Source organism: Mustelus asterias, chromosome 3 (assembly GCF_964213995.1).
Source record: "Mustelus asterias chromosome 3, sMusAst1.hap1.1, whole genome shotgun sequence".
Lineage (NCBI taxonomy): Eukaryota > Metazoa > Chordata > Chondrichthyes > Carcharhiniformes > Triakidae > Mustelus > Mustelus asterias.
Genome location: NC_135803.1, coordinates 29,838,230 through 29,982,408, shown reverse-complemented (window position 1 = coordinate 29,982,408; position 144,179 = coordinate 29,838,230). Strand labels below are relative to the sequence as shown.

At 44.5% G+C, this 144,179-nt stretch overlaps 2 protein-coding genes across 3 annotated transcripts; one reads left to right on the top strand and one right to left on the bottom strand.

Annotated features, from left to right (window-relative positions):
• Nucleotides 1–2,214: 2,214 nt before the first annotated feature.
• Nucleotides 2,215–25,642, bottom strand: LOC144483298 (deoxyribodipyrimidine photo-lyase-like). 2 transcript variants are annotated; one of them, XM_078202033.1, is made up of 10 exons: nucleotides 25,123–25,642; nucleotides 21,913–22,448; nucleotides 20,976–21,121; nucleotides 19,392–19,574; nucleotides 16,007–16,165; nucleotides 14,966–15,164; nucleotides 13,476–13,628; nucleotides 4,338–4,459; nucleotides 3,382–3,541; nucleotides 2,215–2,413 (listed from the first exon to the last, which is right to left on the bottom strand). In XM_078202033.1, exons 1-10 carry the CDS (start codon nucleotides 25,134–25,136, stop codon nucleotides 2,253–2,255), a joined length of 1,833 nt encoding a protein of 610 aa, XP_078058159.1. In that variant the 5' UTR covers nucleotides 25,137–25,642; the 3' UTR covers nucleotides 2,215–2,252. The 2 variants fall into 2 exon arrangements, with proteins under 2 accessions (XP_078058159.1, XP_078058157.1); XM_078202031.1 differs by having other exon boundaries at nucleotides 21,913–22,508; nucleotides 25,123–25,257.
• A 38,416-nt stretch (nucleotides 25,643–64,058) lies between these two features.
• On the top strand, nucleotides 64,059–103,873 carry LOC144491794 (adhesion G-protein coupled receptor G7-like). Its single transcript, XM_078210090.1, has 13 exons — nucleotides 64,059–64,067; nucleotides 71,343–71,498; nucleotides 74,131–74,216; nucleotides 77,600–77,730; nucleotides 77,876–77,980; nucleotides 81,112–81,275; nucleotides 84,230–84,391; nucleotides 87,860–87,966; nucleotides 88,880–89,199; nucleotides 93,923–93,992; nucleotides 97,007–97,180; nucleotides 101,178–101,328; nucleotides 102,840–103,873. The coding sequence occupies exons 1-13, from the start codon at nucleotides 64,059–64,061 to the stop codon at nucleotides 102,972–102,974; spliced, it is 1,770 nt and encodes a 589-aa protein (XP_078066216.1). The 3' UTR covers nucleotides 102,975–103,873.
• The last annotated feature ends 40,306 nt before the right edge of the window (nucleotides 103,874–144,179 follow it).

Here is a 144,179-nt window from a genome sequence, read left to right as displayed (position 1 = left end):
GGGCGACCTAATTGAGGGACATGACAGAGTGGATAAGGAACAGTTGTTCCCCTTAGTTGAAGGGTCAGTCAGGTTCAAGATGAGGGGCAGGAAGTTTAGGGGAGCTGTGAGAAACATTTTTTTACTCAGAGGGTGGTGACGGTCTGGAATGTGCTGTCTGGGAAGGTAGTAGAGGTGGGTTGCCTCATCCTTTAAAAAGTATCATAACATTCAGGGCTACGGGCCAAGTGCTGGCAGATGAGATTAGGTGGGTGTTTCTAATGTGTTGGTGTGGACTTGATGGGCTGAAGGGCCTCTTCTGTGCTCTATGATTCTAAGGGCAACTAGTGATGGGCAATAGATGCTGGCCTCGTCCTGTAGAATGATAATTTTAAAAATCAGATCAGTCATGAAATCTAATTCATATAATTACAGAGATAAGGAGAGGTGATGGTACAGAGGGATTGAAAACCAGGATGAGAATTTAAAACTTCAGGTGTTGCTTAGCCAGGAGCTAGTCTAATTCAGTGAGTGCAGGGTGATGAGTAAATAGGACTTGGAGTGAGTAAAGACACAGGCAGCTAAGTTTTGGATAACCTCAACATGATAGATAATTTCAAGAATGCTGCATTCTTGCCAGTGAGTTCATACTGCAACTTGTTCTAACATGAGCAATCTGTGACCTACCTGTTAATATATTAGCAGCTGCTGGGAGCATAGTTGTTAAGATCAAACTGATTATGTATGTCTTGATTACAGCTGCCTTTTCTTAGATGACAGAACAACTCAGTATATATTTTTAAAAATCTAAGGGAACTGGAAATCTGAAATAGAAAATGCTGCAAAATATGCTGCAAATCTGCTAATACTTCTAAAGTAAAAAGCCAGCCTAATGTTTTAGATGTATCATCTTCAAAGAAACCCAGTGAGATGCATTGTTCCATTTGAACCACTGTGGTGTGCTCTGGCACTGAAATACATTAATTCTGCACAGTAAAACAGGAGTGGCTGCAGGCGATAGCTCTTAAAATGGTCTAGAAATTGCTGGAAATGTGAAGAGGAGTTTACAAAATCATGGCGGAGAAATGTTACGAGTTGTGAAGTGTCAGAAATTGCTGTGCAATTTGCACCATTTGACTGTTAGCATTTGTAAAGACGTAAACTTAGCAGCAACTTCACTACTGTTGTTGAGAAATGGTTGTATTTTTACCATAATTACAACATAATCTTGCAGCCATTCAAGGCTGCTATTTGATGTAATAAAGTCAGTGTCCTTGCTGAGAATTGTGTTCCTGATCTATTTCTGGAGGCCCGAAAAGGAGCAACGACAACTAAAGTCTCCCTCTGAATTGTAATTTGTTCCTAGTGGTCAACTTTTTTAAAAAAAGAATAAATTTTAATACTTTTTTTTCTCTCTCTCCCAATCCAATCTGACTTTTAAGGATAGGATTTTTCCTGTGAGCCATGACTCAATGGTTGAATACTTGCCTCTGAGTCACAGAATTCAAGCCTCACTCCAGAGCTTGAGCACAAACCTTAAGTGCAGAACTGAGGGAGTGCTGCACTGTTGGAGGGTGCTGACTTTGGAAGTGATAAAGCAAGGCCATATCTTCCTACCCGGGTGGATGCAAAAGATCCTGTGGCACAATTTTAAAGAGCAGGCAAGTTATCCCCAGTGTCCCAACCTGCAATCAACCTCTCAAAGACAGATTTTCCGTCATTGTCACAGCGCTGTTTATGGGAATTTGCAGTGCACCCATTCACTACTGCATTTCCCACATTACAAATGGGGGCCAGAAGCTACATTGTGTGGGAAACATTAATTTGGTGACGAGAAGGCGGGCTCACCACCCTAATAAAAATGACAGATGGGCTCTTTAGAACTAGAAAATCTCAATTAGCCTCAGAGTAGACACATGGTACCCATTCAAAGCCATGTCAGCATTGGGCAGAGGTAAATTGCAGAAAGCATCAGGAGAGAGCCAATGGATCTCAGCAATAGGAGAAATGGATTCTGGAATATTGCTCTACTGCCTTTGGAGATCAGGGAGTTTCCTTCAACACATATTATGAGAATGAATAAAGAGGGTAAGGTATATGAAATATGAGTAGGGTTGATGTCAAGAAAGTATGTCTGATTGCTCAAATGGGCTTTTCTTATTCTGCATAGAAGATTGTTTTTCTGAGTCCACTCCCCAGACGACACACTTGCCCTGAATTAAAAAAGACAAAACTCCAAATCATTCAATCTTTATGGAAGCATATACATTAATCTACAATGGTTTTGTTAGCTTCTTGTGATTGTAGTTCCTTTCAAACTGGCCCACATCAAATTTCCTCTTGCAGCCATTATAATTCATGTAGCGAATCTTGCCAAAGATGGGTCGCTCTGCCCAGCCTTGGTCGTGAATTCCACAAATTGACCACATGCAGCCTATGATAGAAAGGAGTCAGGCACCGGTAATTAGGAATGGATAAAATATAACTGCATATTTATTATTGAGATGGCCAGCCTTAGATTTGGTTCATCAGTAAAATGCATTTCTGGGTTTGGTTCAATTGTTGAAACCTTTTAAGGTCCTTAGCGATGACCTTGTAGGATTTCACCGCAGTGAGGTGGGGGAGGAAAGAGATTGTGCCACTTTGAGGAGAGAGCTGTCCCAGATATGGCTGAAAGGCCAGTGATCAGATGGCTCTGCAATCCAGCGTTGTCGGGTTGAAGGGCTGACCAGCGATCAGGAGGCTGGCATTGCGAAGCTATTGCGCATGCGCCAATCTCCACTCTGACAGATTGTCACATGCACAATGGCCCGCACAGCGCTTATACTGCCAGCCTCTTCAGTGGGAATAGGCTCTACCCCCAGATTGTTATCGTGATTCATGCTAGGGGACTCTATGATGCACAGTGTGGGACTGTCCAAAAAAAAAGCAGGATTTACCCCAGTTTTTACGTGAATTTGGCACTTGGAATTTTTTTGGGAGAATCCGGCCCAGATCTCTCCCTTGCATCAGTTCATCAGTCCACTTTTAACATTGTTACAAGCTTTACATAAAGTGGTCATTGAGACAACTCCAAAGCTTCTAAAGACAGAATTTCATTTCCTTGTGATCTGCAAGGACACTGCAGTATTCTTCTAAGAGGTGTCTTGTTTTGGGGGTTGCATGCATTATCCTTCACAGCTTTGTTATTCTGAAAGGAATAGGAATGGAATCCCAGGATACTGGATCTTGGGAAAGAGAGATGATGTTTGCTTATGCCAAGGAATGGACTATAAATGATCTATTTACACAAATTGTCTATCGGTGTTATTTTTAACTTCAGCGTAGGCGATAATTATTTATGTAACACGCAATGTATTGGTGCACACATTTGAGATAAACCCAAAGCAACTTTATGCTTACCTACATATCCATTTGGATCTCTGCCATCGAGTTGATAATGATCATTCAGGTAGATTGAGAACTGTAAGGCTGCCTCAGGAGAAGTAGTCCACTCCAGAATCTTTTTAGCCCAGTACATTCGAAGGAAACCATGCATCTTCCCTTCATGGACCATCTGAAGCTACAGGAAATGACAAGAAGTTTCAGTTTAAGGTACTACACTTCACAAGAATGAAGGTGGGGGGTGATGGGCATAATCGGAGTGCATGTTCATTCTGGTTGGAAAGATCAAAATGGACTGAAACCCCATCTAATGAAATTGTCCTCAGAGAATCATAACCCTACAGTACAAAAGGAATCCATTTGGCCCATCGAATCTGTATTGACCACAATCCCACCCAGATCCTATTCCTGTTACCCCACGCATTTACCCTGCTAATTCCCCTGACACTAAGGGGCTAACCCGCACATCTTTGATCTGTGGGTGGAAACCAGAGCACCCGGGAGGAAACCCAGGCAGACACGGGGAGAAAATACAAACACCACACAGTGACCCGAAGCCGGAATTGAACCTGGGACCCTGGCAGTAGTGCTAACCACTGCCCCCCCCTACCTTCTGTCATGGAACTTGGCAGCTCCCAGTTGGGGAATTGAACCCTGGTCTCCCACATGACGGTGGGATACTAACCTCTAAACTAACAAGGAAGCTGCTCTTATTAATATTTCTGGAACTTATGAATTTTCAGAACTGATTAAAGTTATGGCATTAATGCTCATTAAACACAAGAGAATATTGTGTCTGAAGTTACTTCTACAAAATACAAATCAGGAGCACACACATTGAAATAAACAGGCTGCTGACAACTTTATCAGTTCATTGGGAGAATTTCCAGCATAATGCAAGTCATGAGTTTAAAAATGCAAACTGCACGTGTTCAGAAGAGTTGAGAGGGCACTTTGTTAGTTCCGATATGTACCTGTGCAGCATTCCACAAGGGGTCATGTGTTTGCCCATCTTCCAGTTGTTTCAGTGTGTAAAGATGCGACCGTTGGTCTTTGCTGTGCATTTTCAGAGTTTTCTGTGCCCAGTCAGAGGCACCTGGAAGAAGCAAATAACTCGGGTAACCAAGGACTAGCTTTAAAAGAAAATGTTTTGGAAACTAGAAGTAGGAGTAGGCCATTCGGCCTTTTGAGCCTGCTCCGCCACTCATCTTGATAATGGCTGATCATCAAATTCAATATCCTGATTCCCCCACATTCCCCCCCTCCCCCTCCCCCTCCCCCCATATCCATTGATCCCTTTAGCCCCAAGAGTTTTCCCATGTCACCTCTGGTTCTTTTGCCAATCAGCTTGAAAACCTCAAAAGCACAAAATACTCAACTTCTTAAACTGCAAGTGGGTTTCCAGCAAATGAGACCATGACAATTTAAATTTTAGTGTCATCAGTATGTCATTGAGAACAGGCTGAAATTGGACAGGCTGCTAGTCTTTGGAAAAGTCAGATTAAGTACCTGTGAAGTAAGTGATGCCGGACGGTCTGATTTGTAGGAGAGGGGGGAGGGTGGGTCTGGGCCAGAGGAACATACAAATGTCTTTTTGTGGCCTGGAGGAGCATCCTCCTGTTCCTACAAAAAGAGAGTTTTTAAAATGTTCCCTTTGTGACCTTTTCTTCCCAGCATATTCTGAGTTGGTTTAGCCTGGCAGAAACGTTATGGCAGCTTCCCTGCTCAAGCTCCCAAGTAACATGTTGTTAAGGTTCAACTAATATCATAGGAGACTGATTAACATTTCTGTTATGTGTTGTATATCTTGTCTGGCTTGCCATACTTCCCAAGCCAGTGCGTTATGGGATTACAGGATCCATCTTTTCTTTTAATTCTTCTGTTGAAGTAATAAAGGACAGTTGCAATCTTAATCGCCTCCTGTGGCATCATGTGTACTGATTGATCTTGGAAGATACCAGGGCCAAATGTGTAACAAACTGGCAATGAGGACAATTGATGTTTGCATGATGTCACTTTCAGCTGAACCGCAGGTTGGATTTGTACTGGAATGCAAACAGTTAAATATAGGGACCTGCAGTGTAAGAAATGTGTAGATTTTAAAAAATAAAAGGTGACTACAGAGTATGGTAAAAAGAATTACAGCAGATTTTCTTTTTAAAACACAGCAATCAGGAACACTGCTACTTTAAGTTTAAAAAATAAACCCGGGACATTAAAAACGAAAGAGTTAATGAAAGGAAATTACTCAGGAAAACAATGGCTCCCGATCGCACTATGAGTCCAACAGAGTTCTTGAAGCATGGAAAACAGTGGGCGAGGTCAGAAGGAAAAAAAACCTCTCAAATCACCAAAAAAACAGAGATTATTGCTGCACTTTAAACAGCAACAAAGAAATTTTGAAACGTTTTAAAACAAAGGGAGGCCATGTTATGGTGAGCCCACCTAAACTCGGGAAGAGTGGGAACTCGCATCAGAGAAAGCTGGCAGCTACAGTGACAGCTTGGAGTAAAAAAAAACTTTGGTTCCAGCTCTTCAAACGGCAACACATTCAAAACAGCAACTGGCAAAGAGAAAATAAAAGGTTGAAAATAACCACTTACCAGACCTATGGGACATTTTGGTGACAGTGATGAACCGTGGTGCTCCCACACGGAACGTTCAGTATTTTTGTCTTTGCAAATGCAATTGAAAATGAAAGGTGGTAACTTTCTTAAGTGTGATGGGACCTAAAAACATTTGGCTTATTGAGAAGCATGGTGCAACCTGAAAAACCTGGCTCAAAATCATGAGGACTTTATAAATGTCCTGGAGACATATTTTTCCCCTAAACCATTTGCCGTAACAGAAATATTTAGATTTCACAAAAGGAACCAAGAAGAGGGAGAAACAATTGCATAGCATGTTTCGGTGCTTAAAAAGCTCACTGAGCATTGTCAATTCAATGAAATATTGAATGATATCCTCCGTGACAGATTGGTCTGTGGCCTTAGTAGTGAAGTCATCCAGAAATGCCTCCTGACGGAGGCCACCATCAGCTTGCAGAAATCCAAAGAGATTGCAACCTCCATGGAGCTGGCTGCAAAAGAAGCATTGCAGCTAAACGCATCAACTCGACTGTCGAACACGACAGCTGAGCAAGCACACAAGATAGCAAGCAGCCGAGAATGTTACTGTTATGGAAAGGCTGGTCACCATCTATTATATATTTGTGTTTGTTCCTATTGGCTCACGTAGAGCTATGCTGTATTAATCTATGCATCACAAATGATGTAATAGACCTAGTGTGGGAAACAGAGAGAGAAGGAGCCATAGGAGAGATCACACAAAGTTCCATTTGTTTTTAACTAAAGTCTGTCCTGCGTATTATGTCCCCAATAAGGGAAGTTATGTGTGGAACCGGAGGAGATTGGTGAAGCATTGAACCAATATTTCTCTTCGGTGTTCACGCAAGGGGACATGAATATAGCTGAGGAGGACACTGGGTTGCAAGGGAGTAGAATAGACAGTATTACAGTTGATAAGGAGGATGTGCAGGATATTCTGGAGGGTCTGAAAATAGATAAATCCCCTGGTCCGGATGGGATTTATCCAAGGATTCTCTGGGAGGCAAGAGAAGTGATTGCAGCGCCTCTGGCTCTGATCTTCAGGTCGTCGTTGGCCTCTGGTATAGTACCAGAAGATTGGAGGTTAGCGAATGTTGTCCCATTGTTTAAGAAGGGGAACAGAGACTTCCCCGGGAATTATAGACCGGTGAGTCTCACTTCTGTTGTCGGCAAGATGTTGGAAAAAATTATAAGGGATAGGATTTATAGTTATTTGGAGAGTAATGAATTGATAGGTGATAGTCAGCATGGTTTTGTGGCAGGTAGGTCGTGCCTTACTAACCTTATTGAGTTTTTTGAGAAGGTGACCAAGGAGGTGGATGGGGGCAAGGCAGTGGACGTGGTATATATGGATTTTAGTAAGGCGTTTGATAAGGTTCACCATGGTAGGCTTCTGCAGAAAATGCAGATGTATGGGATTGGGGGTGATCTAGGAAATTGGATCAGGAATTGGCTAGCGGATAGGAAACAGAGGGTGGTGGTTGATAGTAAATATTCATCATGGAGTGCGGTTACAAGTGGTGTACCTCAGGGATCTGTTTTGGGGCCACTGCTGTTTGTAATATTTATTAATGATCTGGATGAGGGTATAGTTGGGTGGATTAGCAAATTTGCTGATGACACCAAAGTCGGTGGTGTGGTAGACAGTGAGGAAGGGTGTCGTAGTCTGCAGGAAGACTTAGACAGGTTGCAAAGTTGGGCCGAGAGGTGGCGGATGGAGTTTAATGCGGAGAAGTGTGAGGTAATTCACTTTGGTAGGAATAACAGATGTGTTGAGTATAGGGCTAACGGGAGGACTTTGAATAGTGTGGAGGAGCAGAGGGATCTAGGTGTATGTGTGCATAGATCCCTGAAAGTTGGGAATCAAGTAGATAAGGTTGTTAAGAAGGCATATGGTGTCTTGGCGTTTATTGGTAGGGGGATTGAATTTAGGAGTCGTAGCGTTATGTTGCAACTGTACACAACTCTGGTGCGGCCGCACTTGGAGTACTGTGTGCAGTTCTGGTCCCCACATTACAGGAAGGATGTGGAGGCTTTGGAGAGGGTGCAGAGGAGGTTTACCAGGATGTTGCCTGGTATGGAGGGGAGATCCTATGAGGAGAGGCTGAGGGATTTGGGATTGTTTTCGCTGGAAAGGCGGCGGCTAAGAGGGGATCTTATTGAAACATATAAGATGATTAGAGGTTTAGATAGGGTGGATAGTGATAGCCTTTTTCCTCTGATGGAGAAATCCAGCACGAGGGGGCATGGCTTTAAATTGAGGGGGGGTAGTTATAGAACCGATGTCAGGGGTAGGTTCTTTACCCAGAGGGTGGTGAGGGATTGGAATGCCCTGCCAGCATCAGTAGTAAATGCGCCTAGTTTGGGGGCGTTTAAGAGATCCGTAGATAGGTTCATGGACGAAAAGAAATTGGTTTAGGTTGGAGGGTCACAGTTTTTTTTTAACTGGTCGGTGCAACATCGTGGGCCGAAGGGCCTGTTCTGCGCTGTAATGTTCTATGTTCTATGTTCTATGTTCTAATACACAACAAAAACTGGCAACCAGGACTATGGACGTGAGCTTGCTAGCCACCTGGAAAGAAGAAATTAACCGAGGAAATGTAATAAAAAAGGAAAACATTGACACTTGCTGCAGAGACTGACGGGCTTGGTGGACATGAGTAAATGATACTCTACAAGCAGATTATAGAGCTGCCTATGATAAATAAGAGGGTGAAGCTTGTGTACAAGAAAATCGAGATAGCTGCTGGAAACACAGGTACGAAACGTGCATACGGAAAACCTGCTCAAGTGAAAAAATGGTGGGAGTTTTTGGCATCGTGATACCTTTTGATGAAAATGTGTAGCAATGGAGCTCTTGTGTACCGAGCGCTTATTTTGCGCAGGCAAACAGAGTAGCTGAAGATATTATGGTGCCCACTTTCTTGACCGTGATTGGGGAGGGGAAAAGCTATTAGTTTACTGCAACCTGGTAAACCCGGCACTAAAATGTACAAATAGATTGTGGACATTCTGCAAGCACATTTTTCACCAAAACCCCTGGTGATTTCAGAGCACTTTAGATTCTGTACAAGAAACCCAGAGGAGAGGGAGTCGATCACACTCTTCGTGTTGGTGCCGAAAAGACTTACAGAATATTGAGAGTTTGGAGATGAGTTGAATTATGCTATTCAGGACAGATTTGTTTATGGTCTACACAGTGAAGCGACACAAAAACTTCTGCTAATTGAGAATAATCACACTTTGCAGATAGCCATTGATATCACTGTTTCTTTGGAATTGGCTGCAAAGGAAGACCAGCAATAGAGTTTGTGTACTTAAATACATAACATGTCCACTGAATCAACAGCCCGTACACTACCAGACACCGTTGAGGAAAGCAAAATCTCACCTTCTGCTCAGACGCAGAGACAATTTCTAGTTCCTACATCAATGCCGGTTAAACCAATCACTGATGACATCAGTGTGCAGTAGAAGCCACCAGAGGTTCACTGTAAACCGCTCCGAGAGCAACAATCTCCAGACTGCCTGACTAATAGTGACTGATTTATTGGCTATTGTTCATATTGAACTTATTTGGGGATGTTCAATTTAAGTGGGGAGGAAATGTTATGTATTTATATTTATTCCTATTCCAGAGCTCTGCTGCATTAATGCATGCATTGGAAATCATGTAATAGACCAAGCTTGGCAAACAGAGAGAGAGAAGCAGCAAACATGGAAGAGATCACGCACTATTAATAAAGCTCCACTCATTTTTAACCAAAGTCTGTCCCGCTTATCACGCCTCCAATACACAACACCATCTATCTGACTGTTGGTATAGAGACCTGAATGCTGTCAGTGTGGCATTCCTGTGCATGCCTATAAAAACAAAAAAGAAGCTTGGATCACAAAAGCAAATCAGAGAAAAAGACATCTGCAATCTGGCATAATAACGAGAATCTACATGTCATACAGCAGGAATGGGAGGACAAGAGTGACATTGAGTCCAAAGAAGAGCAGCCCTTCCACATCTTGTCAACGGCAGGTAGTTCACAGGGTTACTGGGTGACACTGCTGCTGGAAGGCCAATGAACTGGATACAGGGGCAGCAGTTTCTCTGGTCACAGATGTTGTGAATAAGGAAAATCTTAAACATCTTCCCTTGACGCTTGCAAAAATCGTTCTGAAAACATATAGGGGAATCTGTACCTATGGTGGGCAGAATGGAAGGTAACTTGGAACTAAATGGAGTGAATCCGTGTTCAAGGCGGCCAAAGCAGCATTGACATATTCAGAGGCACTTTGACCTCCTCCTTACCTCTACAACTTGCATGTGATGCATCACTTTATGGAGCTGGGGCCATTGTCTCACACATAATACTCTCTGATGTGGAGAGGCCCATAGTGTTTGCTTCACAGACTTAAGTAAAGCAGAAAGCCAATATGCTCAAATCAAAGCACTGGGAATCATTTTTGGAATATAGAAATTTCACTAGTACCTGTTTGGATGGAAATTCACGTTCCTGACTGATTATTGACTCCTCACCTTAATATGTTTCCTAAGCTGCAAGCAGAATGCAGCATTGGGCATTAATGTTGAGTGCTCACACATACGACATTAAATATCTAAAATCTCTCTTGCATGACAATATGGATGATCTTTCAAGGCTGCTCCTACTAATCAGCCAGAGGGATACTGCTCAGAAAGACTTTTCTACTTTGCACAAATGGAGAACACACCCATCGCTTCAATCCAAATCACAAAGGCCATTCGAGTGGATCCAACATTGTCCAAAGTCAAGGACATTGCGATGTATGGCAACACTTCCCTTGACTTCCAAGTCTCACTTGACCTTCTTCCATGTGTTTCCAGGAGGATAAAGTTTTCAGTGACTTCAGGATGTTTGCTTTGGGGCAAGTAAGTCATTACTCCACCAATGTTGAGGAAACCAGTTTTGGACCAACTGCATTCAGGACTCTGTGGAATAGTTCGCATGAAAGGAAATGCAAGAAGTTACTTTTGGTAGCCTGGCCTGAACCAAGACATTAAAGCCCATGCAAGATCTTGTTCTTCATGTCAGAGTGTGAGAAACATGCCTCAGTTGGCACCCCTCTATTCATAGTATTGGCCAGAAAACCCTTGGAAATGCATCCATGTTGATTTCACTGGTCTATTTGAGGGAACATTGCTCATGGTGGTTGTGTATGCTCATTACAGAAGTTTCAATGATGTCCTCTATTACTGCTGAGAGTACAATTCAAAGGCTAAGAAAAACTTTCGGTCATTATTGGCTGCGTACAATTATACTTTTCAACATTACCCAGGAACACAGATCAAATAAGGATACACTCAGCAGGTTGCCCCTGCCCACAGACAGTGGCATCACTGACGGTTCCGCAAGAAATAGCGTTGGCGCTGTGTATGTTAGAGACTTTGCTGGTCTCAGTGAAACACGTGGACAGAAAGAGACTCTGTATTGTCGAAAGAGAAAAAAATGGTCATGCAAGGGTGGCGATATAAGAAGTCAGAGCTGCTTAAACCCTACCTACGAGGGAGGATGGAGATAACCTGTGAAGACAGGATGGTGTTGTTAGGGGCTAGGGTTATAGTCCCACCCCAAGGAAGACATCTCTTGTTGCAAGAGCTGCACGACCTACATCCAGATAGAAGCAAAATGAAAGCACTAGCCAGAAGTTGTGTGTGATGGCCAGGTCTGACTGGAGAAATAGAAAGGATGGTTAGACAATGCCCCAGGTGTCAAGCTCAGTAGACCCTGCCACCGTCAGCTACTCTGCACCCTTGGGACTGACCAGGCTGACCCTGGACAAGAATACATAGATGTTTATGGACCACATGCTTCTAATATTAGTGGACGCATACTCGAAGTGGCTGGATGTCCAGTTGATGAAGTCCATGATGGCAGCTCCACGATTGACAAATTGAGAAAAAAAATCTTTGCCAGTCATAGGATCCTGGAGTTCTTAGTATCAGATAATGGCACATCCTTCACAGCGGAGGAGTTTCAGAACTTTGTAAAATCAAATGGTATTCGCCATGTTAGGTCAGCACGTCACCACCCAACCTGAAATGGGTTACTGGAATGTGCTATGCAAACTTTCAAGACTTCAAAGAAGAAACAAGTCAATAGACATTTACCTTTACATATTGCCAGCTTTTTGCTGTCTTATAACACAACTCCAACTGTGACAACGAGAATCATGCCAGCAGAGTCACTAATGAAATGCCATTTAAGGATACATTTAGATATACTATTCCCAGATTTGGCAGGGAGAGTGGAGACTACGCAAACCTCTCATAAAGAAAATCATGACTTAAGGAAGAACGACAGAGTTTGCTGGTGTGAGGATTTAGTCACGGTCAGAGAGTTTGCAGCAGGACCAGCATGGGTGACTGGTAAGCTAGTGGAAAGGACAGGGCCCATCTCCTATATCATAGCGATGCAAGGATGTCACATCAGGAAACATGCAGACCACCTGAGGAAGAGAGTAGTGCCTGACACAAGGGATCAACAGGAGACTCCAGCAGGAAATTTAGATTTGCTAGAGTTTGTTACAGGGATCCCGGATATAAATGTAGAACCAAAGCATCCAATGGTTCCTGTAACTGAGAATACAGCAGCTATCTGGAAGAACTAGACCCTGGGGGTTGATCATTTTGCCTTTCGCCTCGACCCGACCTGATTTTTCATTTCCAGACAAACTTAGTTCAGAGTTGAGACATTCTTCTGGAGTTTGGAAATCACTGGATCGATTAAATTTATGACATGTTGCCAAGGGGGCGGTTCTCTGATGTCCTTTATGAAAATTCTTGCTCATATTAATGATGTTTTCTTTGTTTCCTCCTTCGGTGAATTCAGGAGTTAGGGATGAGTGTAGTAACATGGCCCCTTTAATGGGGCGTTCCCTAAGGGCCACGTAGTCGGGCCAGACTCTATGGAGTGTCAAGGTGGGAAGCTGAGTCAATGGAGTGTGAAGGTTCATACCTCAGGCAGGGGGAGGATCCGCAGTTGGAGCCAAGAAGGGATAGTGCACAATCACATAGTTATTCTATCTGACACTGTTGTAAATATAGATATTGGTTCCTTTGCAATAAAGCCTCTTGTTCTTTAGCCTTTTCAAGTCACCCTTGATTTATTACACCCCCACCCATCCAGAAATCAAACAAGAATTGTGTAGCAATATCCAGTCAATGCAAGGCTGTGCAAGTATCTTAGATAATTATAACTGCCCATCAGTCAATTGCTGCTGGGTATATGGGATTTCACGTCACAAGTTATAGTTTATTAGCACCACACAGCAGTAAACCGACATAAAAAGAAAAGGCGCATTATATTAGATTCCATATATCTGCAAGATGAGGATTTTTAACTTGTTATTCAATTGAATTGAATTCAATAATTGCAATTATCTTGTAAGGTTCAAACAACAAAAAGCTGACATTGTGATCACTCATAATTTAATACTCCACTTGAGTTGATATGAAACAAGGCCACTCCTCACCTTCAATCTTGTCATACTGTTTATTATAAAAACAAAAATTGTCCGCCAGCTCCCGCCGTACCACAGCTTCTTCGATAAAACTGTCCACACTGTCCTTGAATACATTGCGGTATTTCCTTATCTCCAGGATTGCTCGCTGAACTGAAACCTGACCTGCAAAAGGAGATTGAGATATCCTGAGAATCATTGAAGATATTATTTCAGGACTGCCTTACGGTAATCTGGGGCAGCGGTAAAATTCCATGCTTTTACAGAGTCCAACATGGAAGGAGGCCATTTGGCCCCATAAACTAACATTAGTTTCCAACACAAATTGGAGGTTTCTAACATAATCTAATTTATTTGTCTGTTCCCTTCATCCTTTAATACTCCTTTTCAAAATGTTTATTCAACTCCCATTTAAATGATGTCATAGTTCCTATCACAGTGGTGAATCTAATGTGTGAAACGGAGTTTTTAAATACACCTTTGATCTTCTAGTTATGATTCACAGCCTCTGCCCACATCTTATAGATTTGCCAAACAATGAAAACTATTTTTCATATATCACTCTCGCAAAACTCTGACAATTTTAGAAACCTTTTAATACATATACCTTTAACCTTCCATTGGAAAGCTCCAATTGTTCAAACCTTTCTTCATAACTTTAACTTCTCAATCCTGGTATAATTTATGTGAATCTACACTTTACTCTTCCCAGGGCTTTAATATCCTCTCTCTTGGGTGACCATTAGGCATGTGCCATATTCCAACCATGGCCCACTTGTACAAATCCACCATCATTTTTAATGCTCTTCTTCATAAAACACAGCATATTATTTGCAAATCTTATATACATGCATCAATCCCTCCGCACCTGCAAGTCTTGCCAGTTAAGTTATTCTCTCTTGTACTACTTTTTTAAAATTCCAATATGTACTACTTCACATTTCTTTGTATTATACATCATGTACCATCTATCTGCTCATTTTGTGAACCTATCTAGCCTGCTGTAATCTTCCTCAATTTGCCAAACCCCCAATTTGGTTTCAGTTTAACTTTAAAAATCATTCCTCTCTGTGTAATTTTTCAAAACTTTTACATAAGTGGGAAACAAAACAGATGCTTAGTGTAGATAATGGGGCATGGTACCTATATCCTACTTTCTAATTCAAACAAAATACCTTTTACCCCTACTCTTTGCCCCAGCCATTTTTCTATTAATATGCCTGTATTCTGTTCAATGCTAATTTTCACATGTTACCAATTTTGACTATTGTCTCAAGACAGTATTTGGATTAATATTATAATGTTGATTATAAGTTAAATCCATGGAATTAAAATAACAATTACAGAGAATGGGGAATGTACATTAAAGCTACACGGATATGTAGATGAAGAGAGGGTTAGAGGTCAGTCATTAGTTTCCCTTCCCCAAACTGAAATGCTTCTTTTGAGATGAGAAAAAAAAATCCAAGGTTTTCCAAAGTTAAATCTTCCTGGACACTCACCAAAGTGAAACCATGGCGACATATTACTCAAGGCAGATTTGTTTGGGTTGTTTCTGTCTGTGCTGAAGTGCTTGAGCTGTTCCTTAATGAATGACTGCAATCTAGTTAGACCTGCTGCAGTCCCTGGTTTGGCCCAATCAACTTCCTTAACTGTGCGGTCCACTTGAAGGCTTGCATAGGCCGCAGCCCAATCAATCAACTGGCAAGGTAATCCCAAAACAAACAAAAGTTATAATTGACCGATTATTTATAATAATCAAATCTTTAGTGAACAGAGAGAGCAAATAAGCAACTATCAGATATTTTAATCACATGGTGGTGGTGAATGTTGGCTCAGGGAGTCAAAGTTGTTGTGTCAACATGCACGTTTACATGCATGTTGCAGTCTGGAGTTATACATCGGTTCCAACTTTCTATCACATGGCTAATTAGGAATCTTTCCCACTTTATCACTTGGTGTCATAGTGAAAGGCAGAACTCTCTTGCTTGGGCGTGGGTTACGTTAACTAAGCAACTTCAAACAAATGGAATCTCAATACGAGGAGAACTCATTAGAATTGAACTGTAGGCAGAGAGGGTTTGTCACGCAATCATCCCAATGAATTAATTTCCAGCGATAAAATTGACCTGCAAACTGGAACTAAATATAATAGAAATTTGTGAAGCACCTTTCAAAGTAAAATAGCAGCCTTTTTTAGTGCTCAGCTGATGTATTTTTTTGTTGATATAGGAAATGGAATTTGAAATACGAGCAAATCAGCGTGATCTTATTGAATAGCAGAGCAGGCCCCAAGGGGTCAAATGGCCTACTTTTGTTCCAATTTTGCATTTAAAAAAAATGTTTATGCAGATTCCTGGTGTTATATTACTGACTTGTCAGACAGTAATAATTACAAACCAGTACAGACTCAAAACTACTTCTGTTTCCAGTTACTATCACTGGATTCTTAATTGTGGAGTTGAGACATTAACTGTTTTTGTATTTTCCACTGTTTTAATTAAGTCGATGAGCTTCGAGATTAAGTATACCAAGATACCAACCTGTGCTTTCAGGGGAGAAGTATAAGGATGCTGGACAATTGGAGGAAAGTCTGTCAGGAATTGGGGGAGTTTGTCATGAATTTTCTTCCTGATTGTCCTGGCACTGTATTCTTGTTTCTTTGAGGCTACCCAGCAGGGTACAATATTGTGAGCATCAACCTAAACACCGTAAGCAAAATGTCTACACATTATAAAAAGAATAAGGGAAACAAGTTATAAAAGCATTCTTTGTGTTGCAATGCTTTCTTATATATAGTCTGGAATTTAGTCAGTTTCTGTTCCTCTACGAAAGGTGAATTGCATCTCCAAATCTAAGGAATATGGCCAAATTACTGGTCTATTCTTTGCACAATAGAGATATATATACTTAAAAAGTTACATCTAGTTGAATTTAACATTTAGTTACCAAAAACAATGCACAGCAACAGTAAGCAGCATTAACCAGGTCTTGGGACATACAACACAAATCACAGGAGGTAATGTATCCATGCATAATACTGGCACAGCTAAAAGCTAAACCTTGAGTACAGTATAAAATTCTGCTCACTTTGCTATAGCAAGGATACCCAGGCACTGGAGACTGTGCAGTAAAGAGCAACCAATTTGATAAGCAACTGAAGACATCGGAGGTGGGTGTCAATTAACTCAGTTGGCTAGATGGCTAGTATGTAGTGCATATTGACGCTGACAGTATAGGTTCAATCCGTGTACTGGATGTGGCTATTCATGGAGGCCTCCCACTTGCCTAGCTCCATGTTTGATGTGGAGTGCTGTGCCTCAAAGTAGACATAACCAACTGTTTCTCTTACTAATGGACAGAGATGCTTGTGGAGCATCGCTGATTACCTGAGTTAAGAGAAAAGGCTGAAGGCCTCCAAGTGTTCACAATGTAGGAGAAAAAGAATTGTATCGTGAAAGGAAAATTCTGCAGATGCCATATATCCGAAATAAAAACAGAACAAGATGAAAAACTCAGCAGATCTGTGGAGAGTGAAACAAAGTTAACGTTTTGAATCTGTATGACTCTTTTTCTGAGCCCCTTTTGTTTAGGCAGCTCTGGAGAAGGCAATTGTGTCTGTATCTTTTTTCCTTCTTGGGTTTTGCACAGTGGATTTGGGATGAATTACATTGAAATGTTTTGGTTTGATAAAATGTTGTACATGTTTCAAAAATGGGAAGCTCGATGAGCTAATGCTGTGAGACAGGCATTGGCTATGGATTACATACTCATCTTAGGTGACCAACAAATGTTCACACCCATTGTAGTGAGAATAATTTCTTCATGAGAGTACATGACGAGATTCCTGCTGAGTCTCTGCTTTTGGGAGGCTATAGTCAATTTTTGCGACACCAGTTGTGAATTCCAGGATGGCTTACTGAACATAAAAATATCAGAGACGCTGCCCTTCAGCTTCTAGAGGTCAAAATTAACAAAAATAATGGAAATTATTTTTATGACCATTCAGATTTTAAACAAAAGGGCTACAGGGGTCAGATTATGAGAGCTGCTTTGAATAAATCAGCCCACAAAAAGCACTTTCAAGAAGATTGAGTGAAGTAAGTGGAATTTGCTTTCACCTTAAATAATTCATGTCTGGTCTTGTCTCACTAAATCTTTCCCAGTCTGCCTTCAAAAACATTTCAGAACCCCATGATGGCAGTGTGAAAGGCATGACTTTCAGCTCACATCATAAGGAGCTGCTATTGTTACACTCCTGAATTACACGATTGTGAAATAACATATTGGGCCACAGAGCAGGTCGCTGAAAGTAAAAAGTATTCAGATCATATTTAGGGTGACAATCCTGTTGTATGCAAGGCCTCCATACAAACCATCTATCCAACCCTTCAAGCACCACCCAACCCACATGTGACAGAGACCCTGACCACACACTTATCAACCATCTCAGAATGCATCAAACCAGAGTGGATCCAAGTCATTCTCAAATCCGAGAGACAGTCCAAGGAGAAGAGCATCCAAGGGACCATTAAACAAATGATTAAAAGCTCCTCTAGTCTGGGCTTTTTAAAGTAAGTAAGAGTTTTAACAACACCAGGTTAAAGTCCAACAGGTTTATTTGGTAGCAAATACCATTAGCTTTCGGAGCGCTGCTCCTTCGTCCGATGGAGTGGAAATGTGCTCTCAAACAGGGCACAGAGACACAAAATCAAGTTACTGATTAGAATGCGAATCCCTACAGCCAACCAGATCTTAAAGATACAGACAATGTGGGTGGAGGGAGCATTAAGCACAGGTTAAAGAGATGTGTATTGTCTCCAGACAGGACAGCCCGCAAGTCCAGGAGGCAAGCTGTGGGGGTTACTGATAATGTGACATAAATCCAACATCCCGGTTTAGGCCATCCTCATGTGTGCGGAACTTGGCTATCAGTATATAGCTGTCAGTATATAATGGTATTTGCGACCAAATAAACCTGTTGGACTTTAACATGGTGTTCACCCCAGTCTAACGCCGGCATCTCCACATCCTGTTTAAAGTAATGCAGGATCCTTAAGCAAAGTGATAAATTTAGCTGCAATATGTTTCAAGTTTGTCAGGCTTTCTGAAATCAGCTAAGAAGAGGGAAGGTACTCTTACAGTTCAGGTTTAACTACTTTACATAGGAGGGTGGTGAATGTGTGGGACAATTTCTCAGGAAGGCAGTGAATCAATGTAGAAAAATACAACTGGAGAAAGACTGGAAAACAGGTATACAAATTATTTTCTGATCCTGTAGATTTTTGTTAAAACTGAACTGCCAGTGCACTTTCCCTCTTCTAATCTGTTCTAGAGAGTGTGATAAACTTTAACATTTTGCACTGAAGCTTACTGGTCTGCTTAAGTATCCTGGCAATAAATGGAGATTTAGGCTGTCGGATGGAGATGGGAAGTTCTATATTGTAGTGTAATACAACAAAGAATAGAAAAACTCGCATTTATATAACACATTTAAGGTCTGAGAACTTCCAAAAGTACTTTGCAACTTTTGAAGTGTGGTCAGTGTTGCATTGTAGAGAGCACGACAATCAATTTGTGCATCGCGAGGTCTCACCAACAGCAATGAGATATTTACCAGGTAAGTTTTTTAAATTGTTAGTTGAAGGAGAGATCTTATACTGAAATGGTATTCTTCACAATTAAAGCTCCTGTGATGACAGATGTCAAGATTTTATGCTGTATAATAATTAGATCCATGTTTTTTCAGAACACAGATGTTCCTTTGAGAAATTCTGCATGGAAGATCACAAACTGCAATGTTCCCATTGTCAGTGTGAGCCTCATAGTGTTGACATGACGCAGGCGCATTGTTTATGCAAATTTCAGTTATTTACTGTAACTATTCAAAAGATCAATTTAATGGAAGGAAAAGAAATATGCAAATACCTGGACAAATTGTAAATCTTCCGGTAGGTTCTGTCTCACATTTTCGACCCACTGAAGTGGAGGACGCAATGGGGAGAAATCTGTAACCACACCTCCAATGTTGTTTTCTTTAACAAATTCTGGCAACACGTCTTTAGCAAGTCCAACGAGTAGATGGAAAGAAATATTCAGTTGCTTGCACTCCTGCAAAGTAAAGTCAGCAATACTGTCAATGAGGGCGAGAAAAGTCAGTGTTTCATATTCTGACTTGCCAAATTCACCAGCGCTATTTCTTTTTCTCCCACTCCTGTTCAAAGTTTTTTCTCCATTCTTCTCTCTTTAAACTCTAAAAGGCGAGAAGAAGGAATTTATTCCAATCGTTACATTTTTCTTCCGGTTTTAGACAAAATCACCAGAAGAAAAAAATATAGCCTTCATTGATGTCAATATTGAACTGGTTCTAATCCCATTCAGGGAAGAAAATGTAACATCCTTACCTGGTCCAGTCACATGTGACTACAGTCCCACAATACACACTTGATTCATTTTGCCCTCTGTCAAAACAAATCATCTAGTTGTAAAAACAAATTGCTACAATAAAGGATCCAATGCCTCTGGGGAAACTAAGAACGGACGATAAATACAGCCTTGGTAGTTCTCTGCTCCCTGATCACCTCGTGATAATGTGGCATTATCATCAACGGGTGACAGCAACAGCCTGCATTACTCTCAAATGCAGAAAAAATCCCAAGGTAGTTTGAGCAGAGAACATGAGTGGAAATCTTTGTCGGGGGAAAATGTGCTCAGTGAAAACTTGATGAAAGAGATGTGGTTTGAGAGGAAAGATTTGGGAAGGGGGTTCCCAATAGTAACGCTAAGGTTCCTGAAGGCTGCAGCTTTGAGAGGGTGAGGTGGAAGAGTGGGAGGCCCGAGTTAGAGGAGTGATTGTAAGAGGGGATAAGGGGTTCAGAAGGTTGCAGAGTTTGGGTGGGCCAGGGTGTGTGGGGATTTGTAAACTGTGGAAAATATTTTACATTTAATGTTTTGCCACATTTGCCAACAGCAATGAGCTGAAAGAGCAGTTAAATTGTTTGGTGTTGTTTGAAAGATGAATTTTGGACAGGACACTGGGCAAACTCCTTTATTTTTAAACATAGTGTCATGGGAACTTTTATATCCAGCAGAGAGGGCAGATTGAACTATAATCTTTCACCTCAAGCAGTAAAGTATTCCTTTTAGTAATGCACCGAAAAGTCAGCTTGGACTTTGTGCTCTGGTCTCTAGTGGGACTCGAAAGGTCAGTCTTCTGATTCAGAGCTACCACTTCATAAAAGCTGGAACTTTATATTTGAAGTGTATAATAAAGGTACTGTCTGTTGCATGTGTGCAATCATACAAGTGAAAAGCACTGTTCCACCATCTTGTCTCTCCAAGCCAAATTTGTGTATTATTTCACCATCACTTAAAATCAAGACAGGTGTCGGTTGCATAATCTCCTTGACATCATTATCCTTCTCCTAGAGTCCATCCATCACACATATCCAGAGATTTGAAAAATACCGGTACAAGATTTTAATCAAACACAGAATACATGAGAATATTTACCTCAGCAACCTCCTGAAGTCCCCTCAGCATGAAACCAAAATGGCGGATGGTAGCATCTAGGAACTTGGGCACCAGGCAAAAGCAGACATGGAGTGGGAGTTTCTGCTTAAGAGCCAGCCATTGTGCGTATAAGAAAGCCCAGTTATCTGTGGGAATAAATTATTCCCTTGGTCAGCAAGATTATATTTTTCGTAATGACACTACTCTGGAATCAAATCAATGTTAAAAGAAAGATTGTTTACAGGTTAGATTTTTGGGTAAATCAGTGAAATTGGAACTGGACAACAATCTCACCAAAACCCTTTTGATACTGTTTTAATTTTAAAATTAACCATATTATTATGTACAGCTAGAAATAGGTTTGTCCTCTCATAGACTTTATCTATTTGTCCAAACACAATAGAAGCCAAATTTAAACTTAAACTTCATTGTTACACATGAATGTACGCCAACAAGTGTTTACATGAAATATTATGGCAAATAACCATTGGAGCTTTCGATAAAATACAGATAATTAATGTCAGGTATCAGGAAATGAAGTGCCCTTTATCATCAATAAAAATAAATGCCCAGCCAACAGAGAGCAATGCACAAGGAGAAAGAGAAGGAAGAGGATAAATAACTTGGATGAGAATCCTGTCTGATTGAAGGACAAAAGATAGAAGATAGATGATGTCAGCACACTGAATAAGTTATGCACCCCTGAATAATTGGTGGCAATATATGCACACCATTATAGGATGTACGTTGAATGTAAAGTATATATAAATCAATTGAAAATAAGATATTAAGGATTAAAATATGTTTAGTTATGAGATTCATTCTAGTAATTATGTTATTCCAAATTGTGTGACATTTTATGATGGTGAAATTGCAACATGTCACATTTAAAATGTCTGTATGAAGATGACAACCTCCAACTCCCAAAGTAACCTACCCTGTACTCGTTGGTCTCGGGACATCCAGTAAATAATTCCCTGACAGTTCTCCCTGATGCTCTCTGTTTTAGAAAGAAGATGAACTCGGTTTTTGTTATAACTAAATTCTTCCACTGATGGTGCCGTGGACAAACGGGACTTTTTAATACTTTCCAACAGATTTCCCTCACTTGAGGGAGCGACCTTAGTCTGCTGTTCAACTTTCCTCTTTTTACTGTTGCTAAGTTTGGACAACTCTCCCTCATCCAATTCTGGAGTGATCTCTTTCACTTTTCTTCTTCTTTCCTTAGCATGGAGATTCAATGCTTCTTTCTGAACGGAGTCATTATGACTCGGTTCCTTTCTCAATCCCTTTCTAGATGGTTTCATGCTGTTGGAGGAGCTGGAAAATGCTGTTGCCTTTTTATTTGATTTCTCTTCAATTTTCTTGTTGCAGTCAGAACCAACAGCATCACATTCAGACTTCCTGTTGGCCTGTTTCCTGTTCTTCAACATGTAGCTTCTGTGTTTAGCACTCTGCAGACAAGTTGAAAGCCTGAAGAAACAGATTACAGAATGTCCATGGCAAAATGATTGGCAAACGCTGATGAATAATCTGTAAACAGAATAAAGTTAATGGGTGTCCATGGTTTTTACCATTTTATATTTACTCATACTGCAGGGCTCCCACATCTGATCATAGAATCCTACAGCGCAGAAGGAGGCCATTGAGCCCATCGGCTATGCACCAACCACAATGCCACTTAGGCCCTATCCCCATAACCCCATGAACTAAGGGGGAATTTAACATGGCTAATCCACCTATTGCGCACATCTTTGGACTGTAGGAGGACACCGGAGCACCGGAGGAAACCCACGCAGACACGGGGAGAATATGCAAACTCCACACAGACAGCGACCCAAGCCAGGAATTGAACCCGGATCCCTGGCGCCGTGAAGCAGCAGTGCTAACCACTGTGTCACTGTACCGCCCCCAACGGTGAGTTACTTATCAAAATATTCCTATAAAGCTTTGAATATCTTATACATTTTGCTACATATTTAAAATTAAGCTAAATCAAAAAATTGTATCAAGTATGTTAAATACTGAGCCAAAGGAAGGCTGGTAGCATTGAAAAAAAAATTGAAATATTTTGTCTAATTCTAGTTCAGTATCTGTTTCTTTAAATCTAGCACTTTAAAAGCTGTCAGAAGTTTCCTTGTACTAAGCCTAGTTTTTGCAAGTTTCACTGGTTCCCACTGCCCTCGGGTGGATGGAGCTATTACAAGGGGGCATAACTATAGGGTTTGTGGTGGGAGATACAGGAAGGATATCAGAGGTAGGTTCTTTACGCAGAGAGTGGTTGGGGTGTGGAATGGACTGCCTGCAGTGATAGTGGAGTCAGACACTTTAGGAACATTTAAGCGGTTATTGGATAGGCACATGGAGCACACCAGGATGATAGGGAGTGGGATAGCTTGATCTTGGTTTCAGATAAAGCTCGGCACAACATCGGGCCGAAGGGCCTGTTCTGTGCTGTACTGTTCTATGTTCTATGGTTACAGGTTTAAATCAAATACTAAATATTTTTGCTGGATTCTGTTTGCAATGACATCTTCTTTTATGGGCGACATATTCAAAACTTGAGAAGTCCCCGGGATACGTCCTTGCGATAGAAAAGACCAACTCAGGCTGAATAGGAGGTGGGATTCAGTTTGAAAATCTCAGCGAAAAATACTGGTCAATGTAAGACTCTGCAACCACCGCTTGTAAATCTCCACACTGTGGGCAGGACTCCTAAACTGCATGGTATACAGGTCACTCATGAATATAAGGAAAGAAATTCATTCAGTATCAGATTTAGGTCAATTCTCCAGAGACAGGCAGCACTGCTCCCTTCATAGTTCACATAGGTTTCATCATTCATATGGGGAAATAGTGGCACAATGATAATGTCACTGATCCAGCAATCACAATAATGGCGACCATGAAACTATCATCAATTGTCATGAAGATCCATCTGGTTCACTAATGTCCTTTAAGGAAGGAAATCTTGCCATCCTGACTGAGTCTGACTGACATTTGTTCTCCAGATCCAAAGCAATGTAGTTGATTCTCAACTGAGCCCTGGAATGTTCAGCTCGAGGGCAATAAGGAATGGGTAACAAATGCTGGCTTTGCCAGCGACGCCAACGTTCCATGAAAGAGTAAAGAAAAAAGATATCAATGGAGATCTGTGCAGGCCGCAGTATGGTCTGCCCTAGGGAATCGAAGTAACCTCTGTAGCACCGTTACAGGAGTGGATTGCTCTCCTGTAGAAACTGGAGTTGACCATTCAGTCCCTTCAGCCTGTTCTACCGTTCAATTAGATCAGAGCTGATTTATTTCCTAAATCTATTTACTGCCTTTGATTTTGTAACCCTTAATATCAGTGCCCAATAAAAATCTATTCATCTCCGTCTGAATTTTTCAATTGACCAGCTTTTGGGGGTAGAATTTTTGAGATTTCCGTTCCCCTTTCTGACATCATCCCTGATCAACCTCGCTATAATTTGAGCCAATTCCCACCAGAAAAATATATCTCCTCTATCAATTCCTCTAATTGCCTTAAATACCTCAGACAGAACTCCCTGGTCTACTCTACTCAAAGAATTACACGCCTAGTCTAGGTAAACACCTATTTCAACTATCTATTACGACTTTTGTCTGAAAAGAAACTCCATAACCTGCTGCATTCTTGCTGATCATGAAAGACATTGCGAAAATCAGGCTTTTCATTTTATCCAAAGCAAACTATTAAAATGTTTAAAGTTTAATTTAGTAGCCACAAGTAAGCTTACATTAAAACTGCAATGAAGTTATTGTGAAAGTACGCTAGTCACGAAACTCTGGCGCCTGTTCGGGTACACCGAGGGAGAATTTATCTTGGCCAATGCACCTAACCAGCACGTCTTTTAGACTGCGGGAGGAAACCAGAGCACCCGGAGGAAACCCACACAGACACGGGGAGAACGTGCAGATTCCGCACAGTGACCCAAGCCGGGAATTGAACCCGGATCTCCAGTGCTGTGAGGCAGCAGACCTTCTCAGAATTGCAGTTAGATTATTGCCTTACTGAGCTGCTATTGGTAATCTCTGATCTCCGATTATCAGGTTTGGTCAATATAATCATTATCTATACCAGAATAAACATGCTCTTTAACTTCGGCTGGCCTTCCCTGTTTCTTACCTGCCCAGGTTCATGCACACTCACTGCCCTGTTGTACGTGGCAGCCCAGCTGCAGTCTCTTTGTTCAAAGTTGCTCTTATACAAGATGCAGCTTTGAAACATTATGTAACTTTCTCAATGTAACACAATGCCACTGGGCATGCGCACCCGCCCCTCAGCGGAAGGAAATGGCTGTGGCGTTTAGAGTGAGACCCACATTTTTATCTTAAAGCACGCGTGCGAAATGCTGCTATTGACATTAACCAAATATTTTAAATGATAAATGTCTCAATGGTTTAAGGGATGAAAGCAGCATTCCAAAATAATGATGACTGAGAAAGGCCATTCAGTCCATCTTTGTTCCTCAGACACGCCCAGCGTTCTCCAGCTTCTAGCCCCTCACTCTGGGGGCTGCACACTCCGGCTGCTTTTCCCACACAAAAGGTTCAGTTCATGGACAGAGCTCCGGTCTTTCACGCCCCAGTCCCCGCCAGCGAGAGCCGAGAATCTGGCGCTCAGCCAAATCTCCGTCCCCTGCAGCGGGAGCGGAGAACCTCCGGCGAGGCCGGAGATACCGCCCCACAGCGCTTTCCGTGTCCTTGCTGAGAAACAGCTGGTTAGTGCAGCAGCACCTGAAGAAACTTCAGCTTACCCTTTAACAAAGCCTGTGCCTTCAGTGCAAACTGCACTTTATTCTTATCCAGTGCAGCTTGGAAAACAGCTTTATATCCACTGTCATGTTTTAAGTTTAAAGGATGTTTTCCCAAAGTTAGTAAGAAGTTTAACAACACCAGGTTAAAGTCCAACAGGTTTATTTGGTAGCAAAAGCCACACATGCTTTCGGAGCTCCAAGCCCCTTCTTGTCCAAAGATGTGCGGGTTAGGTTGATTGGCCAGGTTAAAAAAATTGCCCCTTAGAGTCCTGGGATGTGTAGATCAGAGGGATTAGCGGGTAAAATATGTGGGGGTAGGGCCTGGGTGGGATTGTGGTCGGTGCAGACTCGATGGGCCGAATGGCCTCCTTCTGCACTGTAGGGTTTTTATGATTTATGATATGATTTCAGGTGAGTGGGAATTCTGTTCACAAACAGAGCATATAAAGACACAAACTCAATTTACATGAATAATGGTTGGAATGCGAATACTTACAACTAATCAAGTCTTTAAGAAACAAAACAACGTGAGTGGAGAGAGCATCAAGACAGGCTAAGTTATCCATGAGCTATCTATTTGTATGTGTGTGTGTATTTTCTTACCTCTGTGGTGAGAAATTCTATTTGAAAAAAACGAAAGCAAAGCCTTTTAACTTTACCTTACCCACTCACCTGATGAAGCAGCAGCACAACACATGTCAGGGGGACTTATTTTACACAGAAGGTGGTGGGGGCCTGGAATGCACTGCCAAGCAAAATGATTGAGGCAGACACGCTGGGAACGTTTAAGACTTATCTAGATAGCCACATAAACAGACTGGGAATAGAGGGATACAAACGAATGGTCTAGTTGGGCACATGAGCGGCACAGGCTTGGAGGGCCGAAGGGCCTGTTCCTGTTCTGTTTTGTTCTTTGTTCACTCCAAAAGCTCGTGATTCCAAATAGACCTGTTGGAATTTAACCTGGTGTAGTGAGACTTCGTACTCTGCCCACTCCAGTCCAACGCTGCATCTCCGCATCACAACTTTAAAAAGGAGAGGTTAGTTTATTTCACTCTTATCGCTCTCGGAGCTACCTAAGTATAAGTCCCTAACATATACGCACACAAAGATTAGTTAACAATGAAGATAAAACAGTATAAACTTAAATCCAGTTTAATCCATATTCGCTGTAGACCTGATATGTTTAGAAATTGACCCGAAGGTCCAGAGGTTGTATGGTTGACTCTGCAGTTGTGATGGTTTCCACTGTTGAATTGCCGGTGGTTGCTTCAACAGGTGAGCTTGGTAGGTGGAATCAGGGTTTACAAGGAGGGAAGATTCTTTTCGTCGCCAGCAGTGGTGATTTTAGTGATCCAGTACAGCAAACCATTCGCTGTTTGGGATCTTCCTCTCTCTCTCTGGATTGAATCTTAAGATGGATCTCCAAGGTGGATCTTATCAGTTTTTTTTGAATAAGTCTGAAGCAAAGATGGCCGCTGTCATGCTGAGTCAGATAGGATTACATAGCATATACAAAACATAAACTGGCCATTTGGCCTTCCAGTCCAAATTGGTGTTTATGCTCCACCCAAGCCTCCCATCTTTCCTATTCTAAATCTACCATTATAATCATCTGGTCAGACTGGGTGCATGGTTAGAAACATACAAAGATAGAAAATAGAAGCAGGAATAGGCCATTCGAACTTCACCATTCATTTTGATCATGGCTGATCATCAAATTCAATATCCTGATCCCGCCTTCCCCCCATATCCCTTGACCTCTTTATTCCCAAGAGCTATATCCAATTTATTTTTCTTAAAATCATAGAATTCCTACAGTGCAGAAGGAGGCCATTCAGCCCATCGAGTCTGCACCGACCACAATCCCACCCAGGCTCTATTCTCATAACTCCATACATTTACCTTGCTAATCCCCCTGACACTAGGGTCAATTTAGCATAGCCAATCAACCTAACCCGCACACCTTTGGACTGTGGGAGGAAACCGAAGCACCCGGAGGAAATTCACGCAGACACAGGGAGAGCCTGCAAACTCCACATAGACAGTGACTCGAGGCAGAGATTTGAACCCGGGTCCCTGGCGCTTTGAGGCAGCAGTGCAAACCACTGTGCCACCGTGCCGCCCTATTCACACAACATTTTCACCTCAACCACTTTCTGTGGTAGTGAATTCCACACTTTCACCACTCTCTGGGTGAAGAAATTTCTCCTCACCTCAGTCCTAAAAGGTTTACCCCTTACCCTCAAACTATTTTTGAAATCAGCATCTATAATATTGAATTCCATTTACAGATACATGGAGAAATAGATCTTTCTTCAAGAGAAAGGCATTTTTGGCCAACATGAAGCATTACATTTTTATTGCAGACAGGCAAACAACTTCATTGTAGATGGGTTTGCTGTCCCAGACATCAGCATCCCTGGGTATGCCCTGTTCCACTGGCAGGATAGGCCTGGCAGAGATGGTGGCACAGTGGTATGCAGTTGGGCAGGAGATGTCCTGGGAGTCCACAACACTGACTGTGAACTCCGTGAGGTCTCATGACATCTGGTCAATAGTGGTCAAGGAAACCTCCTGCTGAGAAACCTCCTGACCCCAGCTGATAAATTAGTGTTCCTCCATGTTGAACAGCACTTGGAGGAAACACTGAGGGTGCTTTGTTTCACAGAGACTGATTTGAACCAATTGTGGCCTAGCTTTCATTTGTGTGACCAATTACAAAAGATGTCATTTAGCCATCTACGTTTACCCAAGCCATGTGAAACTCTCAAACAATTGGCTTTCGATGCTTTGTCCCGAGTATAGGGAGTCATATTCCAATTTCGACCAGTGAAAACGGTGGTTTTGAAACCCAAATGTTTTGTCGAGGATTGAAGGCACTATTCACCCTCACAATCCTCTGGGAGCTGTTTTCTCTCCCTGTTTCCACATAGCTGGCTTTCTGTTTTCACATTTTTCTAGATTTCTGCTGATGTCTAGCATTTGACCATTTTGTCTCCTTTACATCTTTTGGATTGATAAAATATTTAGTCAATAACGGGCCAAATACAATTTCCCATCTTGATTGACCTGTCAATCATCCTTACCCAGAAGATAATCACAACAGGAATAAAATGGTGATCAAAAAGCACAATACTGCAGATGCTGGAATTCTGAAATAAAAACAGAAAATGCTGGAAATACTCAGCAGGTCAGGCAGCACCTGTGGAGAGAGAAACTTTCAGAATAATCACCTTTCATCAAAACTTGGAAAAGTTAGAGGTGTAATAGGTTTTGAATAAAGAGTGTGTGGGACAAGGAGAAAGGAAGGTCTGTTTGACATGAAATAGAAATGTAAATCATGACTACAACCTGTCATTGTAAATCCAGTGAGGCCCTACAGCAGTGGTTCCCAAATTTTTTTCACTGGGCCGCACTTTTGGATTAAAAATTGCTCGCGCCACACTGAATTTTTTATTGATAAGAAATACATTCAAAAACAAAAAAACCCAACTCCTAGCAGTACTTGATTCATAACATAGAACACAACTACTTTATAATATGATCATGGGACATCCAGAAAGTATAAAACAATGCAGCTACATAAAAACATGATTCATTCCCAAAATATACTTCTAGACGAGCCCCTTACATATGTAACCTTAAGTAAGTATACAAACTCAATTAGAGGTGTGAGCTTGTTTTTGTCGGGTAATCTCATTTATATTAGGTCTAATTTGAGACAAACAAATTCTCATCTCCTCATCAACACAAAGAAGCCTTTCTCTTTTCTGGTCTTTGATATTCGTCAGAGCTGAAAATCCCTGTTCACAACAATATGTCGTGGAGAACTGTAGAAGAATAGCTAATGCTCTTGAAGAGATGCGTGGATACTGTTTCTGGTTGTATGTCCAAAAAGAGTCCAGTGGCATACTCCCGTGTTTCATTTTCAAGGTGCGATCACTCGAAATGCAGGCCATTTCCTCCTCCTCATCCAATGTCAGACCTGAACAGCTGGAATTCGCAAAGGGGTCTCTAACCCAGTCGAATTTTTCTGTAGACAACGATGGGAAGTAATGATCAATCTTTTCTACCAGTGCTGCAAGATGTTCTCCAGGCAATTAGCCCTCCCAAAGAGTCAGAGTTGCCACAGTCAACATACACTTTAACATGCATGTTGTAGCCTAGAGCTAGGGATAGTGATAGTAGAAGCTTCAAATTCTTTCCATCACATGGCTGACCAGGAATCTCACTTGCTCTTACCACCAGCCATTGGCGAATGTTGGAAGGGCTTACAAGTTGGCACTCAGCCTGTTTAGCCACATTATGGACACACCTTCCATGGCCATCGAGTCCTGGAGTGGGACTTGAACCAGGAGATTCTGGACTAGACATAGGGATGCTACCCAATGCATGACAAGACCACACTGAGCAATTATAAAGAGGCTTAAACCCTCTAGCTAATTCAGAATTTAAGCAGTATAACAACTTCAAAAAAAACCTATCATACATCACAATCTTTTATAATATCGGAATAGCCAAGTTTTTGATAAATCTGAAGTTCAGTGGAGATCTGTTTTAGACCAGTTAGACTCTTTTGTCACACAGTCAACATTAAATGGTTCTTTTTCAATGTTTGCCTGACACTACTAGCACAGGCGCCATCACGAGCAACCTGAACACAGTGGAGAGATTAGGATAAAGAGCTTTCCCTAAATATGATCAAGTGATGTTGTAGATGATTTACTGGAAAAGTGTCTGCATGGGTTTCCAATGCCGTACTGGATGGATCGGTATCACCCATTGTAAACAGAGTGGTGCGGTGGCATGGTGGTTAGAACTGCTGCCTCACAGCACCCAGGGATCTAGGTTCGATTCCCAGCTTGGATCACTGTCTGTGTGGAATCTGCACGTTTTCCCCATGTCTGCATGGTTTTCCTCTGGTTTTCTCCCGCAGTCTGAGAGACATGCTGGTCAGATGCATTGGCCATGCTAAATTTTCCCTCGGTGTACCCGAGCAAGTGCCAGAGTGTGGTAACTAGGGGATTTTCACAGTAACTTCATTGCAGTGTCAATGTAAGCCTACTTGTGACACTAATAAATGAACTTTAAACTTAAACGTGAGATTATTGAATCACTTTTCTAGCGTTCCTATTTTCATAGATTTCTTCTTCGCTTCAGTGGTATTGATCAAACCAAAGAGAGAAACAATCGACAAAATTAAACTGTTTGGTGCGTCTGGGCAAGGACATGTCAACTATAAGAAGAAAGAAATCTCTTCAGAAGCTGCCTCGGAATGTTTTTGCATGGTTAACCTGCATCTTTATGAAAAAGTTATCACTCCTAAGGGACCATAATGCTATTGATTCTGCTATTTTACAAACATCAGTATCTACAGAAGGAAAATCCCTTTTCCCACCTACTTTTGGTGGGAAATTAAGGTGACCTCTTTGATGTCCTGACAGAGAGGAGCATGTTTGCATAATAATCAGGTTGCCGCCCACAATGAGCGGAATCCCGTTTTTTGGCTTCTGGAACCCACTGCAACTGTCCCTCCATCCCATGGGGTGACCCGGGGCCATCGAACACCCCAAGGAAGGAGGAAGTGCTGGTGCCCACCTCGGAGCCTCCGACAAGGGACACTTTGGCAGTCTCCAGCCCTTCCAAACCTACCCCTCTCTCCTGGGCAGCAGGCAGAATCTCACCCTATTCTGCCTGCTGCCCAGGAGAGAGGGGTAGGTTTGGAAGGACTGGTGACTGCCAAAGTGTCCCTTGTCGGAGGCTCCGAGGTGGGCACCAGCACTTCCTCCTTCCTTGGGGTGTTCGATGGCCCCGGGTCACCCCATGGGATGGAGGGACAGTTGCAGTGGGTTCCAGAAGTCAAAAAACGGGATTCCGCTCATTGCCGGCGGCAACCTGATTATTATGCAAACATGCTCCTCTCTGTCAGGACATCAAAGAGGTCACCTTAATTTCTCTGTGGGGGAGGACACTCCTCGAAAGGTGAGCACTCAGCCCCAATGTATTAATACAGCTTTTATTTGAAGTTTCTTAGCCTTCCTAGCAAGCTGAACCCTTTGAAACCTTCTCTGTTCCAAAGGAAACCATTGATCTGTACCAATTTCATGCTGCAGTACTTTGAAACAGGTTTCTATTGACAGCTTATTGAATTTCTACTCAGCCTCCAGTCAGCTGTGTTCAGTTATATTTCCCTTCACGCTTGAATGCGTTTCAATTCCCCTCATTGTTCCTAACTGCAATGCTTACAAAGACTTTAAGCCTGATTGACAGCTGTGTTTACTTCAAAGGGAATAAGTAGCCCACAAAGAGGAAGTGGAACCATTGCCTTTTAAGGGACCCCCAGTGAAATTGACATCTGAGGGCTGGCTGAGGGAGTCTGTGGAGTCAGTGGGGGTCTGAGGGGGTCTAAATGGGGGTATGAGGGGGGGAGGGGGGGTTGAGTAGTGGGTCTGTTGGGGAGAGGAGCTATTGGGTCTGTGGGGGAGGGGGCTAAGTGGGGGTTCTGAGGTAGGAGGGGGCTGAGAGGGGTCAGGTCACCCTCCTGCCGTGTGGTGTGGGGTGGGGGGGTGTGGTGACTTGCTACTTGAGTAGTGGGAAGGTGGATACCCCTCTTTGCTGAGGGGTTAGTGGTGCTCCCCTGGAATCTGGGTCCAGCATGCCAGGCCCACACTGGTCATTACCAAAGCCCACCTCGCTGCTTCCTGCGCCCTCTGGCATGTGATGCCAGAGCAGGCATCCTCTGGAGAGCCTGAATCTGGAGGGGCCTGGCTGACCTACGGGTGTCACTGGTGCACCCATAGGTCAGCCAGGCCCCTCCAGGTCCAGACTCTCCAGAGGATGCCTGCTCTGGCATTTCTCACCCTATTCTGCCTGCTGCCCAGGAGAGAGGGGTAGGTTTGGAAGGGCTGGAGACTGCCAAAGTGTCCCTTGTCCGAGGCTCCGAGGTGGGCACCAGCACTTCCTCCTTCCTTGGGGTGTTCGATGGCCCCGGGTCACCCCATGGGATGGAGGGACAGTTGCAGTGGGTTCCAGAAGCCGCAATACCATCTGGCGATGCTAGGCCTGGAGGCCCGCCAGTGCCTGAGCTTTGCTTGCAATACCGTCAGCCAAGGTCCGGTGTGACTGGGCCAAGCTCTGGTGCATCGTTGCAATGGGCCCTGCTGTCCTGCGTCTCAGCCATGGATACCTTCAGCTTTAAAGTTTATTTTATTAGTGTCACAAGTAGATTACATTAACACTGCAATGAAGTGTGAGCCAAGCCTTGGACGTCATGATAACCAAGCGCTTCTCCTCAAAGGCGATAAGGACTTGTAGCTCGTGCATGCCCCACCCATCTTCCCACACTCCCCCTTACTGTGTGCTATCATGTCCTATGGGGCAAGAAACTTAAATGAATATTTAAATATGCTAATCTGGCTCCCACCTCACTGGGCAGAAACCAGATTACGTTCGGGTGTGGGGGCTGGGAGAATCCCAAAGGGGGATCCCATTAGTGCTAGAAGCACTAGTTACCTCCACCACAATTCTCTGACCCCTCGCGGTCCCAATGTGATCTGCACCAGGCTAAACACAGCTGGAAAATTGCCCCGTCTTGAGTTTAGCCATTTTGACTACTGCTGTCAACAGAGGAGTTAATCCATCTAATTTATGTCAATGATACATAAGAGATAAAACCTAAGAAGTAGGACCAGGAGTAGACCATATAGTCTGCTGAGCCTGCTCTGCCTTTCAATATGATTATGGTGATCGTCATCTTCAACTCTACTTTCTCACCTCCTCACCATATCTTTTGATTCCCTGAGACACCAAAGATCTGTCTATGTTAGTTTTGGATATATTCAATGTTGCTGCATCCACAACCCTCTGGGAGAATTCCAAAGGTTGTCCATATATACTGAGACTGCTGCCAACACAGTGGGCCAGATTCTCCAACCTCGCCTGTGGAATTCGCCAATTTCGCTGCTCAAAATTCTCCTTTCTCATTGGCAGCTGGGGCGGGACGTGCCAGACTGGAGAACCCCAGCCAGTATAATGATGGCCAGAATTCCCTGGTCCCACTCATCCTGCCACTGTGGTCAGCGAGAATGGAGAATTTGGCGCACAACCAAATCTCCATTCACAACAGGGAGACTGGAGAATCCTACGTGAATTCCAGCCTGTATTTCCAATGTTACTGAATACTATTGAACTTCCAAAATGAATCGAAAATGAAACTTCGAAGAACGCTTTGACACGAAGACTTATCAGTAACAAACAAACCTAAAATCGCACAAACACCTTGTATAAGCTAATTTTTAACCAGATTAAATGAATATATTACAGGAGAAAGTCCGTTTGGAAATTCAAATACATCAAGTTATGGAGCAAAAGTCAATATCTATTAAAAGAGCATAATAAAAACATATTCATCTGGCGTTTGAAAGACAACATTCAATGCGCATTTACTCGACCATGGCTTGACTGTTCTGTCTGTAACAGCAATAGCTTTGGAAACACTTCTTTAGGAAGACCTCATGTTGTAACACTGCAATGGCGACATATCCTAAACATTTCTGTGTGCTGACCTTGCAATTTCTGGTAAGATTGCTCATTTTTGTTCAGTTGAAATACTTAACTATTTTTGCTTTCATTAATGCTCTAAACACTAAACATGATACAAGTATATGTTAATTTTCCTTTAATATGCTTTGCAAGTGGGTTTAAAGTTAAGCTCCCTTGAAATGCTTTAGATGGTTTATTGTTGGTTCTTTCACTTCTTAAATTCTTTCAGGGAATGTTGTTGTTGGTGGCAATGCCGACCCTTATACCCATTCCCTTCTTTCAGAAGGTGGTGATGGGCCACCTTTTTGATCCAGTGCAATTCAAGTGGTATAGGTCCAATCAGAGTGCTATTCGAAAGTACGTTTCAGGATTTAGACCCAGAAACACTGAAGGAATGGTGGTGTAGTTCCAAGTTAGGATGATTAGCGGCTTGAGGGCAACTTCCAGGTGTTGGCGTTGCCATGTGTTTGCTGCCCTTGCTCTTTTAGGTGATAGAGATCATGGAGGGGGGATTTTCCACGCACCTGCTGCATGTTTCTGGTCCACGGGGGGGCACTTGCTGTTGGCCGGTGGGGGATCTTCTGGTCCTGCTGCTGTCAATGGGATTTTTCCATTGATTCCGCTCCACGTCTTCGGGAAATCTAAGGTGGGGGTGGGCCTTCGGCGGGACTGGAAGATCCTGCTGGCATGAACAGCCAGAAGATTTTGCCACATGGGTTTGGAAGGAGCTATCAAAGGAGTGTTGAGGGTTCCTATATTATGTCTTGTACTACAGTGCCATTGTGCGCTGATAGCAGAGGGAGTAAACATTTAAGATACTGGATAGGATGTTGATGAAGTGGGTGCATTGTCTTGGATGGTGTTAAGTTCCTTGAGTATGTTTGGAGCTGCATTCATTGAGGCAAATGGAGAGTATTCCATCATACTCCTGACTTGTGTCTTGTAGACGTGAACAGGCTTTGGGGATTCTGAAATTGAGTTACTGGCCGCATGATTCCTCAACTCTGACCTGTTCTTGTAGCCGCAGTATTTATATGCCTGATCCAGTTATGTTTCTGGCCAGTGGCAACCCCCAGAATGTTGATGGTAAGGGATTCAGTGATGGTAATGGCCGGAATTCTCTGACCTCACCTGCGGCTGGGATTCTTCTTTCCTCCTGCAGTGATGGAGATTTGGCTGAGTGCCTAATTCTCAGTTCTTACTGGCAGTGCTGGGGGGTGTCTGACATTGGATAATTCTGGCCAATGTCATTTAAGGTCAAAGGGAGATGATTAGATTCCCTATGTTGGAGATTGGCATGGCCTGGCACTTGTGTGATATTGATGTTACTTGCCAGTTATAAGCCCAAGTCTGAATGTTGTCTGGGTCTCACTGCTGGAGGCACAGACTGCTCTAACATCTGAGGAGTCATGAATGGTATTGAACACTGTGCAATTGTCCGTAAACATCCTCATTCCTGACCACATGATAGAGGGAACATCATTGATAAAGCGGATGAAAATTGTTGGGCTGAAGACATCTGAGTCATCTGAATCCTTGGAATGATTCAAATGTTTGAATCAGTGTTTCAGCATTTCTGGGGGTGATTCCCCGGCCCCGTGCACTCATGCTCAGATTGTGCTGGGGCCGCATGGGGCTGGAGAATTACATGGGAGGGACCATAGCGCATTCAGTGCTGGGGAGAACCCCCTTTGGGGTCTGTTTGTGGAAGGACGGGGTTGCGTCCTCTTGGTGATGGTCTAGTTGCTCTGTTAGTAATGCACTTGCCTCTGATCTAGAAACCTCCAGTTTCAAATGCCACTCCAGGACCTGATGACAACCAGGGAAGGAGCCTATTAGGTTCATAGTCAGCTTACAAATCAGTTATAAATCAATTAATCATAAATCAATTCAATTCAATTCCAATTCTCCAAGGGAAAGAGTGTGAAGATATGAATATAAACAAACAAGAATTGTTGATATGGGAGTAATGTAAAAGCCACTCGGGAGGATTTAGGGGGTGGGACCCAAAGCAGTAGAGAGACACAAGAGAAGTTTGAGCACAGCACAGAAGTTAAAGAGAGCACATTAAGTAGTAAAGGCAGTGTCAGTAATCCAAGTACCAGACAGATCAGGCAAAAGCAAGACAAAGAGCAAAGGAAGTCCAGATTAAACTGCATTTATTTCAATGCAAGAGGCCTGACGGGCAAGGCAGATGACCTCAGGGCATGGATGGGTACGTGGGACTGGGATATTAAAGCAATGACTGAAACATGGCTAAGGGAGGGACAGGACTGGCAGCTCAATGTTCCAGGGGACAGATGCTATAGGAAAGATAGAACAGAGGGTAAGAGAGGAAGGGGAGTTCCACTTTTGATTAGGGAAAGCATCACGGCCGTACTGAGAGGGGATATATCTGAGGGTTTGGCCACTGAGTCTATATGGGTAGAACTGAGAAATAAGAAGGGGGAAATCACTTTGATAGGGTTGTACTATCGGCCCCCAGATAGTCAGCGGGAAATTGAGGAGCAAATATGTAAGGAGATTACAGATAGCTCCAAGAAAAATAGGGTGGTAATAGTCGGAGATTTTAACTTTCCCAACATTGACTGGGATAGCCATAGTATTAGAGGGTTGGATGGAGAGAAATTTGTTGAGTGTATTCAGGAGGAGTTTCTCATTCACTATGTGGATGGCCTGACTAGAGAGGGGGCAAAATTTGGGAAATAAGGAAGGGCAGGTGACAGAAGTGTTACTGAGGGATCACTTTGTGACCAGTGACCATGATTCTATTAGTTTTAAGATAACTATGGAGAATGATAGGTCTGGCCCAAAAGTTAAAATTCTAAATTGGGGCAAGGCCAATTTTGATGGTATCAGGCAGGAACTTTCAAAAGGTTAATTGGGGGAGTCTGTGGGAAGGCAAAGGGACGTCTGGTAAGTGGCAGGCTTTCAAAAGTGTGTTAACCAGGGTTCATTCCTCTTAGAGTGAAGGGCAAGGCTGGTAGAAGTAGGGAACCCTGGATTACTCGGGATATTGAGGCCCTGGTCAAGAAGAAGAAAGAGGCACATGACATGCATAGGCAGCTGGGATCAAGTGAATCCCTTGAAGAGTATAGGGGGTGTAGGAGTAGAGTTAAGAGAGAAATCAGGAGGGCAAAAAGGGGACACGAGATTGTTTTGGCAGATAAGGCAAAGGAGAATTCAAAGAGCTTCTACAAATACATAAAGGGCAAAAGAGTAACAAGGGAGAGAGGAGGGCCTCTTAAGGATCAACAAGGTCATCTATGTGCGAATCCACAAGAGATGGGTGAGATCCTAAATGAATATTTCTCATCAGTATTTACTGTTGAAAAGAGCATGGATGTTAGGGAACTTGGGGAAATAAATAGTGATGTCTTGAGGAGTGTACGTATTACAGAGAAAGAGATGCTGGAAGTCTTATAGCGCATTAAGGTAGATAAACCCCGGGAACTGATGTAGTGTATCCCAGGACATTGTGGGAGGCTAGGGAGGAAATTGCGGGTCCCCTAGCCGAGATATTTGAATCATCGATAGTCACAGGTGAGGTGCCTGAAGATTGGAGAGTGGCAAATGTTGTGCCTTTGTTTAAAAAGGGCTGCAGGGAAAAGCCTGGGAACTACAGGCCAGTGAGCCTCACATCTGTGGTGGATGAGTTGTTGGAAGGTATTTGAGAGACAGGATCTACAGGCATTTAGAGACACAAGGACTGATTAGGGACAGTCAGCATGGCTTTGTGAGTGAAAAATCATATCTCACAAATTTGATTGAGTTTTTTGAAGGGGTAATCAAGAAGGTAGATGAGGGCAGTGTGGTTGATGTTGTCTACATGGACTTCAGCAAGGCCTTTGACAAGGTACCACATGGTAGTTTGTTACATCAGGTTAAATCTCACGGGATCGAGGGTGAGGTATCGAAATGGATACAAAATTGGCTTCTTGACAGAAGCCAGAGGGTGGTTGTGGAGAGTTGTTTTTCAAACTGGAGGCCTATGACCAGCAGTGTGCCTCAGGGATCAGTGCTGGGTCCACTGTTATTTGTCATTCATATTAATGATTTGGATGAGAATATAGGAGGCATGGTTAGTAAGTTTGCAGATGATACCAAGATGGGTGGCATAGTTGATAGTGAAGAAAGTTATCTCCGATTGCAACGGGATCTTGATCAATTGGGCCAGTGGGCTGACAAATGGCAGATGGAGTTTAATTTAGATAAATGCGAGGTGATGCATTTTGATAGATTGAACCAGGGCAGGACTTACTCAGTTAATGGTGGGGCATTGGGGAGAGTTACAGAACAAAGCGATCTAGGGGTACATGATCATAGCTCCTTAAAAGTGGAGTCACAGGTGGACGGAGTGGTGAAGAAGGCATTCAGCATGCTTGGTTTCATCGGTCAGAACATTGAATACAGGAGTTGGGTGTTCTGTTGAAGTTGTATAAGACATTGGTAAGGCCACACTTGGAATACTGTGTACAGTTCTGGTCACCCTATTATAGAAAGGATATTATTTAACTAGAAAGAGTGCAGAAAAGATGTACTAGGATGCTACCTGGACTTGATGGTTTGAGTTATAAGGAGAGGCTGGATAGATTGGGACTTTTTTCTCTGGAACGTAGAAGGCTGAGGGGTGATCTTATAGAGGTCTATAAAATAATGAGGGGCACAGATCAGCTTGATAGGCAATATCTTTTCCCAAAGGTAGGGGAGTCTAAAACTAGAGGGCATAGGTTTAAGGTGAGAAGGGAGAGATACAAAAGTGTCCAGAGGGGCAATTTTTTCACACAGAGGGTGGAATGTCTGGAACAAGCTGCCAGAGGTAGTAGTAGAGGCGGGTACAATTTTGTCTTTTAAAAAGCATTTAGACAGTTACATGGGTAAGGTGGGTATGGAGGGATATGGGCCAAATGCGGGCAATTGGGATTAGTTTAGGGGTTTAAAAAAAAGGGCGGCATGGACAAATTGGGCTGAAGGGCCTGTTTCCATGCTGTAAACCTCTATGACTCTAAGTTTAAAAATTTCTTCAGGGTTCCAGGTTACTGGCCTGGCCTCGTGAATGGATTTCACACTTTCTATTGCGGAGATGGGAATGCCTCATCTCACTGTCATTTACAGATCCATTGGGCCAGATTCTCCAACCTCACCTGCAGCTGGAATTCTCCAGTCCTGCTGCAGTGAACGGTGGTTTGGCCAAATTCACCATTCTTGCTGGTAGCGACGGGGCGTGAATGGCCAGAGAATTCCGGACATTGGCTGCCGACTGATCCTTTCGAGTGGAAAATCTTGGCAAAACGAAACCACTATCTTGACTCCTTTACCATTTGCCTTGTAAAAGATTGATGGTGTTTCTGTAGCGTGTGTATTCATGTACATATGTCCATGACCTTTACACAGGAAGTGATATGTTAGTGCGGGAGTGACGACAGGAAGGGTGTATAAGAGCAGCTGAAGAGCTTATGGTGAACAGTTTCAGTTGTAATCCTTGCCATTACTGCTACACAACCCAGCAACTTTACAATTTCCATACCTTATATGGTAAATAGGAAAGTAACAGAACAGGCAGAGAGATGCAGTGCAACTGTGTCTATGCCATTTCTGCAGTATTGTGGGTGGGGCAGTGCAGTGGGGTGTGGTTGAACTGGGGAAGCTATATCAGGGAAGAGGTTAGTTCCATTGGTTCCCTGCTGGAGTCGGCTGGATAATAAGAAGGGGAGCAGGCCATTCAGCTCCTGAAGCTTTTTCTGCCATTGCAGGAGACCATGGCTGAAGTGCATCCTAAATCCATTACACTCCTTGTCTCCATATCCCTGAATACTCTTGTCTAGTGAAAATCTATCAATCTCAGATTTAAACTTCTTCACTGAGCTCGCATTTATTGGTTCTTGTTGGGGTGGTCCCTGTTAGGAATGGTGTTGCCATGTCTGCCGCACAGTCTGTTTTAACCCTTATAAAGTGGACAAAGAATTGTGAGTGGACCTCTTGTTAGTACATGTGGTGAACCATTGTTGGTTCCCACCTGGTAGTGCTGAGCCATGGTCTGGCCAGTACTATGAGTCTGTATATATGTTACTGTTGGGGTCAGGGTTGGGCTGTTCTACCTGTTAATATAGTCCTTATGGTACACCCCAGTCGGCTCCGCCTCCTGGGAGAGGTAAAAAGGTCACTGCTCTGCCTGGTGACCCTTTAGTCTGGGATCGTATACTGTATATGGTAGCTCTGTTATTGTTGGCAATAAAAGCCTTTATTTCCCGAGTACATCCAGCCTCTCGTGTGTTATATCGCGCATCAATTTTATTGCCAACAAGTAAATTCTTTTTTTTTGAGAAAAAAAAACGACAAAGAAAACATGGAGCAAATGCTTAAACCCGAACGGCTTACGTTGGACCCACGTGCGGCGGGAGCATCGAACACTTTTGACCACTGGTTGAAGTGTTTCCAAGATTACCTCGACGCCTCCACAGCGGTCACCGACGACGCCGACAGACTCCAGGTCCTCCACGCGAGGATAAGCGACGCTGTATACCTAGAGATCCGTGGGGCCACCGACTACAAAGGGGCCCTCGAGTTTCTCAAGAAGCGATACAACAAACCGGCGAATGAGATGCATGCTCGATACCTTCTAGCCACTCGACGGCGGCAGCCCGGCGAAACGACGGAACAGTACGCGTGCGAGCTTCAGCAGCTAGCCAGAGCCTGCAACTGCAAGTCAGTGTCGGCAGACCAGTACATGAACGACCTAGCTCGAGATGCGTTCGTGGCGGGAATCGGCTCGTCGTACATCCGCCTTCGGCTGTTGGAGCAAGGTAACCTCGATCTCACTAAATCCATAGAGTTAGCTGACGCTCTAGAAACGGCCTCCAAAAGTCTGGCAATGTACCCCGACGACCACGTGGAGACAGCGTGACAGGGGCAGTCACAGACCCCACTTCATTCAGCGGGACCGAAAAACTGCGCGATTGCGTTCCCAGCCTCGGACCTGATGACGGCAGCAGCTCCAGGTGGCCCGCGGTGTTACTTCTGTGGGGGTGTGAAACACCCTCGGCAGCGATGTCCAGCTAAAGCGGTGTTGTGCTCCGCCTGCGGCAAGAAGGGGCACTATTCCAAGGTATGCCGGTCCAAACTTCCATCCAAGAACAGCAGTGCGGCGTGTGACTCCCCGGAGCCGGCCTCCTTGTCTTCTGCATCTTCAAGGTCTTCTACCATGTGCGATTCCAGGATGTCGCCATTCTGAACGACGGAGTCGCAAGACACGTGCGACCTGCTGGGGCCGCAGGTTTTGGCGCCATCGTCCACGTGTGACCTATGGGGGCAGCCATTTTGGTCGGCACCGACCGCGAATGACCAGCAGGGGTCGTCATCAACCATCTCAGCTGCCTGCAGTTGCGCCCATGAACCAACGGTGGCGCGATCATCCTGGACCAGGCCAAGCCTCACAGACTTGACAAGTCCATGATGGACATACAGGTAAACAAACGCCCGATTTATTGTTTGTTTGACAGCGGGAGCACGGAGAGCTTCATTCACCCGGACACCGTGAAGCGGTGTGGTCTCCAGATTCGGACTGTCAAGCAGACAATTTCGATGGCGTCAAGGTCCCGGTCTGTCACCGTGCTAGGGAGTTGCATGGTCAATCTGACGGTGCAGGGCACGGTTTATGAGAACTTCAGGCTCCTTGTGTTACCGCACCTTTGCGCGCCAATACTCCTAGGACTAGATTTTATGGTCCACTTGAAGAGTGTAACCCTGCAGTATGATGGGCCACTCCTTCCGCTTTCAGTGGGAGACCCGCAGCCTCTAAATTGCCCACCGCGCTCCACATGTAGTCTCTCAACGCTTAGGATTACCACACCCTCCCTATTCCAGAATCTCGTGCCAGGCTGCAAGCCCATCGCAACAAAGAGCAGGCGTTACAACGCTGAGGATCGGATCTTCATTCGAACTGAAGTTCAGCGGCTCCTCAAGGAAGGGATCATCCAACCTAGCGCTAGTCCTTGGAGAGCGCAAGTCGTGGTGGTTAAGAATGGGAACAAACCCCGGATGGTCATAGACTATAGTCAGACCATTAATAGATACACACAGCTGGATGCGTATCCCCTCCCACGCATATCTGACATGGTCAATCAGATTGCGCAGTACCGGGTGTTCTCCGCCATCGACTTAAAATCTGCTTACCACCAGCTCCCCATTCGCCCAGAGGACCGACAATACACGGCCTTTGAGGCGGATGGTCGCCTGTACCATTTTTTAAGGGTTCCTTTTGGTGTCACGAATGGGGTCTCGGTCTTCCAGCGTGCTATGGACCGAATGGTGGACCAGAACGGACTGCGGGCTACCTTCCTGTACCTGGATAACGTCACCATCTGCGGCCATGACCAGCAGGACCACAATGCCAACCTTCTTAGATTCTTACGCACTGCATCTCGCCTGAATCTGACCTACAACAGGGAGAAGTGTGTATTTCGTACGCGCCGCCTAGCTATCCTCGGATACATGGTGGAAAACGGGGTCCTTGGCCCTGATCCAGACCGTATGCGTCCTCTCCTCGAACTTCCCCTGCCCACTAGCGTCAAAGCACTGAGAAGATGTTTAGGCTTCTTCTCATACTACGCACAGTGGGTTCCCAATTACGCGGACAAAGCCCGTCCGCTCATCAAGTCTACCTCTTTTCCCCTAGCAACAGAGGCTCGCTTAGCCTTTGCAAGAATAAAAGCCGACATCGCGAAAGCCACAATGCACGCTATCGATGAGTCCATCCCCTTCCAAGTGGAGAGTGATGCATCTGATTTCGCCCTGGCCGCCACACTTAACCAGGCGGGCAGGCCAGGCGCCTTTTTCTCTCGCACCCTCCAAAGCCCTGAAATTCGACATTTGGCGGTGGAAAAGGAGGCCCAGGCCGTTGTGGAGGCCGTTCGGCATTGGCGCCATTACTTGGCGGGAAAACGGTTCACACTGCTCACGGACCAGCGGTCCGTGGCGTTCATGTTCAATAACACGTTACGGGGTAAGATCAAGAATGATAAGATCTTGAGGTGGAGAATCGAACTCTCCACCTACAATTATGATATCATGTATCGTCCAGGGAAGCTCAACGAGCCCTCGGATGCCCTGTCGTGTGGAACATGCGCTAGTATGCAGGAGAATCGATTGCAGGCTCTCCACAATGACCTCTGCCATCCAGGGGTCACTCGGCTCTTCCACTTCATAAAAGCCCGGAATCTACCCTACTCGGTGGAGGATGTCAGGTCCATAACCAGAAGCTGCCAGGTATGCGCGGAATGCAAACTGCACTTCTACCGACCTGACAGGGCACAACTCGTTAAGGCCATTCGTCCCTTCGAAAGACTGAGTGTGGACTTTAAGGGCCCCCTTCCCTCGACAGATCGGAACATGTACTTCCTCAATGTGGTTGATGAGTACTCACGATTCCCTTTTGTCATTCCCTGTTCTGATATGACCGCTGCCACTGTTATCAAGGCATTTCGTGATCTTTTCACCCTGTTCGGTTACCCCTGTTACATCCACAGCGATAGGGGCTCGTCGTTCATGAGCGATGACTTGAGGCAATACCTACTCTCATATGGGATTGCCTCTAGTAGAACCACGAGCTACAACCCAAGGGGTAACGGACAGGTTGAACGAGAGAATGCTACAGTCTGGAAGGCTGTCTTACTGGCGTTGAGGTCTAAAGGTCTTCCAGTCTCCCGTTGGCAAGAGGTACTCCCTGATGCGCTCCACTCCATACGCTCACTCCTGTGTACGGCAACCAACGCTACTCCTCATGAGAGAATGTTTTCATTCCCTAGGAAATCTTCCTCTGGGACCTCATTACCGTCTTGGTTGACGTACTCAGGACCTGTCCTCCTGCGGCGACATGTTAGGACCCGCAAGTCCGACCCTTTGGTTGAACAGGTCCATCTCCTCCACGCCAACCCTCAGTATGCCTACGTGGCATATCCTGACGGGCGAGAGGACACGGTCTCGATTCGAGATCTGGCGCCAGCAGGGGGCTTGGAAACCCCTGTCGCTCCCACACCTACTGTTAGGGACCCCCCAACCATTATTTCCCCACCTGACACGGGGCGGGCAGTATCGGGACCACCACTTAACCCTCTTACTCCCGTGTACAGCTTGCCTGAGTCCAGGAGATGGTCGCCACTTCAAGGCGTGCCCGAGTTCAGCGGATTGTCACCACCTCGGGGTCTACCGGCCCGTGAGGCACTGGAGGAGTCGCTGGACACCGCCTTGGAGAGAACGTCACCGCGATTGCCTGAACCGGTGTCATCGCCGGTGTTGAGGAGGTCACAGCGACGGTGCGGTCCCCCAGACCGTTTGAACTTATAGACAGATGAACAATTGTTCTGTGTTTTGTACCCCGCCGGCCTTTGTTTTCAAAGGAGGGGTGAATGTGGTGAACCATTGTTGGTTCCCACCAGGTAGTGCTGAGCCATGGTCTGGCCAGTACTATGAGTCTGTATATATGTTACTGTTGGGGTCAGGGTTGGGCTGTTCTACCTGTTAATATAGTCCTTATGGTACACCCCAGTCGGCTCCGCCTCCTGGGAGAGGTATAAAGATCACTGCTCTGCCTGGTGACCCTTTAGTCTGGGATCGTATACTGTATATAGTAGCTCTGTTATTGTTGGCAATAAAAGCCTTTATTTCCTGAGTACATCCAGCCTCTCGTGTGTTATATCGTGCATCAGTACACTAACATTTATTCACACAAAAATTATTAATCATTCACCCAATCGATACTAAGTTATCTTACAGAATACTAAAGTCCAAGTCCAATACTAAACCTTGACTTAACTTTTGTGTGACTGGCAAGTACCCAGGCAAATATTGGCCTTTATCCGTGAGTTGGTCTCCGTAGTCCTCTGCATAGTCTTGTCCTTCGTTCTGGTCTGATATTCTGCCTCTGGTCTTCCTTCCTTCTTTGGTGTGGTGGCTCTTCTCGTGCTGGTCGTTGTTGGCGATGGTCACTGTTGTTGTCATTCGTTCGTTGGTGAGAGAGACAGAGAGATTCTTCTGTTGTGCAGCACCTTTTATCCCTTATTGATTTTGTGCCCTTTTGGATGGTCGCTTGATTATTGTCAATCAATCGATCAGGGCTTGATCACCCTGATTGTTAGAGTCCAATCAGGTGCTGCCACACCGATCTCTGGGTGTGTACCCAAAAGCCATGCCTGTAGGTGCTGGAGGCATGTAGGTCACATACTGTGGTGGACTACAGTTGCGCCTTTGTCCTGTCTGGACCACCGTTGTTGTGTTTGTTATGCCTGGACACATCCCCTGCCGGCTCCTCCCCTTGTCACCTCGTATAAAGGTGGCTGTTTCCTCCCCCTTGTTCAGTTCGGGTCGATTATCTGTTAGCATATGCTCCTAGTTCTGTAATGAATAAAAGCCTCCAGTTGTATTGGCACACAAGTAGTCTTTTGCCTAATTGATAGTGCTTCACATACCTCCCTCCCAAATAAGGGGTTAAGGCTTTCTTTTGTCTGGTAAACAAGTATGTTTGACCAAAGAGTATCCCTTGTCTTTGAGATGGCCTATTTCCTGTGTAATAAGTTATCTGAGCCGCAGCCTGTTTTCTCTCTATCCTTTAAGCTGCAGCCTGTTGGTTTCTGTACTTGGCCAATTATCCCAGTGTGCTTTTGTAAATCGCCATCTTAGGTGGCCGGTCTGACCACAATGGGTTAACAGACCTTCCAATTAAGTCCTAATTTGATGTCAATTATTCAATAGAAGTCACTGATATATAAAGGGGCTACAGGAGGCACTGGGTGTTGATGGAGAATTGGATGCGGAGTTGGATCAAAGCAATAAAGGTAGTTTATGAAGAAGCAGGACTTGTGTCTCCTTTACTGAACCCCAAACTAGAGGCTCAAACAACTGCCGAGTTCCACACTTCTACAAGATGACTTATTTTCTAACTGCTCTTCTGCTTGGTTTGACTGTGTTTTCTTTGTTCTAGACTCCCCCATCAATAGAAAAGGTTTCTTTCTACCTGCTTTACTAATTCCTTTCAAAATCCTACAAACCTCAACCAATTTCTTAGAATCCCTACAGCACAGAAAGAGGCCATTCGGCCCATCGAGTCTGCACCGACCACAATCCGACCACAAAGGTCTGGTTTCAGAACTGGCCTCGTCCAGATATACTAATCAAGGCTTAATATAGCTGGAACAAAACTACCGTTGTATTTTAGTCCTGTAGTTATAAAGGTTAGTACTTGATTAGCCTTTTTGATTATCGTTTGTACTTGACCACTACATGTTCGTGATCTGTGGCCTTAAATCTCTTTGGAACTCCAATGTTTCTGGCTTTTTCACCCTTTAAAAATTTCTTTTCTTTTGTGGTCCAAAATGATGGTCTCACACATACTTCATTGAATGTCATTTTCCACTGTTTTAAGTACTCAATATCACTTTATATTTTTATGCTCTTGTCTATGCTATTGATTATGCCACCAATCTCTATGCCAATGCAAACTGGCTTTCTATTATACAGAAAATGCTGGAGAAACTCAGCACGTCTGACAGCATCTGTGGAGAGAGAATAGAGCCAGTGTTTCAAGTCTGGATGACCCTTCGTCAGAGCTGAAGAAGCGTCATCCAGACTTGAAACGTTGGCTCTTTTCTCTCTCCATAGACATTGCCAGACCTGCTGAGTTTCTCCAGCATTTTCTGTTTTTGTTTCAGATTCCAGTGTCTGCAGTATTTTGCCTTTGGCTTTCTATTATGTTAGTTAAGTCATTAATAAATATGCTGAGTAGTTGAGGCCTTCTGACACACTGCTGGTTACTCCCTTTCCATGCAAGGATTTGCAGCATTTCAGTCATTGTCTGTGTATGAATTAACATCTACTGGTTTCCTTTTACAGATCTGGGTTACAGCAGCAACAATTCAAACTGAGCCTGTCACCACTAACCCAGCTGTTTACATGAACATGACTATAGAACATGTTGATATGTTTAATTCTGAGAAATCTTCTTCAACCCGTCTGTCAACATTTTCACAAAAGCCAGGGTACACAACAATAAAGCAAAAGTTAAAAGCAGAGAGGACTGGTATCTATTCATTACTCGGTCATTCAAAGAAAACTGAATTTCAAACAAGAAGGGGTAAAGAGAATAAAGCTTTCCTGATAACTACAGCACCATCAATACTGCAAGAAAACCAGAAAACAACGATTAAACCTTTTGCACCAACCCCCCGAACTAATACACAGAGAGAAAACCAGACATCAGTGAATACAACTTTCCCATCAACCAACGAAACAACTGAACAGAACAGAAACCAAACCTCACCATCACCATCACTTAATGTTACAACATCAGCTCCCACCACCAAAATGCAGAACAAGACCTCGCCCAATACAGCAAAGCCTGTAACCTCCGGAGGCCTGACAGGTACAGTAAGAAATTTGAGCAAGGAGTGAAATATGTATTCTAGGATATGCACTTATTTCATCTGTTCTTTTTTTCTTTCCAACAGAATGCCAGTTCTTATGTTTTGCTGAATGTCTATTTGTAGAACAATCTGTACCTGCGCTCTCTGATGTTTAGCCATGTTTTAACTTAGCAAATGTGCACCTTCTTTCTATTTCCTCTGCTGTTCATTTTAGTCCTTTTGAATCACTCAACATCCATTTCTTGACAACTTTGTAGAATGTTTCAACCTTTTGTCAGTTAGTGCCAACTTAGCCAACATTAACCCATCCTCTGTTGAGAACAGCACCCTCGAGAACTTTAATTGTGTATTCAGCAGTGTGTCCATTTCATTTCTACAGGATGGGCTGGTGTTCACATTGATTATTTTACTGTTGTATTTGCTCCTGGAAAACATATCATTAAGATTATCCACCCCACTATGATCTCGGTATTTCAATGGATTCCAGATTGTTCTAACACAAGCTGCACGTTATTCACATCACCTCAAATCCATACCAAATAATTAGAAACATAGAAAAACTACAGCACAAAACAGGCCCTTCGGCCCCACAAGTTGTGCCGAACATATCCCTACCTTTTAGGCCTACCTATAACCCTCCATCCCGTTACGTCCCATGTACTCATCCAGGAGTCTCTTAAAAGACCCTATTGAGCTTGCCTCCACCACCACTGACGGCAGCCGATTCCACTCGCCCACCACCCTCTGTGTGAAAAAATTCCCCCTAACATTTCCCCTGTATCTACCCCCCAGCACCTTAAACCTGTGTCCTCTCGTCGCAGCCATTTCCACCCTAGGAAAAAGCCTCAGAGTCCACCCGATCTATGCCTCTCAACATCTTATATACCTCTATTAGGTCTCCTCTCATCCTACGTCTCTCCAAGCAGAAAAGACCGAGCTCCCTCAGCCTATCCTCATAAGGCATGCCACTCAATCCAGGCAACATCCTTGTAAATCGCCTCTGCACCCTTTCAATCTTTTCCACATCCTTCCTGTAATGAGGCGACCAGAACTGAGCACAGTACTACAAGTGGGGTCTGACGAGGGTCTTATATAGCTGCATCATTATCCCGGACTCCTAAACTCAATCCCTCGATTGATTAAGGCCAGCACACCATACGCCTTCGTAACCACCTCCTCCACCTGCGGGGCCGATTTTAGAGTCCTATGGACCCGGACCCCAAGGTCCTTCTGATCCTCCACAGTACTAAGAGTCTTTCCCTTTATATTGTGTTGTAGCGAAAAATCCCTTGTACCAGTACATTCAAGGAGGTCGAGTCGCAAGGCAAGGTTCAAAGCGTTTTTCTTTATTGTACAATTACTGGGATCCCAGGGAGACCCCCGTAACCAGCTTAGAAACAGTGGCTTGGCCACGTTGATCTCAACAGTTACACATTCGCTCTGGATATTTATAGGAATCCAAATTCGAGCGGGAACATTTGCTCATACATTTTTACAATACCTAAAAAGTGGCCTATCTGGTCAGGAAGTTCCCTGGTAGACTTTGTCAATTTGCATCTGTATGGTGTGTGTCCGTGTTAATGGGACTGCCTGTTCTTGCCCCGGTGTTTTAATGTGTTTCCCATTATCCTCTCGATGTGTCCCCTTATCTAAATCGACCTCTGATGTTTTGTGTCTGTATTCTATGCTTGCGAGATTAGGTGTTAATGTCATTTTGTCCTGCTGTGTGTAGGGGGATTTAATCTAATCTTTTATTCTTTTTATCCTGGTTTATCAAGTTTCTTTGCCTGCCTTGGCCATTTTATTCCCATAATATTTTATTTACAGTACAATTGTGCCATATATCCCACTCCCAGGTCTTGACTCGCAGATATCCCGATCTTCTGTCCAAGGGCTGTTTTAAAATGCAGCTTCGTGCTGTTGCTGGGCAGAATAAGGATCTTCTGTCGGCTTTGAAATTAAAGGTCTCTCAGCTGTGCAGAGCTTCACGCTGTTGCTGGGCAGAATAAGGATCTTCCATCAAACTTGAATTAAAGGTCTCTCAGCTGTGCAGAGGGGGATTTAAACGAATGTCCATTCGGGTGTTCCCCTCTGCATTGTGGGCACGTTATGAATGGTTCCAATCAGTCCAATAAATGAATATGTTTAATGAGGTGAATATTGATGAGATAATAAAAATATGGCTTTGGAAAATGGCCTACTTCAATTGTACTCCTTCATCCCATTTGACCTGCCAGAATGGACCACTACGCATTTATCTGGGTTAAAGTCCATCTGCCACTTCTCCGCCCAGTCTTGCATCCTATCTATGTCCCTCTGTAACTTCTGACATCCCTCCAGAATATCCACAACCCCACCAGCCTTCGTGTCGTCGGCAAACTTACCAACCCATCCCTCCACTTCGTCATCCAGGTCATTTATGAAAATGACAAACAGCAAGGGTCCCAGAACAGATCCCTGGGGCACACCACTGGTGACCGACCTCCATTTAGAAAAAGACCCATCTATACCCACTCTCTGCCTCCTTTGGGCAAGCCAGTTCTGGATCCACAGGGCAGCAGCCCCTTGGATCCCATGCCCTCTCACTTTTTCTAGAAGCCTTGCATGGGGGACCTTATCGAATGCCTTGCTAAAATCCATATAAACCACATCTACCACTTTCCCTTCGTCAATGTGTTTAGTCACATTTTCGAAGAACTCCACCAGGTTTGTAAGGCACGATCTGCCTTTGACAAAGCCATGCTGAGTATTCTTGAGCATACTAAACCTCTAAATGCTCATAAATCCTGTCCCTCAGGATCTTCTCCATCAGCTTACCAACCACTGAGGTTAGACTCACCGGTCGGTAATTTCCTGGGCTATCCCTATTCCCCTTCTTGAAAATAGGAACCACATCCGCAATCCTCCGACACCTCTCCCGTCTCCATCGACGACGCAAAGGTTTCTCACTATTGGTCCTGTCCATACCCCTCAGGATCTTGAATACCTCTATCAAGTCTGTTCCCAGTGTTCTTTTCCCCAAGGAAAACAGACCCAACCCCTCCAATCTATCCTCATAGCTATAGTCCTTTATCCCAGGAATCATCCTTGTCGTGAGCTGACAGGTAAGTGGAGCTGAGTCCACGAAAAGATCAACCATGAACTTATTGAATGGCAGAGCAGGCTTGAGGGGCTAGATGGCCTAATCCTGCTCCTAGTTCTTATGTTCTTATGCTCATATCTCCTCTTTTCTCTCTCCAATGCCTTCATATCCATCCTCAAGTCGGGGACAAAGCAAGCAGTGCACAAGCCATTAATTTTGCCAGATTTTCCACTCACACAACAAGGTAACACCCAACTCTTAAGCTGGGTTGCTACCTGGAAGTGTTGGTTTACTTGTAATTTTCTTTGTTCTTTAGTGACTTTTAAGGGGCGTCTAGGCAAATACATGAATAGGATGGGAATAGAGGGATATGGTCCCCGGAAGAGTAGAGGGTTTTAGTTCAGTCAGGCAGCATGGTCAGTGCAGGCTTGGAAGGCCGAAGGGCCTGTTCCTGTGCTGTAATTTTCTTTGTTCTTTGTATGCTGCCCAAAACTGGATGAGGCCTAACTAGTATCTTATACAAGTTCAATAAGACCTTCTTACTCTTGTACTCAGTGTCCCTATTAATAAATATATTATTATTAAAATAATATATGCTGTATTAACTGTTCTCTCAACATGCTTTACCACTTTCGAAAGAAGCCTTGCTGTAGTTAAATGAGGATACCACTTTAAACTGACGAAAATGAAAACTGTCACTATACAAGCAGGAACAGCAGAACTAAATCGCTGAGATTCTTACATAGATTTCCACACAGTATGAAGCCACAAACAGGCCATTCAGTGAAACCAATTCTGAACTGTTTACGCTCCACATACGCTTCCTCCCACTCAACATCTTCTCCCTTTATCAGCATATCATTCTCTTCCTTTCTCCCTCATGTACTCATCTAGTTTCTCTTAAACGCATCAATGTTATTCACCTGATCTCCCTCATGTGGTAATTAGTTCTATATTCCCATTGCTCTCTGGGTAAAGAAGTATCTCCTGAATAACTTATTGGATTTTTAGTGTCCATCTTATATTTAAGTCCTCAGGTTTTATACTCCTTCATAAGTAAAACTATACTACTTTATCAAACCCCTTTATAATTTTAAAGACCTCTATTAGATATTCCCTCAGCCTTCTCTTTTCTGGAAAAATGCACTAGCCTGTTCAGTCTTTCCTTTCTGTTCAGACATCTTCCAGTTCTCTGGCTCCTTTACCTTGGTCTTGTGGTACCAAGACCAATAATATGCACTGTACTTCAAGTACGGTCTGCCCAAGGTTCTATGTAAGTTTAACACCGTAAGAAGCCTCACAACACCAGGTTAAAGTCCAACAGGTTTATCTGGAATCACAAGCTTTCAGAGCACTGCTCCAGTCTCAGGTGAGTCTCATCTGATGAAGGAGCAGTGCTCCGAAAGCTCGCGATTCTAAATAAACCTGTTGGACTTTAACCTGGTGGTGTAAGTCTTCTTACTGTGTCCACCCCAGTCCAATGCTGGCATCTCCACTTCATAAGTTTAACACAACTAGCCTGCTTTCCAATTCTATTCCTCTAGAAATTAAAACCAGTGCTTTGTTTGTGTTATCACTCTGTCTGCCTGCTTTGCTACTTTAAGTGATTGGTGTATCTGAATCTTTAGATCCTTCAACCAAATTTAGGCTCTTATTTGCCAAGGAGAATATTGCCTCTACGTTCATCATACCAAAATGTACGATTTCGTACTTGCTGAAATTGAAATTAAATTGTCATTCTACAATGACAAACCCATTCTATAATGTGGGTACCTAATTAGTGATCTTTTGAAATCCACTTCATCTGCTTCAGTACACAGGTCTACTATATCTGTTCCCTCTTAAAAACATTCGATAAGTTTGGTCAAGTATAATCTTCATTTTTGGAATCCATGCTGACTATTCTTTATTCATTTTTTCCATAACTGCTTTGAAAGTTGTGTGTGTTATAATGATATAAGTGCACCAATCGCTCATAAGGGATTATGCAAAAGGTTTGTGGGTTCATTTATTAATTTGAGACACATGTGAACAGATGGATAGAAGGACATGGACAGAAAGCTTGAGGACATCAGAGCTGTGTGCATGTGCTCTGCTCCAGGCCAAAGTGAAACTGAAGCTGAATTACATGAAAGTGATTTCATGCTGCTATCCCTTAAAGGCATGTTTATAACATTGAGTAAATCTATAATTATATTTTCTACCACTAATATTAATCTAACTAGTTTATAATTCCCTGGACTTGTTTTATTTCCCTTTTTAAATATAGGAATAAGATTAACTGTCCTTTGACAATATTCCTTTTTCTAATGAACTAACACCTCTGCTATCTTTTCCTTGACATATTTGAAAGAATTGGCCATGCACCCATTCACCATTGTTCAACATTTGGTTCCATTCGTATTTGTTCAGTCATATCCAAAGGGTCATTTGCAATGGTTTCTCTTTCTGCTCCCACGCCGTTACTTCTGACATTCCCAACGATCTTTTCTTATTCATGGCGAGAGGATTCAAGTACAGGAGCAAGGATGTATTGCTGCAATTATAGATGGCCACACCTGGAATATTGTGTGAAGATTTGGTCACTTTATCTGAGGAAATATGTTCTTGAACTAGAGGGAGTGCAGAGAAGGTTTACCAGACTGATTCCTGGGATGGCAGGACTGACGTATGAGGAGAGATTGAGTTAGTTTGGATTATATTCCCTGGAATTTAGAAGGGGGTGGGGGATCATTGAAAACAAAAACTTCCAACAGGCCTAGACAGGGTAGTTGCAGGAAGCATGTTCCCAATGGTGGGAATTGGTGTCCAGAACCAATGACCAAAGTCTGAGGATACATAGAAAATAGGAGCAGGAAATGGCATTGAAATACCTCCAGAAACACAATGCTGATTCTACCTGTGGCGAGCCATAGCCTACTAACACCAAAGCTTTGTCATCTCCTACAGCTCTCTTCGTTTCATTCTTTGTAGAACTCCATCTCCTTGCAAGCTCAGGATTTTCAGCATTACTGTCCCTCCCATAGTCACATTCCTTTCACAATATTTTTGATTTTTCCATGGTATAACTGGCAACATTTATTTCTCATCCATATCATCTTTGAGAGGCTGGTGGTGAGCTCCATTCTATGTGATGTAGGTACACCCACAGTGCTGGCAGGGAGCCTGTTCCAGGATGTGTATCCGGTGCCTCGGTCCATCGAGGGTGTTTTATCCATTCAGAAGGCAATTAAGAGTCAGCCACATTGCTGTGGGTCAGGGAGTCAGATGTAGGTAAGGTCAGTAAGGATGATAGATTTCCAACCCCAAAGGACATTAGTGAACTTATAGCAACATAGTAATTTAATGAGATTTCGCCAGCTGCCTTGGTGGCATTTGAACTCATGTCTCTGGAGTATTATTCTGACCCCTTGGATTATTAATTCAGTAAAATTACCACCATCCAATATTCCTGTTACTGGTTATGCATGACTTCTTAATTTACAAGTACAGAACACAATATTAAAGAACTTGCAATCAGGTGGATGTTACTTTTTCCTAAATGACTGCATGTACTTCACAATGATAAGATCTGAGGGTGCACTGACCCTTTAAATCAAATATTCTCCACTACCCAAACTCTTTATAGTTTGAGTTCTTGCAGTGCTAATGAGTTAACATGGTAGTCACTCTTGAGAGGCCATTGAATCTTATCTTGAACTGCGATAGTTCTTGGATTTGTGGAGATTTCATGAAGTCTCTCTTCAGATGCCTGAACCTCCCTCTCATGGGTCTTTCTGCTCTCATCCAGCTAGTTATTGTTTCCTTTTGGCCAATAACATCCATAGATGATCGGAGAATCTGGAAGCCCTTTGTGTTGTAGAACCTCCATGGCTGCTGATTCTTTGGAATTTCTTCATTGCGTCTAATGTTCTCAAAAATGGCACATCCCCGAGGAGCAGTAAATTGATTGAGTTTATTATTGCTCCTAAACCATCTCACTTACACAATTAGAACCACTGGTGGATAAATTGATGCTTTAGCTCCGGAGTCATGTGGCCAGTTGTAAGTTGCTGATATCTTGGCGGCTGAAGGAAAATCCAGCCCCCTATCTCCTCTGAAGTGGACCGAGTTCACTTCTTTAGTATTGCTGCTGAGATTCGATATAAGTAAGCTTCAATGTGCAACATGCATTACGATTGGACAGACCATCGGAATATTGAATATTACAGAGTGCTGCAATACACAACAGGAGGATATTATGCACAATTGTCATTTGGTGCATGCTGCATCATTTTGCATTTTGAAGCGACTCACAATTGATGCACAGGAGAAGGATGAAGAAAAGGAAAGTCAAGAAAAGTAGCAGTTTTTTAAGCAGCTACTGGAGGTCCTGCCTCATGCAGAAGCCAATCCAGGGGAAGCCACTCGAAGCTGCCAGACAGTGGTATGAGCAGCAATAAGAAACAGACTCCCAAACAAAAGCTCTTTGCTCACCTGCAAATTAATCTGACTATCATGTTCCTCTTTTGATTATCTGTCAAGCTCTTAACAGAATTTCTCCTCCGCTCATCTTTCCTGTATACTTTTCCCCAGCCTGACCTAATTCAATTCACACATATTGAATCAATGTTAAATAGAATTTGATGACAGTATTTGTTAGATTATTGATTCAGAAGAGGTGATTGGAGAGATACAGTGAATGCAGGCAGATGTAATGTATGTGAAATTTAAGAAGGTGTTTGATAATAAATATTTTCTTCATCCCCGAGGTTTAGTTAAAAATTGCAAGAGTATTCATAAAGCTAATCAGTATCCCAATTATCAGAGGCTTATTATAGAAATACTTTAAATACTTAGCCCAGCAATAGGAAGGAAACACTTGTCAAGTACAGTAACTTATTTAAAAACCATTAGTAGCTTCAGGTAAAGTTGCTGAAGAAACCACATGCAAGTTTACAGACTATGAAATGGAGACAGAAATACCTAGGCATTGGTTCAGTAATAAACTTAAGGGTAGATTTTAATATCTTCCTTCCCTGCCACCCATCTCATCTCCACACATATGATTGGGCAGGCGATGTCCTAGTGGTATTATCGGTGGACTGTTAATCCAGAAACTCAGCTTCTGTTCTGGGGACCTGGGTTTGAATCCGGCCATGGCAGGTGGTGGAGCTTGAATTCAATAAAAAAATCTGGAATTAAGAATCTACTGTTGACCATGAAAACATTGTCGATTGTCAGAAAAATCCATCTGGTTCACTAATGTCCTTTAGGGAAGGAAATCTGTTGTCCTAACCTGGTCTGGTCTACATGTGACTCCAGAGCCACAGAAATGTGGTTGACTCTCAACTGCCCTTAGGCAACCAGGGATGGGCAATAAACGCTGGCCAGCCAGTGATGCGCATGTCCCATGAATGAATAAAAACAAAAGTGGAGTGAAAGAGGAATTAAAATGGCAGAGGTGGAATGGCGGGCAACTACTCAGTTATTCATTATGCTCAGTAATCCTTACATTTTTCCATGTTGTCTTCTAGAAGCTACATCAGCACAAGCTCCTACAATAATGACAACTCCAATGCTAGCAGCTCCAACGTCAACAACTCCAAAGCCAACAATTATAAAGGCAACAACTCCAACTCCAGCAAGAACTCCATGGCCAGAAATTACAACAACATCTCCAAATGCAGCAACTCCATGGAGAGCAACTATAACAACAACTCCGTGGCCAGGAATTACAACAACTCCTAATACCCCAACTCCACGGCAAGCAAATACAACAACAACTCCAAATACAACAACTCCATGGCCAGCAAATACAACAACAACTCCATGGCCAGCAAATACAACAACAACTCCAAATACAACAACTCCATGGCCAGCAAATACAACAACAACTCCATGGCCAGCAAATACAACAACAACAACTCCATGGCCAGCAAAGACAACAACAACAACTCCATGGCCAGCAAAGACAACAACAACAACTCCAAATCCAACAACTCCATGGCCAACAACTCCAACGACGACTCCTCCAATGACAACAACTAAAAGTGATCCATGTGACTCTAATCCATGCAAAAATAACGGGAGATGCATGCAGACGACGTATGATTATGTTTGCATTTGCCTTTCAAATTGGACAGGAAAAGACTGCAGTGAAAGTAAGTGTATGAACCAATGGCCGGGATTCTCCCAAATAAAATCTAAATTCTCAATGTGCGGGAAGATGGGAGTAATTCCTGTCGTTTTTTTTAGCATACTTACCAGAGCGAATGACTGACAGTCTGTGCATTGCAGAATGCCTCAGCGAGATTCACTCGAGAAAGTAGGGAGTGGGGCCTGTTCCCACGTGAGAGGCTGACAGCATAGGGCTGATCGAACCACTGCGCATACGCTGATATGTCAGAGTGGAGATTGGCGCATGCGCAGTGGCCCCCCATTGCTGGCCTCCTGATCGCTGGTCAGCCCGACGCCACCCCCCCCCCCCCACCCACCCACCTCCAATCGGTGGCCTCCCCAACCTTCCTGGGTGAGCCACTATGTTCCTACCTCCCCGGCCAGCCCTAAACTTTACGAACCCCTCACCCCGGACAGTTCCAACACCCCCCCCCCCCCGCCGACCGACCCTGATAACCAGCCCCAATTTTCACCCAACAGTGCTTGCCCCCTCCCCCACCGATGACCAGCCCTGACCTCTTTCCCCGGCAGCCCCCACACCCTCCACCCTAATGACCAGGCTCAATTGCCCTCACTCCCCTCCTCCCACACCGGACATAGTTATAGAGGTTTACAGCATGGAAACAGGCCCTTCCGCCCAACTTGTCCATGCCACCCTTTCTTTTTTAAAACCTCTAAGCTAATCCCAATTGCCCGCATTTGGCCCATATCCCTCTATACCCATCGTACCCATGTAACTATCTAAATGCTTTTTAAAAGACAAAATTGTACCCGCCTCTACTACTACCTCTGGCAGCTTGTTCCAGACACTCACCACCCTCTGTGTGAAGAAAATTGCCCCTCTGGACACTTGTATCTCTCTCCTCTCACCTTAAACCTATGCCCTCTAGTTTTCGACTCCCCTACCTTTGGGAAAAGATATTGACTATCAGCTGATCTGTGTCCCTCATTATTTTATAGACCTCTATAAGATCACCCCTCAGCCTCCTATGCTCCAGTCTATCCAGCCTCTCCTTATAACTCAATCCATCAAGTCCCGGTAGCATCCTAATAAATCTTTTCTGCACTCTTTCTAGTTTAATAATATCCTTTCTATAATAGGGTGACCAGAATTACACACAGTATTCCAAGTGTGGCCTTACCAATGTCTTATACAACTTCAACAAGACATTCCAACTCCTGTATTCAATGTTCTGACTGATGAAACCAAGCATGCCGAATGCCTTCTTCACCACTCTGTTCACCTGTGACTCCACTTTCAAGGAGCTATGAAATGTATCCCTAGATTTCTTTGTTCTGTAACTCTCCCCAATGCCCTACCATTAACTGAGTAAGTCCTGCCCTGGTTCAATCTATCAAAATGCATCACCTCGCATTTATCTAAATTAAACTCCATCTGCCATTTGTCAGCCCACTGGCCCAATTGATCAAGATCCTGTTGCAATCGGAGATAACTTTCTTCACTATCCACTATGCCACCCATCTTGGTATCATCTGCAAACTTACTAACCATGCCTCCTATATTCTCATCCAAATCATTAATATGAATGACAAATAACAGTGGACCCAGCACTGATCCCTGAGGCACACTGCTGGTCACATGCCTCCAGTTTGAAAAACAACTCTCTACAACCACCCTCTGGCTTCTGTCAAGAAACCAATTTTGTATCCATTTAGATACCTCACCCTGGATCCCGTGAGATTTAACCTGATGTAACAACCTACCATGCGGTACCTTGTCAAAGGCCTTGCTAAAGTCCATGTAGGTAACATCAACTGTACTGCCCTCATTTACTTTCTTGGTTACCCCTTTAAAAAACTCAATCAAATTTGTGAGACATGATTTTCCACTCACAAAGCCATGTCCCTAATCAGTCCTTGCCTCTCTAAATGCCTGCAGATCCTGTCTCTCAAAATACCTTCCACAATTTACCCACCACAGATGTGAGGCTCACTGGCCTGTAGTTCCCAGGCTTTTCCCTGCAGCCCTTTTTTAAACAAAGGCACAACATTTGCCACTCTCCAATCTTCAGGCACCTCACCCGTGAGTATCGATGATTCAAATATCTCGGCTAGGGGACCCGCAATATCCTCCTGAGCCTCCCACAATGTTCTGGGATACACTTCATCAGTTCCCGGGGTTTATCTACCTTGATGCGCTTTAAGACTTCCAGCACCTCCTTCTCTGCCATATGTACACTCCTCAAGACATCACTATTTATTTCCCCAAGTTCCCGAACATCCATGCTCTTCTCAACAGTAAATACTGATGAGAAATATTCATTTAGGATCTCACCCATCTCTTGTGGATCTGCACATTGATGACCTTGTTGATCCTTAAGAGGCCCTACTCTCTCCATTGTTACTCTTTTGCCCTTTATGTATTTAGAACATAGAACATAGAACAGTACAGCACAGAACAGGCCTTTCGGCCCACAATGTTGTGCCGAGCTTTATCTGAAACCAAGATCAAGCTATCCCACTCCCCATCATCCTGGTGTGCTCCATGTGCCTATCCAATAACCGCTTAAATGTTCCTAAAGTGTCTGACTCCACTATCACTGCAGGCAGTCCATTCCACACCCCAACCACTGCGTAAAGAACCTACCTCTGATATCCTTCCTATATCTCCCACCATGAACCCTATAGTTATGCCCCCTTGTAATAGCTCCATCCACCCGAGGAAATAGTCTTTGAACGTTCACTCTATCTATCTCCTTCATCATTTTATAAACCTCTATTAAGTCTCCCCTCAGCCTCCTCCGCTCCAGAGAGAGCATTCCTAGCTACCTCAACCTTTCCTCATAAGACCTACCCTCCAAACCAGGCAGCATCCTGGTAAATCTCCTCTGCACTCTTTCCAACGCTTCCACATCCAGCATTTATTGCCCATCTCTAGTTTTCCTTGGAGGGCAGTTGAGAATCAACCACATTGCTGTGGCTCTGGAGTCACACGTAGGCCAGACCAGGTAAGGACGGTAGATTTCCTTCCCTAAGGGACGTTAGTGAACAGATGGGTTTTTCTGACAATCCACAATGGTTTCATATATTTTTTATTGAATTCAAATTCCATCATCTGCCGTGGCGGGATTCGAACCTCGGTCCCCAGAACATTAGTTGCGTTTCTGGATTAATAGTCTAAAGTTAGTACCACTAGGCCATTGCCTCCCCTCTAGGATATTATAATCTAAAATTTCATTATTACCCTCTGTGGTGAACCATAGATGGTTACCACTATGGGTACTGAACCATAGATGGTTATCACTATGGGTACTTGGACATATGTTACTCTTGTTACTGTTGGGGTTAGGGTTGGGGTGTTCCACCTGTTGGTATTGTTCTGTGGTACACTCCGGTTGGCTCCGCCTTCCTATAGGAGTATAAAGGTCACTGCACCTCCTAGTGACCCTTTAGTCTGGGATTGTATTGTTAAGCAGTATGCTCCATTCTTGTTGCTAATAAAAGCCTTTATTTCCCGGGTACGATCCAGCCTCCCGAGTGAATTAATCGCGCATCACCCTCCTAGGATTTGATCATTTTATTTGCAGCATTATGTGAAAGGGAGATTGGGACCAGAGTGAGGGAATTATCGTATTTGGGATAAGGTTTGAACAAGACAGATAAATGCCTCCTGCCATTGGCTGTTACAAGAGTGGCTGTTTAGAACTTCCTTCCTGCCCCCTCTGCTGGGTGCCTCACTCGTGCTCAGTGTAACACAGACACCCACCACACTCAGTTCAGGCGATCTCTCCCTGATATTGGGCAGGATCAGAAGTGAACGTCACCAGTGTTCACTTTGCCAAGGTTTCACCAGATGATGCGTCTTTGGAGTTTTGGATCCATCCCCTTTTATTTCATGACGTGGAGGTGCTGGCGTTGGACTGGGGTGTGCACAGTAAGTAGTCTTACAATACCAGGTTAAAGTCCAATAGGTTTATTTGGTGGCATGAGCTTTCAGAGCGTTGCCCCTTCTCCTGATGAGGGGCAAGGTTCAATATAGATATGCAGGGGACGTATTTTAGACAGACGGGGGCCTGGAATGCACTACCAAGCAAGGTGGTTGAGGCAGACATGCTAGGATCATTTAAGACTTATTTAGATAGCCACATGAACAGACTGGGAATAGAGGAATACAAATGGATGGTCTAGTTAGGAACACATGATCGGTGCAGGCTTGGAGGGCCGAAGGGCCTGTTCCTGTGCTGTATTATTCTTTGTTCTTTGTAAGATCTCAGTTAAATGTATAGACTGTGAAGCATAAAATAGTCCATTAACATTTACTTTCTAGATTCCCATTTCAGCAATACCCACTTGGTATTGAGGGGCAGCTGCTGCCCATGGCAACATACCACAGAATGAATTTGTACCTTCAGCAGAAGGAAGCAAAGGTGATGAGAGTAAAACCTATTTAATTCTCATCCAGCACGATCGAGGATATAGGTCCGAAATTACTGAAAATCTTACTGAGGAATTATTTTCTCTCCCCAGATGCAGTCTGCAATCAATCTGTATATCAATTTAATGGTGCTATTAATGTGACATTTGACAAAATTAATTTGGGATCAATTGGATTTTCAAAGGAGGTGTGTATGGGAAACACTTCAAATGGTATGTAAATTGAATTCATTACCATTTATCCTTCACAGTATTTATTACTTTCTTCTATACTGTGTACAATTATCTATTTACTTGATCGCTGTATAACTTGCTATTATACCCCCCATTTTATGTGGACAGTCCTTGGGCAGAATTTTCCCAAACAATTTCTAAGTATCATGGCGAGAAAACAGGAGTCCTCCATGTCAGTCTCTCGGGCACACTCCACATCACAATTTTTTGACACTCAGTGCAATGGAAGAGCCTCCATGCGAATCACATCATTATGGAGGCTCAAGGTGCGTGATTCGCCCAAAATGGCCGCAGCTCTGTGCCATTAACAAGGGGGAGCTGCATTTAAACACTTACGATACACCCACTGTCAGTCACGCCAGGAAGATGGCACCGTGTAAAGCAGCCCCGCGCTCACAGAGGGAGAACTGGGTGCTTGACGTAAGGGAGAGGAGGGCCATCTTCATTCCCCGAGATGCCCGACGATCCAGGGATTAGGCCGGCAAGGGGACTTGGGAAGCGATGGCAGCAGCTGTGAGTTCCCACGCACTGACATGGAGGATCGGGGTCCAGTGCAGAAAGAAAATTAGCAACCTTATTCGGGCAGCAAGGGTGAGTGTCCATCCTATGCAGGCATCAGTCCCGTCGTGTCATCCGTCGCACCTGATATCTTCACTTCGATGCACTCCCTGACACTCTGTGGCTTTCCAGCACCTGCCTCCAACCCCACTGGCCTCCCGCCCCCCCCCCTTCAAAACCCGTGCCTGCCAAGGCACGGTGTCGACATACACCACCCGATTACCCCTTCCCCCAATATCCCCTGACACCCTGCACCCGAGTAAGAAGTCTCACAACACCAGGTTAAAGTCCAACAGGTTTATTTGGTAGCACGAGCCACTAGCTTTCGGAGCGCTGCTCCTTCATCAGGTGAGTGGGATTTCAGTTCACAAACAGGGCATATAAAGACACAAACTCAATTTACAAAATAATGGTTGGAATGCGCCCTTCCAGCCATCAGGCTTTCAATTCCCTCTTTGGTCCCCACAGGGGAAGATGGCCCATAATAGGAGGAAGCGGGAGAAAGCCAGTGTTAGGGTCCCTAAGCTGCGTCTCCTGACTCCCTTTGAGGAGCGTGCCATGCAGCTGTCAGGGGAGTCTGAGGATAGAGCCATGATTGACAGCCAGGTCAGCTTGCACCACAGAACTGGGGATCCACAAAACCTTCATTCAGGTGACTTAACTCAAGTAAGTTACAATCTGCCCAGATACTTGTCCCTCCCGTGCACTGAATCATGTGCCTGCTTTTGCAGCAGATGACCCCAGTGAGGCCAGGCCTTCGGGGGTTGGCACCGCCCCACCCATTCCCACCCCCATGGCCCGTGCTATTACCCTTGTTGATACCTCTGGTAAAATCTCCGAGGAAAGCACCTACCAGTCAACACAGGCATCACACGTAACATCCACCAGCGCAGATACAGTCACCACGCTGGGACATGTTAGTGGTGAGGTTTCTGGGACTCTGGTGTGCACCACATGGCCGTATGTGCGCATCAGGTGGAGCAGGAACCTCCGAGGGACCAGGCAGGTGGAGGGCCCAATGGCTCCAAATGGGAGAACCTCGTGACGATGAGAGCCTCTCTCACTGTCCTTCCCTGCCAGACCCTTGTCGCTGCCTGTTCTCCATCCTCCGGCTCCTCCTGGGCCCCATCCTCCTCCTCCTTGGCCCAGTCCGTATCTTCCTTCTCCTCCTCCTCCATTATGTCTCCCCACTGCTGCGCCTGGTTGTGGTGTGCACAGCAGATCCCGATGATGGGGGAGACTCTCAGGGGGCTGTACTGGAGGGCACACCCAGAACGGTCCAGGCAGCGGAACCACATCTTCAGGAGCCCGATGCAGTGGGTAGCAGCGTGGGCCTCATTGTAGTGGGTATCTGAACCGGTCTTGGGCCTCCGCACTGGCATCATCAGCCTGGCTCAGCAAATAGCCCTAGTCCCCCACGAGTCATTCAGAAGCATAGGGTGGTCCTCAAAGAGCTTGGGGATGTCTGAACTCTGCTTTTGTGCACGCTGTCTGGCTGCCATGCTCATACATTCATGATGTTAGCCACGTGGTCACAGACATCTGCTGTACAGGGAATGGAACCCCTTTCAATCAATAAAGGGCACCCCTTAATCATACGGGTCACGCAGGGTGAGGTGCGTGCCATTGACAGCACTCTGCACATGGGGCATCCCGGCGATGGCAGCGAAGCCTGCAGCCCGGACATGCTGTTGGACCTGACCCATGTCAAAGTGAATGTAGTTGCCTGTCCAGGCATACAGGGCTTCCATCATCTCATGAACGCACTTGTGTGCTGAGGACTGGAAAGTGCCGCAGCGGTTATCCACTCCGAGCGCCTCACTCCCTCCCAGCAACCCGTGTCCCCATGACTCTGGATGCTGGCAACCCGACACCATCCCCGGTGCCAAGTGCCACCTCACTGGGCTGCTGCATCCTCGCCATGGAGACTGTAAGGGTGGCTGCATGGAGGGTCCCATTGGGAACCCATGAAGCATAGACCTGTGTGTGCACACCTGCATGTCTGGGCATTGGCTGGAAATTCGGACAGAAGGTGGAGGAGCACCCTCGTGACTTTCATATGATGGGTAGCCATTGTAGGGAGCACTGCAAAGTCCGTGCAGTGTGAGGAGTCGTGCTAACACCTGCCAAGCTCCCTTGACTGTTAGTGAGGCCTGGGCTGGAATGTCAGCAATAAACCACAGAGCCTGTCCGGCAGACAGATGGCAGGGTAACCAGTGTGACATTAGTGGGGTTGGGACTCCACTTGTGTTGTTCGTCGGCCAGGGGGAATGCACGTAACGGGAGCCCCAAATCTGAGCACCCTCAGACTGGCATGAGCCCCCCGAAACCTCTGCACCCATGCAAGCCCCTAACCCCATTCAGCAGCTGCCACCCTCCCCTGCAGGTTGGTGCTCAGCAGCACTCACCTCCTCACTCACCTTCACTATTGCTGTGCCTGAACCACACTTTTAAAGAGCAGTACTGACAGCACTGGCGTGACATCCCACCAGAGAAGTGAGAAGCCTCTGGGAGATGGGGCGATTACACTTTGAACTAGTAATAATATTGAAATCCAGTCAATCTCATGCTAATAAGCTTTGTGCCCTTTCTGGGTGTGAAGCATTTGGTGCCATTAAAGAGGGACAGGGAAGATAGCAAACCGTTTTGGATTTTTAGCTTTGCGCACTATTTTCCCAGCTTGCCAAACACACCACAGGGCACGGTGAAATGGTAAAATTGCGTCCAGATTTAGCACGCCTGTTATCCATGCTTCTGAATTAAAACTGATCTCTGTTCACTGATTCTCACCCATTTTTAACTGGGGTTGCTTCTCTGATAATCAGATCCCTGTTTCCTGATGTAGCTGAGAATTCCTGATCTCTGACGCTGGCAAGCATTATTGCCTCACAGCGCCAGGGACCCGGGTTCGATTCCGGCGTTGGGTGACTGTCTGTGTGGAGTTTACACGTTCTCACCGTGTCTGCGTGGGTTTCCTCCGGGTGCTCCGGTTTCCTCCCACAGCCCAAAGATGTGTAGGTTAGGGATTAGTGGGATAAATGTGTGGGCTTATGGAGATAAGGCAGGAGGTGGGCCTGGGTGGGATGCTCTGTTGGAGACTCGATGTAATAGTAGATGTAATTCAAAATGCCAAACGACATCGTTCTGCACTGTGGGGATCCTATGACCGCTTTGTGAGATCTGTAGTTTCTGCTGGCAGCACTGAGTTTTAATTAAGTGAGGGTGAAGGGAAAATCAGATGATCAAATTTAATAAAAATCTGCAGGTAACCCACAACTTCAAAGAATGCCATGTCATAATTGCTTTATTATTTGCTGCCTTTCAAAATAAGGAAAAGTCAAAAGCATGTCTCCCGATTTTTGTGAATGTTTTTGCCAACAATTTCAAACGGTTGTGTCACGTTTAATGAACAATTACATTTATTACCTTTTGTTGTTTATCAGCTGGTTCACCACTTGCATCACGATATTGTTTGTACAATGGAACCTTGAATCTGACTACGCCGAAGCGATTTAATTGTGGTATGGATCTGTCTGACCTCGTGGTAAGTCAATGTCAAGCACTGCTGCTTCACAGCTCCAGGGACCTGGGTTCGATTCCCGGCTTGGGTCACTGTCTGTGTGGAGTTTGCACATTCTCCTCGTGTCTGCGTGGGTTTCCTCCGGGTGCTCCGGTTTCCTCCCACAGTCCAATGATGTGCGGGTTAGGTTGATTGGCCATGCTAAAAATTGCCCCTTAGTGTCCTGAGATGTATAGGTTAGAGGGATTAGTGGGTAAATATGTAGGGATATGGGGGTAGGGCCTGGGTGGGTTTGTGGTCGGTGCAGACTTGATGGGCTGAATGGCTTCTTTCTGTACTGTAGGGTTTCTATGATTTCTATGACCAGGAGTCAGGCAGACAATGTGCCCTGGGAAGCAGTGGCAGCAGCAGTCAGTGCCCACGCACTGACACAGAGGACCAGTGGCCAGTGCAAAAATGAATGATCTCCTTTGGACAGCAAGAATGAGTGTCCATCCCATCCAGGCATCAGTCTCATCTGTTGTGCCTGGAGTGTCCACGTCGATCCACTTCCTGACACCCCACGGCCTTCCAGCACCCTAACCCTTAGCTCTAGAGCGGCATGGTGGCACAGTGATTAGCACTGCTGCTTCACAGCGCCAGGGACCCGGGTTCAATTCCGGCCTCTGTCTGTGTGGAATTTGCACGTTCTCCCCGTGTCTGCGTGGGTTTCCTCCGGGTGCTCCAGTTTCCTCCCACACCCCAGAGATTCGCGAGTTAGGTTGATTGGCCATGCTAAATTGCCTCTTAGGGTCAGGGGGATTAGCTGGGTAAATATGTGGGGCTATGGGGATAGGGCCTGGGTGGGATTGTTATCAGTGCAGGCTCGATGGGCTGAATGGCCTCCTTCTGCACTTTAGGGATTTTGTGATTCTTCTAACCCTTCTGGCACCCCCATCAAAACTCTGCCCTGCCGAAACACAGACCAGACATACGCCACCCAACTGCACCCACCCCCAATTCCCCAAACATTCCACGTCCTTCCAGCCATCAGCCTTTCAAACTCCCCTTTGTCCCCACAGGAGAAGATGTCCCATAACAGGAGGGAGCAGGAGAAAACCATTGGTAGGGTTCCTGAATTGCATCTCCTGACTTTGTTCAAGGAGCGTGCACTGTAGCTGTCAGGGGAGGCCAAGGATGGAGCTATGACCTATGGTGTGTGCCAAGGGAGTGAGGAGGCACAAAACCTTCATTCACGACCTATGTGTTATGTATGTAGTTGGGCGTATGTCCCTTTAAGAGAATGGATCAGGTGACCCAGGGCACAAGCTTCACCCTGAGTGGAGCTTACTAGGTCAGTCTTGTATTGACTGCGCTACTGACACAACATTGAATAAACCATTCCTGTTTCTTTTACACCTACTTGTTTCGTGGTCTCTTCGTTCAATATTAGATCTCATATTTAACACTATCTCAAGTAAGTTGCAATCTGCCCAGATGCATGTCCCTCCCTTGCACTGAATTAAAATAAATCCCACATGTCCCTTCATCAAATCCAGATTTATTAATAGTTAGTAATAATCAGACAGGTATTTGCCAGTACAGAGTATGCACCCTGAATGCCAGTAATCCAGACACTCCACATTATTTGCAGGGCTCCCGGGTTGGACAGCATTCACTGCCTCAATCAGCAAGCTGATATTCTAACAGGTCCACCTCATGAACCTCGTTAAAGTCATTACATCCCTCCCCCTCTCGGTCCGAGGTGGGGTATAGCGGACCGGAGCTTGCCTCTTTCATTTCAAGCATCGACGCAAGGATCCACTCTCCATCGGGTGTCGACGCAGCTAAGTATGCTTTGGACTCCAAGGTTCCAATGACCAGCGATGGAGAGCGAGAGCTGGCGGGTCCCGGAATTTCTTCCGAGGCTCCCAATGTGCTTGGTATAGATTGTTCCAGCGCAACCTGGGGCTTATTATGGCTTTTAAATGGTCTGAGTGTTTTTGTAGGATCGTATCTCTCACACAGACTTTGTAGGAAATTGGTCCTGTCTTTGAGTTGACCGTGCTTTGTAACCACATGGGGCCATTACCATGATTCTTTAATATCACCCTGTTGCCTGCCCGCCTTTAGGTGTCTCTCCCACTTGCTGCCAGCACTGGGCTCCTTGATGCCTTTCCACTGGGGTTATTCCCATAGTTGCATGCGGGGTTGTCCTGTAATCGAAAAGGAATCTGGACAGTTTGGTGTCTAAGGAGGCACTGGGCTGTTTCTTTAAACCTGCTTCTAACATTTGGACTGCTCTTTCCACCAGGCTGTTAGACGCTGAGTGATATGGCGCAGTCTTAATGTGTTGAATTTCATTTCACTTCATAAAATAAGCGGAATCTTGCTGGTAAAGGATGATCCATTGTTGGAAACCAGCACCTCTGGTCGTGAAAGAGGCACAAAGTTTCTCCACTGTCGTTTTTTGTGTTTGATGTATTCACCCTGTGTATGTCCATCCATTTTGAGTGATATCTACCATTACAAGGAACATTGAATCCATGAATGAACCGTCATGGTCGACATGTAGTTGGGTCCATGGCTTTTCTGGGTGCAGAGGAGATGCTGGTGATAGCTTCTGCCTTTGCTGGCGTTGCGGGCACTGAACCACGAGTGTGGCTATGTCTGTACCCATTCCTGACCACCAGACATAACTCCTTGCGAGCATTTTCATTTTTGTCACTGGAAAATCTCACCCTCAAAGGAAAGGAAATTATGATGCGATTAGGAAAGGAAATTATGATGCAATTAGGCGAGATTTAGCTGGCATTGGTTGGGGAAGTAAACTGCAGGGGATGGGCACAATTGTAATGTGGAACTTGTTCAAGGAACAGCTACTACGCGTCCTTGATAAATATGTACCTGTCAGGCAGGGAGGAAGCAGTCGTGTGAGGGAACCGTGGTTTACTAAGGAGGTTGAATCTCTTGTGAAGAGGAAGAAGGAGATTTATGTTAAGATGAGACGTGAACGCTCAGTTAGGGCACTTGAGAGTTACAAGTTAGCCAGGAAGGACCTAAAGAAAGAGTTAACAAGAGCCAGGAGGGGACATGAGAAGTCTTTGGCAGGTAGGATCAAGGAAAACCCTAAAGCTTTCTATAGGTATGTCAGGAGTAAAAGAATGACGAGGGTAAGATTAGGGCCAGTCAAGGACAGTAGTGGGAAGTTGTGCGTGGAGTCTGAAGAGATAGGAGAGGCACTAAATGAATATTTTTCGTCGGTATTCACACTGGAGAGGGACAGTGTTGTCGAGGGGAGTACTGAGATGCAGGCTGTTGGACTGGATGGGATTGATGTTCATAAGGAGGAGGTGTTAGCAATTCTGGAAAGGGTAAAAATAGATAAGTCCCCTGGGCCGGATGGGATTTATCCTAGGATTCTCTGGGAGGCTAGGGAGGAGATTGCAGAGCCTTTGGCTTTGATCTTTGTGTCGTCATTGTCTACAGGATCAGTGCCAGAAGACTGGAGGATAGCAAATGTTGTTCCCTTGTTCAAGAAGGGGAGTAGGGACAACCCTGGTAATTATAGACCGGTGAGCCTTACTTCTGTTGTGGGCAAAGTATTGGAAAGGATTATAAGAGATAGGATTTATAATCAGCTGGAAAGGAATAATTTGATTCGGGATAGTCAGCACGGTTTTGTGAAGGGTATGTCGTGCCTCACAAACCTTATTGAGTTGTTTGAGAAGGTGACCAAAGAGGTGGATGAGGGTAAAGCGGTTGATGTGGTGTATATGGATTTCAGCAAAGCGTTTGATAAGGTTCCCCATGGTAAGCTTTTGCAAAAAATACAGATACATGGGATTGAGGGTGATTTAGTGGTTTGGATCAGGAATTGGCTAGCTGTAAGAAAACTGAGGGTGGTGGTTGATGGGAAACATTCACCCTGGAGTTCAGTTACTAGTGGTGTTTTGGGGCCACTGCTGTTTGTCATTTTTATTAATGACCTGGATGAGGGCGTGGAAGGATGGATTAGTAAATTTGCGGATGACATTAAAGTCGGTGGAGTTGTGGACAGTGCGGAGGGAAGTGGCAGGTTACAGAGGGACATAGATAAGCTGCAGAGCTGGGCTGAGAGGTGGCAAATGGAGTTTAATGCGGAAAAGTGTGAGGTGATTCACTTTGGAAGGAGTAACAGGAATACAGAGTACTGGGCTAATGGTAAGATACTTGGTAGTGTGGATGAACAGAGGGATCTGGGTGTCCATGTGCATAGATCCCTGAAAGTTGGCACCCAGGTTGATAGGGTTGTTAAGAAGGCGTATGGTGTGTTAGCTTTTATTCGTAGAGGGACTGAGTTTCGGAGCCATGAGGTCATGCTGCAACTGTACAAAACTCTGGTGCGGCCGCATTTGGAGTATTGCATACGGTTCTGGTCGCCGTATTATCGCAAAGATGTGGAAGTGTTGGAAAGGGTGCAGAGGAGATTTACCAGGATGTTGCCTGGTATGGTGGGAAAATCATATGAGGAAAGACTGAGGGGCTTGAGGTTGTTTTCCTTAGAGAGAAGGTTAAGAGGTGACTTAATAGAGGCATACAAGATGATCAGAGGATTAGATAGGGTGGATAGTGAGAGCCTTTTTCCTCAGATGGTGATGGCTAGCACAAGGGGACATTGCTTTAAATTGAGGGGTGAGAGATATAGGACAGATGTTAGAGGTAGTTTCTTTACTCAGAGAGAAGTACGGGCGTGGAATGCCCTGCCTGCAGCAGGAGTGGACTCGTCAACATTAAGAGCATTCAAATGGTGATTGGATAAACATATGGATGATATTGGAGTAGTGTAGATTAGAGGGGCTTTAGATTGGTTTCACTGGTCGGCGCAACATCGAGGGCCGAAGGGCCTGTACTGCGCTGTAATGTTCTATGTTCAATCAAATGGCTTTGACGCCAATGGTTGTAACTCTCACTTCAACTCTCAGATTCAGTTCTTTCATCCATGTTTAAACCAAAGCTGTAATGATGTCTGGGGGTTTGTGGCCCTGGTCAAACTCAGACTGATAATTGGTTAGCAGGTTATCGCTGAGTAAGTGCTGCTTGATAGCACTGACAATGATACCTTCCATCATTTTGGTAATGATTAAAAGTAGAATAGACTGATGGGACAGAAATTAACTGGATTGGATTTGTGCTGCTTTTTGTGAACAGTACATACCTGGGCAATTTTCCACATTGCCAGGCAGATGCCAGTGTTGCAGTTGTCCTGGAACAACTTGGCTAGGGGTGTAGCTAGTTCCTGAGCACAAGCCTCCAGTGCTATAGTTGGAACATATCAGGTCCCATATCCTTTGCGGTGCCCAGTGCCTTCAGCTGTTTCTTGATATCTTGTAGAGTGATTGAATTGCCTGAAGATTGGTGTCTGTGATGCGGGGGATCAGGTTTGATCATCTACTTGACACTTCGGGTCGAAGGTCATTGCAAATGCTTCAGCCTTGTCTCTTGGTCTCCACCATCATTCAGGAAGTTCGTAGAGTCTGTGATTTGTTGTTTAATTTACCACTGAATGTGACAGGATGAAGGACTCATCATGTTATTAAACTTTACTTTCATCATGTCTCAGTTGTGATGGAAATTGTCTCCTGAAACGTTAATATTTTTATTTCTATTTGCTGTGTGTTTCTAGAATGTTATGATTTTTTTCTACTTTCTGTTATTTTTATACAGCGAAATTTGGATAACAATTCCCTCGTTAAAGAGACAGCTGCAAGTCAAGTTGTGATTCTGACAAAAGATCCACAAACCTTAACCATCGAAAATGTTACCTCAGCCACAAAAATTCTCACAGAAATAATGATCAATCCAAAGTCATTAAAAATAGAGGTCAGTTCTACATAGTTAAAGTGTAAAAAGATCTTTTGTTTGCTTGCTACATCAAGATAATCCTGACTATTGGCTCTCAACCTGGTCTTTCAAGTTTGATGCCACCGTTCTAAGCTCCCTGTAATTTTAAAGTTAAAGTTTATTAGTCACAAGTAAGGCTTACATTAACACTGCAATGAAGTTACTGTGTAATTCTCCTAGTTGCCACACTCCAGCGCCTGTTTGAGTCAATGCACCTAACCAGCACGTCTTTCCGACTGTGGGAGGAAACTGGAGCACCCGGAGGAAACCCACACAGACACAGGGAGAACATGCAAACTCCACACAGACAGTGACCCAAGCCGGGAATCGAACCCAGGTCCCTGGCGCTGTGAGGCAGCAGTGCTAACCACTGTGCCGCCCTTTTCTGGATGGTATGCTGATGATTTAAATTGCTTTACCCCCAGGCTATCCATAACTTCCCTGAATAACTTCAACGCATTATTGGATCCTTGATCTGGTTGGATTTCTGTGAGCAGTCTGTATCTGGTGAAAAGCTTAAGTAACTCCTCTACAATCCTTTTAGTTGTAATATTATGTGATGGAATGGCCTCAGGAAATCTAGTAGACAGATCCATTATGGTTAACAAATTCCAATTCCCACTTTTTGTTTGAGGGAAGGGTCCCCCACAATCAATTAGGACCCTCGTAAAAGATTCCTCAAATGCCGGAATGGGTATTAAGGGTGCTAGTTTGCTCACCGCTTGAGGTTTCCCTGTTACCTGACATGAGTGAGATGTATGGCAAAATTCTATTACACTCTTATGCAGTCCACGCCAATAAATATGTTTTTTACATTTTTGCTTGAGTTTTCCTTACTCCTAAATTACTTCCGGCTGGAGCCTTATGCACTACACGTAATTACCTCCTTCTGTAACCCACCAGTAATACAACTTGATGAACAGTTACATGGGTCAGATGGGTTTAGAGCGATATGGGCCAAACCCAGGTAATTGGGACTAGTTTAACGGTAAAAGCTGGGCAGCATGGACAAGTTGGCCGAAGGGCCTGTTTCCATGCTGTAAACCTCTGACTGTGTGACTCTATAACTTCTGTCTATTTTTCATCTGCCTGAACATATAAAGATCTCCACGTCCTCAATAAAACATCATTTTTAATGTAATATCACTCTGGTATACACTCAGATTCTTCTTCTGTGTATGCTTTCTGATGCAGCTGCTTTATCTCTCCATCTTTCTGTTGTAATTCAACTTTCCCAAACTAATGATATCCACTTTGTCCTCCACCTGTTCTTGTTCTTTCTTAACCATCTGGTCAAAAATGTTTTCTGATAATTAAAACTCAGCCTCCTTGTGAAATAATTATTCAGAGGCTGCTGTCCCTTCACCAGATTCCTTTTATTTGCAAATATATCTCCACGCCTAAGAGTGTTTCAGGTACAAAGTCAGAACCCGGAGTACAAGTAGGCCTGAGACTCATTATATATGCAGGTGAGATGTCCTGGTTGTGCAGGCAATCATGACATCAGTCAGGGAGCTCATAATCCAAGAGGCCCACCTCATGGGCCTCGTTGAGGCCATTAAACCTTGGGCACGATCTTATTAGCTTGCTGCACCCATTGATCAGCATGGCGAACTGGGAAGATGGTGTAAAGAGGCCAATAATCTGATTCACCCCCGGCGCAAATTGGACAGCCATCTTCCCGGCCCTGTATTACTGGCGAGAGCAACTTTGTTTCCTTTCTGGGTACAAAGCTCATTTACATGTACTTACCAAGTTTGGCACAGCTGCTTCCCCCCTCCCGGGTGCTTCCCACCTCGTCTACGAGAAGTCAAGCCGGCGAGAATCACTACTTCTCTGCAGTAGTGGGGATTAGATGCCATGGCCACGCTGGGGGGATTGGAAATCATTGAAGCCCCTCGGTGGTCAGGGGCATAGCTGAGTTGTGCCTGTTGGGAAGTGCCCACCTGGCACCCTGGGCATGCCTGGTTGGCACCCTGGAAGTTTCTGGTTGGGCACCATGTGTGCCAGGGCAGTGCCAAGTGGGTGGGACTGAGTAGGGGTTGGCCTTAGTGAGGGGTGGGGCTATGATTGGGGGGAGTGGTTCTACATAATGACGGGGGCTATGCAAGGGTGGTGGTCTTGCAAGGGAGGACTATGCAAGTGGGGTGATGCAAGGGGCAAGGTTGGGCCGTGGAGGGGATCGGAGATCCACCAGGGGACTCATCGGGAGGTTTCTGAGCCGGCGACCTGTGTTGATGGGGGGAGGGGGGGTGACAATACTGCCGATGATGACAGGGGAAGTCCGATGTTTGTATGGAGGGGGTGGGAGGAGGTCTCCTGGTTAACTGGCAGATTTGCGTGCCCTGTACAATGGCGCAAGAGTGCTCCGAAGCTGGCTTTCACGGCTTATTTAACCTCTGCCCCCCCCCCCCTCTTCATCACTGTGGGGGGAATCTTACTGGTTTGTCCCGGGTTCACAGCCGGTTTTCCGCGCCTCGCGATTTTACCAGCCCTGTTTTAGATTTAATTTTCCACTCTCTGCAGTGCATTCTTCTCTCACAGTGTTAGTATGAAATGGAGAGTTTTGCCAGATACATTTATATTTGTAATTTTTGTGATTTTTCCACAGACTGCCAGGAATGCAATACAGATATTCTGTAATATGCTAGAAACGAAAACTGACATTGTTAATCAAGTACTGGCAAAACTGTTACGGTAACGTTTACAGAATCTGGTCTTACGTGTTTTACCTGTGTTTCTTGAAAATCCATAATCCAATTCTTAAGTAGTTCTTTGAAAGCTTGAGCTAAAATATTAAAATTGCAGCTATTTTAATAATGTAAGCTTCACAATCTAGTTAGCTTAATTGTAACCTGGCTAGCCAGAGACACTGCGACAAGTTGGTGCATGCTGACACACATGGGAGACTACAACTAGGGGACACAGTTTCAAAATAAGAGGCCTCCTATTTAGGCCCGAGGTAAGGAGAATTTTTTTCTCTCAGATGGTCGTTAGTCTGTGGAATTCTCTTCTCCAGAAAATAGTGAAGGTTGGGTCACTGAATTTATTCAAGGCAGAGTTGGATTGATTCTTGATAGACAAGGGAGTCAAGGATTATGCAGGGCAGACTGGACAGGGGAGTTGAGGCAACAGTCAGATCAGTCACGATCTTATTGAATGTCAGAATTGGCTTGAGGGCCGAATGGCCTATGCCTGCTCCTTTGTCCTGTGTTCTCTCTCCAGTCCCAGACAGCTACAAAGAAAAGCTGATTGCTTTGATTATGCAGCTTTCATCAGAGATTCTGTTATATCAAATCTGTAATGTGTATTTGCTTGGTGTATCTTATTAAATCACATCAGTGAGTATTCTACCAGCTCTGGTAAAGCTGACAAACATTCCTTCACAATATATCTTGAATATATCAAGGACATGCATATCCCATCTCATCCCAGTTCAAGCCCCAGTCCAGGACATGTATGCATCAATTTCAGTTAACACTTCAGTGCAGTAATGTGGGGTTACTTTTACTTTTGGATGAGGCATTAAATAATGGGATCCTTTCACGGTGGAAAGGGATCTGGGTGGTTGTACTGCTGGTTTGCGGTGGACAGAAAGGATCGAGCATGTGGACATAAAGAAAGAGGATGTGTTGGAACTATTGAATGGCATCAAGGTTGGTAAGTTGCCGGGACCGGATGGGATGTACCCCAGGTTACTGTGGGAGGCGAGGGAGGAGATTGCGGAGCCTTTGGCGATGATCTTTGCATCGTCGATGGAGACGGGAGAGGTTCCGGAGGATTGGAGGATTGCAGATGTGGTCCCTATATTCAAGAAAGGGAACAGGGACAGCCCGGGAAATTACCGACCGGTGAGTCTAACCTCAGTGGTTGGTAAGTTGATGGAGAGGATCCTGAGAGACAGGATTTATGATCATCTAGAGAAGTTTAGTATGATCAAAAGTAGTCAGCACGGCTTTGTCAAGGGCAGGTCGTGCTTTACGAGCCTGGTTGAGTTCTTTGAAAATGTGACCAAACACATTGACGAAGGAAGAGCGGTGGATGTGGTCTATATGGACTTCAGCAAGGCATTCGATAAGGTCCCCCATACAAGACTTCTTGAGAAAGTGAGAGGGCATGGGATCCAAGGGGCTGTTGCCTTGTGGATCCAGAACTGGCTTGCCTGCAGAAGGCAGACAGTGGCTGTGGAGGGGTCTTTCTCTGCATGGAGGTCAGTGACCAGTGGAGTGCCCCAGGGATCTGTTCTGGGACCCTTGCTGTTTGTCATTTTCATAAATGACCTGGATGAGGAAGTGGAGGGATGGGTTGGTAAGTTTGCTGACGACACCAAGGTAGGTGGTGTTGTGGATAGTTTGGAGGGATGTCAGAAGTTGCAGCGAGACATAGATAGAATGCAAGACTGGGCGGAGAAGTGGCAGATGGACTTCAACCCGGATAAGTGTGTAGTGATCCATTTTGGCAGATCCAATGGGATGAAGCAGCAGTATAATATGAAGGGTACCATTCTTAGCAGTGTAGAGGATCAGAAGGACCTTGGGGTCCGGGTCCATAGGACTCTTAAATCGGCCTCGCAGGTGGAGGATGCGGTCAAGAAGGCGTACGGCGTACTAGCCTTCATTAATCGAGGGATTGAGTTTAGGAGTCGGGAGATAATGCTGCAGCTTTATAGGACCCTGGTTAGACCCCACTTGGAGTACTGCGCGCAGTTCTGGTCACCTCATTACAGGAAAGATGTTGAAGCCATTGAAAGGGTGCAGAGGAGATTTACAAGGATGTTGCCTGGATTGGGGGGCATGCCTTATGAGGATAGGTTGAGGGAGCTTGGTCTCTTCTCCCTGGAGAGACGAAGGATGAGAGGTGACCTGATAGAGGTTTACAAGATGTTGAGAGGTCTGGATAGGGTAGACTCTCAGAGGCTATTTCCAAGGGCTGAAATGGTTGCTACGAGAGGACACAGGTTTAAGGTGCTGGGGGGTAGGTACAGAGGAGATGTCAGGGGTAAGTTTTTCACTCAGAGGGTGGTGGGTGAGTGGAATCGGCTGACGTCGGTGGTGGTGGAGGCAAACTCGTTGGGGTCTTTTAAGAGACTTCTGGATGAGTACATGGGATTTAATGGGATTGAGGGCTATAGATAGGCCTAGAGGTAGGGATATGATCAGCGCAACTTGTGGGCCGAAGGGCCTGTTTGTGCTGTGGCTTTCTATGTTCTATGTTCTATCTTATTATGAATGCCCCTATGGACTAAGGGTGCACGAAGAATCAGGAGATACCTTGATAACTTGAACACTGGGAGCTCTTTGTTGAAGGTGTGCACTGATTCACAGAGAGGTCTAAGTCTGCCCAACAGGGTCCTACAATGGGCGGAGCTAATTGCCCAGGGTCACCTGACCCACACGAGTAAAGGAGCAGTCTGCACCCCCAACCCCAACATATTTTATGCTGACTGGGAAACCAGGAGGAACACCCTGCTCTTCTCCAACGGTCCCTATGGGATCAGTCGAAGAAGAGCAGGGTGTTCCTCCTGGTTTCCCAGTCAGCATTTATCCCTCATTCAACTCATCCAAAGCTGATCATTTATGTCAACACTGTTTGTCGAACCTTGTGTACTTATTGTAGCACATTTGCCTACAAACTGACAGTGACTACAATTTAAAATTGACTGTTGGGTGTTTTGGAACATCCTGTGGATATAAAAGTTGGTGTATAAATGGAAACTCTTATTTATTTTTATATTGGCCTATACCTCCGCATACGCAACCATCATAATCTTCAGCCCTAAAATGTAGCTCTTTTCAGGGCTGAAGTATTCCATGCCAACAGTTTCAAAGTATGTGTCTAGAGGAAGTAAGTAGGGTGAGTGCTTGATGCAAATACTCTGACCCTAAAAACGTCAGGGGATTTTAATCTCGGTGTCAATGCCTTCAGCCACATTGCAACCTTACTTACAGCGTGAAGTTACATAGAAACTCAGGACCATGTTTCCTAAAACTCATAGTCCAAAAATGTGGTGAACAATTATTATAGTCATTGCACTTAATGTGAAAAGTGATTCTATTCAATAAATTGCTTTACCATTTCAGATTGACTGAACACCTTGAAAACATGACAATTTTTCATAGCCTGGACCAAGTGTGTCCACAAGTGGCAGTGAAATCAAATGGAATCAATTCTACTAGTAATCAGAATGGCTCGGGACTAGTTTCATACCAAAGTAAGATTTTATAATAAATCACACAATCATTATTATCAAGTGATATGAATTACACATGATTTAGTAATACATTGCCATACTTTGGGGCAATCTTACTCAAAAAAAAATTTCTTTAAATGATTATTTTTCCATTATACCTCAACAGATACTGCCACCGACTTGGAGAGAGATGCAATTAAATCTATTTCCAGGGCAGATGACAGCAGTAACAACTTTGAGGTGTACATCTTCATACCTAACAACTCTTTCAGTAAGGACTTTTCTGATCAAATAGTTTTAGTTTCTGTGTTTGAAAATATAAGACTTGCAATCAGAATTTATTGTAATAAGTGGAAATGTTTTGATTTGATAATGGAAACTATGGTTGGTGGACCGCTGAAATTGTTTGTCACGCATGTTGCGAATGTACAGTTCATGGTTAATGTGTTTTTGAAGACTATATTTTGTTTTGGGAATTGAAGTTTTGACTGTGGAGAATGGGGTCATCCGGTTTGGAAACTGATGAGCAACCCTGAGGTGAAAGCAACTCAAACAAGCTTGGAGTTTAAAAGGTTGGGTTGCTCATCTTACAATGTTGACTTCAGAGGTCACAGCTAGAAAGATAATATTATAAATAGCAGGATAATTAATCTGAGCTTTATAATGGTGTCAGTAAGTCTGGGAAGCTTTGTTGTGTCTTTATTAGAAATATGAGTTATTTTAGTAAATTATGTGGTTTGCCAGAGTCAAGAAATTATTTTGGAATTAAAAGGTTGTAAAAGCCATTTACCTCTTCAGATCAAAGGAAAAAAATAAAGTTAGGGATAATTAACCTAAAGGCCGATGTGAGGAAATTCACTGGAGGAAGAAGCTCCATGTAAATCCTCATCCTCAATTGTGGAGGAGCCCAGCACATCAGTGCGAAAGGCTGAAGCATTGGCAACAAACTTCAGCCAGAAGTGCCAAATGGATAGTCCATCTTCAGCCAATTCGAATTACACCATGTGATGTCAAGAAATGGCTGAAGTTACTGCTTACTGCATTGCAATGAGTCCTGACAATGTTCCAGCAATAATACTGAAGACTTGTGCTCGAGAAATTACTGCACCCTTAGCCAAGCTGTTCCAGTACAGCTACAACACTGGCATCTACACAGCAATGAAGAAAATTTGCTAGGCATGCCCTGTACAAAGGAACAGGTCAAATCCAACCCAGTCAAATACTGCCCCATCAGTCGACTCTCGATCATCAGTAAAGTGATGGAAGGGGTCATCAATAGTGCTATCAAGCAGCACTTGCTTAGCAATAACCTGGTCACTGACGCTCAGTTTGGGTTCTGTCAGGGTCACTGAGCTCCCAACATCATTACAGTCTTGGTTCAAACATGAACAAAAGAGCTGAATTCCAGAGGAGATGTGAGAGTGACTGCCCTTGACATTAAGGCAGCATTTGTCCAAAGATGTGTGTGTTAGTTTAGTTGGCTATGCTCAATTTCCCATTGGAGTCAGGAAGATTAGAAGGGTAAATACGTGGGGTTACGGGGATATGACCTTGGTGGGATTGTTGTTGGCAGGCTCAATGAGCTGAATGATCTTTTTCTGCACTGTAGGAATTCTATCATTCTATGATTCTATGACTGAGTATGTTATCAAGGATCCCAAGCATGACTGAAGTCGAAGGGAAGCAGGGAGAAATCATTCCACTGGTTGAAGGATGGTTGTTGTGGTATTGGAGGTCAATCATCTCAGGTCTAAGACATCATTGCAGGAGTTCCTCAGGATAGTGTCGTGGGCCCAATCATCTTCAGCTGTTTCATCAATGACCTTCTTTCCATCAATTGAGTCAGAGATTGGGGTGTTCGCTGATGATTGCTCAATGTTCAGCATCATTTGCGACTCCTAAGACACTGAAGCAGACCATTTAAAATGTAGCATGACGTGGACATTATCCAGGCTTGGGCTGACAAGTGGTGAGTAATATTTGTGCTTCACAAGTAGCAGGCAATGACTATCTCCAACAAGAGAGAATTTAACTATCACCTCATGACATTCAATATCATTATCATTACTGAATCTCCCACTATCAACATCCTGGGTTTAGCATTGACCAGAAACTGAACTAGATTAGCCATTTAAAAACTGTGGCTACAAGGGTGGTTAGAAGCTAGCAATCCTGCAGCAAATAACTCACCTCCAGACCTTGTAAAGCCTGTCCCCCATCTACAAGGAGTGGAATGGAATGCTCTTCACTTGCCTGGATGAGTTCAGCTCCAACAGCACCTGAGAAGATCGACACTATTTAGAGTGCCTATTTGATCGGCACCCTAATAACAAACTTTCAATTCCTCTACGGTGTGTACCATTGACAAGATGCACTGTAGGAACTCGCCTTCCAAACCCATGACCACTACCATCTAGAAAGACAAAGGCAGCAGACACGTGGGAACACCACCAGGAAGTTCCCCTCCAAGCCACTCATTTGGAAATATAGCACAATTTCTTCATTGTTGCAAGGCCAAAATCCTGGAACTCCCTCACTAACAGGGCTATGACTGTACCTACAGCTGCAGCAGCTCATTACCACCTTCTCAAGGGAAATTAAGGATGGACGATAAATGCTGGCCTAAGTCATTTACGGGATGTGAGGTAATGGTAATTACTAGGATATTGATATCAGCGGATACAGCAATGGCAATGCCATTGCATGTCAATGTCCCGATTTTAAAAAAAAATCTGCCATGGTGGGATTAGAAGCCAGATCACCAGAGCATTACCCTAGATCTCTGAGGATTACTAGTCTAACAACAATATCACTGCGCCACTGCAATCCTGAGGTTGAGTGGCCCTCATTTAAAATTCCTTCTTGGATCTGAAGAAAGTAATTGATTTACAATCTTTCATTGTTTGCAGAATGCTTCTAAACTGGCTGTCATTCTCTAAACAATACTTCTTTCTGGTCAGCCCTTACTTCAAGGATTGGAGAGGTCATGTCTCCAGTTCTTTAGCTAAGTAAGATCACCTGCTGTTATGATCTTGTCTTTTTAGCTGTTAATCTCAAGTCAACATGGCCCCAACATTTTAAGTGTAATAAACTCCAAGCTTGTTTTAAATACATTTATCTCATTTTCTACTGTTAACTTTAATACCTAAAGCTAAAAGTTATGTTCTAAAACACTGCAACCATGATCGAGATATTTGCAAAAATAGTAACACGTCATATATGAAAACTGATATGATTTGAATTGTACATCTTAAGCAATATCACATTTTGGAAGGGGGAACAGAATTAGCAACATTCTGCCTTTTATGATGAATGTAAAAAATGGTCTGTTGAATCCTAATTATTAATCATTACTTCTCAATTCAATTATAACTTTCTGCTTGTTTCTTATCCTTAATTCAGATGCTGATGCTCGCTTTGGATTTGTGCTCTATAAGGACTCTTCATTGTTTCCAACCCCGAAAAAGAAAGCCAGTATTATGTTGAAGACTCCAGTAATAAGTGGCACTGTGGGTAATCACACTGGTACCCTCAAGGAACCAGTAACAGTAAAATTAAGGAAAAAAGTAAGATCATTATTAGCTATAAAAGCTTATAATGCAAAAAGTGTTGGACTTTTAACAGTGCAATTTGCCTTTCATCTAACTTAGAAAATTACTTTATGAATAGAAGTGAATGTGAACTAGAGACTTTAAATAGATTGTTCATTGGTTGGGCAATTTTATATCAAGGAGGGGAGACTTTCATTTATAAAGTATCTGATTTATGCATAGCAAGCTCCCACAAACGGCAATGTGATAATGAGGAGATATTCTGTTTTAGTGATAATGATTGAGGGATAAATATTGGTCGGCACATCCTGGATAACTCCTCTAATCATTGAAATTCTACCATGGGATCTTTCACATTTACCTGAGAGGACAAACTCATCCTCAGTTTAATGTTTTTTTACCCAGAAAATAGTCGCTCCAACCGTGCAGCCCCCACTCTGTATTGCACCGGAGTGTCAGCCCAGACATTTATACTCAATTCTCTGGAGTGGGACTTGACTCAGAGTTAATCTTGTGCTCTCGCTGGTGATGGGCTTATAAGTAGGAGCGGGATTTACATAGGAAGAGTAGTGGTGTACCTGAACCCATTGCCCTTCTACTGCTGCCAAAATTACGTTTTGAGTGGAAAGGTCCATAGTGAGCCCTCCCATCTCGCTGCCTAATGAGGCCAATTAGTGACCATATAAGGGCGTCATCCCATTGCCATTGGTATTAGCTCTTTTGTGGGGGGGGGGGGGGAGGGCTGTTGTCGTGTGACATGCAAAACAGGTATAACTGTACGGTCAGCTTGTCACCTCCAGGGGAACCATTCCTATGCTCTGTTTTGTTCCACAAAATTGCCAAAGAACTTGTGTTTCAAGTGCTAATTTAGGTGAGTCACCTCTGTCACCTGTCACCTTTGAGTTAGGCCTTGGGTTCAAATCCTGTGCCAGATTAAATAGTAGTAGCGATTGAGTGGGTGCTGCAGTTCCAGGATCACCATTCTTCAGATGAGACTTTAAACTGAGGCCCCTATCTGCCTGTCCAGCCGGATGTAAAAAATCCTGACTAATATTCAACAAAACTTCAACTTCAAAACAGTTCAAATGACCGTTCATTTCATTGTTCATTGTGCAATCTTGCTGGCTCAAGTTGGTTGTTGTGTTTGCCTGAAAAATAACCATACCTGAATAACCATACTCATAGGTTGTGAGCCACTTTAGAATAGTCACTAATTGTGAACAGAACAATAGAAAAACAAATTCTTTCTTATTCATTATAAAAAATAAGTTGATTGCTATTTTCACCAAATACTTGCCCCTGGTAATGTTTGGTGTTTATTTTCTCACAATATACCTGCATATAGTTGCATCCTCTTGCAGCCATTTCTTAGATGTAGTCACACCAGAATAAATAGTTTTCAGTTTCAGGAATCATGTTGACTGATGCTCCCGTGTTGACCTCCATGTTTACTCAAGTTCCATCCAATGTAATCTGGACTATAATGCCTTGTGAATTTTCACGAGACATCCACGGTAGCACAGTGGTTAGGGGCGGCACGGTAGCACAGTGGTTAGCACTGCTGCTTCACAGCTCCAGGGACCTGGGTTCGATTCCCGGCTTGGGTCGCTGTCTGTGTGGAGTTTGCACATTCTCCTCGTGTCTGCGTGGGTTTCCTCCGGGTGCTCCAGTTTCCTCCCACAGTCCAAAGATGTGCGGGTTAGGTTGATTGGCCATGCTGAAAATTGCCCCTTAGTGTCCTGGGATGCGTAGATTAGAGGGATTAGCGGGTAAAATATGTAGGGATATAGGGGTAGGGCCTGGGTGGGATTGTGGTCGGTGCAGACTCGATGGGCCGAATGGCCTCTTTCTGTACTGTAGGGTTTCTGTAATTTCTATGATCCTTGTGCTGTGGACCATATAGCTCTCAGCCAACCCCTCATTGACTTGATGTTGTTTGACAACCGTAGCCTGTGACCATCATTTCCTCCAGCCAGTGTTTTCTCCCTTTACCTTTTTTCAACATGCCTTGGCAAGCTGATCCTTCTGCATTTGTAGCACTCCTTCACAAATGGACAATTCTAGGCCCAATGTTAGTCCAAGAACTGGTGACGGGGCATTTTAGTACACTCGCTGTTACTCACAACTGCCTTTTGCTTAATCAGCATCAAGTAGTTTACTTCAACAGATGATTAGCAGTTCTCTGACTTCTCTTAAGTCACATTACACCATGTCCATGAACAATGTTCTTTGAGAAGTTATATTTAAAGTTAATTTTGGCAATATTAGCAACTTACTATAAATGCATTCACTTTAAACTGCACACACATCTGTCCTGCAATGCTTTCTCAGGGGCACGATAAAGTCTCCAATTTCCTCATTGGGAAACTGATTCCTGGTTGCAAACCAGTTGTGTTCTGCAATCTTCAATATCTTGGAACTATAGTGTTACTCAAGGTTACGCAGAATATCAAAAAGCAGCCTTTCTTTTGGCTTTACTAAGACAAGCACATTTTTAAGAATTTCATACAGCTCTGGACTGCCATCAGCCAGAACTATCATCCTTTTCCTTTCCTCCACTGTCTGATTAACAGCCAGATTATCAGGAGCTATGAGCTTATTATTAACAATGAGAAACACTACAGCTGCTCCTTGTGTGCTCTAAAGGGTTCTTGGACCTGACTGCATTCTCCCCATTGCCCAATAATACCTGTTAGTGCAGTTATCTTTGAAGGTCAGTCCATCCACATGCACAAACAACTTTTCGCTATACTCACAGAGCAATTGCTGCTCATTTTTGAACAAAACAGATAGGATCTTACTGGACATCCTGTTTGTTCATCCAAACTTGGAAAGCTTCTCATTGACACAATTTCCTTTCTCAATTTTGACATTACTCCCCCAGCTGAAAGAAATGAAATAGAAAAAATAAAAAGTGTTTGTGCTGTAATGGAGACTGCAGATTGAATTCCAATTTTTTTACATTTCAGGACCTGAATTATGGATTTTATTTAAATAATTATGAATGTGCCTATTGGAATTACACTGAGAACGAATGGCAGACAAATGGATGTGAGAAAGTGAATGAAAATGATAATGGAACACATTTTACATGCCGTTGTTCTCATCTGACAAGCTTTGCAGTTCTCATGGTGAGAAATAATTCACCTCATCTTTATTTTCTTAGAGCTAAGTAATAACAATAATAGCATGCTAAGGTAGGGGCTTCATACATGTCATGTAGGTACCATGTTGCACATGTTCATGCTCATGAAAGATTACAAATAGACAAATGTAATCATTTTTGTATTATACAAAGAACAGAGAGAATTACAGCACAGGAACAGGCCCTTCGGCCCTCCAAGTCTGCACCGACCATGCGGCCCGACTGAACTAAAACCCCCTATCCTTCCAAGGACCATATCCCTCAATTCCCATCCGAATCATGTATTTGTCAAGACACCCCTTAAAAGTCACTATCGTATCTGCTTCCGCTACCTCCCCCGGCAGCGAGTTCGAGGCACCCACCATCCTCTGTGTAAAAACAACCTGCCTTGTACATCTCCTTTAAACCTTGCCCCTCGCACCTTAAACCTGTGCCTCTTGGTAATTGACTCTTCCACCCTCGGAAAAAGCTTTGGACTTCTACTCTGTCCATGTCCCTCATAATCTTGTAGACTTCTATCAGGTTGCCCCTCCACCTCCATTGTTCTAGTGAGAACAAACCAAGCTTCTCCAACCTCTCCTCATCGCTAATGCCCTCCTTACCAGGGAATATCTGAGTAAATCTTTTCAATACCCTCTCCATTTATATCAAGGACTGACTCGGGGACAAGCTTCCATTGTTCTTAGGTCCCTTTACGTGTGTTTTCATATTTTCAGCTGTATCTGGTCTTGTCTTGTACATGCATCAGAAGGCCAGAACCACGCACGATGGTTCCCATACTTCCCTGTAATAATGTTATATGTAAGTACTCTGTGTATTTGCTATTCCGTGAAAATCATTTAAGTTCACTCTTCTATGAACATGCCTTTAGTGCTGTTCCTGTGGTAGCTGGTTTTTTAATCAGCTGTAGATATTAAACTTGGTATAACAGGGATGGGCTTGAATGTGGAGGAGGCAGTGTGTTGGTAGGGATGGTGGTGCTCAGTGTTTCTCTTTGATGGTTGGGACAGGTAAGTTGCTTTCCACAAACTGTGGGAGGTTGTAGGGGCAATTGGTGAAATGGCAGCCAATTGTGAGCAATACGTTTGCTGCAGATTAAGATTTTTCAGTGACGGGTTTTCTCCTCAGCATTACTTTGAGTTTAATCAGCAGCATAATGTGCTGAATACAAGACTTCTGAAGTGCCGGGAGTTGGCAGTATAATTGCTCCTTTATCCATCTCTCAATACGTGATGTTAACCATTCCAATTCCTACGTAACCAAATCACACAGTCTCTGCTGGGTACTTTCCACTGTTACCTATTTGTGATTTTTACTATTTTTTAATTGGCGCTCATTTGTCGCAGTGTGGGCGTGTCCCAAGTTTTTAGGTCAGTTGGTTAGCAGAACATTTCTGTTACTCTGTTTCAAATTTAATACATTAGTTCTTACGGCACGGGGCAGCATGGTAGCACAGTGGTTAGCACTGCTGCCTCACAGCGCCAGGGACCCGGGTTCAATTACCGGCTTGGGTCACTGTCTGTGTGGAGTCTGCATGTTCTCCCCATGTCTGCGTGGGTTTCCTCCTGTTTCCTCCAGTTTCCTCCCACAGTCCAAAAATGTGTGGGTTAGGTGGATTGGCCATGCCAAATTGCCCCTTAGTGTCAGGGGGATTAGCTGGGGTAAATGCATGTGGTTATGAGGATGGGCCTGAGTGGGATTGTGGTCGGTGCAGACTTGTTATGCCGAATGGCCTCCTTCTGCACTGCAGGATTCTATGATTCCCACAATGGCACTATTTGAAATCAGAGTTTGAATGATGGAAGCCACACTAAGCAGAATATATGCTGCCTGTCTGTGCAGCTGTTACAATAACCGGCAACAAACTCAAAAGTCGACAGAAAAGAAATCCAGGTGGGATGCATAATCTCCAGCGAATCCACGGCCACTGCCGAAAATGAAAACCTATCCCATCGTATAAAACCAAAGCATAGGATCGTGTGCCAGTTATTCCACATTCCTCAGCAAACTTTCCTCTGGTGGCCAGCAAGCCTTTATAGCTATTGTTCTGGATTATCAGACTATCACAGTTTAACTGGCTCTCTGGGGAAACCAGGGAACTATTTCTTTTGGTTAACATGCTAAACCATATTTTTAAAAATTCATTCGTGGGACTTGGGTGTTGCTGGCTGGCCAGCATTTATTGCCCATCCCTAGTTGCCATTGGAGGGCAGTTAAGAATCAACCATATTGCTGTAGCTCTGGAGTCACATGAAGGTCAGACCAGGTAAAGACAGCAGATTTCCTTCCCTAAAGGACATGAGTGAACCAGATGGGTTTTTCCCCACAATTGACAATGGTTTCATGGTCATCAGTAGATTCCTAATTCCAGATATTGTTTTTATTGAATTCAAATTCCACCACCTGCTGTGGCAGGATTTGAACCCGGGTCCCCAGAACATTAGCTGAGTTTCAGGATTAATACCACGAGGCCATCGCCTCCCCCGTTAATGTGGCAGGATGGTACAGCGGTCAGCACTGCTGCTTCAGAGTGTTAGCGACCCAGGTTCAATTCTTGGGTGACTGTGTGGAATCTGCATGTCCTTCCCGTGTCTGCATGGATTTCCTCCGGGTGCTCTGGTTTCCTCTGGGCGGCACGGTAGCACAGTGGTTAGCACTGCTGCTTCACAGCTCCAGGGTCCCGGGTTCGATTCCCGGCTCAGGTCACTGTCTGTGTGGAGTTTGCACATTCTCCTCGTGTCTGCGTGGGTTTCCTCCGGGTGCTCCGGTTTCCTCCCACATCCAAAGATGTGCAGGTTAGGTTGATTGGCTAGGTTAAAAATTGCCCCTTAGAATCCTGGGATGCATAGGTTAGAGGGATTAGTGGGTAAATATGTGGGGGTAGGGCCTGGGTGGGATTGTGGTCGGTGCAGACTCGATGGGCCGAATGGCCTCCTTCTGCACTGTAGGGTTTCTATGATTTCTATGATTTCCTCCAACAGTCCAAAGATGTGCAGGTTAGGTGGATTGGCCATGCTAAAAAACCCCTTAATGTCCAAAGATGTATAGGTTAGGGGAATTAGCAGCTAATATGCAGGGTTATGGGGATGGGACCTGGCTAACGATACTCCGTTGGTGAGCCGGCGTGGATTTGATGGGCCAAATAGCCTGTTTCTGCACTGTAGGGATTCTATGGTCCCATGTGCTGGTAGCTGCCTTAATTCACTTATTAATTTAAACTGTGTTTATAAAATGTAGCAACATTCTTTCTTTGTAAATAAATATTGTTTCCATATAAGTTAGAGTATATTTCATGTTGTTCTGAAAGAATAATGAGTATAAAAACATTTAAACAAACTAGTAAAATCTAAAAATCTAATCTGGTCTTAGTTATTATTACTTTGACTTTTGTGATATTTAATAATAAACTGTTAGCTTGGGGATGAGAGCTAATTTTATTTAATTTTACTTCCAGACTGTTAACAGTGAGAATTTACAACATTTAGACATCATTTCATACATCGGGTGTGCATTTTCTATCCTGGGACTCCTGGCAACAATTATTGCGCCAATGTTGATGAGGTAAGGAACTTTAAATAATTTATTATTATTCACGGGGATTATGAAGTTCCTTCAATAGAGACATTTGTGATACTATATATAAACAGTGTAATCATTGTTGTGGTCAATTTTGACGCCACCACGTCCATCGGGGGAGGGGGGGGGGGGAGTTGACAGAAGCATGAAGCATTTTCACACTTGTGAACTCCACCAGCAAGCTGCTCAGACATTTGTAACCACTTGCTGATTGGGCTAATTTTGGTAGCTCCTTCACAAGAGTCCAGTCAGGAAAGCTAACTAAAATCAAATGAAGACGAAAGGGCCAACTTTCCTTTTGTCTTGTGACTGAGAATTATTTCGGTGCAGCATGTCTGAAATGCATTCTGGCTGATGTTACCCAAACTCGCCGCCATTTCCGACCAGATACACCGCCGGTGCAGGACAGCCTCTTTGTACCTGCAAGCAGAGGCTGAAACCCCTCGGGTGTTTCCCTGCTCCGCTGTCTGAACATAGCAGCCAGAGAGATTTTAGATCAAAGGATTATTGCCAACTGCTGCAATGAATAGTTGTTTGTTTCTCACCCCTTCTTATTCTCTGATCTGAAAGTAAGTGGGAGCGTGGTCTGAGCCTCTTCTGACTGGCACCTCATGATGGGTAGCCATAAGGTGTAAGAGGAGGAAAATGAGGGAGGATCAGTTATGAACTGTTTTGCTTCACTTGTATGGCACAACTGCACTCTGCCCTATCCTCCCTCCAGGGCAACAGTAAAAGGTCCAAGTATCCAGTATAATAGAGAAAGATGAGATTAAACTGATTCTAACTTTTCACCAAACTCAATGTGAAATCAGACAAATAAGAAAAAATGCCAAGCAGAACAGTTTCTTGTTATCCTAACAACTTGAGCATTGTCTAATTCTCTTCATTTTAAATCAAGGGACTATCGTAAAAGTGTGAATGGAAAACTTCAAATAAATCTATCGGTTGCCCTTCTGGGGGTATACATCACCTTTCTAGCTGGGGCAATAAATTCTATCTGGGCAAAAGCTGCAGCTGAAAAGACAGAACCACCAGAGCGGAACACAACATTTGAAAACCCCTTCTGTACAGCATCAACATGGTTTTTACATTTTTTCCTTCTGGCTTCCTTTGCATGGATGTGTGTGCAGGGAATTGCATTGTATAGTTCGTATCAGCGTATTATTCAGCAAATGGAGACAAGCTATTTTGCGACAGTGTCAATGTGTGTGGTGTGGGGTAAGTAACTGATGCACCAGGTTAACATTAATTATATATAAAAGCTAATAATGAACATTTAAGTATAATCAGATTTAAGATTTCAAGAATCTAAATATGCAGCAATGGAATCTGGTTTAGGGTTGACTGAAGAGTTGCATCCTTGAGTTTTTCCATCTTTGGCATTTGGATTGAGGGCTAAGGCAAATACTTAAAATGAATAGATGGAAAATCACAGGGCAAAATCTGACCAAAAAATGGCAGTCTTGTTTCTGGCACGAAAACCGGTGTGTTTCTCTCCACAGAAACCAGTCAGTTTTCTCTCCAGATTCTACCTCATCTACCAAAATGGAATAACTCCACAGAGGCTGGTATCTGTTTACCAGATTCCCTTTATTTATAAACTCAATTCCACTCCTTAATATGCTTAAAGTACGGAATCAGGATCTGGAGAGTCTGTCGCCCTAACACTCCTCAATTGTTATACAGGTGAGACTCCCTGATTGGGCTGGCAATCATTACCTCAGTCAGGGAGCTCATACTCCAAGAGGCCAACCTCATGGGCCTCGTTGCGATCATACACAAAAAAATCAAGGGGGCATGATTCAAGCTGTCATACAGGGGTGTGGGGCTGAAACACCCTGGCAAAACCCAGCTACTCAGAGATCGGGGTGCCATCTTTAAATGGCGCTCCAATCAGAACAGCAACAATCCTCCCCCTTCCCCACCATGGAGGCCTCAGGGGCTCCCCTGCCCACCCCCAATCAGAGTCAGCATTCACTTCTCCCCTGTGATCATCTGCCCCTTCTCACCACCCCCCCCTGCGATCATCGGTCCCTTCTCCCTCCCCCCCCCACCCCTCCGCAATTATCAGCCCCTTCTCTCTCCCTGCCCCCCCCCCAAATGACCATTGCTGGCATCCCTGCTCCTTGGACCGCTCCCAACCCACAACCACATCTGCATGAATATCCCCCTCCTCTCCCATGAGGCTCCCATTAGGGTCCACCCTTTGGCACAAGTTGGCACTGCCAGTGTGGCACTGCCAGGGTGGCATGGTGCCAACCTGTGCCAAGGAGCAGTGCTGGGAGCATTGCCAGGGTACTGCCTGGCCATGTTCCATGCATCTAGGGGCTATACTTACCTTTGCACCCCTGGGGGGAGACACTCATGTAGCTTCAGGTCTGTGTGAACATGTTGTAAATCATCGGCACGGTTTGAAGACATGGTGAGAGGTCAAGATAGGGCAGTATGGACATGGACCTGATTATGTTGCCGGCGAGGGATGGGGAAGATCCGAAGTTGCATTCTTGCTGGCGGATCTTGAGCCCCCACAGGTAACCTCGTAAACGGTGAACATGGGCTCACGATACCGCCCACAGACTGTAAGCTCCTTGCTGTGATTGCCCAGTTTAGGAACTAGTCCTTATATCTGTGTTAGTGTAATTGTAATAGAAGTTGATGCCCACTATAAGATTCACAAACATTGATACAGGTTTCTCAGGGCTTTCTGTAGACTTTTCACCGAAGGTACAGCAGATAATCAGAATGTCCATGGTAACTCAGAACCCTAATCTAGAATATACTTGTGACTCTACAAACATTAGTTAAAGATTCTCTAATTTCTCCCACGTTTCACACAATTATGGTATATTGTTCCGAATGATACAAACCGGGAGGAATCTTATCATGTTTTTTCAGAATGTCAGGTTGTGACTGAACCCCGGCATGCAGCTCTCCAGCTCAGTACAATAAAGAAACCCCCTTCAGCCGACCCCACAGACACGGCCACCTCCCCCCCCCCCACCTCCTTTCCCCCACACCACAATGCCATTAGCATCGAAACCCCCCCCCCCCACTATCAGCATCAGATCTCCTCCCTTCTCCTGCTCAGCATCAGAGCTCCCCCCTCACTCATCACCCTCCACCATCAGCATCACTCCCCCCTCGCCCATCCCCCCACTACCAGCATCAGAGCTCCTCCCCCCTCACCCCACCATCAGCATTGGCACTCCTCACCACACCCTTGCCATAAGCATTGGGGTACCTGCCACCCCAATCAACATTGGGGTCCCTCACCGCCACACCATCAGCGTCGGGGGTCTCTCCCCACCCCACCTTCATCCAAGACCAGGCAATATCCTCAAATCGGTGAAAACCAAAAACCAACCCAGGCCAATTTTGCGGGAAAATACCTGGAAAACCCCTCTCTGACCCGTGTAGGTGATCACTCTGGCCCTTATTTTCCTGCAATATCTTCCCTTTCTCAAAAGGCCCCAGCCAGAAACAGGTGCAGTTTTCACTTGAAGAAATTGTGTGAATTTGCCTCGACCACATTCCCATAATGCAAAAGTAAGAGTTCATCATCAGAAGACAGAATGGAAAGAGGAAGCTTTGTTGGACTCAATGAACTATGGGAACAACTTTATTTCATTCCATTGTCCCCACTGCTCATCAATAGCTCAATTATGCTGTCAAAGGAGCGGTGAAGCTAATAGTACTCACAATTATTTGCCATAAATAGAATAGCAAGTTCAGGTAAGGAGCAGGTGTATGGTTAAATGCAAATACCCCAAATTTGCTGTCCAAGTTTGTTTTATATGTGATTCTGTCTCTTTAAGACAGCACAGCAGAAGGGAGTCACCTGACTTGAGGAACAAATGGGGAACCGAGAGTGAGTGACCACTCCGAAGGTCCTCTCTTGGGAAGAATACATTTAGCAGCCATGTAGTTAACATCATAAAGCCAGTCTCCAGGGCAGCCTAGAGCTGCAACTCCTGTATCCAGTTCCTCTTATCAATAAATACCTTTTGTTCCTAACAAAGTTGACAGATATGGTTAAAAAACAATCCAAAGAGATTCTTCAATATATTATGGGCGAAACAGTAATTAGGAGAGAATAAGGCCCCTTAAAAATCAACAAGGTCATTTATGTGTGGAACCACAGGAGATGGGTGAGATCCTAAACGAACATTTCTCATCAGTATTTACTGTGGGGAAAGATGTAGAAGTTAGGGAACAAGGGGAAGTAAATAGTGATGTCTTGAAAAGTGTCCAGAATACAGAAGAGGAGGTGCTGGTGGTCTTAAAACACATTAAGGTAGATAAATTCCTGGGACCTGATTAAGTGTATCCCAGGACATTTTGGGAAGCTAGGGAAGAAATTGCAGGGCCCCCAGCGGAGATATTTATATCATCGACAGCCACGAGTGAGGTGCTGGAAGACTGGAGGGAGGCAAATGTTGTGCCATTATTTAAGAAAGTTAGCAGGGAAAAGCCAGGGAACTACAGACCGGTGAACTTAACATCAGAGGTGGGTAGGTTGTTGGAGGGGGTTCTGAGAGACAGGATCTACATGCATTTGGATAGGCAAGTACTGATTGGGGATAGTCAGCACAGTTTTGTGCATGGGAAATCATGTCTGACAAATTTGAGGTTTTTTGAAGGGGTCAGACAATATAGTTAATGGTGGGGCCCTGGGAAATGTTGTTGAGCAGAAAGACCTAGAGGTGCAGGTACATAGTTCCTTGAAAGTGGTGTCACACATAGACAGTGTGCTGAACAAAGAAAAGTACAGCACCGGAACAGGCCCTTTGGCCCTCCAAGCCTGTACCGATCATGATATCCTAACTAAACTAATGTTTTTTGAAGGGGTGACCAAGAAAATGGATGAGGGCAGTGTGGTGGACATCGTCTACATAGACTTTAGCAAGGCCTTCGACAAAGTACTGCATGGTAGGCTGGTCAGTATGGTTAGATCACATGGGATCCAGGGAGAACTAGCCAACTGAATATAAATTTGGCTTGCCGGCAGGATCCTGAGGGTGGTGGTAGAGGGTTGTTTTTCACACTGGAGGCCTGTAACCAGCAGTGTGCCATTGGGATCGATTGCTGGATCCACTGCTGTTTGTCATTTATATAAATGATTTGGATGAGAATATCGGAGGCATGGTTAGTAAGTTTGTGAATGCGCCAAAATTGGTGATGTAGTGGACAGTGAAGAAGATTATCTAAGATTACAACAGGATCTTGATTAACTGGGCCAGTGGGCCGAGGTATGGCAGATGGAGTTTACTTCAGATAAATGTGTGGTGTTGCATTTTGGTAAGACAAACCAGGGTACGACATAGTTAATGGTGGGGCCCTGGGAAGTGTTGTTGAACAGAGGGACTGAGGGGTGCAGGTACTGCGTTCCTTGAAAGTGGCGAGTACAACACTGGAACAGGCCCTTTGGCCCTCCAAGCCGTTGCCGATCATGATACCCTAACTAAACTAAAAAAAAAACTTACTCAGTCTGTATCCCTCTATTCCCTTCCTATTCATATACCCATCCAGATGCCTCTTAAATGTTGTTAATGTGCCTGCTTCCACCACCACCTCTGGCAGGCGTTCCAGGCACCCACCACTCTCTGCGTGACAAACTTCCCCCGCACATCTCCCTTAAACTTTCCCCCTCACCTTGAACCTGTGTCCCATTGTAATTGACACTTTCACCCTTGGAAAAAGCCTCTGACTATCCATCATGTTAAAACTCTATCAGGTCTCCCCTCAGCCTCCATCTTTCCAGTGAAAACAATTCTAGTTTATTCAGCCTCTCCTCATAGCCAACACCCTCGAGACCAGGCAACATTCTGGTGAGCCTTCTTTGATTAACAAGGCAGAAAAATAAAGAATTGATGCCTTTAACAATGGTATAAAGTGGTAAAAAAGGACCGTATTCTAATCAGATTTTTCTTCCATTCTGTAGGTGGAGCAGCTGTTATTGCAATTATAACAATTGCTGTAAAATTACCAGCTGGTTACAGACAAGAGATGATGTGAGTGCCACTAAAAATACCTTCTTGACAGGTTATACCAGGAATGATGGCTACCTAAGGACAGGCCTGTCACAATTTCTGGGACTGGAGATGAATACCAGGCCTTTAGATAAGGTTTCTAAACTTCGAAGTAGTTTACCCAAAGCCAGGGTCTAAAAGGGATGAAGTTTATCAATATTTTGACAGAATCCCAGATCTCACCAAAAGTTAAAGTGAAGAGTAAGTAACAAGGTAAAGGGCAGCACAGTGGTGAGCACTGCTACGTCACAGCGCCAGGGACACGGGTTTGTTTCCAGCCTCGGGTCACTGTCTGTGTGGAGTTTGCACATTCTCCCTGTGTCAAATGGGTTTCCTCCGGGTGCTCCGGTTTCTTCCCACAGTCCAAAGATGTGCGGAATTGGTTGATTGGCCATGCTAAATTGCTCCTAGTGTCAGGGAGATTAGTAGGGTAAATATGAGAGGTTACAGGAATAGGGTTTGGGTGAGATTGTGTTTGGTGCAGCCTCGATGGGCTGAATGGCCTCCTTTTGCACTGTAGGGTTTCAATGAAAAATACAATCTTGCCTCAGTCCATCTCACCAATTCGATATTAAAAAGTGGCCATCCAAATTTTCATCGCAGCAACATGCAAATCTTAAATACCAGTTATCTTGAGTCCGCCCCTCCACATGAACACCTCCTGGAAACCTATCAGACACAAGGTGGATTTCTCCAATGCTGCCTGTTCCCCTCACCCCAGCAGCATCAATGGCGGGGAGGGGGGGGGGGGGGAATTTGGCAGGAGGCTTAAAAGTTTACAGCGGGAGCTTCTGATGCTGCCCACCATGGCGGATCGGCATGGAAACCAGCAAGAAATTGATTTGCGTCCTGTTAATGGCCTTCACAGCTTCCTGGGGGAAAGAATTCTAAAGATTCACCACTCTTTGAGAGAAGAAATTCTTCCTCAAATCCTCCTTAAATGAGAGACCCCCTTATTCTGCCACAATCCCCTCTGGTTCTACACTCTGCCATGAATGGAAACACCCTCCCTACACTTACCCTGCCTAAGAACCTTATACTTTTCAATCATATCACCTCTCGTTCTGCTGTACTCCAAGGAATACAGACTCAACAGATGGGATTCTCCCCAAAAGAATTTTGTGTCGAATTCATGTAAAAACTGGAGTAAATTCTGCTGGTTTTTTCCATGGGATTTTCAAAATGGATTTCCCACACTCTGTGCACTGCAGAGTGCACCAGTGTGAATCTCATTATAAATCAGGAGGCGGGCCTATTCACGCTGGAGAGGCCGGCAGCATAGCGCTGAGCGGGCCACTGCGTATGTACTGATCTGTCAGCGATGATATCGGTGCATGCGCAGTAGCCCCACACTGCCAGTTTGCCGATCACTGGCCAGCCCTGCGACCCCACAATGCTGGCCTAACGAAACCCCCCCCACCCCCACCTACCTCCCCCACAGGCCGATCGCTGGCCCCCTGGACATGTCAGGGCTAGCCTGCCCCATCTCCCCGGTCCACCTTGTTCCCCCTCCCCCCACGGTAGACCGGATCTCCCAATTCTCCCCCCCTCCACCGGCAGTCCCAAATCCTCCCACCTGCAGTTCTGAACCACCCCCCCTCTGCCCTCTCAACCACCACCCCAAAGTCCCAACCCCGCCTGATGCCCAGCCCCGATTGCTGGCCTCCCTCCCTCTGTCACTGATCCCCCCCCCCCCCCCCCCACCCCCCCTGATCGCCACCCCTACAGGCCCTGTCCCGAGACCCAGCCCCCTTGGCACTGCCTGATGTGCAGTGGGCAGTGCCAAGGTGCCCCCTGGGCATTGCCACTTCGCCCATTGGGCAGTGCCAGGAGGCCAGATGGGCGGGCACTGCCAAGCATTCAATGCCCAGGAGACACCACTCCTTACCCCTAACTTCCTGGGGGGGCCTTCATGGCCCGCCTTTGCTCCAGCGGGATCCAGCCACCAGCTCCCCACAAGTGTTGAGCTGTTGTAAACCCCACTGGATTGAAACACTCTGGGGGGAATGTGGGCCTCCAGTGGGCCTGGAGACTTCAGTCCCGGGCCCATTAATTAGATGTAAAATATATTATAACAGCATTTACATAAATTATACAGCTCTGTGCCGATTCCTGGCGCAGAGCTGACGGTGCCGGAAATCCGGCGGCTGGAGATGCATGGAAGTCGTGGCGTCTAGCGGGGTGCCTGCTAAACGGTCTCCACTTGAGTGTCCCAATCCAGTCCAGTGAGCTGGGAGAATCACTGCCAATCTGTTTAATCTTTCCTCATATGGCAGTGCCTCCATACCCGAGATCATCCTAGTGAACCTTCTCTGTACTGCCTCCAATGATATATCTTTCCTTAAATAAGGGGACCAAAACTGTACATAGTATTCTAAATGTTGCCTCACTGGTATCTAGTACAGTTTCAGCAACACCTCTTTACTCTTATACTCCAGCTCCCTTGAAATAAAAGCCAGCATTCCATTTGCCTCCCCTATTATCTTCTGCTTCTGCATGCTAGCTTTCTGAGTTTCATGAACAAGGACCCCCCAAGTCCTTTTGTGCTCCAGCTTTCTGCAGTCTTTCTCCATTTAAATAATAATCCACCTTCTCATTCTTCCAAAATGAACAATCTCACTTCCTCCCACACTGAACTGCATTTGCCAATTTTCTGCCCACTTGTCACCTGTCAATCTCTCTCTGTAAACTAAATCCCCCCCAAGTTCCTAACAATTTATTTCAATACCTTCCCCAAGGTACCGACGGTGGTCTGAAACACTTCTAGTTTCTTGGTTTCCTTCTTCAAATATAAATCTGCTTTGAGGAAATCTCTTGAGATTGAGGTGAATCTGGATGTTTCTGCTCAGCACTGGAGGGAAATTGTTGTGTAACTCAACTCAAACTCATTTTTAAGTTTCCTTACTGGGTCATGCCACACTGTTATCATAAATTAAGAGTTTATGCATTACGCTTACAATATGTTTCACTGTAATATATGAATATTCCAATTTCAGCTGCTGGCTTGCTATCCCCGAGGGTCCAGATGCCAAGTTTTTCAGTGGAGAAAACGTACTTTTCAGCGCATTCGTGCTTCCAGTGGCTTTGATGCTTTTGCTGAATTTGGTGATCTTTGGTTTGATCATGTCCAAGATAGTTTGCAACAAGAAAAACCTGAAATCTTACAGAGGGTGAGCTTTCGCTATAGTTTACATATTTCCCTGGGTTTTACATTGTAGCTCACAATTCAGTGGAATCTGAATAAGTAATACATACAATAATGTAAGTTTCCTTAACAGGTGGCTTCCCACCACAGTGGAGTCTGAGATTAAGAATTTGCTCAGAAGTTTAGCATGTGCAGCACTGTAATGATATTAATATGTGAACCCTTAATGAATTAGTATAACATTTAAAGTCAATTCGGTGAAATAGCAAAATGTGGAATGTAATATTCCACATATGTGCTGAAGAGAAGGTGTATGCTGTAGAGGGATTGTCTACAGAGTCTCTGTGGGTGGAAGTTCGGAGTGGGAAGGGGTCGATCACTTTGCTGGGAGTTTTCTATAGGCCGCCCAATAGTGACAGGGAGGTGGAGGAGCAGATAGGGAAACAGATCCTGGAGAGTTGCAATAATAGCAGAGTTGTTGTGATGGGAGACTTTAATTTCCTAAACATAGATTGGAATATCCCTAGGGTAAGGGGATTGGATGGGGAGGAGTTTGTTAGGTGTGTTCAGGAGGGTTTCCTGACACAGCATGTGGACAAGCCTACAAGAGGAGAGACTGTACTTGATCTGATACTGACCAATGAGCCTGGACAGGTGTCAGATCTCTCAGTGGGAGAACATCTTGGGGATAGCGATCATAACTCTATCTCCTTTTATGCTTGCATTGGAAAAAGAGAGGATCAGGCAAGCTAGGAAAGCGTTTATATGGAGTAAGGGGAAATATGAAGACATAAGGCAGCAAATTAGAGTAGTAAATTGGAAGGAGGTATTCTCGGGGAAATCTACTGAAGAGAGGTGGCAGTTTTTCAAAGAATGTCTGTCTCGGGTTCTACAGGACAATGTTCTGCGCAGACAGGGAGGAGTTGGTAGGTTAAAGGAACCGTGGTGCACGAAAGCTGTGCAGGACCCAGTCGAGAAGAAAAGGAAAGCGTACAAAAGGTTCAGAGAGCTTGGTGAAGATAGGGATCCAGATGAGTATACGGCTTGTAGGAAGGGACTAAAGAAGGAAATTAGGAGAGCCAGAAGGGGTCACGAGAAGGCCTTGGCAAGTAGAATTAAGGAAAACCCTAAGGCGTTCTATAAATATGTGAAGAGTAAAAGGAAGAGACGTGAAGGAATAGGGCCTATAAAAGGTGAAGGTGGGAAAATCAGTACGGAACCAGTAGAAATGGCAGAGGTGCTTAATGAGTATTTTGCCTCAGTTTTCACAGAGGAGAAGGACATGGGTGGATGTACTGTGGGCTTGTGGTGGACTGAAAAGATTGAGTATGTGGACTTTAACAAAGAGGTTGTGCTGGAATCTTTGAATGGCATCAAGATAGATAAGTTGCCGGGTCCGGATGGGATGTACCCCAGGTTACTGTGGGAGACGAGGGAAGAGATTGCAGAGCCTCTGGCGATGATCTTTGCGTCGTCGATGGAGACGGGAGAGGTGTCGGAGGATTGGAGGATTGCGGATGTGGTTCCTATTTTCAAGAAGGGTAATAGGGATAGCCCAGGAAATTACCGACCGGTGAGTCTAACCTCAGTGGTTGGTAAGCTGATGGAGAAGATCCTGAGGGACAAGATTTATGAGCATTTGGAGAGGTTTAGTATGCTTAAGAATACTCAGCATGGCTTTGTCAAAGGCAGATCGTGCCTTACAAACCTGGTGGAGTTCTTCGAAAATGTGACTAAACACATTGACGAAGGGAAAGTGGTAGATGTGGTTTATATGGATTTTAGCAAGGCGTTCGATAAGGTCCCCATGCAAGGCTTCTAGAAAAAGGGAGAGGGCATGGGATCCAAGGGGCTGCTGCCCTGTGGATCCGGAACTGGCTTGCCCAAAGGAGGCAGAGAGTGTGTATAGATGGGTCTTTTTCTAAATGGAGGTCGGTCACCAGTGGTGTGCCCCAGGGATCTGTTCTGGGACCCTTGCTGTTTGTGATTTTCATAAATGACCTGGACGAGGAAGTGCAGGGATGGGTTGGTAAGTTTGCCGACGACACGAAGGTTGGTGGGGTTGTGGATAGTCTGGAGGGATGTCAGAAGTTACAGAGGGACATAGATAGGATGCAAGACTGGGCGGAGAAGTGGCAGATGGACTTCAACCCAGATAAATGCATCGTGGTTTATTTTGGCAGGTCAAATGGGATGAAGGAGTACAATATAAAGGGAAAGACTCTTAGTACTGTGGAGGATCAGAAGGACCTTGGGGTCCGGGTCCATAGGACTCTAAAATCGGCCCTGCAGGTGGAGGAGGTGGTTAAGAGGGCGTATCGTGTGCTGGCTTTTATCAATCGAGGGACTGAGTTTAGGAGTCCGGGGATAATGATGCAGCTATATAAGACCCTCGTCAGACCCCACTTGGAGTACTGTGCTCAATTCTGGTCGCCTCATTACAGGAAGGATGTAGAAAAGATTGAAAGGGTGCAGAGGAGATTTACAAGGATGTTGCCTGGATTGAGTGGCATGCCTTATCAGGATAGGTTGAGGGAGCTCGGTCTTTTCTCCTTGGAGAGACGTAGGTTGAGAGGAGACCTAATAGATGTTGAGAGGCATAGATCGGGTGGACTCTCAGAGGCTTTTTCCCAGGGTGGAAATGTCTGCTACGAGAGGACACAGGTTTAAGGTGCTGGGGGGTAGGTACAGGGGAAATGTTAGGGGGAAGTTTTTCACAGAGGGTGGTGGGCGAGTAGAATCGGCTGCCGTCGGTGGTGGTGGAGGCAAATTCAATAGGGTCTTTTAAGAGACTTCTGGATGAGTACATGGGACTTAATAGGATGGAGGGTCATAGATAGGCCTAAAAGGTAGGGATATGTTCGGCACAACTTGTGGGGCCGAAGGTCCTGTTTTGTGCTGTAGTTTTCTATGTTTCTATATAAGCATTTTTTAAATATCATACTGATAGACTTAAGAGACAGGAATATGGTATGTAGCACATTTATAGCTAAGATCCCTGATTAAATGTGTCATGCAATAGGAAGAGATAGCGGGTTGAATTTTTGCTATTGGGCTTGAAGGTGCCTTGAGTCGGGAAATTTCTCAGCCAGCAGAACCGTCTCGGTTTGAAGAGTCCAGTTAGACCCGAGTTTTTGCTCTGGGGCTTCAGGGCAGGATTCAGGCTGGTCAACCCCAGAAGCAGATTGTAGGTGGCCATGGGGTCAGCTGAATGCTGAGGTGGGTTAGTTAGGCCCACCTCGACTCTCTGGAATTCTATCTGTGGCTTTAGAAGGTGTTAATGCTCTAGCCCTTACCTCTCATGCCCTTTCACCTTTCATGGCATCCCAATGTTCCCACCCTGCCAATTCATGCCACCCATGGATAGAAAATTAACAATTTACAATGGTTGTAAGTAATCAGCAATATACTCGAGGCCAATTGCTGCCTCACATCTGTCTTCTATGTTTTATCTGCATTAGCACTCAACGTGAATTAAAAAGAAATCATGGCCACCTCCATAGCCACTTACCCAATAGCCACCTTTCACAGATCTCAGGAACCTGTGGTGATGAAAATTAATCACATTTAATACTCTCACTTATACATTCTTGATAGTGAAAGAAATTCCATTCATAAAACCTATTCAAAGTTTTTAAATCTTCACAACTCTTCAATCTCTTATAAAAAAAATCTAAACAGTATCCAAATCTGCAGCTGATCTGATTCAAAATTGAATTTAACATGAGCTGGAAACCTTCAGAAAAGCTCTTTGTTTTCTCCACAATTTGCTGTGAAACTTAAGCAAGAAACAGGAAAAAATGTTCCGTATGATTATATCTGTGTTTGTTTTTGGAATATGACTGTGCAATCTGCAAACAAAAATTCTTACAACTCAAAATAAATACTTGTACATTGAACATTTCCAAGAGATATGATATAATACCATGAATTTAAATGAATGTACATCTTTCTGTTTGTCTTTCACATATAATTGTATCAATTATAAAATGGGAGTTATTTATATTTATTTTCTCTTACAGGAGCTTTAAGGCAACTCTCTGGAAGCACTTTGTTGTAGTCTTTACTAATACAGTAACATTGGGTTTGTGCTGGGTCACTGGTTATTTGATGCTTATCAAAGGAGCGTACACTTTTTTCAGCACCATTTTTTGTATACTAAATTCTCTACAGGTAAGGGAAAGGAATAAAGAATGATAAAACACCAACTTCATAGTAAGAGGAATTACAACTCTTAAACTCTTTCCTAACTCCAATTAGTTGGACTGATGAAGCATCATCATCACCTGAAGCATTAGCTCCTTTTCTCTCCACAAATACTGCCTGACCTGCTGAGCATTTCATTCCTTTATTTCAGATTTCCAGCATTCTTTGTATGGTTTTATCAGTTGTCAAAGTTTCTTCAAGCTTTTGGTTCCAATCTTCCAGTCTTTTCTTTCACTGGCAATGAACGTGCTTCACTCCTTTCACTCCGAATGACCCATGGTGCAGTGTGAACATAACATCAGTGGTCCTCATTTCAAGTTGTTTAAATTAACTGTACACGATTTGGTGGGTGGATAATGATGAAGCCCCAACAAGCATTATAATCTGTAATGCATGATTTGACATAGAAATCTAGCGGAGTACTTTTCTGCTCTAGTGTTAAGACCTGAAATATTATACTCTTTCATCAACAAGGATATATCAAAAGCAGCAAGTAAATTTAGGGCCAGTGGAACTTCTAGAAAAGCAGCCACCATTCAGTGGTGCAGTGGTTAGTACTGCTGCCTCACAGCACCAAGGTCCCAGGTTCAATTCCGACCTCGGGTCACTGTCTGTGTGGAGTTTGCACATTCTCCCTGTTTCTGTATGGGTTTCCTCCGGGTGCTCCAGTTTCCTCCCACAGTCCAAAGATGTGCGGGGTAGGTTGATTGGCCATGCTAAATTGCCCCTTAATGTCCTGGGATGCGTAGGTTAGAGGGATTAGTGGGGTAAATGTGTGGTGTAGTGGGGGTAAGGGCAGACTTGATGGGCCAAATGGCCTCCTTCTGCACTGTAGGGTTTCTATGATTCTAGGTCCAATACTAGCATTTCTTTCATCGCGGAAACATTAGAATAGAATAAAATTCCTACAGTGCAGAATGAGGCCATTCGGCCCATTGAGCCTGCACCAACAACAATCCCACCCAGACCCTATCCTCATAGGCCCATGTATTTACCCTGCTAATATCCCTGACACTAAAGGCCAATCAACCTAACCTGCACATCTTTGGACTGTGGGAGGAAACTGGAGCATCCGGAGGAAACCCGCACAGACACAGGGAGAACATGCAATCTCCACACAGACAGTGACCCAAGGCTGAAATTGAACCTGGGTGCCTGGTGCTGTGAGGCAGCAGTGCTGACCCTATCTGAAAGAGTTGCCGGCCTCCACAATGTCCCAGGCTCATGGCTGAGGCTATGTCAGAAATGGAGAAGCAGTATAATACCTTCTTCCATTGATTTATATAGCACACTTATACCAAATGTGAATAGCCTTGCTTAGACACAATGTGAACATAGATATGTTTTGAACATTTGAAAATATATTTATTTTAAAAAGTCATTCATTGTAGCAATGGAAGAGAAGATACAGTACTTAATAAGAAACTTTTATTTTCAGTTTGTGCAATACTAATATCTTGATATTATTTGTGCTTCAGGGTGTCTTTATCTTCCTCTTGTGCCTTATTCATTTGAACGAATTTCGAAACAGGATGAAGCAGCCAATTAATATATTCAAACAGAAGAAAAATTCCAATATTTCAATGAACAGTCTTATCATTAAAGAGAATTAACAGGCAACAGTTGTATGAAAGTTATAACTTCCGGATATTAGAGTAAGAAGCAAGTTGCACATCTTGTTCAGTCTCTCCTGAGATTTCCCTCTCAGGATCATTACTTGTCATTTTATCTTCTCTTCATGTAAAAATAAGGTAAGTGAATTGCCACAGCTTTGACACGAATGGTGTTGAAGTGAAACGTCAGCAAAAAACATTACGAACAGGAGTTAGTTCTGCAGATCATATTTTGGGTTTATTTTGGTGACCCTTGCAGCTGAAACAAAAGCATCCCAGAGAGCAGTAAACCACCACAATGTTGCAAACAGCCGACTCCAGTGAAGGCAACCCCCCAAGATTGCTCTGACACCCCAGGAATTGAAGATTAATCTCCAGGATACTATGATGAGCAACCCTGGGGAAAGATCATAGGCTCATTAAAAACAAATCATGGTTTAAATTTGAGTTGAACGCTTCCATCTATTAGTTATAAAATTATTTTCATTTGACATAAGGAGTTTGGCTGTTATAGAAATTGACTTATGAAGAATCCAATGCTGTGGAACATGGGGCAGGATGGTTGGAAATAGGGGATAACATGATGGCATCTCCAGATGTACATTCACCCAGGTTGGCAACCTTCGTCTGCTACTAAATGGCGTGCTTATATGCTTTTATTCTTATGTCATCAAAGCAGAGTCTTAAAGCTGTGCATAAATCAGTGAATACTATAAATGACAATCAAAAGTCCATACAAAAAAATCTGAAATCTAATAAGGGGAATGTGATTACTTTTGAGTTATTGTAATACAATAATATTTTGCACTCAGTTTTTGAATATTCACTATGAGTAAAATTGTTTTTACTTGTGATGACATTGTATTGTGGATTGTTAAATAAAGTATCGTTAGTGATGCACCTCTGTTTGAATCAGGAGTATTTGACTCACCAGCTTAGCAGCTACTTCAGATTCACTTATGATCTGCCTGTGTTCCTGGGAATAACTCCCACCCACTTTCCACATCACCTCTTATGTAGCTGTGCCATCATGTTCTCACATAACCACTTGGTCTGCATCTTCCCTGTTTAGTTTGAACACCCAGTGTGCAACAGTACAGACCATTGTGTAACATACAAGTTAAACTAGCTAACAAGGCACAGCTATTTACATATATAATGAGGCACGAATTGAGCCATTGCAGTTGTCGCATAGCCCGTTGTGTCTCCTCCCCAACCCCCCCCTCTCCCCAATCTTTTCGTAGAAGTGCAGAAGGAGGCCATTTGGCCCATCGAGTCTGCACTGGCCACAAACCCACCCAGGCCCTATCCCCACAGCCCCACCACAGCCCCATGCATTTACACTAGCTAGTCCCCTTGACACTAAAGGGCAATTTAGCATAGCCAATCCACCTAACCCGCACATCTTTGGAGATGTCTTTTCTTGTAGAAAGTTGAAATTCTAAAGCCAGTTTAGACTAAGTGGTAATAAAGTCCTGGAATCTCATGTCTGGTTTACTCAGGTACCCAGGGTGTGCAGTAATGCTGTCCTAAGTGTGGGCAATCTGGAATATTACATCAGCATGTTCTGTTTGTGTAGGGCTCAATTTGCTGGTCTCTGGAGGAGTCTGCATGTCCATTGGTGCAGTGGGCCTGTGCCACAGGCCCAATGCCTGAAGTGCTGTGTCATCTGTTGGTGCTGGTTCTGATGCTTGTAAAATGCGCTGCTGGTTGCGTACCTAATGGGCACCATCTAAGGCTACCACATAACTTCAGTTGTGGGGCATGACTGTGTACCACCGCCAAATGGTCATGGACTTGTGTGGTCTGGATCCTAACCCTTTGACCAGTTAGAGGGCTGAGTCTTTGGGCATCTTGATTGTAGTTCATTTGGTTTCTCAATATGCATTGCATAAGGACATCATTCATGTTGGTTTCAAGTTTAGTCTGCAGCAGAGTCTTCGCAGTAATAACTGTGACCCTGGTTTACCTGGAAGAATATCATTGTGCTGACGAGGGCAGGCCCTGTTGTGGCAGATTTGGCAATCTGTATAATCCCAGGCACATTTCTCTACGGGTTGCTTGGCTGAGTGTGTGTGGCAAAGTGTCTCTTGAGTTTGATGTTGACTGTGGTACTGGTCATTTTTGGCAGGTAATTGAGTTCAAACCACCAGGAAAATGAATCAACTTGGACTAATTGTTATTCACCATTCCACTTGAAGGTGTCATTTGCTGTGAGTGACCATGGGAAGCCCGGGACCTCGTGTCAATGCAGTGGTTCTTTTGCTTGATGCGGCTTGAGTGCATTGCATAGTGCACATCTGGATACTTCCCTTTCCATGTCAGTGTACATGGAGACCCAGTATCATGATGATTCCTTGGCCCTGTGTCTGGTTGCTTCCAATCCCGGGTGCTCCAGGTGAAGTTTTTGGGAGTAGTAGCTCTGACACGGGTAGGGATGATAAATCGCTGGCCACACAGTATTAGTCCATTCTGTACAGTTATTTCATGTCCAATTGGTGAAGAATGTAGGAGTGTCAGTAAAGTGAATGAATTGGAGTTCAACCAAAGCAGTGAAGCTACAGAGTCTTCAAATGCACTCTATTGTGACAGTGTTGATAACACCATAGGAAAGAGTGAGATCCTCACCAATCTCAACATAATTAACAGTAACGCCAGACTTAAAGTCGAGATTGATGCTGGAGTGAAGGATAATGTACTATCCAGCTAAAAGTAGCAGGAAAAAGACCCATATGCAGCACCAGATCCCAGCACCCAGATGCAGCTCGTGGCTTATGGCAGACAGATAATCCACACTGAAGATACTGCAACCCTTCATTGCACGCAGCAAAAAATTTAAGTTCCATATAGTCGACCAGAACATAAAGCCGCTTCTAGGGATGCATTGAGTGACAAGTCAAGAAAGGTACAAGCTTATACTTTATTACATTTAGTGGGTCCCGAGGCCGTCAAATAATTCAAATCATTTTTTTCCAAATGGAAGAGAAAAAAGAGGACACCAAAATAATCCTGAAGAAGTTTGAGAACATCTGTCTTCCGGTAAAAATATAATCTTGGATAGACATACGTTCAGTTCAAGAAACCAAAGAGTGGATCAATTAATACAGTCATACACGACCACCCTGAAAATAATAGCAAAACAATGTACGTTTCGAACTCTCATCAATCAACTAATGAGAGATTGAATAGTTTGTGGAATTCATAGCGATTTACTATACAACCAGCTATTGCGGGAGAAGGGCCTAACATTACATGGAACCATTAGTATCTGTATGTAAAATGAACAATCAAAAAAAAAAGCAGAGATTTTAGGTGGGAAACAGAAGTATTAGCATTACAGGAAACGCTCTACTCCAAACACAGTGACCAGCACTCTCTGAACAGTGTCCTGCAAATGGAAAAGATGCAACAACTATGGAAAATGGAATCACTTCTGGTGCTGCATATGGGTCTACTTCCTGTTACCTTTGGCTGGATAGTACACGATCCTTTGCTTCAGCATCAATCTCTACCTTAAGTCTGGAGTTACTGTTAACTATGTTGAGGTTGGTGAAGATCTCACTCTTTCCGATGGTGTAATCAACAATGTCACAATAGAGCGCATTTGGAGACTCTGGAGCTTCACTGCTTTGGTTGATCACCAGTTCATTCACCTTACTGACACTCCTACCCTTGGAGGATCGAGCAGCTGCCATGATGCTGATGACAGAGGAGGTCTGCTTTGGTTCGGATCTGCAGCATTTAACAAAGTGGTTCCATTTACCACATTTGGTGCATTTTTTTAACATATGCAAAACAAGCTGTTCTGTTTGATGGGTGCTAGCTGCTCGAGTTGGAGCATGGCGCCCTCTGGACTGTGAGCACTTCAGTTTCCCGCCTATAATCTTTGCTTCGTTTCTCAGATTGCTCATTTAATGTGCAGACATTGATGGCTGCTTGTAATGTTAAGTCATTCTCTCACAGCAGCTGCTTGCGGACTAAATCGTTCTGGTGTTCTAGTGCTTAATGAATACTTGTTAGACATTCACAGACTACTCGATCCCTCATTATATCTTCAGTGAGAGTTCCGACCACGCATTCCTTTGCTAATATTTTGAGGGTGGTCCTGTATTGACTCATCTGCTTTCATGGTTCATGGAATTAAACCTATGTTTATCAAGGATTATGTTTTTTATCAGAAGGCAAATGTTTTTGAATTGTTTCAAGATATTCTTGGGATCTTCCTTTTCCTCCTTTGGAAGACAAATGGCTCGAACTTTTCAATATCCTCGGGACCCATGAGGTTTAACAGGGTAAAAGTCTGTACCTATTTTGACTTGTCAGAGAGTGCTGCACCACAGTAAATATGTCATTCCTTCTGGAACCCAAAGGTATCCACAATATTTTCATCGAAGACAAGTGGGTTGCTGCAGCAAAGTCCTTGTGCCATACTGCTAACTCCTGACACCATGTATAATATTGTGTGTTCCTCAAATCACCAACACCAAGGACTTCCAACAAAGGTAGAGTATTAAAGATACAAGGTGCACTCGAGGAATTCACCAAGGCTCCTTAGGCAATACCTTCCAAATCCACGGCTGCTACCATCTAGGACAAGGGCAGCAGACAAATGGGACACAACAACTTGCAAATTCCCCTCCAAGTCACTCACCATCGTGACTTGGAAACATATCTCCATTCCTTCACTGTTGCTGGGTCAAAACCCTGGAACTCTCTCCCTCACAGTATTATAGGTGTACCTACACCTCCAGGGGTGCTGCAGTTCAAGAAGGCAGCTCACTACCACCGTCTGAAGGGCAAATATAACTGCTTCCCCAACCATATGAATCAGAAATAATATTATGTTTAATCTTGCTTATATTAATGCATTGCTTATGGCATTAATGTATTGACTTATCAAGGCGTCCTGAAGATTCATACCACAATCAAACCGTTCTGGTGTAGTCAGAACTAAGCTTCCATTGTCCAATCAATGACAATGTTGCAAGTGCTAATCCAGCTGATAAACAGTAAAAGGTAATAAATGTAATTTCATTCATTCAATGTGATGCAACCATTTGAAATTTTTGCCAAAAACATGCACAAAAATTGGGAGATATGAATTTTGACTTTTCTTTGTTTTAAAAGGCAGTAAGTAACAATAAAAGTGATGGCATGAGGTATTCTTTGTCATTTCCTGCAAAGAAATTGGATTATTTAGACTCTTTTACCAAATCTGATCATATAGTAATCTTTAAATAGTTTCCAGGCTTGTAATAGGTCCAGACTACATTCTACCCCACTTCATGCTGATACTCTTTGCCCATTCAGAGAGTAGTTGGGGTGTGGAATGGACTGCCTGCAGTGATCGTGGAGTCAGACACTTTAGGAACATTTAAGTGGTTGTTGGATAGGCACATGGAGCACACCAGGATGATAGGGAGTGGGATAGCTTGATCTTGGTTTCAGATAAAGCTCGGCACAATATCGTGGGCCGAAGGGCCTGTTCTGTGCTGTACTGTTCTATGTTCTATGTTCATTCGGCCTTTCACCAATTCCTTCACTTTGTTTTTGTACATCCCTGCCCCCATTTCTCATCTCACCCTTCCCAATTCTTCCCGGCGTGTTTCCTCTCTTTATTTGCCAGTTCATTGCGGTTCTCTTGCCCGTTTTTCATTCCAGTTTACGCTGGTGTACCTCTTCCTGCTATCAGCTCATGCCAGTGTTCCTCTCTAATCTAACCCCTTTCACTTCATGGGTGTCGCTTTTTGGATTCTCGCCCCTCATTCTCCCATTCACCCCCTGCCATCCTCTGAATTGATCAAAGCGAAACTTTCATTCTCCCTCTCCATCTCTACCGGGTCCACACTGACAAAGGCTTTGGATGATTTTCCTTTCCCTCTCACTTGACTAAATCTCCATGCTGCCAGCAGAGATTATGGATGGAATTCACTTGTGTTCAGACTAGGGGTGGTGCCTTTCCGATAGGCCAGAATGACGGGATCCTGTGGGAGATTCTATGTTTGGAACCTCGTAAATTATGCACAGGTGATTCCCCCCACCCCCCCCCCCCCCCCCACCCCCCACCAAATCACCTGGCTGATTCATCATCTGTCAGCTTCGAAGGTCCTGCCGCCATATTTAAACACCAGTGGAGCACACTCCAATCACTCCAGCCCACCTATCTTCAGCAGACCATGCAGGATGTCAGCAACCCAGAGAGAAAGGACTAGAAGCCTTAAAAGGAAGTCTGTTTCTCAGTTCAACCACCCTTCCCCCAAGCCCATCTGGAGACTTTGTGCATCCCCTTCCAGTAAATGATCTGGGAGTCCATTGACCTCCTTGTTTGTGAAGTTTTTATGCAGCTTTGTCAGGGTCCAGCTTCCCTCCTCCGGATCTTCCCTCTCCCTTCCATTGCTTGACTTTTTCATCCACCTCCTAGCCCCTCTGCTTGCCAACATGAACCCTCGCCGTACCACCCAGCTCCTTGCACAGCCCACTTTCCACTTTGCCCCCTTGTCTTTGTTAGGCCACACCTCTGTCATCCTCCAGCCCACCTTGCACTCCATCCCAGTCGAACAATTTGTAAGCTGACTAAGAACCTAATCGGCTCCTTCCCTGGGCTATCATCAGGTCCTGGAGTGGCATTTGAAACTGGAGGCTTTTAGTTCAGAAGTAAGTGCGTTTCTAACAGACGCAACCCTTTACTTCCACAAACTGGCATGCACCAGAGATTCTGCTTTCCATGGACACACAGAAGTTGGGATGTGCCCAAATTGGTACTCATAGTTGCTTGCATGTGGTGTCCTCCTACTGAGCCAGCAAACATTAGCCAGGTTAGTGTTGGAAAACCCTGCAGACCTTCGACCCCAGTTCAATAAAGGTAAAGTTATTTGACTTAAGTTGAACCTGAAAGATTTGTTGGGGTCAGCACTGCTGCAGTTTGTTAGGAAGAAAAAATCCAAATTCCAGCACTGCTGCAGAAAATAATCTCGCCATACACTTCTTTGTTTGGTGATACAAATGCTGAAAGTGCATTCAGATATTTGAAGCATTCAATAAAATTTTAATTCCAAGGACCTAGCTGACTCAGACATCCTTGGCCCAACAATTTTCAGCTGCTTTATGAATGATGTTACCTCCATAATGAGGTCAGAAGTGGGAATGTTTGCTGATGATGGAACAGTGTTCAGCACCATTTGTGACTTCTCAGATACAGGAGTGCGTGCAGCAACAAGACCTAGACAAGGTTCAAGCTTGGGCTTATCACTGGCAAGCAACATTCACATCACACAAGTGCCAGACAAAGCCCAACTCCAACATAGAGAATCTGACCATCTCCCCTTCATATTAAATGGCATTACCATTACTGAATTCCCCATGATCAACATCTTGGGGGTGACCATATACCAGAAAATTAAGTGAACCAGCCATATAAATAATGTAGCCACAAAAACAGGTTTGAGGTTTGGATTCTGCAGCATGTTACTCACTTCCTGACTCCCCAAGGCTTGTTCACTACTTACAAGGCACCAGTTAGGGAGTGACAGAATACTTTCCATTTGCCTGGATGAATGCATCTCCAACTACACATGAGAAGCTCATCACCATCCAAGACAAGGCAACCTACTTGATTGACATCCCATCCAACATCTTAAACATTTAATCCTTCATCATCAATGCACAGTGGCAATGTAGTACAAGACGCACTACAGCAACACTCAACACTCATTTGACAGCATTTTCCAAGCCCATGACTTCTATCACCTATAAGGACAAGGGCAGCAAACACATTGCAACACCATCCACCTGCAAGTTTCCCTCAAGCCAGAAATCATTTTAACTCAGAACTACATTGCTGTTCCTTTACTGTTGCATCAAAACCTGAAACCCTCTTCTTAATAGCACAGTGGATGTACCTATACCTCATGGACAGTTCAGGAAAGTGGCCCATTACCACCGTCTCAAGGACAATTGGGGATGGGCATAAGACAATGTTGTCTTTCAAATGCTGGATAAGCATGTTTTTATTATGCCCCTTAATGGCTTCTGCTCCATAACTTTGTTTATTCAAGTTGTCATGCAGACTTTCCCCTGTAATATATTCATTTCGTCTCATTGAAGATTAGTTTTAATCAGCACAGCATTTACATTGTTTTCATTTTTTATTTGCTACTGATAAGTAAAAATGTTCTTCTCAATTTCACTTTCATAGAACATAGAACATAGAACAGTACAGCACAGAACAGGCCCTTCGGCCCACGATGTTGTGCCGAGCTTTATCTGAAACCAAGATCAAGCTATCCCACTCCCTATCATCCTGGTGTGCTCCATGTGCCTATCCAATAACCGCTTAAATGTTTCTAAAGTGTCTGACTCCACTATCACTGCAGGCAGTCCATTCCACACCCCAACCACTCTCTGCGTAAAGAACCTACCTCTGATATCCGTCCTGTATCTCCCACCACGAACCCTATAGTTATGCCCCCTTGTAATAGCTCCATCCACCCGAGGAAATAGCCTTTCTATCCATTTTAAAAGTTAAATAGTGTTCAGTAACATCAGAAACATCGTTATATTGTTTTGGCAGCAGTGTCTCAGTACAAGTGGATGATCTTTGGAATTCTCCACCCCAGAGAAGAAGGTGTAATTGGTGTTATCAGCAAGTTTGCGGATGACACGAAGATGGCTGGACTTGCAGATAGCGATAAGCATTGTCGGGCAATACAGCAAGATATAGATAGGCTGGAAAATTAGGCGGAGAGGTGGCAGATGGAATTTAATCCAGATAAATGCAAAGTGATGCATTTTGGAAGAAATAATGTAGGGAGGAGTTATACAATAAATGGCAGAGCCATCAAGAGTATAGAAACACAGAGGGACCTAGGCGTGCAAGTCCACAAATCCTTGAAGGTGGTAGCACAGGTGGAGAAGGTGGTGAAGAAGGCATATGGTATGCTTGCCTTTATAGGACGAGGTATAGAGTATAAAAGCTGGAGTCTGATGATGCAGCTGTATAGAACGCTGGTTAGGCCACATTTGGAGTACTGTGTCCAGTTCTGGTTGCCGCGCTACCAGAAGGACATGGAGGCGTTAGAGAGAGTGCAGAGAAGGTTTACCAGGATGTTGCCTGGTATGGAGGGTCTTAGCTATCATCATAGAATCATAGAAACCCTACAGTACAGAAAGAGGCCATTCGGCCCATCGAGTCTGCACCGGCCACAATCCCACCCAGGCCCCACCCCCATATCCCTACACATTTTACCCGCTAATCCCTCTAATCTACGCCTCCCAGGACACTAAGGGGCAATTTTAGCATGGCCAATCAACCTAACCCGCACATCTTTGGACTGTGGGAGGAAACTGGAGCACCCGGAGGAAACCCACGCAGACACGAGGAGAATGTGCAAACTCCACACAGACAGTGACCCAAGCCGGGAATCGAACCCAGGCCCCTGGAGCTGTGAAGCAACAGTGCTAACCACTGTGCTACCGTGCCGCCCCACTCGTCAGTAAACTAAAAGCTTTTCCCCTCCCCAATCACGGTCAAGAAAGTGGGCACCATAATATCTTCAGCTACTTTGTTTGTCTGCGCAAAATAATCAAAGCGCTCGGTACAAGAGCTCCTGCGCAAGGATGACATGCAAATTCGTGAAGCATTCCATATTTTTACCGCAGGGGTTGGGGTGCGTTATCGACCCTAATAATCACATTTTAATTTGATGTTTTTAAGTTTCCTTTGTACTTTGATTTCTGTTCGGGCTGTTCCCCCTCCTTTTTGGGGAGCTGCCCCTTTTACTTTGTCCTGACTTAATCTGAGTTTGTTTATTTGGTTTGACCTAAAAAAAAGAGCTCCATTGCTACACATTTTCATCAAAAGGTATCACGATGCTAAAAACTCCCACCATTTTTTCACTTGAGCAGGTTTTCCGTATGCACGTTTCGTACCTGTGTTTCCAGCAGCTATCTCGATTTTCTTACACACAAGCTTCAGCCTCTTATTTATCATAGGCAGCTCTATAATCTGCTTGTAGAGTATAATTTACTCATGTCCACCAAGCCCGTCAGTCTCTGCAGCAAGTGTCAATGTTTTCCTTTTTTATTACATTTCCTCGGTTAATTTCTTCTTTCCAGGTGGCTAGCAAGCTCACGTCCATAGTCCTGGTTGCCAGTTTTTGTTGTGTATTGGAGACATAATACGCAGGACAGACTTTAGTTAAAAATAAATGGAACTTTGTGTGATCTCTCCATGGCTCCTTCTCTCTCTGTTTCCCACACTAGGTCTATTACATCATTTGCGATGCATAGATTAATACTGCATAGCTCTACGTGAGCCAATAGGAATAAATGCAAATATATAATAGATGGTGACCAGCCTTTCCATAACAGTAACATTCTCGGCTGCTTGCTATCTTGTGTGCTTGCTCAGCTGTCATGTTAGACAGTCGAGTTGATGCGTTTAGCTGCAATGCTTCTTTTGCAGCCAGCTCCATGGAGGTTGCAATCTCCTTGGATTTCTGCAAGCTGATGATGGCCTCCGTCAGGAGGCATTTCTGGATGACTTCACAACTAAGGCCACAGACCAATCTGTCACGGAGGATATCATTCAATATTTCATTGAATTGACAATGCTCAGTGAGCTTTTTAAGCACCGAAACATGCTATGCAATTGTTTCTCCCTCTTCTTGGTTCCTTTGAGAAGGTGGTGAGGAAGGCATATGGCATGTTTCCCTTTATAGGACGGGGCATAGAGTATAAAAGTTGGGGTCTGATGTTGCAGATGTACAGAACGTTGGTTCGGCCGCATTTGGAATACTGCGTCCAGTTCTGGTCGCCACACTACCAGAAGGACGTGGAGGCTTTAGAGAGAGTGTAGAGGAGGTTTACCAGGATGTTGCCTGGTATGGAGGGGCTTAGTTATGAGGAGAGATTGGGTAAACTGGGGTTGTTCTCCCTGGAAAGACGGAGGATGAGGGGAGACTTAATAGAGGTGTATAAATTTATGAAAGGCATAGATAGGGTGAACGGTGGGAAGCTTTTTCCCAGATCCGAAGTGACGTTCACGAGGGGTCACGGGCTCAAGGTGAGAGGGGCGAAGTATAACTCAGATATTAGAGGGATGTTTTTTACACAGAGGGTGGTGGGGGCCTGGAATGCGCTGCCAAGTAGGGTGGTGGAGGCAGGCATGCTGACATCGTTTAAGACTTACCTGGATAGTCACATGAGCAGCCTGGGAATGGAGGGATACAAACGATTGGTCTAGTTGGACCAAGGAGCGGCACAGGCTTGGAGGGCCGAAGGGCCTGTTTCCTGTGCTGTACTGTTCTTTGTTCTTTGTTCTTTATTATTCCAAACTTTGTGACATTTTATGATGGTGAAACTGGCAACGTGTCACATTTAAAATGTCTGTATGAAGATGACAACCTCCAACTCCCAAAGTAACCTACCCTGTACTCGTTGATCTCGGGACATCCAGTAAATAATTCCCTGACAGTTCTCCCTGATGCTCTCTGTTTTAGAAAGAAGATGAACTCGGTTTTTGTTATAACTAAATTCTTCCACTGATGGTGCCGTGGACAAACGGGACTTTTTAATACTTTCCAACAGATTTCCCTCACTTGAGGGAGCGACCTTAGTCTGCTGTTCAACTTTCCTCTTTTTACTGTTGCTAAGTTTGGACAACTCTCCCTCATCCAATCCTGGAGTGATCTCTTTCACTTTTCTTCTTCTTTCCTTAGCATGGAGATTCAATGCTTTTTTCTGAATGGAGTCATTATGACTCGGTTCCTTTCTCAATCCCTTTCTAGATGGTTTCATGCTGTTGGAGGAGCTGGAAAATGCTGTTGCCTTTTTATTTGATTTCTCTTCAATTTTCTTGTTGTAGTCAGAACCTACAGCATCACATCCAGACTTCCTGTTGGCCTGTTTCCTGTTCTTCGACATGTAGCTTCTGTGTTTAGCACTCTGCAGACAAGTTGAAGGCCTGAAGAAACAGATTACAGAATGTCCATGGCAAAATGATTGGCAAACGCTGATGAATAATCTGTAAACAGAATAAAGTTAATGGGTGTCCATGGTTTTTACCATTTTATATTTACTCATACTGCAGGGCTCCCACATCTGATCATAGAATCCTACAGCGCAGAAGGAGGCCATTGAGCCCATCGGCTATGCACCAACCACAATGCCACTTAGGCCCTATCCCCATAACCCCATGAACTAAGGGGGAATTTAACATGGCTAATCCACCTATTGCGCACATCTTTGGACTGTAGGAGGACACCGGAGCACCGGAGGAAACCCACGCAGACACGGGGAGAATATGCAAACTCCACACAGACAGCGACCCAAACCGGGAATCGAACCCGGGTCCCTGGCGCCGTGAAGCAGCAGTGCTAACCACTGTGTCACTGTGCCGCCCCCAACGGTGAGTTACTTATCAAAATATTCCTATAAAGCTTTGAACATCTTATACATTTTGCTGCGTATATAAAATTAAGCTAAATCAAAAAATTGTACCAACTATGTTAAATACCAAAAATGCTCTGGGAGTGTTTATTATGAGCTTTATTTGCAATTAATTTATATTAGAATAATCAAATGCAAACAACTGAAAATGAAGCAAAAATAAAGTTGTTAAACTTGCGGATTGTCCACTACAGGGATAGTTGTAATATACCGATAAACTGGCTGCCTCTCCTGAGCCAAGGAAAAGCTGGTCGCATTGAAAAAAAATTGAAATATTTTCTCTAATTCTAGTTCAGTACCTGTTTCTTTAAATCTAGCACTTTAAAAGCTGTCAGAAGTTTCCTTGTACTAAGCCTAGTTTTTGCAAGTTTCACTGGTTACAGGTTTAAATCAAATACTAAATATTTTTGCTGGATTCAGTTTGCAATGACATCTTCTTTTATGGGCGAGATATTCAAAACTTGATCAGTCTCCAGGCTACATCCTTGCGATAGAAAAGACCGACTCAGGCTGAATAGGAGGTGGGATTCAGTTTGAAAATCTCAGCGAGAAATACTGGTCAATGTAAGAATCTGCAACCACCGCTTGTAAATCTCCACACTGTGGGCAGGACTCCTAAACTGCATGGTATACAGGTCACTCATGAATATAAGGAAAGAAATTCATTCAGTATCAGATTTAGGTCAATTCTCCAGAGACAGGCAGCACTGCTCCCTTCATAGTTCACATAGGTTTCATCATTCATATGGGGAGATGGTGGCACAATGATAATGTCACTGATCCAGCAATCACAATAATGGCGACCATGAAACTATCATCAATTGTCATGAAGATCCATCTGGTTCACTAATGTCTTTTAAGGAAGGAAATCTTGCCATCCTTACTGAGTCTGACTGACATTTGTTCTCCAGATCCAAAGCAATGTAGTTGATTCTTAACTGTCCCCTGAAATGTTCAGCTTGAGGGCAATAAGGAATGGGTAACAAATGCCAACGTTCCGTGAAAGAGTAAAGAAAAAAGATATCAATGGAGATCTGTGCAGGCCGCAGTATGGTCTGCCCTAGGGAATCGAAGTAACCTCTGTAGCACCGTTACAGGAGTGGATTGCTCTCCTGTAGAAACTGGAGTTGACCATTCAGCCCCTTCAGCCTGTTCTACCGTTCAATTAGATCACAGCTGATTTATTTCCTAAATCTATTTACTGCCTTTGATTTTGTAACCCTTAATATCAGTGCCCAATAAAAATCTATTCATCTCCGTCTGAATTTTTCAATTGACCAGCTTTTGGGGGTAGAATTTTTGAGATTTCCGTTCCCCTTTCTGACATCATCCCTGATCAACCTCGCTATAATTTGAGCCAATTCCCACCAGAGAAATATATCTCCTCTATCAATTCCTCTAATTGCCTTAAATACCTCAGACAGAACTCCCTGGTCTACTCTACTCAAAGAATTACACGCCTAGTCTAGGTAAACACCTATTTCAACTATCTATTACGATTTTTGTCTGAAAAGAAACTCCATAACCTGCTGCATTCTTGCTGATCATGAAAGACATTGCAAAAATCAGGCTTTTCATTTTATCCAAAGCAAACTATTAAAATGTTTAAAGTTTAATTTAGTAGCCACAAGTAAGCTTACATTAAAACTGCAATTAAGTTATTGTGAAAGTACGCTAGTCACGAAACTCTGGTGCCTGTTCGGGTACACCGAGGGAGAATTTATCTTGGCCAATGCACCTAACCAGCACGTCTTTTAGACTGCGGGAGGAAACCAGAGCACCCGGAGGAAACCCACACAGACACGGGGAGAACGTGCAGATTCCGCACAGTGACCCAAGCCGGGAATTGAACCCGGATCTCCAGTGCTGTGAGGCAGCAGACCTTCTCAGAATTGCAGTTAGATTATTGCTTTACTGGGCTGCTATTGGTAATCTCTGATCTCCGATTATCAGGTTTGGTCAATATAATCATTATCTATACCAGAATAAACATGCTCTTTGCCTTTGGCTGGCCTTCCCTGTTTCTTACCTGCCCAGGTTCATGCACACTCACTGCCCTGTTGTACGTGGCAGCCCAGCTGCAGTCTCTTTGTTCAAAGTTGCTCTTATACAAGATTCAGCTTTGAAACATTATGTAACTTTCTCAATGTAACACAATACCACTGGGCATGCGCACCCGCCCCTCAGCGGAAGGAAATGGCTGTGGCGTTTAGAGTGAGAGCCACATTTTTATCTTAAAGCACGCGTGCGAAATGCTGCTATTGACATTAACCAAATATTTTAAATGATAAATGTCTCAATGGTTTAAGGGATGAAAGCAGCATTCCAAAATAATGATGACTGAGAAAGGCCATTCAGTCCATCTTTGTTCCTCAGACACGCCCAGCGTTCTCCAGCTTCGAGCCCCTCACTCTGGGGGCTGCACACTCCGGCTGCTTTTCCCACACAAAAGGTTCAGTTCATGGACAGAGCTCCGGTCTTTCACGCCCCAGTCCCCGCCAGCAAGAGCGGAGAATCTGGCGCTCAGCCAAATCTCCGTCCCCTGCAGCGGGAGCGGAGAACCTCCGGCGAGGCCGGAGATACCGCCCCACAGCGCTTTCCGTGTCCTTGCTGAGAAACAGCTGGTTAGTGCAGCAGCACCTGAAGAAACTTCAGCTTACCCTTTAACAAAGCCTGTGCCTTCAGTGCAAACTGCACTTTATTCTTATCCAGTGCAGCTTGGAAAACAGCTTTATATCCACTGTCATGTTTTAAGTTTAAAGGATGTTTTCCCAAAGTTAGTAAGAAGTTTAACAACACCAGGTTAAAGTCCAACAGGTTTATTTGGTAGCAAAAGCCACACAAGCTTTCGGAGCTCCAAGCCCCTTCTTCAGGTGAGTGGGAATTCTGTTCACAAACAGAGCTTATAAAGACACAGACTCAATTTACATGAATAATGGTTGGAATGCGAATACTTACAACTAATCAAGTCTTTAAGAAACAAAACAACGTGAGTGGAGAGAGCATCAAGACAGGCTAAGTTATCCATGAGCTATCTATTTGTATGTGTGTGTGTATTTTCTTACCTCTGTGGTGAGAAATTCTATTTGAAAAAAACGAAAGCAAAAGCCTTTTAACTTTACCTTACCCACTCACCTGATAAAGCAGCAGCACAACACATGTCAGGGGGACTTATTTTACACAGAAGGTGGTGGGGGCCTAGAATGCACTGCCAAGCAAAATGATTGAGGCAGACACACTGGGAACGTTTAAGACTTATCTAGATAGCCACATAAACAGACTGGGAATAGAGGGATACAAACGAATGGTCTAGTTGGGCACATGAGCGGCACAGGCTTGGAGGGCCGAAGGGCCTGTTCCTGTTCTGTTTTGTTCTTTGTTCACTCCAAAAGCTCGTGATTCCAAATAGACCTGTTGGAATTTAACCTGGTGTAGTGAGACTTCGTACTCTGCCCACTCCAGTCCAACGCTGCATCTCCGCATCACAACTTTAAAAAGGAGAGGTTAGTTTATTTCACTCTTATCGCTCTCGGAGCTACCTAAGTATAAGTTCCTAACATATACGCACACAAAGATTAGTTAACAATGAAGATAAAACCGTATCTATAAACTTAAATCCAGTTTAATCCATATTCGCTGTAGACTTGATATGTTTAGAAATTGACCCGAAGGTCCAGAGGTTGTATGGTTGACTCTGCAGTTGTGATGGTTTCCACTGTTGAATTGCCGGTGGTTGCTTCAACAGGTGAGTTTGGTAGGTGGAATCAGGGTTTACAAGGAGGGAAAATTCTTTTCGTCGCCAGCAGTGGTGATTTTAGTGATCCAGTACAGCAAACCATTCGCTGTTTGGGATCTTCCTCTCTCTCTCTGGACTGAATCTTAAGATGGATCTCCAAGGTGGATCTTATCAGTTTTTTTTGAATAAGTCTGAAGCAAAGATGGCCGCTGTCATGCTGCGTCAGATAGGATTACATAGCATATACAAAACATAAACTGGCCATTTGGCCTTCCAGTCCAAATTGGTGTTTATGCTCCACCCAAGCCTCCCATCTTTCCTATTCTAAATCTACCATTATAATCATCTGGTCAGACTGGGTGCATGGTTAGAAACATACAAAGATAGAAAATAGAAGCAGGAATAGGCCATTCGAACTTCACCATTCATTTTGATCATGGCTGATCATCAAATTCAATATCCTGATCCCGCCTTCCCCCCATATCCCTTGACCTCTTTATTCCCAAGAGCGATATCCAATTTATTTTTCTTAAAATCATAGAATTCCTACAGTGCAGAAGGAGGCCATTCAGCCCATCGAGTCTGCACCGACCACAATCCCACCCAGGCTCTATTCTCATAACTCCATACATTTACCTTGCTAATCCCCCTGACACTAGGGTCAATTTAGCATGGCCAATCAACCTAACCCGCACACCTTTGGACTGTGGGAGGAAACCGAAGCACCCGGAGGAAATTCTCGCAGACACAGGGAGAGCCTGCAAACTCCACATAGACAGTGACTCGAGGCAGAGATTTGAACCCGGGTCCCTGGCGCTTTGAGGCAGCAGTGCAAACCACTGTGCCACCGTGCCGCCCTATTCACACAACATTTTCACCTCAACCACTTTCTGTGGTAGTGAATTCCACACATTCACCACTCTCTGGGTGAAGAAATTTCTCCTCACCTCAGTCCTAAAAGGTTTACCCCTTACCCTCAAACTATTTTTGAAATCAGCATCTATAATATTGAATTCCATTTACAGATACATGGAGAAATAGATCTTTCTTCAAGAGAAAGGCATTTTTGGCCAACATGAAGCATTACATTTTTATTGCAGACAGGCAAACAACTTCATTGTAGATGGGTTTGCTGTCCCAGACATCAGCATCCCTGGGTATGCCCTGTTCCACTGGCAGGATAGGCCTGGCAGAGATGGTGGCACAGTGGTATGCAGTTGGGCAGGAGATGCCCTGGGAGTCCACAACACTGACTGTGAACTCCGTGAGGTCTCATGACATCTGGTCAATAGTGGTCAAGGAAACCTCCTGCTGAGAAACCTCCTGACCCCAGCTGATAAATTAGTGTTCCTCCATGTTGAACAGCATTTGGAGGAAACACTGAGGGTGCTTTGTTTCACAGAGACTGATTTGAACCAATTGTTGCCTAGCTTTCATTTGTGTGACCAATTACAAAAGATGTCATTTAGCCATCTACGTTTACCCAAGCCATGTGAAACTCTCAAACAATTGGCTTTCGATGCTTTGTCCCGAGTATAGGGAGTCACATTCTAACGTCAAGGAATGAAAACATAGCGGCCTTGTCTGGGATTCAAAACGCCATTCCTTCTCACAATCTTCTGGGAGCTGTCTTATTTCCCTGTTCCCATGAAGCAGGCTTTCTGTTTGCACATTTTTCTAGATTTCTGCTGCTCTCCACCATTTGACCACATGGGAATCTCTTCTCATACTTTCGGCTCACAGAAGAGCCCATGAGGCTGATTTAAACCAATCATCTGTACGACCAATTACAAAAGATGTCATTGAGTCATCTGTGCCCATCCAAGCCACATGAAACTCTCAAACAATTGGCTTCCAATGCTCTGTCCCGAGTATAGGGAGTCATATTCCAATTTCGACCAGTGAAAACAGTGGTTTTGAAACCCAAATGTTTTGTCGAGGATTGAAGGCACTATTCGCCCTCACAATCCTCTGGGAGCTGTTTTCTCTCCCTGTTTCCACATAGCTGGCTTTCTGTTTTCACATTTTTCTAGATTTCTGCTGATGCCTAGCATTTGACCATTTTGTCTCCTTTACATCTTTTGGATTGATAAAATATTTAGTCAATAACGGGCCAAATACAATTTCCCATCTTGATTGACCTGTCAATCATCCTTACCCAGAAGATAATCACAACAGGAATAAAATGGTGATCAAAAAGCACAATACTGCAGATGCTGGAATTCTGAAATAAAAACAGAAAATGCTGGAAATACTCAGCAGGTCAGGCAGCACCTGTGGAGAGAGAAACTTTCAGAATAATCACCTTTCATCAAAACTTGGAAAAGTTAGAGGTGTAATAGGTTTTGAATAAAGAGTGTGTGGGACAAGGAGAAAGGAAGGTCTGTTTGACATGAAATAGAAATGTAAATCATGACTACAACCTGTCATTGTAAATCCAGTGAGGCCCTACAGCAGTGGTTCCCAAATTTTTTTCACTGGGCCGCACTTTTGGAATAAAAATTTGCTCGCGCCACACTGAATTTTTTATTGATAAGAAATACATTCAAAAACAAAAAAACCCAACTCCTAGCAGTACTTGATTCATAACATAGAACACAACTACTTTATAATATGATCATGGGACATCCAGAAAGTATAAAACAATGCAGCTACATAAAAACATGATTCATTCCCAAAATATACTTCTAGACGAGCCCCTTACATATGTAACCTTAAGTAAGTATACAAACTCAATGAGAGGTGTGAGCTTGTTTTTGTCGGGTAATCTCATTTATATTAGGTCTAATTTGAGACAAACAAATTCTCATCTCCTCATCAACACAAAGAAACCTTTCTCTTTTCTGGTCTTTGATATTCGTCAGAGCTGAAAATCCCTGTTCACAACAATATGTCGTGGAGAACTGTAGAAGAATAGCTAATGCTCTTGAAGAGATGCGTGGATACTGTTTCTGGTTGTATGTCCAAAAAGAGTCCAGTGACATTCTCCCGTATTTCATTTTCAAGGTGCGATCACTCGAAATGCAGGCCATTTCCTCCTCATCCAATGTCAGACCTGAACAGCTGGAATTTGCAAAGGTCTAACCCAGTTGAATTTTTCTGTAGACAATGATGGGAAGTAATGATCAATCTTTTCTACCAGAGTTGCAAGATGTTCCTGTATGAGGCCGTACAATTCATTGCTCGTTTTAAAACTTTTTACCAGTGGGAACATTTTGAGGTTATGTTGCATCGCTCTTCTGAGCCAGAGCTGAAGCTTTTTTTTGAATGCAGTTAGTTTGTCTGTAGTTGTGAGGATATTGTCATCGCGGCCTTGCATACTGGCATTGAGCACATTCAACCGGGAAAAGGTATCGGCCAAATATGCCAGCTTTGCACACCAGTCATTGACATCCAGTTGGTGGTACAATGGGTTCCCTTCTTGTTCCAAAAATTCTCTTAATTCGTTCTTCAGTTCCAACACCTGATTTAAAACTTTTCCGCGGGACATCCAGCGAACCTCCGAGTGTAGAATTAGGCATTGATGTTTTGATTCCATGTCTTTGCAGAGTTGAACAAATAACTGCACCTTTAGTGGTTTTGCTTTGATGAAGTTCACAATGCGCACAGTCTGATCCAGAACCAACTTCAAATCAGCTACAAGGGTCTTGGTGATTAATGCCTCTCTGTGTAAAAAACAGTGAGTTGATATTACATCTGGATTTTTCTGTTTGATGAGTGCCGCCAAGCCTCTCACATTCCCTATCATACATGGCGCTCCATCTGTACAAATTCCAATACAAGAATCCCATGAAATCTCAACTTTTTCCAATTACTCAGACAAGGTTTGGAAAATATCTTGTCCTCTGATATGTTTTTCAAGTTCCTTGCAAAATAGAAACTGTGTGATTATTTCGTCATTGTGAATGAATCTGATATAGGCAAGCAACTGTGCTTTTCCACTAATGTCGGTCGATTCATCAACTTGAATGGCAAATTTAGAATTCTTCATACTTTTGGAAACATGCTTCTCAACGTTAGCTGACATATCAACTATTCTTCTGCGAATTGTATTATCAGACAAAGGAATTTCCAGAACTTCTCGCTCAGCCTCATCACCAAACAAAGTTTTCACAATCAAGCTACAGGCAGGCTGAATCAATTTTTCAGCTATTGTATGTGGTTTTGTCTGTTGTGCAATCAATTCAGCCACTTGGTAAGATACAATCTGCATCTTATCTGAGACTGTCATTCGTTTTTCGAAATATGATCGTTGGCATTTCTGCTGTTCCAAAAGCCTTTCAAAGTATTGAACATCCTTTACCCGATTTCCATGTTTTGACAACAGATGTCTTTTCATCTTGCTTGGGACCATATTGGAATTGGAAAGCTTCTCACCACAGATCAAACACATAGGCCGAGGTACGTTTTCATCTCCAGTCCATGTGAAACCGAGACTCCGATAGCTATCCATATACTGTCGACAAACTTTCTTTTTTGGACGTTTGCTTGGGCCTGCTACTGGTGTAGAATTAAACGACTCTTCTTCAGCACTCTGTTCGAACGGCAATTCTGGATCACAACGTGGACTCGGATCGTCCTCAGCATCATTTGACGCTCTTGCTCTCACTTTGGAAAAATATCTATCCATGGTTAAATGTTTCTTTGAGTGTCCCTGAATCTTCCCGCCACACTTGCCATCCTCTCTCGCCGCACCAGTGTGGCGCGCCGCACCCTTTGGGAACCACTGCCCTACAGAATGCCATGTACTGTATTGAAAGAAATGGAACTATATTGTATAACATCACATTTGAACTATGTGATGTCACTTTACAAGTTTTATGAATAAAGTATATTTTTTGAGAAAGAGTCTGGAGGCCCAGACCTGCAAATGCCCAGGTACAGATTGTTGAACCTGAACTGTTGGAGCTGACTTGCTGGCATCATGGTGGGTATTATTTGAGGTTGGCAAGGAACATCTGGAATGTTATGAATGCACCTTTGGGTTCCGTGCAAAATGTGGTTTGTGATCCATATATTTTGCTTGACAATGATTACCTATAGAATAGAATCTACACTGAGTGTTGTGTTAAATCTGGCTCATACATCTGTGAAATTAGGCATTGTAAAAATTGGTGCCAAAATGATAAGCTAAAGCGGTGAATGACACTGAACAATTCATGAGACAAATGCTGACTTAGCCAATGATGCCCACATCACGCAAAAGAATAAAAAAAATCCTCTTCTTGAGTTTTCTGCCTGAGCAGAACTGACCCACAGCACTGCAATCTCCATCGCGGATAGAACAAGGAGGCAGGTCCCGAGTCCACCCCAGCCAGAATAAACATCAAACTCCATGCTGCTGGCACCAGTCTACACCAGCTCTCCAGGCAATTAGCCCTCCCAAAGAGTCAGAGTTGCCACAGTCAACATACACTTTAACATGCATGTTGTAGCCTAGAGCTAGGGATAGTGATAGTAGAAGCTTCAATTTCTTTCCATCACATGGCTGACCAGGAATCTCACTTGCTCTTGCCACCAGCCATTGGCGAATGTTGGAAGGGCTTACAAGTTGGCACTCAACCTGTTTAGCCACATTATGGACACACCTTCCATGGCCATCGAGTCCTGGAGTGGGACTTGAACCAGGAGATTCTGGACTAGACATAGGGATGCTACCCAATGCATGACAAGACCACACTGAGCAATTATAAAGAGGCTTAAACCCTCTAGCTAATTCAGAATTTAAGCAGTATAACAACTTCAAAAAAAACCTATCATACATCACAATCTTTTATAATATCGGAATAGCCAAGTTTTTGATAAATCTGAAGTTCAGTGGAGATCTGTTTTAGACCAGTTAGACTCTTTTGTCACACAGTCAACATTAAATGGTTCTTTTTCAATGTTTGCCTGACACTACTAGCACAGGCGCCATCACGAGCAACCTGAACACAGTGGAGAGATTAGGATAAAGAGCTTTCTCTAAATATGACCAAGTGATGTTGTAGATGATTTACTGGAAAAGTGTCTGCATGGGTTTCCAGTGCCGTACTGGATGGATCGGTATCACCCATTGTAAACAGAGTGGTGCGGTGGCATGGTGGTTAGAACTGCTGCCTCACAGCGCCCAGGGATCTCGGTTCGATTCCCAGCTTGGATCACTGTCTGTGTGGAATGTGCACGTTTTCCCCATGTCTGCATGGTTTTCCTCTGGTTTTCTCCCGCAGTCTGAGAGACATGCTGGTCAGATGCATTGGCCATGCTAAATTTTCCCTCGGTGTACCCGAGCAAGTGCCAGAGTGTGGTAACTAGGGGATTTTCACAGTAACTTCATTGCAGTGTTAATGTAAGCCTACTTGTGACACTAATAAATGAACTTTAAACTTAAACGTGAGATTATTGAATCACTTTTCTAGCGTTCCTATTTTCATAGATTTCTTCTTCGCTTCAGTGGTATTGATCAAACCAAAGAGAGAAACAATCGACAAAATTAAACTGTTTGGTGCGTCTGGGCAAGGACATGTCAACTATAAGAAGAAAGAAATCTCTTCAGAAGCTGCCTCGGAATGTTTTTGCATGGTTAACCTGCATCTTTATGAAAAAGTTATCACTCCTAAGGGACCATAATGCTATTGATTCTGCTATTTTACAAACATCAGTATCTACAGAAGGAAAATCCCTTTTCCCACCTACTTTTGGTGGGAAATTAAGGTGACCTCTTTGATGTCCTGACAGAGAGGAGCATGTTTGCATAATAATCAGGTTGCCGCCCACAATGAGCGGAATCCCGTTTTTTGGCTTCTGGAACCCACTGCAACTGTCCCTCCATCCCATGGGGTGACCCGGGGCCATCGAACACCCCAAGGAAGGAGGAAGTGCTGGTGCCCACCTCGGAGCCTCCGACAAGGGACACTTTGGCAGTCTCCAGCCCTTCCAAACCTACCCCTCTCTCCTGGGCAGCAGGCGGAGAGAGGGGTAGGTTTGGAAGGGCTGGAGACTGCCAAAGTGTCCCTTGTCGGAGGCTCCGAGGTGGGCACCAGCACTTCCTCCTTCCTTGGGGTGTTCGATGGCCCCGGGTCACCCCATGGGATGGAGGGACAGTTGCAGTGGGTTCCAGAAGCCGCAATACCATCTGGCGATGCCAGTCCTGAAGGCCCGCCAGTGCCTGAGCTTTGCTTGCAATACCGTCAGCCAAGGTCCGGTGTGACTGGGCCAAGCTCTGGTGCATCGTTGCAATGGGCCCTGCTGTCCTGCGCCTCAGCCATGGGTACCTTCAGCTTTAAAGTTTATTTTATTAGTGTCACAAGTAGATTACATTAACACTGCAATGAAGTGTGAGCCAAGCCTTGGACGTCATGATAACCAAGCGCTTCTCCTCAAAGGCGATAAGGACTTGTAGCTCGTGCATGCCCCACCCATCTTCCCACACTCCCCCTTACTGTGTGCTATCATGTCCTATGGGGCAAGAAACTTAAATGAATATTTAAATATGCTAATCTGGCTCCCACCTCACTGGGCAGAAACCAGATTACGTTCGGGTGTGGGGGCTGGGAGAATCCCAAAGGGGGATCCCACTAGTGCTAGAAGCACTAGTTACCTCCACCACAATTCTCTGACCCCTCGCGGTCCCAATGTGATCTGCACCAGGCTAAACACAGCTGGAAAATTGCCCCGTCTTGTGTTTAGCCATTTTGACTACTGCTGTCAACAGAGGAGTTAATCCATCTAATTTATGTCAATGATACATAAGAGATAAAACCTAAGAAGTAGGACCAGGAGTAGACCATATAGTCTGCTGAGCCTGCTCTGCCTTTCAATATGATTATGGTGATCGTCATCTTCAACTCTACTTTCTCACCTCCTCACCATATCTTTTGATTCCCTGAGACACCAAAGATCTGTCTATGTTAGTTTTGGATATATTCAATGTTGCTGCATCCACAACCCTCTGGGAGAATTCCAAAGGTTGTCCATATATACTGAGACTGCTGCCAACACAGTGGGCCAGATTCTCCAACCTCGCCTGTGGAATTCGCCAATTCCGCTGCTCAAAATTCTCCTTTCTCATTGGCAGCTGGGGCGGGACGTGCCAGACTGGAGAACCCCAGCCAGTATAATGATGGCCAGAATTCCCCGGTCCCACTCATCCTGCCACTGTGGTCAGCGAGAATGGAGAATTTGGCGCACAACCAAATCTCCATTCACAACAGGGAGACTGGAGAATCCTACGTGAATTCCAGCCTGTATTTCCAATGTTACTGAATACTATTGAACTTCCAAAATGAATCGAAAATGAAACTTCGAAGAACGCTTTGACACGAAGACTTATCAGTAACAAACAAACCTAAAATCGCACAAACACCTTGTATAAGCTAATTTTTAACCAGATTAAATGAATATATTACAGGAGAAAGTCCGTTTGGAAATTCAAATACATCAAGTTATGGAGCAAAAGTCAATATCTATTAAAAGAGCATAATAAAAACATATTCATCTGGCGTTTGAAAGACAACATTCAATGCGCATTTACTCGACCATGGCTTGACTGTTCTGTCTGTAACAGCAATAGCTTTGGAAACACTTCTTTAGGAAGACCTCATGCTGTAACACTGCAATGGCGACATATCCTAAACATTTCTGTGTGCTGACCTTGCAATTTCTGGTAAGATTGCTCATTTTTGTTCAGTTGAAATACTTAACTATTTTTGCTTTCATTAATGCTCTAAACACTAAACATGATACAAGTATATGTTAATTTTCCTTTAATATGCTTTGCAAGTGGGTTTAAAGTTAAGCTCCCTTGAAATGCTTTAGATGGTTTATTGTTGGTTCTTTCACTTCTTAAATTCTTTCAGGGAATGTTGTTGTTGGTGGCAATGCCGACCCTTATACACATTCCCTTCTTTCAGAAGGTGGTGATGGGCCACCTTTTTGATCCAGTGCAATTCAAGTGGTATAGGTCCAATCAGAGTGCTATTCGGAAGTACGTTTCAGGATTTAGACCCAGAAACACTGAAGGAATGGTGGTGTAGTTCCAAGTTAGGATGATTAGCGGCTTGAGGGCAACTTACAGGTGTTGGTGTTGCCATGTGTTTGCTGCCCTTGCCCTTTTAGGTGATAGAGATCATGGAGGGGGGATTTTCCACGCACCTGCCGCATGTTTCTGGTCTACGGAGGGGCACTTGCTGTTGGCCGGTGGGGGATCTTCTGGTCCTGCTGCTGTCAATGGGATTTTTCCATTGATTCCGCTCCACGTCTTCGGGAAATCCAAGGTGGGGGTGAGCCTTCGGCGGGACTGGAAGATCCTGCTGGCATGAACAGCCAGAAGATTTTGCCACATGGGTTTGGAAGGAGCTATCAAAGGAGTGTTGAGGGTTCCTATATTATGTCTTGTACTACAGTGCCATTGTGCGCTGATAGCAGAGGGAGTAAACATTTAAGATACTGGATAGGATGTTGATGAAGTGGGTGCATTGTCTTGGATGGTGTTAAGTTCCTTGAGTATGTTTGGAGCTGCATTCATTGAGGCAAACGGAGAGTATTCCATCATACTCCTGACTTGTGTCTTGTAGACGTGAACAGGCTTTGGGGATTCTGAAATTGAGTTACTGGCCGCATGATTCCTCAACTCTGACCTGTTCTTGTAGCCGCAGTATTTATATGCCTGATCCAGTTATGTTTCTGGCCAGTGGCAACCCCCAGAATGTTGATGGTAAGGGATTCAGTGATGGTAATGGCCGGAATTCTCTGACCTCACCTGCGGCTGGGATTCTTCTTTCCTCCTGCAGTGATGGAGATTTGGCTGAGTGCCTAATTCTCAGTTCTTACTGGCAGTGCTGGGGGGTGTCTGACATTGGATAATTCTGGCCAATGTCATTTAAGGTCAAAGGGAGATGATTAGATTCCCTATGTTGGAGATTGGCATGGCCTGGCACTTGTGTGATATTGATGTTACTTGCCAGTTATAAGCCCAAGTCTGAATGTTGTCTGGGTCTCACTGCTGGAGGCACAGACTGCTCTAACATCTGAGGAGTCATGAATGGTATTGAACACTGTGCAATTGTCCGTAAACATCCTCATTCCTGACCACATGATAGAGGGAACATCATTGATAAAGCGGATGAAAATTGTTGGGCTGAAGACATCTGAGTCACCTGAATCCTTGGAATGATTCAAATGTTTGAATCAGTGTTTCAGCATTTCTGGGGGTGATTCCCCGGCCCCGTGCACTCATGCTCAGATTGTGCTGGGGCCGCATGGGGCTGGAGAATTACATGGGAGGGACCATAGCGCATTCAGTGCTGGGGAGAACCCCCTTTGGGGTCTGTTTGTGGAAGGACGGGGTTGCGTCCTCTTGATGATGGTCTAGTTGCTCTGTTAGTAATGCACTTGCCTCTGATCTAGAAACCTCCAGTTTCAAATGCCACTCCAGGACCTGATGACAACCAGGGAAGGAGCCTATTAGGTTCATAGTCAGCTTACAAATCAGTTATAAATCAATTAATCATAAATCAATTCAATTCAATTCCAATTCTCCAAGGGAGTGTGAAGATATGAATATAAACAAACAAGAATTGTTGATATGGGAGTAATGTAAAAGCCACTCGGGAGGATTTAGGGGGTGGGACCCAAAGCAGTAGAGAGACACAAGAGAAGTTTGAGGACAGCACAGAAGTTAAAGAGAGCACATTAAGTAGTAAAGGCAGTGTCAGTAATCCAAGTACCAGACAGATCAGGCAAAAGCAAGACAAAGAGCAAAGGAAGTCCAGATTAAACTGCATTTATTTCAATGCAAGAGGCCTGACGGGCAAGGCAGATGACCTCAGGGCATGGATGGGTACGTGGGACTGGGATATTAAAGCAATGACTGAAACATGGCTAAGGGAGGGACAGGACTGGCAGCTCAATGTTCCAGGGGACAGATGCTATAGGAAAGATAGAACAGAGGGTAAGAGAGGAAGGGGAGTTCCACTTTTGATTAGGGAAAGCATCACGGCCGTACTGAGAGGGGATATATCTGAGGGTTTGGCCACTGAGTCTATATGGGTAGAACTGAGAAATAAGAAGGGGGAAATCACTTTGATAGGGTTGTACTATCGGCCCCCAGATAGTCAGCGGGAAATTGAGGAGCAAATATGTAAGGAGATTACAGATAGCTCCAAGAAAAATAGGGTGGTAATAGTCGGAGATTTTAACTTTCCCAACATTGACTGGGATAGCCATAGTATTAGAGGGTTGGATGGAGAGAAATTTGTTGAGTGTATTCAGGAGGAATTTCTCATTCACTATGTGGATGGCCTGACTAGAGAGGGGGCAAAATTTGGGAAATAAGGAAGGGCAGGTGACAGAAGTGTTAATGAGGGATCACTTTGTGACCAGTGACCATGATTCTATTAGTTTTAAGATAACTATGGAGAATGATAGGTCTGGCCCAAAAGTTAAAATTCTAAATTGGGGCAAGGCCAATTTTGATGGTATCAGGCAGGAACTTTCAAAAGGTTAATTGGGGGAGTCTGTGGGAAGGCAAAGGACGTCTGGTAAGTGGCAGGCTTTCAAAAGTGTGTTAACCAGGGTTCATTCCTCTTAGAGTGAAGGGCAAGGCTGGTAGAAGTAGGGAACCCTGGATTACTCGGGATATTGAGGCCCTGGTCAAGAAGAAGAAAGAGGCACATGACATGCATAGGCAGCTGGGATCAAGTGAATCCCTTGAAGAGTATAGGGGGTGTAGGAGTAGAGTTAAGAGAGAAATCAGGAGGGCAAAAAGGGGACACGAGATTGTTTTGGCAGATAAGGCAAAGGAGAATTCAAAGAGCTTCTACAAATACATAAAGGGCAAAAGAGTAACAAGGGAGAGAGGAGGGCCTCTTAAGGATCAACAAGGTCATCTATGTGCGAATCCACAAGAGATGGGTGAGATCCTAAATGAATATTTCTCATCAGTATTTACTGTTGAAAAGAGCATGGATGTTAGGGAACTTGGGGAAATAAATAGTGATGTCTTGAGGAGTGTACGTATTACAGAGAAAGAGATGCTGGAAGTCTTAAAGCGCATTAAGGTAGATAAACCCCGGGAACTGATGTAGTGTATCCCAGGACATTGTGGGAGGCTAGGGAGGAAATTGCGGGTCCCCTAGCCGAGATATTTGAATCATCGATAGTCACAGGTGAGGTGCCTGAAGATTGGAGAGTGGCAAATGTTGTGCCTTTGTTTAAAAAGGGCTGCAGGGAAAAGCCTGGGAACTACAGGCCAGTGAGCCTCACATCTGTGGTGGATAAGTTGTTGGAAGGTATTTGAGAGACAGGATCTACAGGCATTTAGAGACACAAGGACTGATTAGGGACAGTCAGCATGGCTTTGTGAGTGAAAAATCATATCTCACAAATTTGATTGAGTTTTTTGAAGGGGTAATCAAGAAGGTAGATGAGGGCAGTGTGGTTGATGTTGTCTACATGGACTTCAGCAAGGCCTTTGACAAGGTACCACATGGTAGTTTGTTACATCAGGTTAAATCTCACGGGATCCAGGGTGAGGTATCGAAATGGATACAAAATTGGCTTCTTGACAGAAGCCAGAGGGTGGTTGAGGAGAGTTGTTTTTCAAACTGGAGGCCTATGACCAGCAGTGTGCCTCAGGGATCAGTGCTGGGTCCACTGTTATTTGTCATTCATATTAATGATTTGGATGAGAATATAGGAGGCATGGTTAGTAAGTTTGCAGATGATACCAAGATGGGTGGCATAGTCGATAGTGAAGAAAGTTATCTCCGATTGCAACGGGACCTTGATCAATTGGGCCAGTGGGCTGACAAATGGCAGATGGAGTTTAATTTAGATAAATGCGAGGTGATGCATTTTGATAGATTGAACCAGGGCAGGACTTACTCAGTTAATGGTGGGGCATTGGGGAGAGTTACAGAACAAAGCGATCTAGGGGTACATGATCATAGCTCCTTAAAAGTGGAGTCACAGGTGGACGGAGTGGTGAAGAAGGCATTCAGCATGCTTGGTTTCATCGGTCAGAACATTGAATACAGGAGTTGGGTGTTCTGTTGAAGTTGTATAAGACATTGGTAAGGCCACACTTGGAATACTGTGTACAGTTCTGGTCACCCTATTATAGAAAGGATATTATTAAACTAGAAAGAGTGCAGAAAAGATTTACTAGGATGCTACCTGGACTTGATGGTTTGAGAGGCTGGATAGATTGGGACTTTTTTCTCTGGAACGTAGAAGGCTGAGGGGTGATCTTATAGAGGTCTATAAAATAATGAGGGGCACAGATCAGCTTGATAGGCAATATCTTTTCCCAAAGGTAGGGGAGTCTAAAACTAGAGGGCATAGGTTTAAGGTGAGAAGGGAGAGATACAAAAGTGTCCAGAGGGGCAATTTTTTCACACAGAGGGTGGAATGTCTGGAACAAGCTGCCAGAGGTAGTAGTAGAGGCGGGTACAATTTTGTCTTTTAAAAAGCATTTAGACAGTTACATGGGTAAGATGGGTATGGAGGGATATGGGCCAAATGCGGGCAATTGGGATTAGTTTAGGGGTTTAAAAAAAAGGGCGGCATGGACAAATTGGGCTGAAGGGCCTGTTTCCATGCTGTAAACCTCTATGACTCTAAGTTTAAAAATTTCTTCAGGGTTCCAGGTTACTGGCCTGGCCTCGTGAATGGATTTCACACTTTCTATTGCGGAGATGGGAATGCCTCATCTCACTGTCATTTACAGATCCATTGGGCCAGATTCTCCAACCTCACCTGCAGCTGGAATTCTCCAGTCCTGCTGCAGTGAACGGTGGTTTGGCCAAATTCACCATTCTTGCTGGTAGCGACGGGGCGTGAATGGCCAGAGAATTCCGGACATTGGCTGCCGACTGATCCTTTCGAGTGGAAAATCTTGGCAAAACGAAACCACTATCTTGACTCCTTTACCATTTGCCTTGTAAAAGATTGATGGTGTTTCTGTAGCGTGTGTATTCATGTACATATGTCCATGACCTTTACACAGGAAGTGATATGTTAGTGCGGGAGTGACGACAGGAAGGGTGTATAAGAGCAGCTGAAGAGCTTATGGTGAACAGTTTCAGTTGTAATCCTTGCCATTACTGCTACACAACCCAGCAACTTTACAATTTCCATACCTTATATGGTAAATAGGAAAGTAACAGAACAGGCAGAGAGATGCAGTGCAACTGTGTCTATGCCATTTCTGCAGTATTGTGGGTGGGGCAGTGCAGTGGGGTGTGGTTGAACTGGGGAAGCTGTGTCAGGGAAGAGGTTAGTTCCATTGGTTTCCTGCTGGAGTCGGCTGGATAATAAGAAGGGGAGCAGGCCATTCAGCTCCTGAAGCTTTTTCTGCCATTGCAGGAGACCATGGCTGAAGTGCATCCTAAATCCATTACACTCCTTGTCTCCATATCCCTGAATACTCTTGTCTAGTGAAAATCTATCAATCTCAGATTTAAACTTCTTCATTGAGCTCGCATTTATTGGTTCTTGTTGGGGTGGTCCCTGTTAGGAATGGTGTTGCCATGTCTGCCGCACAGTCTGTTTTAACCCTTATAAAGTGGACAAAGAATTGTGAGTGGACCTCTTGTTAGTACATGTGGTGAACCATTGTTGGTTCCCACCAGGTAGTGCTGAGCCATGGTCTGGCCAGTACTATGAGTCTGTATATATGTTACTGTTGGGGTCAGGGTTGGGCTGTTCTACCTGTTAATATAGTCCTTATGGTACACCCCAGTCGGCTCCGCCTCCTGGGAGAGGTAAAAAGGTCACTGCTCTGCCTGGTGACCCTTTAGTCTGGGATCGTATACTGTATATGGTAGCTCTGTTATTGTTGGCAATAAAAGCCTTTATTTCCCGAGTACATCCAGCCTCTCGTGTGTTATATCGCGCATCAATTTTATTGCCAACAAGTAAATTCTTTTTTTTTGAGAAAAAAAAACGACAAAGAAAACATGGAGCAAATGCTTAAACCCGAACGGCTTACGTTGGACCCATGTGCGGCGGGAGCATCGAACACTTTTGACCACTGGTTGAAGTGTTTCCAAGATTACCTCGACGCCTCCACAGCGGTCACCGACGACGCCGACAGACTCTGGGTCCTCCACGCGAGGGTAAGCGACGCTGTATACCTAGCGATCCGTGGGGCCACCGACTACAAAGGGGCCCTCGAGCTTCTCAAGACGCGATACAACAAACCGCCGAATGAGATGCATGCTCGATACCTTCTAGCCACTCGACGGCGGCAGCCCGGCGAAACGACGGAACAGTATGCGTGCGAGCTTCAACAGCTAGCCAGAGCCTGCAACTGCAAGTCAGTGTTGGCAGACCAGTACATGAACGACCTAGCTCGAGATGCGTTCGTGGCGGGAATCGGCTCGTCGTACTTCCGCCTTCGGCTGTTGGAGCAAGGTAACCTCGATCTCACTAAATCCATAGAGTTAGCTGACGCTCTAGAAACGGCCTCCAAAAGTCTGGCGATGTACCCCGACGACCACGTGGAGACAGCGTGGCAGGGGCAGCCACAGACCCCACTTCATTCAGCGGGACCGAAAAACTGCGCGATTGCGTTCCCAGCCTCGGACCTGTCGACGGCAGCAGCTCCAGGTGGCCCGCGGTGTTACTTCTGTGGGGGTGTGAAACACCCTCGGCAGCGATGTCCAGCTAAAGCGGTGTTGTGCTCCGCCTGCGGCAAGAAGGGGCACTATTCCAAGGTATGCCGGTCCAAACTTCCATCCAAGAACAGCAGTGCGGCGTGTGACTCCCCGGAGCCGGCCTCCTTGTCTTCTGCATCTTCAAGGTCTTCTACCACGTGCGATTCCAGGACGTCGCCATTCCGAACGACGGAGTCGCAAGACACGTGCGACCTGCAGGGGCCGCAGGTTTTGGCGCCATCGTCCACGTGCGACCTATGGGGGCAGCCATTTTGGTCGGCACCGATCGCGAATGACCAGCAGGGGTCGTCATCAACCATCTCAGCTGCCTGCAGTTGCGCCCACGAACCAACGGTGGTGTCGATCATCCTGGACCAGGCCAAGCCTCACAGACTCGACAAGTCCATGATGGACATACAGGTAAACAAACGCCCGATTTATTGTTTGTTTGACAGCGGGAGCACGGAGAGCTTCATTCACCCGGACACCGTGAAGCGGTGTGGTCTCCAGATTCGGACTGTCAAGCAGACAATTTCGATGGCGTCAAGGTCCCGGTCTGTCACCGTGCTAGGGAGTTGCGTGGTCAATCTGACGGTGCAGGGCACGGTTTACGAGAACTTCAGGCTCCTTGTGTTACTGCACCTTTGCGCGCCAATACTCCTAGGACTAGATTTTATGGTCCACTTGAAGAGTGTAACCCTGCATTACGATGGGCCACTCCCTCCGCTTTCAGTGGGAGACCCGCAGCCTCTAAATTGCCCACCGCGCTCCACATGTAGTCTCTCAACGCTTAGGATTACCACACCCTCCCTATTCCAGAATCTCGTGCCAGGCTGCAAGCCCATCGCAACAAAGAGCAGCCGTTACAGCGCTGAGGATCGGATCTTCATTCGATCTGAAGTTCAGCGGCTCCTCAAGGAAGGGATCATCCAACCTAGCGCTAGTCCTTGGAGAGCGCAAGTCGTGGTGGTTAAGAATGGGAACAAACCCCGGATGGTCATAGACTATAGTCAGACCATTAATAGATACACACAGCTGGATGCGTATCCCCTCCCGCGCATATCTGACATGGTCAATCAGATTGCGCAGTACCGGGTGTTCTCCGCCATCGACTTAAAATCTGCTTACCACCAGCTCCCCATTCGCCCAGAGGACCGACAATACACGGCCTTTGAGGCGGATGGTCGCCTGTACCATTTTTTAAGGGTTCCTTTTGGTGTCACGAATGGGGTCTCGGTCTTCCAGCGTGCTATGGACCGAATGGTGGACCAGAACGGACTGCGGGCTACCTTCCCGTACCTGGATAACATCACCATCTGTGGCCATGACCAGCAGGACCACAATGCCAACCTTCTTAGATTCTTACGCACTGCATCTCGCCTGAATCTGACCTACAACAGGGAGAAGTGTGTATTTCGTACGCGCCGCCTAGCTATCCTCGGATACGTGGTGGAAAACGGGGTCCTTGGCACTGATCCAGACCGTATGCGTCCTCTCCTCGAACTTCCCCTGCCCACTAGCGTCAAAGCACTGAGAAGATGTTTAGGCTTCTTCTCATACTACGCACAGTGGGTTCCCAATTACGCGGACAAAGTCTACCTCTTTTCCCCTAGCAACAGAGGCTCGCTTAGCCTTTGCAAGAATAAAAGCCGACATCGCGAAAGCCACGATGCACGCTATCGATGAGTCCATCCCCTTCCAAGTGGAGAGTGATGCATCTGATTTCGCCCTGGCCGCCACACTTAACCAGGCGGGCAGGCCAGGCGCCTTTTTCTCTCGCACCCTCCAAGGCCCTGAAATTCGACATTCGGCGGTGGAAAAGGAGGCCCAGGCCGTTGTGGAGGCCGTTCGGCATTGGCGCCATTACTTGGCGGGAAAACGGTTCACACTGCTCACGGACCAGCGGTCCGTGGCGTTCATGTTCAATAACACGTTACGGGGTAAGATCAAGAATGATAAGATCTTGAGGTGGAGAATCGAACTCTCCACCTACAATTATGATATCATGTATCGTCCAGGGAAGCTCAACGAGCCCTCGGATGCCCTGTCGTGTGGAACATGCGCTAGTATGCAGGAGAATCGATTGCAGGCTCTCCACAATGACCTCTGTCATCCGGGGGTCACTCGGCTCTTCCACTTCATAAAAGCCCGGAATCTACCCTACTCGGTGGAGGATGTCAGGTCCATAACCAGAAGCTGCCAGGTATGCGCGGAATGCAAACTGCACTTCTACCGACCTGACAGGGCACAACTCGTTAAGGCCATTCGTCCCTTCGAAAGACTGAGTGTGGACTTTAAGGGCCCCCTTCCCTCGACAGATCGGAACGTGTACTTCCTCAATGTGGTTGATGAGTACTCACGATTCCCTTTTGTCATTCCCTGTTCTGATATGACCGCTGCCACGGTTATCAAGGCATTTCGTGATCTTTTCACCCTGTTCGGTTACCCCTGTTACATCCACAGCGATAGGGGCTCGTCGTTCATGAGCGATGACTTGAGGCAATACCTGCTCTCATATGGGATTGCCTCTAGTAGAACCACGAGCTACAACCCAAGGGGTAACGGACAGGTCGAACGAGAGAATGCTACAGTCTGGAAGGCTGTCTTACTGGCGTTGAGGTCTAAAGGTCTTCCAGTCTCCCGTTGGCAAGAGGTACTCCCTGATGCGCTCCACTCCATACGCTCACTCCTGTGTACGGCAACCAACGCTACTCCTCATGAGAGAATGTTTTCATTCCCTAGGAAGTCTTCCTCTGGGACCTCATTACCGTCTTGGTTGATGTACTCAGGACCTGTCCTCCTGCGGCGACATGTTAGGACCCGCAAGTCCGACCCTTTGGTTGAACAGGTCCATCTCCTCCACGCCAACCCTCAGTATGCCTACGTGGCATATCCTGACGGGCGAGAGGACACGGTCTCGATTCGAGATCTGGCGCCAGCAGGGGGCTTGGAAACCCCTGTCGCTCCCACACCTCCTGTTAGGGACCCCCCAACCATTATTTCCCCTCCTGACACGCGCGGGCAGTATCGGGACCACCACTTAACCCTCTTACTCCCGTGTACAGCTTGCCTGAGTCCAGGAGATGGTCGCCACTTCAAGGCGTGCCCGAGTTCAGCGGATTGTCACCACCTCGGGGTCTACCGGCCCGTGAGGCACTGGAGGAGTCGCTGGACACCGCCTTGGAGAGAACGTCACCGCGATTGCCTGAACCGGTGTCATCGCCGGTGTTGAGGAGGTCACAACGACGGTGCGGTCCCCCAGACCATTTGAACTTATAGACAGATGAACAATTGTTCTGTGTTTTGTACCCCGCCGGCCTTTGTTTTCAAAGGAGGGGTGAATGTGGTGAACCATTGTTGGTTCCCACCAGGTAGTGCTGAGCCATGGTCTGGCCAGTACTATGAGTCTGTATATATGTTACTGTTGGGGTCAGGGTTGGGCTGTTCTACCTGTTAATATAGTCCTTATGGTACACCCCAGTCGGCTCCGCCTCCTGGGAGAGGTATAAAGATCACTGCTCTGCCTGGTGACCCTTTAGTCTGGGATCGTATACTGTATATGGTAGCTCTGTTATTGTTGGCAATAAAAGCCTTTATTTCCCGAGTACATCCAGCCTCTCGTGTGTTATATCGTGCATCAGTACACTAACATTTATTCACACAAAAATTATTAATCATTCACCCAATCGATACTAAGTTATCTTACAGAATACTAAAGTTCAAGTCCAATACTAAACCTTGACTTAACTTTTGTGTGACTGGCAAGTACCCAGGCAAATATTGGCCTTTATCCGTGAGTTGGTCTCCGTAGTCCTCTGCATAGTCTTGTCCTTCGTTCTGGTCTGATATTCTGCCTCTGGTCTTCCTTCCTTCTTTGGTGTGGTGGCTCTTCTCGTGCTGGTCGTTGTTGGCGATGGTCACTGTTGTTGTCATTCGTTCGTTGGTGAGAGAGACAGAGAGATTCTTCTGTTGTGCAGCACCTTTTATCCCTTATTGATTTTGTGCCCTTTTGGATGGTCGCCTGATTATTGTCAATCAATCGATCAGGGCTTGATCACCCTGATTGTTAGAGTCCAATCAGGTGCTGCCACACCGATCTCTGGGTGTGTACCCAAAAGCCATGCCTGTAGGTGCTGGAGGCATGTAGGTCACATACTGTGGTGGACTACAGTTGCGCCTTTGTCCTGTCTGGACCACCGTTGTTGTGTTTGTTATGCCTGGACACATCCCCTGCCGGCTCCTCCCTTTGTCACCTCGTATAAAGGTGGCTGTTTCCTCCCCCTTGTTCAGTTCGGGTCGGTTCTCTGTTAGCATATGCTCCTAGTTCTGTAATGAATAAAAGCCTCCAGTTGTATTGGCACACAAGTAGTCTTTTGCCTAATTGATAGTGCTTCACATACCTCCCTCCCAAATAAGGGGTTAAGGCTTTCTTTTGTCTGGTAAACAAGTATGTTTGACCAAAGAGTATCCCTTGTCTTTGAGATGGCCTATTTCCTGTGTAATAAGTTATCTGAGCCGCAGCCTGTTTTCTCTCTATCCTTTAAGCTGCAGCCTGTTGGTTTCTGTACTTGGCCAATTATCCCAGTGTGCTTTTGTAAATCGCCATCTTAGGTGGCCGGTCTGACCACAATGGGTTAACAGACCTTCCAATTAAGTCCTAATTTGATGTCAATTATTCAATAGAAGTCACTGATATATAAAGGGGCTACAGGAGGCACTGGGTGTTGATGGAGAATTGGATGCGGAGTTGGATCAAAGCAATAAAGGTAGTTTATGAAGAAGCAGGACTTGTGTCTCCTTTACTGAACCCCAAACTAGAGGCTCAAACAACTGCCGAGTTCCACACTTCTACAAGATGACTTATTTTCTAACTGCTCTTCTGCTTGGTTTGACTGTGTTTTCTTTGTTCTAGACTCCCCCATCAATAGAAAAGGTTTCTTTCTACCTGCTTTACTAATTCCTTTCAAAATCCTACAAACCTCAACCAATTTCTTAGAATCTTAGAATCCCTACAGCACAGAAAGAGGCCATTCGGCCCATCGAGTCTGCACCGACCACAATCCGACCACAAAGGTCTGGTTTCAGAACTGGCCTTGTCCAGATATACTAATCAAGGCTTAATATAGCTGGAACAAAACTACCGTTGTATTTTAGTCCTGTAGTTATAAAGGTTAGTATTTGATTAGCCTTTTTGATTATCGTTTGTACTTGACCACTACATGTTCGTGATCTGTGTCCTTAAATCTCTTTGGAACTCCAATCCCACCCAGGCCCTACCCCCATATATTTACCCACTAATCCCTCTAACCTATGCATCCCAGGACACTAAGGGCAATTTTAGCATAGCCAATCAACCTAACCCGCACATCTTTGGACTGTGGGAGGAAACCGGAGCACCCGGAGGAAACCCACGCAGACACGAGGAGAATGTGCAAACTCCACACAGACAGTGACCCAAGCCAGGAATCGAACCCAGGTCCCTGGAGCTGTGAAGCAGCAGTGCTAACCACTGTGCTACCGTGCCGCCCCATTGAATTTCCCTGAACTATTTCTGTGCCAGGGAGTAAACACCTAATTTATATAATCTTTCATTATAACTTAACCTTTGGAGTCCTATTAATATTTCACTGAATCCTTTCTTCCCTCCCTTGACTTGTTTATCCTTTCAAAGGTCTGGTTTCAGAACTGGCCTTGTCCAGATATACTAATCAAGGCTTAATATAGCTGGAACAAAACTACCGTTGTATTTTGGTCCTGTAGTTATAAAGGTTAGTATTTGATTAGCCTTTTTGATTATCGTTTGTACTTGACCACTACATGTTCGTGATCTGTGGCCTTAAATCTCTTTGGAACTCCAATGTTTCTGGCTTTTTCACCATTTAAAAATTTCTTTTCTTTTGTGGTCCAAAATGATGGTCTCACACATACTTCATTGAATGTCATTTTCCACTGTTTTAAGTACTCAATATCACTTTATATTTTTATGCTCTTGTCTATGCTATTGATTATGCCACCAATCTCTATGCCAATGCAAACTGGCTTTCTATTATACAGAAAATGCTGGAGAAACTCAGCACGTCTGACAGCATCTGTGGAGAGAGAATAGAGCCAGTGTTTCAAGTCTAGATGACCCTTCGTCAGAGCTGAAGAAGTGTCATCCAGACTTGAAACGTTGGCTCTTTTCTCTCTCCATAGACATTGCCAGACCTGCTGAGTTTCTCCAGCATTTTCTGTTTTTGTTTCAGATTCCAGTGTCTGCAGTATTTTGCCTTTGGCTTTCTATTATGTTAGTTAAGTCATTAATAAATATGCTGAGTAGTTGAGGCCTTCTGACACACTGCTGGTTACTCCCTTTCCATGCAAGGATTTGCAGCATTTCAGAGTCATTGTCTGTGTATGAATTAACATCTACTGGTTTCCTTTTACAGATCTGGGTTACAGCAGCAACAATTCAAACTGAGCCTGTCACCACTAACCCAGCTGTTTACATGAACATGACTATAGAACATGTTGATATGTTTAATTCTGAGAAATCTTCATCAACCCGTCTGTCAACATTTTCACAAAAGCCAGGGTACACAACAATAAAGCAAAAGTTAAAAGCAGAGAGGACTGGTATCTATTCATTACTAGGTCATTCAAAGAAAACTAAATTTCAAACAAGAAGGGGTAAAGAGAATAAAGCTTTCCTGATAACTACAGCACCATCAACACTGCAAGAAAACCAGAAAGCAACGATTAAACCTTTTGCACCAACCCCCCGAACTAATACACAGAGAGAAAACCAGACATCAGTGAATACAACTTTCCCATCAACCAACGAAACAACTGAACAGAACAGAAACCAAACCTCACCATCACCATTACTTAATGTTACAGCATCAGCTCCCACCACCAAAATGCAGAACAAGACCTCGCCCAATACAGCAAAGCCTGTAACCTCCGGAGGCCTGACAGGTACAGTAAGAAATTTGAGTAAGGAGTGAAATATGTATTCTAGGATATGCACTTACTTATTTCATCTGTTTTTTTCTTTCCAACAGAGTGCCAGTTCTTATGTTTTGCTGAATGTCTACTTGTAGAACAATCTGTACCTGCGCTCTCTGATGTTTGGCCAAGTTTTAACTTAGCAAATGTGCACCTTCTTTCTATTTCCTCTGCTGTTCATTTTAGTCCTTTTGAATCACTCAACATCCATTTCTTGACAACTTTGTAGAATGTTTCAACCTTTTGTCAGTTAGTGCCAACTTAGCCAACATTAACCCATCCTCTGTTGAGAACAGCACCCTCAAGAACTTTACTTGTGTATTCAGCAGTGTGTCCATTTCATTTCTACAGGATGGGCTGATGTGCACATTGATTATTTTACTGTTGTATTTGCTCCTGGAAAACATATCAAAAAGATTATCCACCCCACTATGATCCTGGTATTTCAATGGATTCCAGATTGTTTGAATACAAGCTGCACGTTATTCACATCACCTCAAATCCATAGCAAATAATTAGAAGCATAGAAAAACTACAGCACAAAACAGGCCCTTCGGCCCCACAAGTTGTGCCGAACATATCCCGACCTTTTAGGCCTACCTATAACCCTCCATCCTGTTAAGTCCCATGTACTCATCCAGGAGTCTCTTAAAAGACCCTATTGAGTTTGCCTCCACCACCACTGACGGCAGCCGATTGCACTCACCCACCACCCTCTGTGTGAAAAAATTCCCCCGAACATTTCCCCTGTACTTACCCCCCAGCACCTTAAACCTGTGTCCTCTCGTAGCAGCCATTTCCACCCTAGGAAAAAGCCTCAGAGTCCACCCGATCTATGCCTCTCAACATCTTATATACCTCTATTAGGTCTCCTCTCATCCTACGTCTCTCCAAGCAGAAAAGACCGAGCTCCCTCAGCCTATCCTCATAAGGCATGCCACTCAATCCAGGCAACATCCTTGTAAATCGCCTCTGCACCCTTTCAATCTTTTCCACATCCTTCCTGTAATGAGGCGACCAGAACTGAGCACAGTACTACAAGTGGGGTCTGACGAGGGTCTTATATAGCTGCATCATTATCCCGGACTCCTAAACTCAATCCCTCGATTGATTAAGGCCAGCACACCATACGCCTTCTTAACCACCTCCTCCACCTGCGGGGCCGATTTTAGAGTCCTATGGACCCCGGACCCCAAGGTCCTTCTGATCCTCCACAGTACTAAGAGTCTTTCCCTTTATATTGTGTTGTAGCGAAAAATCCCTTGTACCAGTACATTCAAGGAGGTCGAGTCGCAAGGCAAGGTTCAAAGCGTTTTTCTTTATTGTACAATTACTGGGATCCCAGGGAGAACCTTGTAGCCAGCTTAGAAACAGTGGCTTGGCCACGTTGATCTCAACAGTGACACATTCGCTCTGGATATTTATAGGAATCCAAATTCGAGCGGGAACATTTGCTCATACATTTTTACAATACCTAAAAAGTGGCCTATCTGGTCAGGAAGTTCCCTGGTAGACTCTGTCAATTTGCATCTGTATGGTGTGTGTCCGTGTTAATGGGACTGCCTGTTCTTGCCCCGGTGTTTTAATGTGTTTCCCATTATCCTCTCGATGTGTCCCCTTATCTAAATCGACCTCTGATGTTTTGTGTCTGTATTCTATGCTTGCGAGATTAGGTGTTAATGTCATTTTGTCCTGCTGTGTGTAGGGGGATTTAATCTAATCTTTTATTCTTTTTATCCTGGTTTATCAAGTTTCTTTGCCTGTCGTGGCCATTTTATTCCTATAATATTTTATTTACAGTACACTTGTGCCATATATCCCACTCCCAAGTCTTGACTCGCAGATATCCCGATCTTCTGGCTAAGGGCCGTTTTAAAATGCAGCTTCGTGCTGTTGCTGGGCAGAATTAGGATCTTCTGTCGGCTTTGAAATTAAAGGTCTCTCAGCTGTGCAGAGCTTCATGCTGTTGCTGGGCAGAATAAGGATCTTCCATCAAACTTGAATTAAAGGTCTCTCAGCTATGCAGAGGGGGATTTAAACGAATGTCCATTCGGGTGTTCCCCTCTGCATTGTGGGCACGTTATGAATGGTGCCAATCAGTCCAATAAATGAATATGTTTAATGAGGTGAATATTGATGAGATAATAAAAATATGGCTTTGGAAAATGGCCTACTTCAATTGTACTCCTTCATCCCATTTGACCTGCCAGAATGGACCACTACGCATTTATCTGGGTTGAAGTCCATCTGCCACTTCTCCACCCAGTCTTGCATCCTATCTATGTCCCTCTGTAACTTCTGACGTCCCTCCAGACTATCCACAACCCCACCAACCTTCGTGTCGTTGGCAATCTTACGAACCCATCCCTCCACTTCGTCATCTAGGTCATTTATGAA

Bases quoted from the DNA above. Each gene is read 5' to 3' on its own strand.
- LOC144483298 (XM_078202031.1), bottom strand. The intron at 15,165-16,006 runs GTTGGTATCTTG...TTACCTTGCCAG, and splicing joins CTTCTCCCCTGAAAGCACAG to TTGATTGATTGGGCTGCGGC. The intron at 4,460-13,475 runs GTGAGGAGTGGC...TGCTTCTTCCAG, and splicing joins ACAGTATGACAAGATTGAAG to GTGCCTCTGACTGGGCACAG.
- LOC144491794 (XM_078210090.1), top strand. The intron at 77,731-77,875 runs GTAAGATTTTAT...ATACCTCAACAG, and splicing joins GGGACTAGTTTCATACCAAA to ATACTGCCACCGACTTGGAG. The intron at 87,967-88,879 runs GTAAGGAACTTT...TTTTAAATCAAG, and splicing joins ATTGCGCCAATGTTGATGAG to GGACTATCGTAAAAGTGTGA.